General features: G+C 50.1%; 2 protein-coding genes and 1 long non-coding RNA gene across 3 annotated transcripts; all 3 read left to right on the forward strand.

Annotated features, from left to right (window-relative positions):
• The first annotated feature begins 9,070 nt into the window (after positions 1-9,070).
• Positions 9,071-9,761, forward strand: LOC115406131 (uncharacterized). Its single transcript, XR_003933493.1, has 3 exons — positions 9,071-9,206; positions 9,469-9,472; positions 9,687-9,761. It is a non-coding gene; the product is annotated as an uncharacterized LOC115406131 (long non-coding RNA).
• A 39,523-nt stretch (positions 9,762-49,284) lies between these two features.
• Positions 49,285-53,997, forward strand: dapk2a (death-associated protein kinase 2a). The gene is made up of 9 exons (XM_030109969.1): positions 49,285-49,297; positions 49,496-49,586; positions 51,151-51,372; positions 51,471-51,609; positions 52,129-52,258; positions 52,335-52,410; positions 52,515-52,667; positions 52,943-52,988; positions 53,099-53,997. Exons 2-9 carry the CDS (start codon positions 49,525-49,527, stop codon positions 53,747-53,749), a joined length of 1,479 nt encoding a protein of 492 aa, XP_029965829.1. The 5' UTR covers positions 49,285-49,297; positions 49,496-49,524; the 3' UTR covers positions 53,750-53,997.
• Positions 53,998-62,231: 8,234 nt separating this feature from the next.
• Positions 62,232-121,395, forward strand: herc1 (HECT and RLD domain containing E3 ubiquitin protein ligase family member 1). The gene is given in 77 exon segments (XM_030105508.1): positions 62,232-62,418; positions 69,192-70,161; positions 70,330-70,425; positions 70,515-70,709; positions 75,116-75,427; positions 75,561-75,657; positions 77,194-77,337; positions 77,406-77,678; positions 77,762-77,933; positions 78,116-78,250; positions 78,328-78,493; positions 78,580-78,705; positions 78,931-79,167; positions 80,179-80,331; positions 80,625-80,757; positions 80,826-81,233; positions 81,305-81,478; positions 81,573-81,687; positions 82,183-82,303; positions 85,510-85,687; positions 85,908-86,232; positions 86,822-86,942; positions 87,785-87,836; positions 87,915-88,186; positions 89,187-89,384; positions 90,774-90,894; positions 90,977-91,211; positions 91,317-91,483; positions 91,656-91,811; positions 91,900-92,006; positions 92,082-92,192; positions 92,523-92,693; positions 92,764-93,003; positions 94,668-94,751; positions 94,822-95,360; positions 95,701-96,202; positions 97,601-97,648; positions 97,650-97,884; positions 98,532-98,742; positions 98,828-98,994; positions 99,226-99,342; positions 99,533-99,761; positions 99,880-99,995; positions 100,068-100,288; positions 100,914-101,182; positions 101,258-101,310; positions 101,409-101,609; positions 101,694-101,868; positions 101,971-102,238; positions 103,637-103,850; positions 106,158-106,384; positions 106,473-106,737; positions 107,119-107,319; positions 107,402-107,532; positions 107,737-107,972; positions 108,053-108,173; positions 108,249-108,395; positions 108,614-108,715; positions 108,800-108,973; positions 109,559-109,858; positions 110,520-110,585; positions 110,685-110,810; positions 110,990-111,128; positions 111,251-111,432; positions 111,512-111,667; positions 112,450-112,572; positions 112,655-112,757; positions 112,843-113,012; positions 113,365-113,503; positions 113,590-113,759; positions 114,156-114,325; positions 116,323-116,488; positions 117,917-117,993; positions 118,170-118,422; positions 119,826-119,978; positions 120,064-120,369; positions 120,846-121,395. Coding segments are annotated over 76 exon segments (14,694 nt in total). The 5' UTR covers positions 62,232-62,418; positions 69,192-69,216; the 3' UTR covers positions 121,032-121,395.
• Positions 121,396-121,896: the final 501 nt, after the last annotated feature.

The following is a 121,896-nucleotide window of genomic DNA, read 5'->3' on the forward strand; positions in this document are numbered from 1 at the left end:
CAGAACTATTTGTTTCCTCTTGAAACGTTGTTGTGTAAACGGGACCAGAGAAACTAAATCTGGGATACGTCTGAAAACCATGAGGTGGTTCAGCTCTCAGGCAGGTTTTGGAGTCACAGCAGGTTCGTTTTGTGCTGGTTTGGGGTTTTTCTCAGGACTGGGATGGTATCGACGTGACGATCAGCTGTCTGTCTCTGCAAACTGGTAAATTCCCAAAAGAGATGAAAACGGCTGGAGTCATTCCACTGGACAGAACTGGAGACACCAGATCAATAAAACAGGCCCGTTTCTTTACTGCCACAGTTTTCCAGAACCACAGAAAAAGTTTTCACTGGATGAATCTACTGACAAACACAAGCTGCTGTGTGGAAGTCACCATGGATCCAGATCACAGAGATCCACATCACTGCAGGAACAGAGTCCATGGAGAGAACCAGCGGCTCCACACACACAAAGAACGAAGCAGTTCTAGAATTAGGGCGACCAGGTGTCCCGCTTTGTGCCAGGCAATCCCACATTTTAAATACTTAAATACTAATTGTATTTAGGGCAAGTAAGGACAATCTTCCAAAAAATATACAACTTTTATTTTCTAAAAGAGCAGAATTTACCAGAATTTACCACATACACATAATTTTAAAGTTAGATGAGCAAATAATCAACGGAAAAGACTTTGTCCTTCAGTTCAAGGGGTAAAATTGTGGAACAAACTGGGAAGACACCTCAAGGAATGTCCAAATATGAAATTATTTAAAAAGCAACTTAAAGAAATGACATTTGAAAAATACATTGAGGAGAATGATTTTTGTTTACAAATAAGGAAGTGTGTTATTAGCTGTACTTTGAATATAATTGTGTTATCTCTTTTTTTTTTTTTTTTTTTTTCTTTTTCCCTTGTCCTGTTCGGCAGCTGGGGCGTGCAATATTGTATGATTGTAGCCTTTTACTATCCGAACAGATTTTAATATTAGCAGCAGGACGAGACTGAGTCTCCTCCTGCTGCTGCCTTTATTTAAAGCTGGCATCCGGCATGGCTGCCGGACAGGACCGGGACGGAAATGCTCAGAGAGCAGGAACAGAAAGAGAGAAAGATAAAGAGAGGGAGAACGGAAGGGGGGGGGGGGGGGGGGGGGGGGGGGGGGGGGGGTGCACAACCTATGTACAAAGTCACAATACAAAACAGTGTTGTCGACGCACCACACGCAACCTAGAACAATCCCAAACCCCCAATCGAGACAACACCAAAACAGAGCCGACAACCAACACAATTGTGTTATAATGAAGGCTATGATATGTTTAGTTAAAGACTAAGTGAGGAGTGGTGGGAGATAATAAGTTTTACTTCATCCCACTCTCTTCCCAGCTAATATAAATGTGTTCTGTTGTTGTATTGTGTTGTATTGGATTGTAATGATTTTTTGTTTACTGCTGAGCACTGCAAATGAAATTCTGCTCGAAACAAATAAACAAATAAACAATACTTTTGTCACATGTCCCGCATATTGAAATAATGTCCCTGATTGACAGCGGCACTTGATTTTTTGAAACGCAGCCTCACTGAGGCTGTAATCTGGCGCTGATCAAACAGCTGTGTGTCTGTGGTCGGGAGACGGGGAGCCGTCCTCAGGGGGCGGGGCTAGCTCTGGGAGGATCTGTGCCCGCTGCCCGCCCCGCCACAAACAACAACAGCGTCGCTTCGGCTGCAGCAGCAGACATGGAGGAAACAGATAAAGACACGACTCGTAAAAAAGTAATAATAATAATAATAATAATAAATTTTATTTATAATGCACTTTACATTTCGATGAAATCTCAAAGTGCTACAGAAGTACAGAGTTAAAACAACAACAACAAGTAACAGAGTTTAAAATGCAATACAAGAAAAATCTAAATCTCAAAACAGTGTCAACAATATCAATGAAAGACTTCAATAGGCCTTTTTGAATAAGAAGGTCTTAAGGCCTTTTTTAAAGACCTCAACCCTTTGTGGAGCCCTCAGGGTCTCTGGGAGGGCATTCCAGAGCCGTGGGGCAACTGCCTGAAAGGCCCTGTCTCCCATGGTGGAGAGTTTCGTTCTTGGTTGGTGAAGGCAGTAGGTGGAGGAGGAGGAGCGCAGGCTTCGCGTGGTGGTGTGGATGGTGAGTAATTCGCTGAGGTAGGCAGGGGCATTTCCATGGATGCACTGGTGGGTGAGGAGACAGAGTTTATATTGTATTCTGTATTGTATGGGTAACCAGTGGAGTGATTTGAGGACGGGAGTGATGTGATCGTATTTGCGCCTCCTTGTCAGGATCCGGGCAGCACAGTTCTGAATGTACTGGAGTTTTTGGAGGCTTTTGCCCGGGATCCCGACGAGGAGGGCATTGCAGTAGTCCAACCTGGAGGAGACAAAGGCATGGACCAACCTCTCAGCATCCGGTTTGGAGAGGGAGGCACGGAGTTTGGAGATGTTTTTGAGATGGAAGAAAGAGACCTTGCAGAGGTGGCGGATGTGGGCGTCAAATGAGAGATGAGAGTCCAACCTAATTCCTAGGTTGGTAACAGAGGTCGACAGGGGAATGTTGTGATCCAAAATGGGGATGCTATTTAGGGAGAGAGACTGGGTCTGATGTGGAGTGCCTATGATAATGGCTTCAGTTTTATTGCTGTTGAATTGGAGAAAGTTGGTTGCCATCCATGCCTTAATCTCCTCCAGGCAGGCTTGAAATGTAGCTGGCAGAGCTGAAGGGAGTGTGGAGTCCATTTTCATATATAACTGTTTGTCATCAGCGTAGCAGTGAAAAGAAACCTTGTGTTTGTTAATTATCTGACCTAGGGGGAGCATGTAGATGGTGAACAGGGTTGGACCAAGGACAGACCCTTGTGGTACTCCACAGGTGACAGTGTGTGGTGATGATGTTGATTGTCCAAGGGCAACATACTCTGTTCTATCCATGAGATATGACTTGAACCAGCTTAGTGCTGTACCAGAGAGTCCGACCGTGGTCCGGAGCCGATGGAGCAGGATGGTGTGATCAACAGTGTCAAAAGCGGCCGACAAATCTAACAGAAGGAGGAGGGATGGTGAGCCACGGTCAGCAGTCACCAGTAAATCATTGATGACGCGGACCAGGGCCGTCTCTGTACTGTGAAATGGGCGGAATCCAGACTGAAATTTTTCATACAGATTATGAGAGTGAAGATGACTATGGAGTTGGGTATGAACAACTTTTTCCAGGACCTTCGATATAAACGGGAGGGTTGATACCGGTCTATAATGGACTAAAATGCTTGGGTCGAGAGTTGGCTTTTTTAAATGGGGGCGTATGACAGCAGTTTTGAGAGGTGGGGGGACATGACCGGATTGAAGTGACTGATTGATGATGGCAGTGATTAATGGACTGATGGCAGAGATGTTTGATTTGAGTAACTGTGTTGGGAGAGGATCCAGTGGGCATGTAGAGGTCCTCATGCTTTTCAGAACCCTCTCAACCTCCGACTTGGTGACATCTGAGAATAGACGGAGAGTGTTCCGTAGCTCAGGGAGAGAAGTGTCCAAGAGAGGTGTGGTTGAGGGCGAGAGGGCAGACCGAATTGAAGATACTTTGTTGATAAAGAAGTCCATAAATTTATTACACTTATCTGTGCTGGAGTCGGCATGCGAGTACGTGGGAGGTTTGAGTAACTTGTTTATTGCTGAGAAGAGCTGTTTAGAATTACCAGTGTTATGTGATATTTTATGAGAGAAATATTGGGACCTGATAGTAGTGAGTGCCTTTGAATATGATTTTTGATGGTCACGGTAGGCTTGCTTGTGAACAAGGAGGCCAGTGGAGACATACCGCCGCTCAAGAGCGCGACCAGCTCTCTTCATGCTCCGGAGCTCTGGTGTATACCAAGGAGCAGACCGAGAGAATGTTACAGTTCTTGTTTTGACTGGTGCGTGTGCTTCAAGAATATTGCTAAGGCTGGTGTTATAGTAGTCAACAGATCCATTTACTGATGTGAACTGTGTGACTTGTGAAATGTTGTCAATATCCTGATTAAAGAGGGCGGGGTCTATTTCTTTCAGGTTTCTAAATTGGATCTGACGTTTTGTTTTAATGTATGGGCCAGTTAACAGTAGTTTTAAGGATATGATTTTATGATCTGATACACCTAAGTCACGGACTTGTAAGTTTGTAATTGGGGCAGAGTCGGTTATGACTAAATCAAGAATGTGACCTTTGGTGTGTGTGGGTTCTGTAACATGTTGTGTGAGCTGTAGGTAGTCCAGGACCTCAAGAAATTCTGCAGCGGAGCGATTTGCAGGGGAGTCAACATGCAAATTAAAATCTCCCAGAATGATTGTTCTATCAGAGGTTATACAGAGTGATGTCAGCAAATCTTGCAATTCAGAAATAAATCCAGGGTGTGGTTTGGGGGGGCGATAAATGAGGAGGAATGTTGTGGATTCTTTTGGTGATAGATACTTGAACAGAATACCTTCAAATGTTGTCAACTCTGGCAGTGGGAGGGGGGTTATGTTTAAATTATTGTCGTAAATGACAGCCAGGCCACCACCACGGCCAGTGGTCCTTGCCTTCTCAAGGTAGGTGTATCCTGGTGGGCAGGCTTCATTCAAAGCAAGATATGATTGTGGTTTATGCCAAGTCTCTGTGAGGCACAATATTTGTGTGTGCTCATCAAGGATATGTTGAAATATGAAGCCGGATTTATTGGTTAAAGACTGGGAGTTAAAGAGTTCTATTTTTATGTCGGATATGGTCTTACATTTTGGAAGAGTACGAAGGAGGCGGAAATCCACTCCACGTTTTCCATGTTGCCGATGCTTATTGGTCCTTGTTGTGGTCGTGTTCTGATGACGACACTGCCAGTGACGCGGTGGACGTGCGCCGGGGAGATACCGGTGAGGTCGTGGTGGAGGCGGACTGGAGGGATATTCCCTGTTTTTGCGGAATCCGGACGAGTTGGAATGGCAGTGGGGTCGACGATGATGGAGCCTGCGTTCCCAGGCGCTGGTAGGAGCAGCCCAAGCAGGAGATGCAGGTGCGGGGCCGAGGAGACGCTGCAGCGGGGCTAGCGAGCGCAGTCTGTCCCAGGTAGATGCGCCACACCCAGGCTCCAATGGCTTCGTCCCGCGGATCGCCTCTCCTGTCCTGGACTTTGGCGTTACAGCTGGCAACGAGGCGCTCACCGGGAGGACAGAAGGATGCGGGTGAGTTGTTTGCCATGGTGCGTAGCTTGAACAAAGGGAGAATACCTGTAAGTTTTCAGCGGTGCTCCTGTTGTTAGCGGCGGTGTTTACATGATGGCTCTGGTTTGCTGGATAGTTGACCGGGCCGGGGCACTGGTGAATGTCCCCGGACAGCAGAAGGCAGATGGCTATGATGAATGCCAGGATTTGACGTTGCTTCAGTGTGGACTTGTAGCATGTTGACGAACGACTGAAGAGTTGAGGATGGATGAGAGCAGCCAGCACATATTTACCAAACCCAAAGTGCTTGTTCAGTTGGGTTTGGAGTGGCATTTTCCAGGATGGTGAATCCATGCCAAATGTGTAAAAGTCTGTAGGTGTTTGACCAGTGTCGGATACGGCAAAGTTACTTATAAGCAGAACGTGTATAAGGAGAGCTGCAACTACCCCTGCCGTACCTGGCGCCGCCATCTCGCGCAGCCACTACACTGAGAATAATGTGGCGTACTCCTTGTAGAAAAAAGATAATGCAGCTACAACAAACAGTGGGAAACCATCCAGTCCTCCAGGTCAGACCAGTGCAGGGCGACTGCACCAGAGGCTTCTGTGATGCTCTCAGAGCAATTTTTGCGTTTCACATGGAGGTGAATATGAAGTGAAACGACACTAACAGTCCCAGACTCACAAAAAAACGTGTGGCTCAAAAGAGCAGTTCCCATTCCATGAATACGTTCCTGCTGAAACCCAAACAAGTCGAACACAGATAAAGTCACAGCAGCTGAACTGACGAGCGTCTGACAGGATGTACAACACTCCCTTCATACAGGTCCGAAGATCGTGGCAGTGAGCCACAGTACATCTTATCTGAATATGAGCTTCAGCATTGTTCTATCAGAACAAAGACTTTAATAGTGTGGTGTTTACATTTGATATCTTTTTGTGCCTTCAGTACCACAGTGTGGCGCTGCACACTAAGTAACAGCTGAGTACATCATTTCAAATGCATTCTGTAGAGGTCTAATTAGTCTGCTGTTCTGAACTGCATGAGTGAGGTGAGCTCCTTGCAGCATTAGTTTTGTTCAGATTGTTGGATTTGATTTGTTGAGCCGATGGGTGAATGGAGCTTCTTCAGGAGCCTCCATCTTGTACTGGGGTCTATTTCACCAAGCAGGTTTTAAGAAAATTCTGTGTTGAATAACTCGGAAATGAGGGAAACTCTGAGATTTCAATTACACAAAGGGAGAGAACCAGAGACAGAGGAGTAACTCCAGTCTGTTCCACTAGAGGGAACTTAATCTGTCGCTCAGTTACCGCAGTAACACACTCCATGACTCTAACCTGGTCGGAAGCAGGTTTTTCTCAGTCAACCCTGAAGTTTCTCTCTGGCTCCGCCCCCTTTCAGCCACACGCTGCTGTTCCATTTCCTCATTCTTTCAGTCAGCTGGCGAGTTTTTGTGTAGCTGTCAAAATGTCATGTCCTTTTATCAGCGATCCTGCAGATGAAGGAGCAGCATTACTGCAGCGGGAACTGAATATTCGTCGGGAGATTATTTACAGACCGCGCATAGTTTTGGTGTTTCCAGACAGTTATCTTTATGAACGGTACCGCTTCACGTCTCAATCCGCTACATTCACAATCTTTTCCGTCCGTATTTTGCAACATAACCAAACGTAGTCGCGCACTCACATCCCAGCAGATATTGTGTGTTGCGCTGCGGTTCTTCGCAAAAGGGAGTTTTTTATATAACACTGGAGATGCAGCACTGAGGAGTTTAAATCACCACCATCATCAACACCACAGCAAATAAAAGACATTACACACATTTCATTTTGTCTTCTTTATTTCCTACTGAAAAAATAATAATAAAAATAAAGGATTTAGTTCATGTTCCAATAGTGAACATAATTCACTGTGACCATGAACCCACCTGCAACTTCTGCTCCAGTATCTCAATTTCCAATTTCGTCTTCTTCATCTGGAGGTCCACACTGTAAACCCTGATTGTTGATTCAACTCACAGAGATTGAGTTCATATGACTTAAATGCATTAAAACTATGACATTACTTATTATTTCTGATTCAGATGAACTTTTTTGTGTCCTTTCTGATTGTACTCATGTTTTTAAGTCAAATCAATAACAAATGTATTGTCTGTGCTCAAATTACTTAATATCATCAAGTTTTGCCTGTTGCTAACAGCAACACATTGGCACCACCCACAAAACCCGCCAGAAATCCAGTTTTTACCAGTTCTCAGAAGAGATGAGCTCGTTGTTAACAAGCTAGCGTGTTAGCTATGCCAGCTGTCCTAATTGCTCTGCTAAAGTGGAGTACCATCAAAACATTCATGAGATCGGCGGAGTAGATCCATGTGGATCATATAAACAGCGGCAGGAAGTGGATCAGATTGTAAGGACACATTGTTCGTTCGGCACGTGCACTATCTGGTATGCAGAAACAAGGAAGTGGAAATTAGGAAAGTGAAGACCCAAATAAGGAGAAGAAATGAACGGTGGTTGAGAAAAACATTTCAGTAAAAACCCTGAGAATAACACAAATCGTGCAGTGGCAAGTTGTTCAAACAGCTCCATGACAGGCTCACAGCTGACTACTTCCGTGACCGGCGCGCAGTGTGCTTCTGGGCCGCGCAGCTGCAGTACCGCGGGTGGAGAACCGGCTTCCCGCTCCACGCTGAGCGAACAGTCAGCACGCAGAGAGCCCGGCGGAGCGCTACAGCGGCTCGTTCACTGGACAAACAAGCCCGCAGCAGACCGCCCTCTCATCGGGCACCGTCTCACGGAGCTGCTCTGCCGGGTCCGGCTCCACGGAGGCCGGCCGGTGGAGCGCTCATGGAGATGATTGAATACTGTTTGAGCAGATAAAAACACTCTGCTAGGAGCCGAAGACTCCTGACTATAAAGCTAAAAATCAGAACCTTTTGCGTATGTCACAGATACTATATAATCTGCTTCACCTGGGGTCCTATGTGAGGACTGAGAGGAGCAGTGAATGAATTTAAAAGAAAAAAAAAAGTTTTATCATGTCATTTTAGAGCCTTCCTGGTAATGGGCCTGAAGATGTAATGTAAATTAGAAAAAGTAGACATTTTATATGCTTTCCATTCTCTTGATGTGTTTCAATATCTTCTTTACTGTGTTTCTCCCAAACAGCTGGAGCTGAGCTGAGGTGAAGGTGGCCTGCCATCACCCAGATGTGTCAGAGCTGGCTGGCTCTCTGTCCTGAACGCCAGGTAGGGCTGTGTGTTTGTCTCAATATGCTTCATGTTTTGGAGCCCCGCTGGTGACATTTGATTACAGAAAATGACAACTGTGATTTGTATTGTTGTTATTTCTATACAGACTGTTAATTATTGCTTAAACCAACAAATGTGGGCAAGTCACAATGAATTTTATCACTTGGCAATGAATTATGACAAAAACATGACATAAAGTGACATAACCTGCACAACTGTCTGAATAGAAGTGACTACATCTGGGGTGTACAAGCTCGGTCCTGAAGGGCCGACTTCCTGCACGTTTTAGCTTTCTCCCAGCTGGAGCACACCTGATTGCAATGAGGGACTCTTCACTGGGCTTTTCTACTAGTTTTGAGGACAACATCAACATGATGAGACAGAGGTGTGCTGCAGCAGGGAGAGAGCGAAGACATGCAGGAGGACAGAGATGGCCCTTAAGGACCAGAGGTGGACACCCCTGGACTACAATAATCACATTTTATTTTCATTTGGAATTCAATGTCACTAGAAGGGCTGCATATTCATCAAAACTGACTAAAAGAATAATATTTCAGTCTGGGTCGTTGCCTAAAAAGATCACATCATGTTGTCATTTTATTTGAACATGACCATGTTTGTTTTTACATGTTTCAGGTGTGTCTGGTGTTCTACAGGGTGGTTGGAAAGAGCCTGAGACAGGAGTTCCACAAGGTCCTTGATCATTGCAGTCCCAGGCTCATGGAAATCTTCAAGGCAAAGAGAGTCCTCACAGGGCAGGACCTGATGCCACAAAGGTCAGCTGATTTTCAATTGAATTTATTCGGGGTGAGGGTAATTGAGTCACATAAGTATCAGTATTTTTGTTTAGTGATTTTTAAATAGATTCCAAATTTTGTTGTTGTGGTAGTTGTTGTTCAAAAATCATTTTTTTCCACCCCAAAAACTTCAAATATTTGGTTCTAGTTCACTGTTTCAAATGTTTTCCCTTCACAATCAACGATATCAGATCCATTTGCATAAAAAAAAAAAGAAAAAAAAAAAGAAAAACTACGAGAGAAAGGTGAACAAGTTCAAAAAAATATACTGAAATGAAACAGCCAGCATCTCTTTTTCAATCCGAAGTGTGGACCCATTTTGGGTCCTGAGTGGTTTTCTGTGGCGGTCACTGGGCAGTGGGCGGACACTGGACCGGGCAGACGTGTGGCTGTGTGCCTGTAGAGACTGTAACTCCATATTGTCATGTTTACGTGATTGTGCCCTATTTCCTTTTTCAGGACATTGATGAAGAGGAAGATTTGTGCGGTGGGGATCCTCTGCCATGAACGGGAGAACATCACTCCACACTCACAGTCCCTTCACCACTACGCTTCCTCATGGGAATCATCGTGGAGGAAACATTGTGATGGACACCGACAGCCTGCCTCAGGCCAGGAGCACTGTCTTTGGACTTGCCTATGCACTCCATCTCAACTATGTAAAGTGCATGAAGAACACCTTTGACTTTGTTCAACAGGTACTTCTGTAAGAACGATCTGAAAACTAAACTCCAGACACTCAAGAATCAGCCTGCAATGTAAGATGCGGAATCTCCTCCTGTCCTTGGAGGGGTTTTTTTTTGTTTGTTTACTATCAGTCCATGGTTTCTGAAAAAAAAAAGTTTGGTGAGTTTTGGTAAAAACTTATGTTCAATAAAAACATTTGGCTCACTGTAATGTTGCAGTTGTCTGTATACATGGCTTCATTTATTGAAAGCAAATTTTAGTTTCAGGAACAATAAAGGTTATGTTTGGTCAGTAAGAATATATAATTTGGTTGAACTACTAGTGAAGTAATGGTTACTTAACAAGCTGAGTTAAATACATGGGTAGACAATGATTGTTTAAACTAAGTTAGCTTAAGTTACTGTAACTTACTTATTAGTACATTCAACTTGAATTTTCTGTTCCATTCTGTTAGAAGATGAAGTACATTGAACACAGTTCTCTTCACTTGTTCAACCAAAGCTCCATTACTTAACTTTTTTAAGGCAACGAGTTACCTTTGGTTTTTTAAGTTGAGTCAACTATTCGGGTTTAGAGTGCAGATCCTGCTGTTCTTTAAGGGATTTCTCTATCTTGTTAAGTAAGTGGATTTTGTAAATGTCTTTGACTGGTAACTGGGAATACATAGAGGACATTAAATTATCCAGCTGCACATGAACTGAATGAAATGAGCCTCTGGTGTTTACTGAACATCATCTCACAGTGTTGATCTGTGATGTGGAAGTTGAGGGACCATCCTGCTGCTGACCAGCCATGATCTGTTAAAAAGGATGACAATGTTGAATATTTCAGTGTCGGCTAAATGTCCAGCTCTATGTTCCACAGGAGTATTCAGAGTTTTAATGGGAAGAGAACAATCAGTAACGTACCTCCATATAACTCTCTGGATCCTCTGTGAAGGCAGCAGGCACGATTTCATCCTCCTCATCCTGGATAAATAACATCTTTCAGTATATCTGCGTATATTTTTCCAAACTAATATTTGGCAAAAATATTCTGAGTATTTCCTGCTGACAGTTTCAGGTTGGTTGTAGCATGAAGGGGCTCCAGCAGGCAGAGAGAACCTTCACAATCTGGGCCAAAAGAAGAAAAGGACATGAAAGACAAAATAAATATTTGTATCAATAACATTTTTAAAATATTATACTCAAATAATAGATAATATTAGATTAAATAGGATTAATTATTTAACATAACATGATATAGATGTGTGACATAAAACAGCTGCACAGTCCATCAGCCACTTAGTATTTATGCTACTTTACAATGTTAAACCTGCTTAAAATGATGAACCTCGGTGAGATGATGTCGAGGTCTTTTGAACAATGTTTTTATATTTCATCTTTAGCTGCTGCCATGTGGCTTCTTCCCTGCGGGATTACAACTAAATGAAATACCTAAATTGGTGACCATTCAAACAGTTTCCCTGTAATAATATTTAATATTTATTAATATTCTGATATAAAGGACTACATTTAAACTTACGCATTGACACGGGCAGCAACTTTCTGCCATGGCATCTCCCTCTCTTTCGCTGCTGCAGCGGTGTTGCATTTTTTTCAAAAACTGTGTTCCAGCTTCCATATGTCGCTCTCCGCTTCTCTGTTGCCATGGTGACTCGTCGAATCGGTGCTCCATTAATGCTGGATTTTTATAGTTGTCGTGACGTGCTAAACTCCAGGTGAAACGACTTGAAGTTGAGTAATCCAACTCAAATCAGCTGTTGTGTAACCGAAAACCCAGCGTTTTCCCTTCAGAGGAGATCCACACAGAGTTCAGGATTTCACTCAGAGTTTTTTCAACCTGCTTGGTGAAATAGACCCCTGAAATATGTGGTTCATTATTGTTCAGAACAAACACTTTATTGTTGTGGTGTTTGGAGTTGAGCAAAGGTTTTGGTGTGATCTTGCATGAACCTAACACACACATTCATACACTCCCTTTCGTCAAACTGGCAGGTTGACTTCTGAATGAACCTGCCCCCTATCCCAGATGACCCCCCCCACCCCCCCCCACCCCACCCTCCGACCCCCACATGTGCACGCACACACGCACACACACACACACGCACCCCGAGCGATTTTGTCACGCAAATGAATTCACACACCAGCGATAAAACTCTTGCATCTAGCGCGACTCAGTGTCATTTGCCAAGTGAATGCAGTCACGTTAAATGCATCTGGTGAAACATATCATTCCTCACTGTGCTGTGGAAGCCACGTCCCCCAGGGTTACCAGATCAGACTCACTGTTTCCAGCCCCAACCTGACGTAAAACCCGCCCAACTCAATAAAAACCAGCCCAAATCTCAAAGGCTGTTGAAACTCATGTTAAAACCATAACATTTCTATTTCCATAATAAAGAACACATCATGAGCACATAGCTCCAGAGAATAAAGAAAGACAACAGGCAGTAAAACGGGCTCCCAAAAAACACAGATTGTCACCATAGATTCTCTTGTCAGTCACTGGGTCATTGCAACTGCAAAAAACATTTTCCAATACTAACATGAAACAGGAGCAACCAAACACCTAAATCCAGCTTAGCGCTGTTAAGTTATTGATTAGTAACTATGCAGGCTGCCTGGCAATAACTTTTCTCTCTTGTTGACCCACACGCGCTCCCACACGCACACACACACACACACACACACAGTCTTGTATTTCTATCCTTGTGGGGACCGTCCATTGACTCCCATTCATGTCTAGCCCCTAACCCTGACCCTTACCCTAACCCTAACCCACACCACAACACAGCCTAACCCTAAAGAAATGTTTTTGCACTTTTACTTTTTTCAGTAACAACAACATGGTCAAGAAAACACTGTTTCTCCTACTTAGGACCGGAAAAAGGTCCCCACAAGGCACGTCGTTCCACGTTTTGCTATCCTTGTGGGGACATTTGGCCCCGACAAGGATAGAAATACAAGAACACACACACACACACACACACACACACACACACACACACACACACACACACACACACACACACACTCTGTTTATGACTGTTCACATGAGAGGGTTGCAACTCCACCCTCCCCCCATAGATCAGGGCTGCGGCCCTTCAGGACCAAGGAAGGCTCACCTCTGCCCTAGATCAACAGTCATGCAGACGGCTAGTTAGAACCTCAGACGCAGAACCTCGGGGAGGGGCACAAACCGTGATCTGGTCACTAATACTCGCCATTCAGACAAATACCAAGAAAAATCTCCTGCAGCAGATGCGTAGACAACTGTCTGGCTTGATTTGTTATGGCTGGATCAGTCGTGTGAACTAGGGCTGAACGATATATCGTTATCATATCGATATCGCGATCTGAACATTCAGGACATTAGTTTCTCAAAATCAACGATATCTAGATTTCCCCTCTTGCCCTGCATGTAAGCTTGCCCATGCACAGGTAAGGCCAGCCAACCACAAACCTCGTTTACTGGTTGACAGCTGATGGCAGAGGGCGGCTGCAGAATCTGCACAAACCAGTTTGGTGGTCGTGGCAGTGAGTTCTCATAAATATAACTGCATTTTTTTGCATCCTTTTGTATTATGATGTTTTTATTTTTCTGAAAAATGCTTAACTTTCACCGAATCCATTGTAATGTATCGTATCGATGTCGAGATATCTGGCATGGATATCGAGATATAAAATTTTGCCCATATCGTTCAGCCCTAGTGTGAACTTGGGCGACTGTTCTCACAGTTTGGTTTGCTATAGGAACGGCCATGACCATAACCTGCAGCAGATTCACAAACAACTGAAAACATTTCTATCAGCACAGTTTGTTATGGATAGGTAGCGCTCACGACCTTAAGGTCAAACCGTTCTTTAATGAAATTCGCGTATTTGATCCGATTGCTTGGCCACCTGGCACAGCAGAACCTCGGGGGTTATGAGACCTGATCAGAAGTAAAAAAAAAAAACAGTTATAGACTTAGAATCCCTTTTATTGGCATTTCACAAAAACACAGCGGTACGCAGGGAATGAAATTTCGAGGCATTTGGCTTCCAGAATTGTAACAACACAACACAGTGATATTGTCAATAAATAAGTGCATAAACATATGAAATGCTTTTAGCATCAGAATAAAACAGTTAAAACAATCTGAAGATGGGGCTATGCACGAAATATCAATTAACACGGTCAGTACAAAGGAAGTTACACATCTAACATATTTACATAGAATAAAATATATTACCCCACGAGAAAATAGAAAAATCAGTCATGAGACAAAATCAAGAGTGGATTATTGTGAATATTCTAAGCATCCATTTCTGCATTGTGTCTGAGCCCTAGACACACCCACGCACGCGCGCACACACGCACACACACACACACACACACACACACACACACACTTCACTCACATTTATGTAAAACGGGAGAGGACCCTAATCAGGGTCCTCGTGACTGTTACCCGTCAACAGCAGTCATAAAAGATGCATTAATCACAGAGATTATAGCCATGCTGGGTATCAAATTAAACCTAAGAAGCCAGGCTACAAGTCAGCACAAACCATTTGAAAATGTACAAAACACATCTAAACTTATAGCTAAATGAAATATAACATGCGAAACGTAGATACATTCCACAACTGCAACGTTTGTACAACATTTCTGTCTCCACAGCAGAAACGCCGCTTTCAATCTGGACATAGTATATGTCCAACGAAACCCCAGACTCTGCCGATTCCAACCATGTACAGCACGACCCTCTAAACCGAAGCATTCGGGAGATAACAGCGTTTCCACAGCCATAACAAAAACCGCTCAGCCAGAAACCAGTTATAAAAAATGATATTACCTTCGTGGTTTCTCCTTAGAAATCATTTTTACCTGTACGTCCACAGAGTTTTTCAAAAACATGTCTTCCGTGGTAACAAAATGACGTGGTCTTGATACTGATAGACTATTTGAGGAGCCACACAAAGCCTTGACGATCTTCCAATGACGAAGCCCATCTGTTGTGACGGCTCGTGTTTGGCTGGTTCTGATTGGCCATAGGTGATGTCAGTCATTTTCACGTGGGCACGACTGCATTCTATTGGTTTCAAGCTATCCAGGGGTGGGTCATTTGTCGAGCTCGGCCAACCCGTCTTTGAGATACAGGCATGCGCCCTGAGACTCGGGCAGGATCCGTGTATCTGACCGGAGCGCATGACGCACGGGGAGCGCACCACTAGGGGGCGCAGTCAGTGGAGAATAACATATAAAACGATTTTTTTTTGTTTAAAAACTTGTAAATAGTCAAAAATTATAAATAGTTTGATGGTTTGAATTGACTAGTTTTTGTTATTTATATGTTTGTATTGGATTGGCTTGGTTTTTGGGTTTTATTTTTATAGTTATACTGGTTTTTTCACTTGTTTTCATGTGTGCTTTATATATTTCTATTGGTTTGACTTGTTTTTGGTTATTTATATTTTTATATTTAGTATAAATAAATGTGTTGAAAATTTAGTGGCTTAGTGTGTTTTTTGTTTGAAATTAAGATCGGGGTTTCTGTGTGTGTGTGTGTGTCTGTGTGTGTGTTTGTGTGTAGCTGAATTTTCAAAAATATGCCAAAAATGGTTGGATCCAACTCTACTCATCACCATTAGTGATCTAGAAATGGAATATTATGTATTGCACATGAGAAAATGTAGATGCCACAGATGGTGCCAAACTGTGCCGAACTGTGCCGAATTGGCACCTTGGCATCCTCGCCTGAACTTTTTTGGGAAAACCCTCTGTAATTCTGTACTGCTTCACTTTAGCAGAGCAGGTCTTTGCAGAAACAATGTCAACATGTTGGACTTTGGTTTGAAAGAGAATTACAGCTTATTCATCATCATTTCAGAGAGTTGCTCATGCTGACAGTGGGTTTTTTTTTGGGCAAGGCTTGAAATTTTACTGTACCATCTTTATTTGCTCTTATCCAGCAACACATATACTGATTTTTACACTTCTCCATAAAGCTCACAAGTGTTATCTTTATACTGACACCAAACTTTTTCAAATAAACCTTGTGGCTGCAGAGATATACTCATTTTAACTGGAATATGTAATTTCGAGGAAAATGCCTCAGTGTGGAGAGGGTTTTAATTAAGGGTGTCTGTGATAAATTGACTGACGAGGAAACCTGATGCCAGAGAGACTAAACCAATCTAAAGAGTGTCCTCCCAGAAAGGTTTTTCCCGCCAGTACCGGCTGAAAACACAATATAAAAAACCAGCGTTTCAGAGGTCTGAGACACAATTTGGCCAGAACCTCCCCGCTGCCTCTCAAGACACCGCAAGACCAGCTGATTGATCAAGATGCCAAAGGGTAATTTTTTTTAGAGGCCGACCGATTCATCGGTTTGGCCGATCAATCGGCCCGATTGGACGTTTTACAAACTATCGGAATTAACGGCAAATGGCTCCGATAGTGGCCGATGGCTTTTTTTTTTTTTTTTTTCGGCAGCGCGAACTGCTCCTTCCCTCGCCTGCTGCTCTCTGTCTCTCTGATCACTGAGGGGGGGGGGGGGGGGGGGGGGGGGAGACGGAGCCAGCAGCACAGCGGTAGCAGAGAGGTGGAGACGACGATTAGCATCACTGTAAGTGTATTAAAACCTTCACAAGTTGAAAGTCAACATCTTAACCTCCTTTGTGGAGGAAATAAGTTCCACCTGGTCAACAAGCATAAACGTGCATCATATGTTAGCATAAACAGCGACGTTTCCACCGCCAAGTTCTACACAACCACACATGCTTGTAAGCTAACAGCTAACAGCTCGTTGAAAACACGCTAAAAAGCCGTCTCTGTGAAGTCAGTTCATCTTAGTTTGCCATGAATCTTAAAATTTGGCAATTTTAGCCGCTGTTTGAGACAATCCAGCCATCCCCGCAGATGTTATGGAGGTTATAGTGACTTTGCCATTGGAAACTTTACTGTTCCTGCAGTGGGTTAGACAGGCTATATTTGGAAATGAATTCCGAATTTATTCTTTCAAAAAAGATAGCCCAGTTAAAAAAAACAAACCATTCTTTAGTAGTGATAAAGAACACAACTGTTTAGAGCATATAAGATATAAGTTAAGGATAAAGGTTATAGCTTATGGGAGGATGAGAAAATCACAGTTCAAATCCCTTCACTCTAGATGCCGTGTTTAACTAGTGTTATTTTCTTTTTTATGGCATACAGTATCATCATTCACAAAATGTGAAGTCACTTAACCCCCCCCCCCCATATTAAAGTGTAACAAAATTATCCATGTCAATTTTAATAGATACTGAATACACATAAGTTCCAATTAAATATATTGATTTTTATGTTTTCTTTGCAATTTTATACATTTGGATAATGTTCAGTAGTGCTAATAAAGTCAGAGAGTGTTAATTTCCAACAGTGTTGAATTTTTTCGGGGGGGGGGCTTTCGGCTTTTTCCTGCTCCAAACTATCGTTATTATATCGGCCTTTAAAAATCCACTATCGGTCGACCTCTAATTTTTTTTGCAACTTTGATATCGCACTATTATTTGAAAACTGACTGTAAAATTGATACCTGTATTTTGTGACAGAATTTACTCAACTTTGATATGTTAACATTTTGCCAAACTAAAAAAGAAGCATTATTGTACAATTTATATTTTGTGTTTTGGAACAGAATTGAAGGTGTTTGATGAAATTCAGGAAACTCCCAGAAATCATCCTGAAATAATTGAGGGTAAGTCAAATTCTCTCTCTCTCTCTCTCTCTCTGCAGCTACACACACACACACACACACACACACACACACACACACACACACACACACACACACACACTAATTAGTTTTAAAGGTTTTTATTTTATTTCCCCTTTTAGTTTCTGATGAAGATGATTTTGATGGACTACATTTTTCACAAGTGGATCTAGGTAAGCGATAATGTTTAATAACAACACCGAGACTTTTTTCAAGGCTATAAAACAAAAAAAAACTGATTAATATGAGCTTTTTTTCCTTCTTTTTGAAAACATATAGTTACCCTTGATGAGCTGGAGCGAAACCTCCCCGACTCCCTAAACAGTTGGCAGTTATCCCCTGTCACCTCCGTCAGTTCGGAAGAAGAGGAGGGTGAGCAGAGCGAACCCGAGGAGCCCGCTGCAGCAGAAGTGAAAGACGAACCGGAGGCCCGTCCGACATCCGCCGATCCAACCCCGGGTACCTCCGCATGACAGGCCGGTGCGGCGAGAGCTGCTGCGGGCGGAGTGACAAGCGACCGGAGCGGATCGTGTTCCGAATGATCTGATCCAGCCTTACGTGAGAGGTAACTTCATCTTGACAGAACGCATTCAAAATGAGAGGTCACAGCTGTTTCAGGGAGTGTGCCTGCTAGCGCTGTGATGTTCAATGAACGAGCCGTTCGTTTGAACGACTCTTTTAAGTGAACGACGAGAGCCGGTTCACAGCTGTCTGAGAGCCGTTCCTTTTGGCAAATTGTCCATGCGTCCTTCACGTGTCTCCTGATTGTCTCCGAGTCCAGCTGTCTCCGCTGCCTTCATGTGAACGATCGAGTTTCAGTTTTCCGCCGCTCGCTCCAGTCACCTGAACGCAGCAGCTAATTAGCGGAGGAGGAGTGTGTAGAACCCGGAGAGGACCGGTGTTTTGGAAGAACTGGTTTCCTTATTAATTGGCGACTGGGGTTCTTTCATGTCCCTTGTTGCTGATAGATGCTAAAAACCAGACAAAAAGCCGTATTGGATCTTCAGTGAGTCTGATTTCAACATCTGCGGCTACTAGCAGCAGCAGCAGCAGGAAGTGCTACAGGAAGTCAGTCACCAGGTAACAAGGAAACCAGTTAAATTGTAACACCGTATTTATCGCTTTATCAGAGGTTTTACCAATGGAAAACACACACACACACACACACAAATGCTCAGTTCAAGGACACGTAGCAGCATTTTGAAGGTCTTTTCTGGGGACAACGTGCAAGGTAAGCCAAAATGTAATGTGGATCAGAAAAAAAAAATAAATCTCTTAAATCTGTGTCAGTAAACAAATTAAATCACCAGATAACAACTCATAACTGACAGTAACCACATAGAGGTTGCTCATTCACTAGAAACAGATTCTTGCATCAACGCGCTCAGAAGGTTCGTGGCTCGGCGAGGCCAAGTTTCTGTTATGAGATCGGATAATGGAACAAACCTAGTAGGTGCTCAAAAGGAAATGCGTGAAGCAATCAAAGATTGGAATAAGTCAAAAATAGCTGAATCACTTTTGCAAAAAGGTGTTACATGGATATTCAATCCACCAGCTGGATCTCATTTCGGTGGGATATGGGAAAGACAGATACGTTCTGTGAGGAAAATCCTAAACCAGTTATTGAGACAACAAACTCTTACTGATGAATGTCTTCACACTTTGTTTTGTGAAGTGGAGTTTATTATAAATGATAGACCCATTACGAGAGTGTCTAATGATCCAAACGATTTAGAAACATTAACCCCAAATCATTTGCTTCTCATGGAAAGACACCCTGCATTTCCACCCGGCTTGTTTCAGAAAGAGGATTTGTATTCAAGGAGACGGTGGCGTAAAGTTCAATATTTGTCAAATATGTTTTGGAAACGTTGGACTAAAGAATAACTTCCACTTTTACAAGAAAGACAGAAATGGTTCAATGCAAAAAGAAACCTGAAACCTGGTGACGTTGTTCTTATTGTAGATAACACTGCACCAAGAGGGTCATGGTTAATGGGAAAAGTTGAAAAGATTCAAAGGGTCATGTAAGAAGGGTTCTGGTTAAAACCAAAAGCAATGTTTTGGAAAGACCAGTCGACAAGTTGTGTGTTTTGCTTGAAATGGACTGATTTGTTATGTTACTGAAATAAGAATGTGATCTTTGTTTATGTTTACAAGAGGGTGTGATTTAAGTTACAGATGTAAATGTCGCTTTGAGTTTTGATAATTGTTATGCCCAGCTTTAACAATTAGGGGCCGGAATGTAAGCGCCATTTCTTATGTGTAAGTTTAAGAAGATTTAAGTTCATGCATTGTGTATTTTAAGTTAAACAAGGGAGTTTCATATGTTAAAAGGTTTACACATTGGGCAGTTAAGTTTGTTTGACCATGCAGTGTGTGTGTGTGCTGCTAGAGGGCGCACCTTTCGGGCGAACCCACAAGGAGGAAGCTATTTAGTTCAGCTGTTTGAAATGAGTAAATAAAATGATGGCGGACGGAGCGCACGGTTCTTTTACCGTGCTGCGACGGAGACGTTGTCACACGCGTGAAAAGGCTCTTTGTCCGTTATTGTCAACAAGGGGTTAAAACAAAACGATCAAAGAAACCACCGATTCAAAAGATTAACCTCTACATTGTTCTTTTTTTCAATATTCCATCTATTTAGTGTTTGTGAATGACCCACCATGGGGAGTGGCACAGCAGAGCACCAGAGAGCAGCATCTTGTTGGTGATTTGGTTTAACTTTAAAAGGATCACAAAGTTGGAAAAAAAAACTTCAGCAGCGTGGAAACATTTTGATCAAGTCAATGATCCAAAAAAAGGTGGAATGCAAGTTGTGTCAGCAGCTCCTTTCACATCACTCCACAACAACTAACATGACTTTCCACTCCTGTCGTGTCCGGAGTTTCCGTTCGTTTCCAACGTATGAATCATTTTTCAACAGAGCTTCAATGTGTCAGTCTGGTTCATACTACAATATAATATCAGCATAAAGCAATATAAACATGTATTCATGAGCTCCGCCTTCGTCTCATAGACCCCCATGTTATCCGAAAAAGCGCTGGTCAGCTTCAGCCAATAGATTTTGAGCTTCCGCCTTGTCCTGCTGTCAATCAAGGTGTGGAGCAGCCAGAGAGCACGGCCGCTCGCCCAGCAGAGGAGAGTTAGTATCAGCAGCCGCCGCGCTCACCTCGATATATCTACTGTCTGCTGAACATCCACCGTAAACAGCTCAACATGGAGGATGCTGCAGGACTGGAGGCTCTCATTTTCACCCGCAGTGTTGCCAGATCCTCATGGTAGTTTCCCGCCCAAGCACAGCTGAAAACCCGCCCATTTTTATAAAAACCAGCCCAATTCGGCCAAACCCATGAGATAGCGCCAAAACATTAATACACACACAACAGAAAACACTTCCTAAGCATACAAACCTTCATATAGTGACCATAACGAGGATAAACAACTGTATAAGACAACGCAAGTAACACCTCTCTGTTGCCACAATACAAAAACAATGCATTTCAAAACCAGCTCCTGCTCTCTCTCATGTGCACAACACGACTGCTCACATTCACGCATGCATGCGCACACACGCGCACACACGTACATCCTAATTAAATTATCTTACCTTCATGAAGAATCAAGCTCCATTTCTTCTTTTTTATTACTTTGAACGTTGAACTCGCCAATTAACAGGGAAACCAGTTCTTCCAAAACACGGGCTCCGCTCCAGGTTCTGGACTCTTCTCCTCCACCAGTTAGCTGCTGCGTTCAGGTGACTAGAGCGAGCGGCGGAAAACTGAAACTCGCTCGTTCACATGAAGGCAGCAGTGACAGCTGGACTCAGGAGGGACTCAGGAGACACGTGAAGGAAGCGTGGACTATTTGCAGAAAGGAACGGCTCTCAGACAGCTGTGAACCGGCTCTCGTCGTTCACTTGAACGTCACAGCACTAGTAACTGTCTGTGGAGGATGACAATGGTTGCTGCAGACTGCTGGTTTTTCGTATCTGCCGCCTTGCAGTCGTCTCAGCTCGGCAGGTACGCAGTGGAGGGGGGCGTGTCGCGTTTCTGCACCGGCCGCGGAAGAGCGGACAGACGTGATTTCCGTGAAAAATTCCGCTATCGCGGAACTTGGGCTCCCGCCCAAGTCTGATTTTTCCAGCCCAAGGAGTTAAAACCTGCCCAATTTTTACATGCCCGCCCAAGGCTCTTTTTCCCAGCCCAATGACTTTGAAAGTAGCCCAATTGGGCGGGAACCCGCCCAATCTGGCAACACTGTTCACCCGACAATTAAAGGGGCGTGGCTTGGTCGCTCATGAAAGCAGAGGGAGGGCGGAAAAAACCTCTCTCTTTCAAAACTCCGGAAACGAGCTTTCAACGGGTAAGTTTACTTCTAATTTTTAACGTAACGTTAGTTCGCCAGGTATCATATCATGCTATGTGGGCTTATAGGATATGTAATGATTTTTTCTAGATTCTAGATACCAGCAATATCAGAGTGGCGGCAGCTCGTCAAGCTCATTTGTTTGATGTTACGTTACTGACTCTTTGTTCAGTCTGTGTTTCAGTTGTGAGTAGTTTTTTTGTTTTTTTTTACTGCAACATCCTGCTGTGGCCTATATTCAAATGATTAAAAAACAAAAAAAAGGAAAAAAAATATGATACATTTGACCATCAGTCGACTATTGGCAGGATCGGACGAATCAGATTGGACTATGTAAATTCTTAGTCAGGGACACCTCTACTGAACACAGTGAAGAAGAGCTTTGATTCAAACAAACTCTCAGTAAATTGTGTCTGGAAGTCATGAGGGGAATATAGAGACTCTAAAGTTCTGACAGAAGCTGTAGAAGCAGACAGAGTTCCAGAAATCAAGTTTCTGAGGGTGAAAATCAACAAGGTCTGCTGGAAACCTCACACCAAACATGCTGAATCCTAAACATCCACAAGTCTTCAGTCCTCAGCAGAGCAGAATCCTTCCTGAACAGCAAAGCTCTCCAGATGAGATCTGGTTCCCTGATACTGTCGTACTGGAACCACTGCCTGGAGGTCTGGAGCAGCAGCTCCACATCCTCACTGCAGAACAGAGCCGTCAGGAGGATCCACGAAGCAGCTTTCAGGACCACTAATGTCCTCCTTCTAGCTGGTGGAGCAGTGAAACTCCCCGATGGAGGAGAATTCCCAGCAGAGAGAGAAGCAGCAGTGAGCAGCAGAGTCCTACCTGAGCTCCACAGCAGCAGCAGCAGCAGCTTCAGCTCCATGTCCAGCTGGACCACGTCTCTGAGTCTCATCAGCTCTGTCTCTGGAGATGTCTCCAGGTTGCGAAACTTTTGTCAGCATGTTGAGCAAGAAGTGATTTCCTGAGAAACGGACTTGTATAATCAGATCTGACAGGAGACTGCTGTCACGTCAGGAGGTGGTCGTGTTTCCATGACAGAATCAGAGATCTCCTCTCAGATTAAAGCAGTCTGATTTATCTCTGTGTGTCTTCTGCAGGCTGAAAACTGACGTTCAAACACCCGCACATGTTTGTTTTTCCATTCATCCTGTTTTCAAACAGGATTTCATTCAGTAAATTCCAGTCAGGCTGGATCAATCAGTAAAACCTTTCTACAGCTGGAAGATCCAGAAGCTCCCAGCTTCATGCAGAAACACTGCAGGATGGATTTAGTCCTGATCTCTGATGATCAGCGTCAGCAAAGGCCGACTGATGGATGTGAGAGAACCACATGGTGTCTGATGGTCCTGTGTTCCAAAAATACATTCAGTATACATGACAGTAAAGTATATTCACTATATATGACAGTAAATACAGGACTGTCTCAGAAAATTAGAATATTGTGATAAAGTTCTTTATTTTCTGAAATGCAATTAAAAAAACAAATGTCCTACATTCTGGATTCATTACAAATCAACTGAAGTATTTCAAGCCTTTTATTATTTTAATTTTGCGGTTTTTGGCTTACAGCTTAAGAAAACTCAAAAATCCTATCTCAAAATATTAGAATATCATGAAAAAGTATACTAGTAGGCTATTTAACTAATCACTTGAATCGTCTAAATAACTCGAAACACCTGCAAGTGTTTCCTGAGCCTTGAAAAACACTCAGCTTGGTTCAGTAAACTAAATCACAAGTATGGGGAAGACTGCTGATCTGACTGCTGTCCAGAGGACCATCACTGACACCCTCCATCAGGAGGGTAAGACACAAAAAGACATTTCTCAAAGAGCAGGCTGTTCACAGAGTGCAGCTTCAAAGCACATTCACAAAAAGTCTGTTGGAAGGAGAAATGTGGCAGGAAACGCTGCACAGCCAAGAGAGATGACCGCAGGCTGAACAGCACTGTGAAGAAGAGCCGCTTCCAGAATTTGGGGGAGCTTCAGAGACAGTGGACTGAAGCTGGAGTCCAGGTATCAGAAGCCACTGTTCACAGACGTGTCCGGGAAATGGGCTACAACAGCCGTGTTCCCATGGTCAAGCCACTTATGAACTCAAGACAACGGAAAAAGCGTCTGACCTGGGCTGTGGAAAAGAAGCACTGGACAGCTGAAGAGTGGTCCAAAGTCCTCTTTTCAGATGAAAGCAAGTTTTGTATTTCATTTGGAAGTCAAGGCGCCAGAGTCTGGAGAAAGGCTGGAGAGGAGCAAAATCCAAGCTGCTTGAAATCCAGTGTGAAGTTCCCACAGTCAGCGATGGTTTGGAGCCATGTCAGCTGCTGGTGTTGGTCCACTGTGTCTCATCAAGTCCAGAGTAAATGCAGCTGTGTACCAAGAGATTTTAGAGCACGACATGCTTCCTTCTGCTGAAAAGCTCTATGGAGATGATGATTTCATTTTCCAGCATGATCTGGCACCTGCCCACAGTGCCAGAACCAGCAGTAACTGGTGTACTGACCATGGCATTACTGTCCTGCATTGGCCTGCCAAGTCCCCTGACCTGAACCCCGTTGAGAATTTGTGATGTATTGTCAAGAAGAAGCTGAAAGACACCAGACCCAACAATGCAAATGAGCTAAAGGCCGCTATTGAAGCATCCTGGGCATCCATAACACCTCAGCAATGCCACAGGCTGATTGCCTCCATGCCACGCCGCATTGATGCAGTAATTCGTGCAAAAGGATTCCCAACCAAGTACTGAGTGCATTAATGGACATTTTCAAATGTTTGATTTTGTTTTGCTGTTATAATTTTGTTTTTTTACTTGGTCTGAGGAAATATTCTAATATTTTGAGATAGAATTTTTGAGTTTTCTTAAGCTGTAAGCCATAATCAGCAATATTAAAATAATAAAAGGCTTGAAATATCTCAGTTGATTTGTAATGAATCCAGAATGTATGACATTTTAGTTTTTTTAATTGCATTTCAGAAAATAAAGAACTTTATCACAATATTCAAATTTTCTGAGACAGTCCTGTATATTCAGTGTTTTAAGTGGCTCAAAAAAGGTGCTGGGACTCTGTTTTGCATCAGTCAATCGTGAAAAAAAATCCATTACGAAGTGCACACATGGCTCATCCTGAAACAAACTTGCTCCTTGATTCAATGACCGATCGTTCAAATCACTGCTACAAGCATTTGTTGAACTTTACCAAACAGGTCAAGGAGCAGGAAGAGCGATTGAAGGATTAAAATTGAGCTGACCAGATCCTGACTCCTCAGATGAGACCAAGACCTTTTGTGTGGGACGATGTGGGACACCAACGCATTCTTGATGTATTGAGTCCAAAATAACATTAAAAAAAAAACCCCGTCCATGCTGCCCCTCATCTTATAGCATTCCAGAGCTTTGCTGTGAAGGGGAGTGCTGCCAGTGGCAGCTGCTGGTGAATTTATTTGGTGAGTCACCTCATCGTTCTTCAGTTTGTCAATCCTGTGAGTGTTAACTTAAATACAGTTCGTTCATTCCCCACATAGTGATGGAGAATCTAACAGGAGCCTCAAGCTGCAGCCATCAAACCGCTGGTTGGTTTAATTTTATGTCCTTCATTTATATTAATCAGCGATTAGTGGAATCACTACTAAAAACTGCCACACACTGTTTGGCAGATTATTTATAGAAAATGAAGCAAATACATTGTTGGTTTATTATGTAGAGTTTTTTCCTGTTTCCTGGTGCTGGGGGAGGAGGCCCCCTTTGCCCCCGGCCACCTCTCTTCTACAGCCACCACTGCATGCTGCACAGTGTGCTGAACGCTGGTTCTTTCAGCTGCTGTTCCCTCTGGGTTTGAATCTTCTTTGGCTTCTAGCAGGAACATGTCCAGAGAACGGGAAGCCTCCTTCTGAGAAGCACGGTTCTTTTGAGTCTCACATTCTGTGTGTGAAATGGAAAAATGACTTCGGCAAACTTCACTGAAACTGCCAGGCTGACCTTCCACTGAGTCCATCCAGAGAGAGAGAGAGAGTTCCAGGCTCTGCTGTAGCAGCATTTCCTTCTGTTCCCTCCAGTTCTCTCTGCTCTGCATTAGTTTGCTGCTGGTTCTCCTCTGAGGTTCCGTCCGTCCCGTGTCCCGGTTGATGGACGAGACCACAGTGTGGCCCGAACCGCCGCCTGATCCCAGGACTCTGTATTATCAGATTATAAAACATGCATCTGACGCTTTGTGAGCCTCGGTCATAATGCGGGACATTATCTGGACTGGAGAGACGTGTGAAAAGAAATGGAAAAGGAGACTGTCCCGCACAAAGCCCAGCATCTGGTCACCCTGCTGAAACACTCTGCTGAGCGTACCGGGACGTTCCTGGAGCCTGGAGAAGTGCCAGAACGCTCAGTTCATGTTTTCAGAAGCCTCAGAACGCCGTGCCGGCCCACTTAAACCACTGAACATAATCTCTATATATGTCAGTGAAATGTATTGACTATAAGTCAGAGAGGTGTTGGGGTCGGGGTCTGAATGGAGGAAACGGGTCCAGCAGTGATACAGTGACCTTCAGCTCCCACGTCTCCCTGTTTCCCCGTCTCCAGCACACCGACCTCTGAGGAGGAGTTTAACAGCAGCTCCAGCAACGCCTGGTGAGTCGGAGCCGTCAGCCAATCAGGGAGAGAATACCAGGCTGCTGATGAGGGAGGGGACAGGCTGGCTCCTCCAGAGCTCCACACACTGCAGGAGGTCTGGAAACAACGACTGAACTGTTCACTGTGGAGTATCTCTCCTTCTGAGAGCTACTGAGAGCATCCATCCATCCATCTTTCTTTACAGAGCACTTTTCATGTTCAGAAAAACCAACGAAAAGTGCTAAACAGTAAAATCAGTTATTAAAACAAAACCGCACCTTGAGTCTCTCTCTCACACACTCACTCACACACACAAACACTCCCAGTTTGTTTCATACAAAGGGAGCCAGTCAAAGAGAGGGGGACACGTCAAAGGTCAGGACTGCTGGGGTCCTGACACCCGACCCCTAATCCCGCCAGACCAAGATAACCCCCACACCAAGGTGTGGAGCCCCCAAGGCCCACTGGGACCAGAGGACCCGAGCACAGTAACCCCACAGAGGACCAGATCCTACTCCCAGAGTGAAGGACCCCCCTCAGGAAACTCTGGAGTTAAAGCAGAACTATGCAAGATTTGCTTCAGCACTCCCCCTACTGGTCTCCTGTGAAAGCTCACTGTCGTAAATGTCCTCTGCGTCACCGCCCCCCCGCTCGTGCATGCAGAGAGCGTCCCGCTCCCGTTTCATTTTTTCCGCTCGTTAGACAAAGTTTTTTTCTGTCTTTTTGGTTCTGCCATCCGTGAGCACCTCAGGGTGGCGTTGCTAACGCTAGCGAGGGTTTCATGTTTGTTTTGCGCGCTTTTGTTAAATCTTCTGCAGCGACGGTTCCTCGCGCTGCCCGAGAACTTCCTCTGGTTGCTCCCTCTGTCGTAGACATGCCTGCCTCGCACAATCAAACTTACTGGAAAACAAACACACTCGGAGATATGCTGCTTTCGCTCAGTGCAGCGAACTTACTGGCGCTCACGTCTACGAGAGGAGGTGCCACTCCTCTTTATTTTTCAGTTACCAAACGGAAATTAGAACCAATCATCACACCATGCAAAGATGGTCTATTGCAACACAATGACGGATATCGCACTCCAACAGCTTTTATACTTGTAATCCCGTATGAGTGCCGTAAAGCAGGTTTGTTCTCTCAGATGTAGTCGGGTCGCTCCTCTGAAATTGCAAGCGCTGTTTTCAGGACCCAGACCCGGGGGGGAGTGGAGGGACAGGCGAATCACCGTGACAAGTCTTTGTTTACCCCCACAGGGATTCTGAAACACATTTATTGAGGTAAAAAAGTTGCAAAGTTCTGCTTTAAACAACTAAAAACTTAAAAGAGTGTGACACAAAGTTGATGTAAAATAAGTGAGACAAGATTAAATAGTAAAAGTATGAAATAAAATAGATTAAAATTACATAAATAATGATGACAATAAGAGGAATGGAAAAGGTCAGCTAAATGCCTGATTAAAAAGGTGTGTGTTCAACCTCCGTTTCAAAATATCAATAGTCTCTCTGATCACACCTCACTCCACAGGATCAATCACTGTGATCACTCCTCGCTCCACAGGACCGTCAGGCACCATGTCTTTTTCACACATCCATCAATCAGACCTTTGCTGATGTTGACCATCAGAGATCAGGACTAAATCCATCCTGTAGTGTAAGGATAGACCGATACCGATTTTTTTTCCCATCACACTTCGCCGATGGCCGATTATGGGCCAATTTTCTTGAGCCGATATTTGGGGCCAATGCTGCTTTTGTTCCCTCAAGTTACATAAAAAATGACACAATAATAACAAATATTACAGGTCTCAAGTAGCCTGGGAATTCCCATCCTGCCTGCGCCCTCATTTCATTTCGATTTGCAGGGCAGTCTGGCGACCAAGAAGAGAATTTATCCCTAACTCCGGGACCCAATCACAGGACGGGGAGGGACAGTTAGACGATGACGCAAACTAAGTGACTGCCTACCGAGTGTGGAGCCGCAGCGCTGGCAGCATCCGTGTGACGGTCCCGGCTCCGGGTCGACTATCAGGTCCATCATCGTTAACCTCTCTGATATGTTCGGCGTTGTTTTGGTCACAAACATATCTGTGGAGTGTGCATAAACGCGGGGTCCACTTTCCCTCATGTTTACTTTACACAAATGGCAATAATCGTCCGGCGCCATTGCGAAAGAAGTAAACACAGCAGTGCTGCTTCTTCTTCCTGGTTTTGTATGGAGGTAAATTTGTGTCTTTATTTTTCAATCAAAAAAAAAGTTGCTCCAATCGCAAAACATGTTTTCAATCAGAAAAAACTTCACTTCAATAAAAAAAAAAAAAAAAACGTTTTCAATCAAAGAAAAAACGTGTTCAAACCTCAAAAAAATATTTGATACCCCAAAAAACTGCATATAAACACGTTTTTTCTTTGATTGATTTTTTTTTTTTGGTTGAAAATACATTTTTTGATTGAAGTCCTATTTTTGGATTTGAGCCATATTATGGGTAGGACATTTGTTTTTTTATTATTCAATCAAAGATGTAACTTCAATAAAAAAAAAAAATGTTTTCAAACAAAGCAAAAAAAAAAAAAAAGGAGCGTCTCGACTTTGTTTTGACATTCAAACACCTTTTTTTCCGATTGAAGTGAAAAAAGTTTTCAAGCTTCTTTTTTGAAACTTCTTTTTTGAAGCCTCTTTTTTGAAGCATGTTTTTTGATTGAATCATTTTGACACAAACGTCCCGCAGTGGGCGGAGCTTCTCCATTGGTCGGGCATGTTTGAGTGACAGGTGTCCACACCAATGAGAATCTCTCCAGAAGAGGCTAGAAGCTGGAAGCTAGCTGCTGGTGTGTGCGGGGAAGTCAGGTTCTATTTCCGAGTCTACTGGAGCTCCGATGCCGCATTGCTGCCCCCGACTTCGGCGATGGATCCACAAACTACTTGGCTTACGGTGTCAGCGCCTGCCCGTGTGAGCAGTTCCGAAATTATAAATCTCTGGAAGCTCACGGACATTTCAGGAATGTCTGGGTGCCGGATCTGTCGTGTTCTGCTCCATGTGAGCTGCTGGTCTGCAGCGTGCACCGGTGTCCGGGACTGTGGATCTGCAGTCATTGTTCCTCTAATGTTGTTTTACTGATGTCGGACACATTTACCACACATTATGTGACACTGACGTGCTTCATTGATGTTAGCTGCCATGCAGATCGTTCTTACTGTTGTTTTTTAATATATCACTGTGTTGCTGCTGCTGCTGCTGAGTGTGTGAAATACAACAAATTCCAGAAAAAAAGAAAATGTCTCACTTGTCATTTCACTTTTTCCCATACTGACCATTTCTCTTCACTAAATTATCAAGAAGTAATTACTAATGAGGAGCACAGTTCATTAGCAGAACCAACAGTAGTTACTTATGTGCTAACAAAAAGCAGTAACTCAAAAAGACTCCAAAAGTGTCAGTGACAAACTTTATTATTGTATGTCAGAAACAAAAACATGCTCTTCCACAAATATTGAGAAAAAAAAACTTCAGGGCTTTTACTGGTCTGACTACATACAGATATATTCCATCAGGTCTTTGCTCACTGTCCAGGTCACTACACTGCTGATGGGCGGTGGTTTGTCAGGGCACAGCACACATTTACAATCTCATCCAGCAGTGTGACTTCTTCTCCTTCACATGGAAGAATCATGTGTCTGGGTTTGGTCCCTGACAAGATTCTATATTCCTGACAGGTATTTCCAGTGACCCTTTCAACATGAATCCTCAAGTGTGCCATTTTCCTGGTTTCCTCCACATCTCTGGCTGCTGACTGACAGCAGCCTTTAATGCTGGGAGTTTGACCTCCGCACACATCACAACAACAACAACTCACAGAGGTCACAGTCAGTCTGAGTGGCATCCTGACTGGTGTTGTGTGTGTGTCATTTTCTGTGACCAGCTGACTGATGTCTTCCTCAGCATCAGGTGTCAGTCCTCACTCTGGTGATTGTGTCCAGGCTCCGCCGTCCCCTCCTCGGTCTGCAGCTCTCCAGTCTCTGCATCCCGGTGGACTCCCGTCTCTGGTGCTTGCTGTGACACTTTCCGTAGCTGCTCCCACCTACGTCGCCTTGCAGAGCGCCTCATTGGTCAGAGGGACCGATGTGTGTCCAGACGTAGGGAAGGTGTCCAGTCTGGATCAGTCTCCATCATTTCAGAGGCTGGTTGACCTGCAGACACACGTTAGGTTTAATTGAGAAACCTAGTAAACACTGGATTCTTGCATGACATTGCACATAGTTACAAGGACTGTAAATACAGACAGGTGCAGATGGATTTGTTGTTGTGCTGATTGTTTGTCCGGCTGTAACATCATCTGACGTATTTTGCTGCTGCTGCTGAAGCTGTTGACTGTGTTCTCCTGTAGGATGTGTTGTAAATTTAGTTTGATCAGTTATAGCAAACAAATCAATAACTGTATGTTTGTTTTCAAAAGGAGATCAGATCTGATGTGTTGATGTGTGTTGCGGCGTACCAGGGAGTGTGTGTTTATCTGTCTGTGAGGACAGAACTGACAAGACGTGTCCTCTCTTGGACAGCAGGTCTGACTGGATCTTTAAGGTCACTCCCTCCGTAACGTTTAAATTTAAGATGAAAAAATAAAATAAACAGATTTAGCATGAAGTGATGATCCCATCTCTACTGCCCTCCTCCTCTGACTGGAGTTTATAAGTGAAGTTGGCTCGCAGCTGCTGAGGCTCCCTGGCAGCTGCAAACTAGCTTCACCGCTAACGTGACTTCATTCACAAAGAAACCGCATTTTCAGCAGCATCGCTTAAAAACTAATAAACTCACTTACTTGCCTTTATGAAAATGGCGAGAGCAAACAAGCATGTTGTCAGATATGGAGTCGAAAGTGATGCTCTTCTTTTATGTCGCTGCTGCGACCCGCCATCCGACGCCTCTTCCTCAGTCTGCTCTCCGTAACTTCTTTTCCACTTGGGAAACTGGAAAAAACGTAGATTGTCGTCTGTCCTGCTCCCATTCCATCGACGTGACCGATGGTGGTCGCCTTTCACGCTACAGGATCTTCTCGTTTTGAAGAAATAATGCCGCACTCAGAAAGCGTGAATCGGAAAGTAGCTCGCAAGCGAGACCTGAACAATCCCACAATGCAACAGCGTGACGACAGCTGCAAATAGAAACCGACTTCCCCGCACACACAAGCAGCTAGCTTCCAGCTTCTAGCTTCTTCTGGAGAGATTCGTCATTGGTGTGGACACCTGTCACTCACACATGCCCGACCAATGGAGAAGCTCCGCCCACTGCGAGACGTTTGTGTCAAAATGATTCAATCAAAAAACAGGCTTCAAAAAAGGGACTTCAAAAAACAGGCTTCAAAAAAGAGGCTTCAAAAAAGAGGCTTCAAAAAAGAAGTTTCAAAAAAGAAGCTTCAAAACTTTTTTCACTTCAATCGGAAAAAAGGTGTTTGAATGTCAAAACAAAGTCGAAACACTCCGAACATTTTTTATTTGCTTTGATTGAAAACATTTTTTTTTAATTGAAGTTACATCTTTGATTGAATAATAAAGAAACAAATGTCCTACCTATAATATGGCTCAAATCCAAAAATAGGACTTCAATCAAAAAATGTATTTTCAACCAAAAAAAAAAAATCAGTCAAAGAAAAAACGTGTTTATATGTGTTTATATACACATTTTTTCTTTGATTGAAAACGTTTTTTTTTTTTTTTATTGAAGTGAAGTTTTTTTCTGATTGAAAACATGTTTTGCGATTGGAGCAACTTTTTTTTTGATTGAAAAATAAAGACACAAATTTACCTCCATAGTTTTGCTGTCGCTCTGCAGCAAAACCAGGCGGCTAGAAATGACACGATTAAAATCTGTTAACATTAATCTGCTAACATTAAAATCTGTTCAGACAGTAAAAGGCTCCAATCATACAATACTGCACGCCCCAACTGCCGAACAGGACAAGGGAAAAAAAAAAAAAAAATAGAACTGACACAATTGGCTCTGGGTTCCAGCAGCCCCAGACTGACAGACATGCGCAGCGCCCAATCAACAGCTGCGGAACATTTTAAACTGCTCCTCCCCTACAAGAAAATGAACAAGTGGTTCCCAGCCTGAATCTCACTTGTGATTCAAGCGGCGTTCACCAGCCTAGGTCTCAAGCTTAAAATAGGAAATATTTATTGAACAGTAAAAATATACAACAGCTTTGTTGAACTTTACTCAACATACTTTAAAATGAACAAAAAGTGTCTGGTGCTTTTACCACTGCATGTGCGCTTCAGGGACTTCCAACAACACAGAGCTGCCCGTGGATGCCTGTCTGTAAATCTGTTAAGTCTGTAAATCATGCCAGGGAAAAACAAATCTGCAAATCCATGCGCGTATCGGCCCATACCGATACACGTAAAAAAAAAAAAAGAAACTCAAATATCGACCGGCTGATGTATCAGTCTATCAGTGTTTCTGCATGAAGCTGGGAGCTTCTGGATCTTCCAGCTGTAGAAAGGTTCTACTGATTGATCCAGCCTGATTGGAATTTACTGATTGAAATCCTGTTTGAGAACATAAAGCATGAAGACACAAACATGTTCAAGTGTTTGAACGTCAGTTTTCAGCCTGCAGAAGATACACAGAGATAAATCAGACTGCTTTAATCTGAGAGGAGATCTCTAATTCTGTCATGGAAACACAACCACCTCCTGACATGTGACAGCAGCCTCCTATCAGATCTGATTATACAAGTCCCTTTCTCTGGAAATCACTTCTTGCTCAACATGGTGACAAAAGTTTCGCAACCTGGACAAACATCCAGGGTTAACGCTCCATATAAAAGTCCAACAAACATAAAACTCGAACAAACTGATGCAAATGACAACAAATACGTCCTATTTAAGGAGGAAGGTACGTGGAGGACGACCCAACATGTCAGTCACTGCCAGAGTTGTGTTAAAGTTTTTTTTTTCTGTCCATCAGGAGAAACAATGATCCAAAATCTCCAAAAACAAAAGCAGGAGTCCAGCATGGACTCAGGATCCAGATCCAGAAACCAGAAGCTGCTTCAGCAGAGGGCAGGGAAACAGGAAAGAAGATGTTCCAAAGCGCCTGGCAGGAGCTCAGCATGCAGCTCTCTCTGCTGACGGACTGAACGGGACCAGCATCGGCTCAGAGCAAGAAGACAAGATGATCCCACAACCTGAAGACAGACAGAAGCCCTGATGAGCCCAGACCACCAGCTGACCCCCATGACCAATGAGACACAGGTGGAGCACATCAGGGTGGAGAACAGCGATCAGACATGAGGAGGGGAAGCAGCAGAGCTGGAATGAGAGACGACGGGCCTGTTTCCACCTCCCTACTCTACTCTACTCTACATCTGTGGATTTACCATGTTAAAATTGATCGGCCAATAGGCGAGGAGCTGACCCCAAGACACACCTTCAAACCCCGCTCCCTCAATTACATATTGACGCATAAATAAATAAATGTGTAGGAAAAAAAAATAGAGCAAGAAAATCCAAGATTGGAAAAAAAATGAAGATATAAATGTGACAGTGAATAAAAAAGTGTCAATAAATAAATAAAATCTCAGATGAAAATAAAATTTAGCATTTGGACAATTTGGATAAAAGAAAATGTGAAAGTAAAACAATACATAAATAAACACAGGCATCAAAATTAATTAGGAAAGAAATTTTAAAAAATTACCAAATGTGGTCTGAAGTGAAAATTAGTAGTTACTAAATGTAACTCCAGTTCTATGAGTGAGTGCGTGCCCACCTACGGGCTTCGCTATTGGTACTCTCCTCTGGCGACAGCCAATCACTGAGACATTTTTGAAACAGACGTGCCAATCCTCCATGCTCGCTGGCACAGTGAGGGTATATCGCCGAGGGTATATCTCCAGCGTCTGCACAACACATCTTCCTTCTTCTGAAACAGCCATAGAAAAGGAAGCAGACAGCTGGGCCTGCAGGTAGGTGGGCGTGCACTCACTCATAGAACTGGAGTTACCTTTAGTAACTACTAATTCTATGTGAGTGCTCAGCCCACCTACGGGCTTCGCTATTGGTACACACCAAGGCGGAGGCCGTAGGGAGGAATGTACTCCCAGCTGGCGTGCTGACAGGATTGGTGTGGAAAAAAGAAGCAGGCAGGCTGTACGTCCAGAACAGCCCCACCAAAGCCTCCAAACACAGCGGCAGACAGCCTCACATCGAGGCACCGCCGGCAACGTGCACAAGCATCGTAACAGCGACACACACACACGCCGGCCGAGACAGAGTCACAACGGCAGGCGGGGAAAACCCTGGTCTGTGACCCACACGGGAAGCAGAAGCCGGGCCGGACGAGAGCAACACGGTCAAGCGACAGAACTCCTGTTCCCGCTGAGCACCCACATGGCCACAGAGTCTGTGCACATATCCATCAGATATGAACGCACAAAGGTGGACGCAGAAGCCCAGGAAGCAGCCTGGCGGAGGTCACCCACCGTGACCCCTCTGCACAGGGCCGCAGAGGCCGCCATGCTCCGAGTGGAATGAGCGTGAATCACCGCCGGCGGCGGGAGATTCTGTGCCTCGAAGGCAGCTGCAAAGACGCCCCCAACCCAGTGGGCGAGACGCTGGGAGGTCAGCGGGGCTCCATACCCCCTGGTCCCAAACAGCACAAACAGCTGGTCTGTAGTGCGAAACCCAGCTGTGTGCTCAACATAGCAATGCAGAGCCCTGACCGGGCACAGCGACGGCTCTGATCTCCCCACCGAAATCACCATATTTCACCAACTGCAACACAGACGCCAAGCTCCTGCCACACGCCTGGCGGTCAAACACTCCCCTCTTCGGAACACCAGAGATGAGCCTTGGGCAGGTTAGGCAGATAGATAGGAGTGTAATTCATGCATTGGCTTTTATTAATGAACAGACCGAAGCGTGTTCATTATCGCGTGACTGTATCTTTCTTTCTTTACCTCTCTTCTCCTCCTCATGTGTGCACCCGCGCACACGACCGCGAGCACGAGCTTCCCTCCTCACCTCCAACTTGCAAAACATTTGTTTATGCGTGTGAGGAGGTAAGCTCATCTCTGCCTCTCCTCTGGTACTAACCCGAGCTTCGGAGATTCGAACCGGCACGCGTGGAGCTCGCCCGCTCAATTCTCCCCCCTCCCTCTCTCTCCTCCCCTCCGTCTCCATCGCGCGTGATCTCGTCTCACACTCCGCGCAGCAGATCCGTAGACCGCCCACAAAGGGGAAGGTCCGGAGAATCCCCCCCCTTTCTCTCTCTCTCTCATCTGCTCAGGCGTGGATCGCGGGGTCCACAGATGCGGCTACCTCGTCCTCTCTCTCTCTCTCTCTCTGTACCGCGCATGCGGACACCCACGTGCCGACTCGTCAGCGAACTGGACTCTCACGAACACCCGAGTGTGACCAGAGTCACGCCTACTTCGTGAGTGACTCAGGATCGACTCCTCCTGTCGCTTCGGGTGGCCGCTCTGCCACACACACACACACACACACACACACACACACACACACACACACGCTCACACCCACACTCACACACCCCTCCTCTTCCTCCAGGAAGAGGGACCACACAGCCGACCCAATCGGGCCACGCTCCGAACGGGTTTACGCCCCTTCCTGTGCGTCTCCAGACACTCTCACACACACACACACAGCTTGCAAGTTGAATATGTTCTGTTTTGTTGATCATGTGTTGATTAGTAATAGACATTGTTACTAAATGCTCATTAACTGAACTGAACGATTCATTCTTGTGTGTTTTGTGACAAATGTCCTGGTTGTAACAGCCTGTGCTCAATCTCACACCTTTTCTGATAATTTAACGGTTGTTTATCCAAAGATTAACCACCAGCTTAAATTATCTTTCCATCTTTGAGACTGAAAATTGGTAATGAATGTTCCTCTGACGAGGTGGTGCCCTGGAATTATTAGTTGAATAACCCACAGGTTTATTTAATGCATAATTCACAACTTCCCTCTGCTCATTTTCTGTAATTTACCCATTTCCAGTAATTAGTCATTTGTGGCATTATTGATTAATTAATAACACCTTGTTAATCAATAATTTGATGGATAAATCACTCTGTGGTCTACTCCATTCCCAAATAGCTGATTATTTAACATTATCAACGAATAAATAACAGTTTATTCTGATTAATAAAAATTGACGTTGGGTTAAATTACTTGGTGCTTCACTTTAAACAGTTTATTACGCCGTAATTGATTGTTATTGGTGAGCCACTGTTAATGACCTGCAATTATTAATTGGTAAATCAAGATTTACCCAAATGAGTAAGTAACTAAATTACTGAAAGTAATCCATTACTTCCAGTAATCAATAGTTTAGTAATTTATTCCCAATTACCAATCGTAAACCCCAACACTGCACTTGTATGACATTGCGCCAATAAAGACACATCCATGAATAAACTAATAGCAGTTACAGATGCTTCGAAGATGACTGCAAATGGCATGTCGAAACATTGATAGAGAAGTTATTGATCTGATATAAGCAGGAAGGTTGTTCCAGTCTTGAGGAGCTTTCACACTGAAGGCAGATCTTCCGTAAACAGTGTTGGTTCTAGGAACTGTAAAATAAACCTGATCCTTGTGTCGGAGACTATAACCGAAGCCAGTCCGCAGGCACAGCACCGACAGGAGTGTCCTCCCGGTCCGGACGGAGCTTGTTCGTAGGCCCTCGTGATAGTGGAGTCAGCAACTGAAACTGGAGAAGACTCCCCCTCGAAGGGGGGGACAGCAGGGGAAAAGCAATGAACGGACTAAAGGGAAGAACATTCAGACATTAGAGGACAGGACTCAGTGCACCGTACTTCCCACAGCATTCTAGCTCCTAGGGCAGCTTTTAATCATGATGGTTTAGAGTCCCTAGCTGACCTGATCATAGGCTGCATCGAAGAGAAACGTCTTGAGCCTCACCTTAAATGTGGAGACTGTGTCTGCCTCTTTGACACCACTTGGAAGCTGGTTCCATAAAAACGGTGCCTGATAGCTAAAGGCTCTTCCACCTAGTGTCCATTTAGAGACTCTAGGAGTCACCAGTAACCCTGCATTTTGAGAGCGGAGTGCTCTGATTGGTTGATAAGGCGTTAAAGCATCTTGGAGATAGGTCGGAGCCATCCCATTTAGGATTTTGTAAGTGAGGAGAAGGATTTTAAATCTAACTCTAAACTCGACAGGAAGCCAGTGAAGAGATTTTAGAACGGGAGTAATGTGTTCACGTCTTCTAGTTCCAGTTAATAATCTGGCGGCCGCATTTTGAACCAACTGAAAGTTTTTTAATGCAGTTTTTGAGCAGGCTGCAAGAAGGGAGTTGCAGTAGTCCAGTCTCGTAGAAACAAATGCATGGATGAGTTTTTCTGCATCGCTTCTAGGTAGAATGTTTCTTATTTTAGCTATGTTGCACAAGTGGAAATATGCTGTTTTACAAGCCAGGTTGATGTGTGCTTTAAAGGAGATATCCTGATCAAATAAGACCCCGAGGTTCCTCACAGTAGAGGAGGAGGATACACTGACGTTATCTAAGGTGATAATCTGTTTGGATAGACACTCTCTCAGTTTATGGGGGCCTAGTATAATGACCTCTGTTTTGCCAGGATTCAGACGGAGATAGTTCGTAGTCATCCAGGATTTAATTTCTCTGATACAGTCACTGAGTCTGTCTATTTGATTAGTTTGATCAGGTTTCATAGATAAATACAGTTGTGTGTCATCTGCATAACAATGAAAATTCATATTGTGACTTGTAATTATGTTCCCTAAAGGAAGTAAATACAACAGAAATAAAACTGGCCCGAGCACGGACCCTTGAGGAACCCCATAACTGACCTGGGAGCACGGTGAGGACTGTTGGTTAACGTGAACAAATTGGTACCTATTAGATAAATAGGATTTGAACCAGCAGAGGGCTTTTCCTCTGATGCCGACCTCACATTCTAACCTCTGCAGGAGAATATTGTGGTCGATTGTATCAAAAGCTGCACTGAGGTCTAGGAGAACCAGGACTGAGACCAGACCTGCGTCAGCCGCCAACAGCAAGTCATTAGTGACTTTAACTAACGCAGTCTCAGTGCTGTGATCAGCTCTATATCCTGACTGACATTTCTCAAATAAACTATTGTCCTGTAGGTGGCGGCAAAGCTGTTTAACCACAACTTTTTCCAGGACTTTTGAAATAAAAGGCAGATTTGATATCGGTCTGTAGTTAGCTAGAATATCAGGATCAAGATTAGGTTTTTTCAGCAGTGGTTTGATTACTGCTAATTTAAATGACTGTGGCACATAGCCATTTTCTAGAGACGTATTTATTATAGTTATGATCGTATTTAAGATAACTGGAGGAATATCTTTGAAAAGCTTAGTTGGAATTGGATCTAGGAGACAGGTCGAGGTTTTAGAAGACATTACAATCGAAGTAATCTCAGCCCCATCTACTGGTGAGAAACTATCTAGTATTTCAGGTATTTCAGGTGGAGGCAGTGGCTGGATTCCCTGAGCTTGATCTGAGGAAAGCGCTTCACTGATTTTACCTCTGATGGTTATGATTTTATCATTAAAGAATTTAAGAAAGTCATGGCAGTTTAAAGATTCTGGGATTACTGGTTCCACTACAGTATGACTGTTTGTCAGTCTGGCTACAGTGTTGAACAGAAACCGAGGGTTATTTTTGTTTATTTCTATTAAACAAGAGTAATATAATGTCTTGGCTTTAAAAAGAGTTTGTTTATAGCTTAGCAAGCTACATTTCCAAGCCTTCAGAGATTGTTCTGATTTAGATTTACGCCACAGTCTTTCTAATTGCCGAGTTTTTTGTTTGAGAACACGGGTTTCAGAATTAAACCATGGAGCAACGCGCCTGGGTCGATTGGTTTTCAGCTGCAACGGGGCCACTACGTCAAGGGCAGATTTTAGTGAGTGCATAGCACTGTCAACAAACTGATCACTATTATCACCACTGGTCAATAAGCTCATTTCTCTGAGTTCACTAGATAATGCAGCAAATGCAGGCTGGGTCAATTCTTTGTACCGAGCCACAGATTTTTCAGATAATGTCCGTATCAGCTGAATTTTATCTTTTTGAGCAGAGTAGTCTTCAATCAAAACCTGAAAAGTAATTAAAAAATGGTCTGAGAGTATGGGGTTCTGAGGGAGAACATTTAGGTCCCTGACCTCTATCCCATATGTTAAGACCAGATCCAGGGTGTGCTTGTGACTATGAGTGGATTCATCAACATTTTGAGGTGAAACAGATACTATCTAATACTGCAATAAACGCATTACTCAAACTGTCACCAGAATCATCCACATGGATGTTAAAGTCACCTATTATAAGGATCTTGTTATGAGTCAATCCTATATTGCTTAAAAACTCTGAGAACTCAGTTAAAAAGTCAGAGTAAGGACCAGGAGGTCGATACACAATAATTAATAGCACAGCTTTTTGATTCTTCCAATTTGGACAAGTAAGCGTTAGTATTAAGCTTTCAAAAGAGTTGAATTTAACATTAGTTTTGGGTTTAAGAAGAAGACTGGAGTGGGAAATCACTGCCACACCTCCACCTCCAGCTGTTGATCTAGCTGTTTGGAAGTTAACATAGGTTGGAGGGGTACATTCACTGAGCCTCACATAGTCATCTTGCTGGAGCCAAGTTTCTGTTAGAGCAAGGAGATCAATGTTATTGTCACCGATAAGGTCATTAACTAACAGAGATTTAGTGGAGATTGCTCTAATGTTTAGTAGACCACATTTTATGTATATCCTACTGGAAGAGTTATTCTGTCTCGTACAGGTGTTCAGCTTTTTACCCATTGACTTTTTTTTAATGCTTTGAGCACTTTGGACAGACTCAGTCTCTGTTAGCCTAGGTAAACCTCCATGCTGGACTTGTAAAAATCTTTACCTTGTCAGCTGTTTGACTCAGAGGCTGTTCAGTGGACACACACTTTACACTGGCTTTATTATGAGGATGGCATTAAAATACTACAGGACACACACACACACACACACACACACACACACACACACACACACACACACACACACACACACACACACACAGACAAACAGATACACTCACTGAGCGAGAGAGAGAGAGAGAGAGAGAGTTTTTTTCCTGAATGAAAGTCTGTTGTGTTGAATTTTAATATAAAGTATTAATTTAGAAGGAACACATTTTCACACATCAGCTAGAAATGATCAGTTTAAGATCAGTTTAAGAAATGATCAGGTAAGTTTAAGTTTTTTCGTGAAAATAGGATGAAGCGGGAAGACGGAAAAAAAATACGCAAAGTGGGGAAAAAAAGGCGGGCCTGCGGGCTTATTCTGACTTATTCAAACACCTCCACACTTTAAACACATTGATTCTTTAAAAACAGCCTCCTTTCTCTGAATCCTCCTCACAATATCAGGGTTAACACAAACGTTTAGTGGAAGTATATAAATTAAGGTTTAAATGTAAAGCCGGCCCGTTAACGGACTGAATCCACCACTGAGTTAACGACACATTTATTACCCGTTAACGGAGCTACAGCCGAATATCCACAGAAACAGAGCAGATTTAGACTGCAGCCTGTAATTTAAAATGATCCAGAACTTTATCAAGTCTTCAATATGAACACTACAACTCACAAAGCAGACGAGAAAACCAACCAGCTTCAACCCAACTTCATAAAGCCCATATTTAACCAATTTAATCAGATAAAAATATACATGAGTGTAAAACGTGTCTTCCATCATGCAGCGGCTCATTAAATAGATTCATCAAGAACAAACAGCACTGAGACACCGAGCGCCGTCTTTCTGAAACATGCTCACAAAACGCAAATGGCGATTAAAACCCACAGAAACCAGCTGAAACCAGAGAAACACAGGATGCAGAGCTGAGAAGTTCCTGATCAAACCTCATCTATGCTAGAATAGAGACATTTGAAATGCTGACGGGTCGGTCATGCTCAGCAGGAGTTGTGCTTTCATTGGAGCAGTAAGAGAAGCTGTTGGATCCTTCATTGGCTTTAACGCCACACAGCTTCCTCTGCATCTGACCCGTCTGTTTGGTTCAGAGTGCCGAGCTCTGCCTCTCCTTTCTGACCTCTGGAGACAGTTGTTGTTCCAGGAACTCTCCACCACGTCATGTGCTCTGCTCCACCTTGTGGCCACATCAGCTTGTGATTTTTCAGGCCGAGACTCTTCTGTTTGACTGTCAGACAGTGGTTTTATGTAGTACTGCGACGGAAGTATGTGGATATTTTCCGGACTCTGCCCAGAAGCCTGGAGAGTGTGGCCTCTTTAAAGCCCGCTGAGAGGCCAGATTCAGACTGTGGGCACAACATTTGAGATGAGCGAACTTCCCAACTTAGCCTCGTTGTCTGTCGCCAGGACTACAGTTCCTTCTCAAAAAATCAGCATATTGTGACAAAGTGCATTATTTTCTGTAATGTACTGATAAACATTAGACTTTCATAGATGTTAGATTCGTTTCACACAACTGAAGTAGTTGAAGCCTTTTATTGTTTTAACATTGATGATTTTGGGCAAAAAGTAAAGAAAAACCAACAATCCCTATCTCAAAAAATTAGCATATTCCATCCGACCAATAAAAAGAAAATTGTTCTTAATACAAAAAGTCAACCTTCAAATAATTAAGTTCACTTATGCACTCAATATTTGGTCGGGAATCCTCGCCGCTTGTCGCCCGAAGCCCGCCGCTTCACCGCTCCACGCTTGTCGCACGAGTTGAAATAATTGAACTTGTCAAGCGAAGTGGCGCCAGGACAGCCTATCAGCGTGGAGGTTTTCACGGACGTGCTGACGTCGGGCAGCAGGGCTCCAACCGCGCAGAACAGTTGGCGAGCGGCTTGGGAGAGCGGCGTGCATGATCTCATTTGTCCAGCGCTTCTGGTGGAAACACAGCGTCAGCCTGAAGTAGCACTGGAACCGGCCGTCGCCCAGGCGCCGCTCCTGGTAGTGCTGTGACGTTCAGTGAACGACGAGAGCCGGTTCACAGCTGTCTGAGAGCCGTTCCTTTGTGCAAATTGTCCACGCTTCCTTCACGTGTCTCCTGAGTGTCTCCTGAGTGTCTCCGAGTCCAGCTGTCACCACTGCCTTCACGTAAACGACCGAGTTTCAGTTTTCCACAGCAGCTCCAGTCACCTGAACGCAGCAGCTAGCTGGCGGAGGAGGAGTGTCCAGAACCCGGAGAGGACCGGTGTTTCGGAATCACTGGTTTCCCTATTAACTGGCGACTGGGGTTCTTTCACGTCCCTTGTTCCTGATAGATGTTAACAACCAAACAAAAAGCCGTTCAGACCTTTAATGAGTCTGATTTCTACCTCTGCTGCCAGCAGCAGCAGCAGCAGGAAGCGCTAAAGGAAGTCAGTCACCAATTTTTTGTAAAGAATATTTTTCTTCTTACAAGCATTTTGTAGTCGTCTGGTCATCCAAGAACATTTCGTTTTAGGGGCGACAGTAGCTCAGTTGGTAGAGCAGGTCGTCTCATAACTGGAAGGTTGGCAGTTCGATCCCCGCTCCCGCAGGCGAAAACTGTCGTCGTGTCCTTGGGCAAGACACTTCACCCTCCTTGCCTAAGTATGAAAGTTGTGGGAGTGAATGGTTGGTGGTGGGAGGGGCCGATGGCGTCAGTCTGCCCCAGGGCAGCTGTGGCTACAGCAGCTTACCTCCACCCAGTGTGGAGAGAATGAAGAATGCAATGTGAAGCGTCTTTGAGTGTCCAGAAAAGCGCTGTATAAAACCACTGCCTTATTATTCTTGGCACTATATTGTTTTATAGGACAGTGCACATTGTATAATGCTATATACATTTTCAAAAAGTTATCATGAGCTTTATCTACATTCCGTTCACAGCTCCACTCCTCAGCACTTAGGTCTTGATTGGAAGCCTTGATGGACTCTCAGTCAATAAGTACCCTCTTGTGTAATGTTTTCCCTGAATGACCAGTACTTATATCTTGACTTCCATACATCAAAAAGACAGGTAAGTGATCAGTTATGTTGCAAATCATTAGACCACTACACATTTCATCCCTAATGTTATTCGTAGATATATTGTCTATTAACGTGGCACTGTGTCCTGTGATTCCACTCGGTCTTGTTATAGTCCGATAAAGGTTCATACTGATCATTCTTAACAAAATCACCTGTGACCGTGTGCTTATTGGGGTTCAGTCCCACTGAGCAAAAAGACGTTGAATCAACGTCTTTTTAAGGTCATTGTTGGACGTCCCAGGGAGGTACCCACAAGGTGCAGAATGTAACGCCAGATGACGTCTTTTTTTTAACGTAATTTCGACGTCGGGTATCGACGTCATCAGGACCTTCAGACAAGGGCCAAAAAAAAGAGGGGAAAATATAATTTTAATTGACCAAAATCTAATCACCAGGTTTCACGCTTATTCATTCAGCTATTTCAGCGTTTCATTACAGACGTGTGACACACGAGATTCGAACTCACGACTTAGCAATCCTCAGCCTGACCTGTTGAGCTGTTAGTTTATTGAGCATTTCATCAGTAAACGGGAAGGTGATCACTATTTTACGGAAAACTACTCCTGAAATACAGTGCAATACACACGAAACAAAGTGGTGGTATTAAAAATGTTTGTTTTGTGTTTCTGCAAAGTTCACAATTTGATGAAAATACGAACTAAATTTAACCGTTTGGGCGGCTCTTTTATTAGACATAATTCTGTCTTTATGGGACAATGAAAACAAACAGACTCAAAGAAAAAGAAATACAAGGCGGGGTTAGCATTCACATAAACACTTTTCCAATGGTAAATTTATCAACGTTGTCTGGATGTTGAAATAACGTTGTTTTTCAACTGACATATTTCAGGAAAAATTCTATAAGTCATGATTTTAAAAATACTGATGATTATTTACATCTAAAGAATGTTGATATTTCAATGTTGAATCCACAGTGAGTTTACGACACAACTTCAACCATTTACTATCAAACTTGTTTTGAGTCCAATGTTATTTTCCTATTACTTCATTTGAATCAATCACCAGCAGATGCTAACTCGAAATGCATAAAGATGGCACCAACCTCCTGACAAGCCAAGGTACAGCAAAATTCACAGGTACAGAAAACTAGGATCACAATCCAATTCTTTTTAAACAGATTTTATTGCAAAAACTTCACAGTACTCAAAATACCAGACCAGTGACGAATCTGCAGCTAACTCTTCCTCCATCCACTGTCCCAGCATGCTATGGTGCCGATCGCCCTCAAAAGGGACTGTGACCGGCCGGTCCAAGGCGCAGACCTGCCAACCTTGGCAAAATTTTTGGAGTACCACTTGCCGGGACAGTTGTCGACCGGGGGGGGGGGGGGGGGGGGGGGGGGGGGGGCACTGTCAGTTTTAAATTTTAAGTTTTCATGTGGTTCTTTAATTTGTTTAATGACAAATATTTAACAGATGTTTTTCTGATACACATTACATTGCGGCTAACCTTGCAGTCGTCCCCAGAAAAGAGCTTCAAAATGCTGCTACGTGTCCTTTAACTGAGCATTTTATGCTGTGTGTGTGCGCATGCGTGCGTGTGTTCTATTACTAAAACCTTTATAAAGCCGTCAATACGGTGTTTCAAATGAACTGGTTTCCTTGTTACCTGGTGACTGACTTCCTTAAGCACTTCCTGCTGCTGCTGCTAGTAGCAGCAGATGTTGAAATCAGACTCATAAAAGGTCGGACACGGCTTTTTGTCTGGTTTTTAACAGCTATCAGCAACAAGGGACGTGAAAGAAACCCAGTCGCCAGTTAACGGGGAATCAGTTCTTCCAAAACACCGGCTCCGCTCCGGTTTCGCGACACTCCTCCTCCGCTAGTTAGCTGCTGCATTCAGGTGACTGGAGCAAGCGGCAGAAAACTGAAACTCCGTCATTCACATGAAGGCAGCGGAGACAGCTGGACTCAGGAGACACTCAGGAGACACGTGAAGGAAGCGTGGACAGTTTGCACAAAGGAACGACTCTCAGACAGCTGAGAACCGGCTCTCGTCGTTCACTTGAAAGAGCCGTTCAAACGAACGACTCGTTCATTGAACGTCGCAGCACTACAGGCTAGCACATGTGTTTCCTCCCTGTTCCAGAGCTGCGGCGCACCAGCCTAATTTACCGGTATTTTTTTCAACGTGACAAATACAATGTGTGCCGTGACTGTGTGACAACACACCGAAATGCGTGACACTTCAGAGCCCTGCTGCTGCATCGTGTTGTCAGACATGAGAACGTCCACGGTCCGCATTTATAACAGCGCTCACAGACGTCTGCAGCTTTTTGCGTAGTTTAATGAGGCAGAGCGTACCAGTGTATTTTAATGTCAAATTGCGTACCTGCTACGCAAAATGCGTACAGGTTGGCAGGTCTGAAGGCGGCTCCAGACTACCGTCGGTCCACAGAACAGGAATCAGGGTTCCCCGACCACCGCTGGACCAGCGATTAAGGGAAAAACACTAAATTAGCCCGACAGCGGCGTCTCCAGCTCCGTGGCTTTCGCAGTAAAGCTACGCATCTGACACACCTCCACTTCCGGGTTCACTCAGTCAAGCTAATATACATTATGGCAGCCAATAAGTGAACACAGACACAGAACTTCCTGTCTGTCGCCCTTCAAAATAAAACAAAAATAAAATACATCAAAACCCGTTTCATACATAATACGTCATCTCATCTCTTTCAGATGGTAAACACTTTTAATCAAAAGTTTCCCCAACTTTCGAATGTTCAACCGCATGTAGACGTCGATATTGGGTCCTAATTTGGACGTCCAGATCTTCAACGTCATCTAGACGTCGAAATTGGGTAATAATAAGACGTCCAAATACCTCACCTATTTTGGACGTCCAAAATAGGTCTATAATTGGTCTTGGACGGACGGACGCAGTATGGACATGATCTGGACGTCCATACGACGTCCAATGTTTAAGGGGGTAGATCGCAAGTCACTAAGTTTAGGCAGTACTACGCCCTCTCTGAAGAAAAGCGGTACTGAATGAGAGTTGTGCACGCTCTTGGAGGTGTGCACGTGCAGGGGGAGAGGGGAACGGGGAACACGGAGGAGAGCAAGGGAGAGGTACAGGTGGTAGAGGCAGGGGAGGGAGGGGCGGCGGCAGAGGGGGCGGTCGAGGCACGCCGCGGCCCGCCTCGCGGGTTGCCCTCGTCCCCGGCGGGGGTCGGTCGCCTCCTCCCCGGGGGTCGCGGGGGTTCCTCCGCGGGGCGGTGTCCGCCGCGGAAGGCGGGCCGGTTTCGGAGGGGGTCGGGTCGGCGGTCGGCGGCGGCGAAGCGGCGAACACACATTTATCAGACAGGACAGCGTGCACGCGCAGCTCAGAGGGATTCGTACCCGAATCACTCTGCTGTGCCTTCAGGGCTCTGCACAGGGAACTAGGAGCGACTGCCATCTTGCAGAAACAGCTCTTGCTGCCCATCAGGAAAAGGTGAAAACGTTTGTGGATGTGAATAATTGATAATTTAATATTTAAAACTGCGCTGTGCTGCTTTAAAGTCTCCACAGACAAACAATGTTTTGCTGCTCACTTCTGCAAATAATTTTTCGACACAATTATTAAACTCTTCAACTTTGGCACCTGGAGTCCTATAAATACAACTTACAATTATATTTTTTCTTTCTTATTGTATATTTCAATAGACACACGTTCAAGAACATCATTCACAGTTAATGTCATCTCATCAATAACTGAAAATTGAAGGCTCTTGTGAACATATACCGCTGCTCCTCCCCCTGCTTTATTTCTTCTATTTGCACAAGTGAGCTCATATCCTTCCGTAACAAAATGCCTTTTTCCTCACTGAACCAGGTTTCTGTCATGGCAACAATACCGAATGGGTCATTAAACTGTCGCAGATATTCATGAGTGTCTGAGAAATTTTTGTACATGCTCCTGCAATTAAAGTGGATTATGGACAGCTTTGTATTTTCATTTTTCCAGGATTGTGAAAATTCCTCTATTGTACAGTATTTGCTATTTATGTCAGGAGCTGAATAATACATTTGATCAGGGTCTAACATTTTCCAGTTCCCGTGCACCCTGCTCAGTAGAGGGAAATAATTCTAGCTAATGTCCCTGATTACCATCACCTTGGCTTCCTCCGGAGATCCATTGGGCATAACAAAAACTTAGTCCAAAAAGGTTCATTGGTCTTTCCAATTTATAGTCCAAAAACAAAGGTTCTTTTCCAAAGACCAGGGAGGTATTTTTTGTTATTTACCTGATGGTTTCGGCAGCTGTCAGCTGTCTTCTTCAGAGAGAAGAAGAAGACAGCGGACAGCTGCCGAAACCGTCAGGTAAATAACAAAAAATACCTCCCTGGTCTTTGGAAAAGAACCTTTGTTTTTGGACTATAACAAAAACTTCACAGTTACTGACCCACGTACTTCATATTTTCTTGAGTCTCCTCAGCTGCCTGGCTTTCTTGGCGATTTCAGCATTTCTTCTGGTCAGGTGGTCATTCAAGTAGACATCAGTACCTTTCCGCTTACTCCCCTGTTTCTTCAAAGCAATTTTCTTCTTTCTGTTGCTGAATTGCAAAATCACAGCTGGTTTGATCTCGTTTCCTCTTGTTGGCAAAGGATGACAGGCCTCCAAGCCGTCCGCTTCGAGGAAAATGCCATTTGCCCTGAGAAAGGACGTCGTCTGTCGCTCAGCGTCTCCTCCTCGCTCGGCACACCCCCGTTGTTTTCAGCGGCAACTGCGTTAGCATAAGACTGTGGTCAGATCCTGATCCCCGTGACGACAACATCATTAATCCTTGAATATTGTTCTAAATCATCAACTCTTCTCTCGAGGCCAGCGATCTTTTTGTCTTTCTCTTTGTTTTCCTTACGTAACCGCCGGACTTCCTCAACCAGGTCCAGTATTTTCTTCTGATGCTGCCGAATCAAAGCGACATCTTCAGTCAGTGCATCGACAGACGACCTTAACTCCTCAGCCTCCTCGACACCAATGTTTTTTCTTGGCTGAGGCATTGCAGCGCCGTTTCTAACCCAAACGAGTTGCAGCAGAGATCCGACGGGTAGCCTACCTTGCTGAGCTACTGTGATCCCTGTGCTGGCTCGCTAACTGATGTACAGTTTCATTACGTAACCTCAGAGGTTTTAGGTAAGAATAATAACAAAACAATGGGCAGGGAGATCAGAAAATGTAATTAAATCAGGCTTTCCAAGCAGCCACGTCAAATTACTATCGGGAGAGAAATGACCTTTAAGCACAGACACAACGCCACACGGTCGAACAACAACACGCGCTGCTTCGTTCAGTCAGTGAAACGTGAGCCAAACACCCAAACATTGCCAAGCTGATTTTTAAAGAAAAACATTTAAAGTAACCAAAAACATCTGGCTTGGTTTAGTTGCTGTTGGTTTGGTTTCTGATGCAGGGGGAGGGCGCCACTGGGGGGGCTGCAGCGCGGGGGGGGGGGGGGGGGGGGGGGGGGTATTAGGGCGGCTGCGGGGGGCGGTGGGCGGTGCTGTGGGGGCTGCAGGGGGGCGTGGTCCTTGGTCGGGATAGGGGGTCTGCAGAGGGAGGGCGGTACTGGGGGGGGGGCATTAGGGGGGCTTCAGGCTGCAGCAGCAACATGGAGCGCTTCTGACGCGGTAAGACTCTTTGTACCAGATCTTCAGTGACAGGAAACTGTTGAACTTAATGGAAAGAACAGACTCAGTGTGTGTGTGTTAATACAAAATTTATGAGTTTCACTACAGACACACACACACACACACACACACACACACACACACACACACCTGACATTCATTCAGCTGTATTTCCCGTCTTGTGGTGTGTGGCTGCAGCGTTCTGAAGGTTCCTGACGTTCCGCAGGATGGATTTCTTCAAGCAGCAGAACGTGGAGGAGTTCTACGAGATCGGCGAGGAGCTGGGGAGGTGAGCTCAGGTTCTCCGGGTTGCACACCACGTTCCGCACAGTTTCAGTTAAAACGCTCCGACAACAGAACCCAGAGTGGAACTTCAGGAAAATGGGAGGAAGCAGAAGTTTTCAAAAGCTCTGCTCCTGCAGTACGTTTCTGTGGTTCCATTACAAACAGTCAGAGGAACAGAATGAGAACCATCCGTGGTTCTCCCGTTTCCATGGAAACGGAACGGAACCTGACGTTTGTCATCAGAACTGATCGGTCCCACAGCAGGGTTCTAATAGGGCAGAATGCTGAGAGCAGCCTGTCGGTTCCGTGAGGAACGTTCTGCTGCTGTCAGACAGGAACAGCTGTGGTTCTAAGTTTAGCAGCTGCTGTCGGTGGAGCGAGTGTCGAGTTACAGCCGGAAGACACAGAACTGTTCTAGTTCATCCCTGCTGACTGAGGCGGAGCTTAAAGCACCAGAATGTTCCCATCACCGTGTGCAGGTCAAAGATGTTGAACAACAACGTCACTCGTGACCCTCGGGTGACCCCGGAACCGCTGTAAGTTCTGGAGTCCAAACCCAGGTTCTGGTCCTATTTTCTTGCGTTCAGTTTGAGCCTTGAGGACACGGGACTAGTGTACCTGCGCTATGAGTGTACCTGTACAACAAGTGTACTTGTACTACAAGCGTACCTGCACTAGAGGCCTACCTGCACTGCAAGCGTAGTCCACTGTCGCTGTTGCTGGATTGGAGTTCTTTACCGTCGTTTGATTGCCACCGTCCCTGGAGCGGGGGAAGCTGCCGCGACGGAGCCGCAGTTTTCCACCGAGCGCCGCTTCCGCTGCTAACTTGAGCTGCTAGATCTGCACCTGTCGTGCAGGCGGCGTACGCCCCGCCCCCTTCAGTCGGCTTCCACACTACCACCTCCTGCCCTGGGTGGCACCGCTGCCAGAGCAGGAGATGGTCGGCATCAACGGCATCGAGTTTTCGTGCCCCCACCCCCTTACTGCCTCGGCGCACCCTCTGGTGCCCCTAGGGGCCGGAGGGCCAGGGATTGATATCCGGGGGCCGGCCGTTGGTTCTTTTTCCCATCAGCAGTTCAGCCACTGGGCAGCGACCATCATCAGAGACCCGGCAAAGGCACCGGCGTTGGACCAGGAACTGTCCCCCCTCCTGGACAAGGGGCAATCTGGGGCGCCGTCTACCAGGCTGCTGTATGGCTACAGCTGGAAGTTCTTTACACAGTAGTGCAAGGGCCGCTGTGAGGACCCGGTACTCTCTGGTGTCAGGACCTCTGGTGTCAGGACCCCTGCTGGTCAGGACCTCTGGTGTCAGGACCCCTGCTGGTCAGGACCTCTGGTGTCAGGACCCCTGGTGTCAGGACCCCTGCTGGTCAGGACCTCTGGTGTCAGGACCTCTAGAGGTCAGGACCTCTGGTGTCAGGACCTCTAGAGGTCAGGACCTCTGGTGTCAGGACCTCTGGTGTCAGGACCCCTGGTGTCAGGACCTCTGGTGTCAGGACCTCTGGTGTCAGGACCCCTGGTGTCAGGACCTCCAGACCTCAGGACCTCTGTGTTCCTCTGTGTTCCAGCGGCCAGTTTGCCATCGTGAAGCGGTGCCGGGAGAGGACCACGGGCCGGGACTTCGCCGCCAAGTTCATCAAGAAGCGTCAGAGCACGGCGAGCTGGCGCGGCGTGCGGCGCGAGGAGATCCAGCGCGAGGTGGCGGTCCTGAGGCAGACCCGGCACCAGAACATCGTCACGCTGCACGACGTGTTCGAGAACCGCACCGACGTGGTCCTCATCCTGGAGCTGTGAGTCCAGGGAGACCCCAGGACCGGGACCGGGACCAGGACCTGGACCCAACGCCTGCCTGTGTGTGTGTGTGTGTGTGTGTGTGTGTGCGCGCCAGGGTCTCTGGGGGGGAGCTGTTCGACTTCCTGGCCCAGAAGGAGTCTCTGAGTGAGGAGGAGGCCACGCAGTTCATCAGGCAGATCCTGGAGGGAGTCCAGTACCTGCACACACACAACATCGCACACTTCGACCTGAAGGTCGGTCCAGACACGAACACACACACACACACACACACACACACACACACACACACACACACGCACATACAAATACACACACACATAGAAACACGCACACACACATACACACACGCACACATGCACACACACATACATACACACACATGCGCACACGCACATACACACATGCACGCACACACACGCACACACGCACATGCACGCACACACAAAAACATGCACATACAAATACACACACACTCACACACACACGCACATACACATGCACACAGACATACATACACACGCATGTGCACACGCACGTACACACATACGAACACACACGAAGAAGAGAAATGATTCATAGAAACCCATTCAGACCTCTTAGTTTCAGATCTACTACCTTCAGTCAGTTCATATTCGTGTGTGTGTGTGTGTGTGTGTGTGTGTGTGTGTGTGTGTGTGTGTGTGTGTGTGTGTGTGTGTGTGTGTGTGTGTGTGTGTGTGTGTGTGTGTGTGTGTGTGTGTGTGACTCCACAGCCTGAGAACATCATGCTGTTGGATAAGAACGTTCCGCTGCCCAGAATCAAACTCATTGACTTCGGTCTGGCTCACAAGATGGAAGCTGGAGTCGAGTTCAAAAACATATTCGGGACTCCGGAGTTCGTGGGTGAGTCCTGACTGTTGTTGTTGTTGTTGTTGTTGTTGTTGTTGTTGTTGAACTGAACCACATGACCTCCTCTCAGCTCCAGAGATCGTGAACTACGAGCCGCTCGGTCTGGAGGCCGACATGTGGAGCATCGGGGTCATCACCTACATCCTGTAAGACCTGGACCCACTGGGTCCTCCTGGTCCTGCTGGTCCAGCGTCTCCTCTGTGTCCTGCAGGTCCAGCATCTCCTCTGTCTTCTCGTCTGTCTCCTGCAGACTGAGCGGCGCCTCGCCCTTCCTGGGAGAGAGCAAACAGGACACGTTGGGAAACATCTCGGCCGTGAACTACGAGTTTGACGAGGAGTTCTTCTGCCACACCAGCGACCAGGCCAAGGACTTCATCAGCCAGCTGCTGCAGAAGGACAGGAGGTGGGACGGACACCAGGAAGACACTGAGAGGAAGATACTGAGAGAAAGAGCCCGATAGGACCATCAGAGACCCTGGAGAGAGCCAGGCTTTAGCAGGGTGATGGTGGAGATGACGATGAGGAGGATGATGAAGATGATGATGATGATAATGATGGTGACGATGATGATGATGATGGTAGTGGTGATGATGATGATGATGAAGCTGATGATGTAGTGGTGATGATGAAGATGATGATGGTGGTGGTAATGATGAAGAGTCCTGTTGTGTCCCACAGGAAGAGGCTGACCATCCAGGCTGCTCTGAATCACCCGTGGATCAAGGTAAGCGTCTCAGTCTCTGGTGTTCATGGAGTTTCCATTAGCTTTGACAGGTGGACCTGTGGACATGAGTCCGTCCTCTGCGTCTTCTCTAACTTCCTGTCTCTCCTCAGTCCAACGAGCACAGGGACGAGAATAAGACACCGGAGCGGAAGAAGCGGGAGCGCCGGCAGCTGAAGACCAAGCGGCTGCGGGAGTACACCCTCAAGTCCCACTCCAGCATGCCGCCCAACAACACCTACGCCAACTTCGAGCGCTTTGCCCGGGTGGTGGAGGACATTGGCCGGATGGAGGACGCCTTCACTGGCCTGGCGGTGGCGCGCAGCACCCTGCGGGGGGACGTGGATGCCCTGGCGTCTGTCTGTGACGAGAAGGAGGCGTGGTACAGGCGGGAGGGTGAGGGCGCACGCCACGACCTGTCCCAGATCCGCTACGAGTTCCGAAAGGCGGAGGCGCTGAGGCGCCACCTGCAGGACGACGTGCGCGCCTTCGGCCGGAGCCTGGCTGCCGCTGGTGAGCGCTACCGGGAGCGGCAGGGCCGCTACGACGCCCTGAGGGCGGAGCTCAGCAGCGAGCTGCACTGGGTGCAGGAGGTGGTGGGCGGAGGAGGAGGAGGAGGAGGAAGTTCCCCCGACGGCGGCTTCTCCACCGTCTTCAACAACGAGGTGAATGAGGCCCTGAAGGAGCTGCTGAGCCGGTCCTGTGGAGGAGAGCTGCTGTCCGGGATCGACCTGGACCTCAGCGAGTCTGGCCAGCAGAGGTGAAGGATGCAGCAGGTGCCCCGGGGTCACGGGGTCACCGCTGCTGGCGCCCTAGGGCCACTAGGGTCATAGCTGGTAGCCTGGCACGCCAGACTGTCTCCATGCTCAGGGATTCACGGGGAAACAGTCTGGGACCACGCCGTTTGAATCTGACTTCTGCCCGGCAAACTTCTGCCGGGCCAATCACAGCCCACGAGAGGCGGGAGTTAGCAGAGGTGTCAAGAAATTACTTTCCCATGCCATGTTTTCGTTGTGCCCAGTCAGTTAACAAAGGGCTCGGCTGATTTGAATCACCTGCAACAAACAGTTCTGGGCCCAGGTGATCACAATCAGCCCAGCTCTTCGAGAACTGACTGGGTACATGGAAAACATGGCATGGGAAAGTACTTTCTTGACACCTCTGGGAGTTAGCAATGCGTCATATTATACCCCCACCCCAAAGCAATCATGGTGGCGGTCGCAACACAGCGAGGTTTCTCCACGGCTCTGTCTGAAGTTTTGAATGAACTGGATTTGGCGCTGAAACCACAGTGAGAATCTGCTCTGAAGGCTTTTCTTTCTAACCCCCAAATTCCACTGGACACCAAAGCGCCGCGCCGCGTCCCAGAAGCCCCGGTGTTACGACGGATCACCTGAACGCTGGCGCGCAACGGTGCTGCTGATTCGCTATTTTCTGCACCGCCGCTTCCAAACGGCGCGGTGCTGCAATGTGCTCCCGGTGTGGGTTGAATTCAGGAACAAGACGCCGGCGTGGTGCATCCGGTGGAATTTGGGGGTAAAACGGACGTAAAACTAGATGCCATGATCCTGTATTTAGGATGACAAAATAATGACAGTGGAGTGCTGCGTATGTCATTGTGGTTGCATCACGGCCTTGTTTCTTGGATTGGTTCTCTCCGCTCAATAGTCCCGCCTCTTGTTGCCAGTTTGAAACGGTGCCCCGATGGCGTCATGCCAGACGGTTTTTATATGTGTGGAACACATAAAGAAAGTCAGTCTGGCACGCCAGGCTACATAGCTGGACCCCTGGAGCTACTAGGGTCATAGCTGGACCCCTGGGGCCACTAGGATCATAGCTGGACCCCTGGAGCCATGGGGCCCCATCTGGACCCCTGGGGTCACCGGGAGTCAGACAGGTTCAAACCATAGACTGTATATCGAAGTGGACGGGACATGTGGCTGAAAACATGAAGTCTACCCTGAAGTGTCAAAAACTTGGTTCACACCTACATTCATGGGGTCACCGTGAGATGACACCTGTTCATGTGATGTCACATCTTGATACACCTGGGCTATGGAGTCACAGTGGGGTCACATCACGGGGTCACACCTGGGCTCTTGGGGTCACAGTGGGGTCACACGGGGTCACAGTCGCACAACTGTTCTTTATGTTCTGACTGTTCTCCTGCACAGTGGTGGAATCCTCTGAGTCTCAGCTGGAGTTTCAGATCTTTGAGTGGTTTCTGTGAATAAAAACAATTGGATTGAGGAGTCAGACTGTGGTGCTGAACGGTTTCTTTACACACTGGCTTCATTTGTGTTTTTTTTTTCTATCCTTTTGAAAACAATGGTATTAAAAGCGTCTCTGGAGCGGTGCCGCCTCTGTCCTCCGTGGTGGACTGGGTTATAACCACTCTCCAGGTTCTGATGTTTAGCTCTGGCGCCCCCCGGCTGCTGGGTCCGGCAGCACAGGGCTCGTCAGCTGGCAGTCTGTCTTACCGGACAAACACTGGACCAGAAACTAACTACAGCAAAACAACTCCCTGACTGATGTCATGGAATTCAGAATTCTTTGTTGTTGTTTGTTGTTTAATCTCAGTGTGATGTTTGGATGTTGTTGTTTATTCACGGTGTGATGTTTGTTATTGTTTCGTCATGGTGTGATGTTTGGTTGTTCATTCATTCACTCATTCAATCTTTATTAAGGACACAGGTGCGTACACTTGATCCATAGATAAATTAAAAAGAGTATATAAAATACTTTAGACAATTCCAATGCTGTCTAAAGTATATAAAAAGAAAAACAGCTATTTACACATATGTCACACCAGTTACATAAAGACAAGAGCGCCAATGTTTCCACAGTTTTGATGTGAATCTCACAAAACTGTACTCAGGTCAGACTGTATGATGGCATTTTCAGAGTTGTCAAGTCGGCATATGAATTTATAAAAACAATGACGAAAGCGCCTTTCTGGACACTCAAGGACGCTTCACATTGCATTATTCATTCTCTCCATACTGGGTGGTGGTAAGCTACTGCTGTAGCCACAGCTGCCCTGGGGGGGGGGGGGGCAGACTGACGGAAGCGAGGCTGCTGATCTGTGTCATCGACCCCTCCCACCACCAACCATTCACTCTCACTAGGGATGAGCGAGTACACCACTATCTGTATCTGTGTCTGTATCTGTTTACCCATCAAAATGATCTGTATCCGTATCTGTACTCGTAGGGGGCGTGGCCTAAACCGGAAGTGGGCGTGGATTAGCCGGAAATTGGTGGGGCAGAAATTGGCACACTATTTTAAGTCTGAAATTGATATGGATTGCTCAGAAGTTGCATATTTGTTCTTTATTTGAAAACTATTTACAGAACCGTTTCAGTGATACAATGTACAAGTTTTTTTTATTTTAGTCAGAACATGAACATTTTAAAGTTATATAAATGATTATTCATTGACACAACAGCCTCAGAATTAAGATTTGAATATTTTTTTTGTCACAATAGTAAAAGAACTATTTCCAGAACAAGTATTTTCATTGAGGCAGAACATGAATAATTTTAAATGTATGAATGAATTTACAGAACAGCTTCTCTATAATTGTTGTCTGGAGTCCAAGGAAAGGAACAGGCCTTCCTGGGTTGGGACTGCCTCCCCCCACGGTCCCCACCAGAATCTCCCCAGTGTCCCGGAAAACCTCTGATCCCCCCAGCTGAGCTTCCTGGTCCTTTCTGCGGCTGCAGCGCCGATGATAGTGGACCTCAGACCAGTTATCATCTCTCTCCCACAGATCACAGCCTCCCGGTGGAGCACAAGCCCAAATTATTATGAAAAAATAAGAGAAAAAAGGAAAAGTAAAACTGCGAGGGAAATTTAACCCCCCTCCGAAAAAAAACCCCCCAAGCGTGCACAGTCACGTGACATTTCGACTTTAAAAGGTTTTCCTCAGGCACAATGTACGCTACAACGAAATATAAAACCTAGTTTTTAATTTACCAGCACTGATTGGTTCTCTGACAAGGATCCTGTCTCAGTCCAGCACGGAGCAGAATGAAGGACCAACGAGGATCTCCCATCAGCACGAGGACGAATAATGACGGACAATGCTCGGGTCATACTCGGATTCGAAAAAAATGCATTATCTGTAACGAGCACTCGTTTAAAACGAGTATGAGGCTCACCCCTAATTCTCACACTACTTTCATACATATACTAGGGGGGTGAAGTGTCTTGCCCAAGGACACAACAACAGTTTTACGCCTGCAGAAGCGGGGATCGAACCACCAACCTTCCAGTTACAGGACGACCTGCTCTACCATCTGAGATACTGTCGCCCCATACTGCAGCTCATTAGTGACATTTAGAACATTGACACACAGTGTGAACTTTGGGAATATTTTTCATCTATCATTCTCACAATCATCATTGAGTTTTTTCCGGCATTATATTTGATGTAATTTCCGATTCCATATTGAGAACAAATATTCAGTAGCTCCGGAAGTCCCGCACTGTCTGGACAAAACACCACCAGGTCATCTGCATACATAAGGTGATCCACCACAGAGCCTCCAACAGCACAGCCAGTATTACAGTTGTTTAGCTGTATAGACAAATCATTCAGGTACATATTGAACAGCAGAGGGGATAAAATCCCGCCTTGTCGGACCCCATTGCTGACCCTGAATGTGTTGGACATGGACTCCCCCCATTTCACCTGCATGGTCTGCTTGGAGTACCAGAATGTGAGGATTCTAATGAGGTAGCCTGGAACACCTCTATTAGACAACTTTCTAAATAGTTTCTGATGATTAATTCGATCAAATGCTTTAGAAGCATCAAGGAAACATAAAAACATAGTAGACCCCTGTAAATGATATTTATCCAGCATTTCCTTCAGGGCAAAAATACAGGTGTCAGTACCTCGCTCAATCTTGAAACCAAACTGTTTGGCTGCATTGTACAGAAAGGGTGCAAGTCTATTCAAGATGACTCTTTCAAGCTCTTTTGAAATGGTGCTGGCCAAGGCTATGGGCCGATAGCTTTCCATGCAGCTGAGTTTTCCATGCAGCTAAGTTTCTTTGCTTTGTCTTTTATCACTGGGACAAGTAAAACAGAGAGCAGTGACTCAGGCAAAGTACCATGTATCATGAACCCAGTGAAACAAATGGCCAAAAGAGGACACCGTTTTCAGCTGGCAAAGCTGAGATGTTCTGATGTGACTTTATCAAGACCACATGACTTATTTTGCTTGTCTGAAGACAGCCTCAACCAACATCCGACTCTAAGGCCTCAACAGCAACGAAGCTACTCTGTATACAATTAAACAGTTTAAAATAATAGTTCTTCCAAAGAAGACAAATATCATCAGAGTCAAATGTACCATCAATGTTAGTTGGAAGTGAGGCTCTGCAGTTGTTAAGCTTTCTTATCTCTTTCCAGAAATCACAATAATTATTGTTTTGCAGTTTGCGCGCCAAGGATTCAGATCTTACACGATTTTCATTTCTTGTGATATATCTCAGAGCATATTTAAATTTGGCATTAGCTTGTTTTTTTACTGTCAAACAAAGGGTCATTTCTTAGTTTATCACCCTCAACCCACGCCTTAAACGCACTCCGGGCTTCTGCATGAACTTGATCTACATATACATTCCACCCAGATTTACTGTAGTGAGTGCTTTTACTGCGATGACACAGGGGCCTGCTAGACGTAATAAGGGCATTTACAACTTCACTGTACAACAAATTGAGCTTAAGACAATGTTCTTGATTTGTGCTGTTGATGTCACGGCACAGAATTGCATCTTTAGGCAGCATAACTTTATCTAGGTGCAAATGTGTCGTCTGGCAATAGGCATGCATATCCTCACTTGTTAGATTAGACCAGTTTACTTTTTCAGCATTATCAAATACATTGGCAGGACTTAATTTTGGAATGTTGTCCAGGTTACACTTGAGTGTCAAAGGCATATGGTCAGATGTGGCCAAATCATACATAATCTGCATTTCAGCAATCAAGGAGTGGGCGTCAGCAGTGCATATACAGCGGTCAAGCCAAGATGTAGAATGCCAAGCATCACTTACATAAGTGCAGCTTTCTTTAGGCAATAGGACTTGACGAGACAATATGAGACTATTTTCATCACAAAATTTTTTCAGATGCAGACCAAACAATGATTTATCATCAGCAATGTCAGCATTCATATCCCCAACAGTACAGATACATGTGCAGTTACTATCCTGGATAAAAGCCATAAGAATTGCAAGTCTGTTTATATATTCATCCTCATTTTGAGTACACTTATACAGAGTATAAACGTTTAGTATCAAAAACTTGCCACCACTGAAGAGGATTTCCAGGCCAATAGCACAATCAATCCCCGGTCTCACCACTTTCACCATATTGTCATATTTCTTATGCCACAAGACAGCAACTCCACCAGGTATTCTGCCGTTGACGTGCTTGGCGTTCAAATCAGTTGTTGTTTATTCACGGTGTGATGTTTGGTTGTTGTTGTTTATTCACGGTGTGATGTTTGGTTGTTATTTAGTCACAGTGTGATGTTTGGTTGTTGTTGTTGTTTGTTTATGGTGTGACGTTTGGTGATTGTGTAGTCACAGTGTAATGTTTGGTTGTTGTTGTTGATTCACGGTGTGATGTTTGGTTGTCTTTGTTTAGTCACAGTGTGTTCTTTGGTTGTTGTTGTTTATTCAATTCAATTCAATTCAGCAATTCAATTCATCACGGTGTGATGTTTGGGTGTTGTTGTTTAGTCACGGTGTGATGTTTGGGTGTTGATGTTTAGTCACGGTGTGATGTTTGGGTGTTGATGTTTAGTCACGGTGTGATGTTTGGGTGTTGATGTTTAGTCACGGTGTGATGTTTGGGTGTTGTTGTTTAGTCACGGTGTGATGTTTGGGTGTTGTTGTTTAGTCACGGTGTGATGTTTGGGTGTTGTTTAGTCACGGTGTGATGTTTGGATGTTGTTTGGTCACAGTGTGATGTTTGGGTGTTGTTGTTTAGTCACAGTGTGATGTTTGGTTGTTGTTTAGTCGCAGTGTGATGTTTGGGTGTTGTTTAGTCACGGTGTGATGTTTGGGTGTTGTTTAGTCGCAGTGTGATGTTTGGGTGTTGTTGTTTAGTCACGGTGTGATGTTTATTTAGTTGTTGTTTGGTTATGGTGTGGTGTTTGGTTGTTGTTGTTGTTTGGATGTTTATTACCTCCGCCAAGGAGGTTATGTAATCACGTCGGTTTGTTGGTCTGTTAGCAACATTACAGAAAAAGTTATTTACGGATTACAATGAAACTTTGTGGAAAGGCGGGTCTTGGGCTCACTTAGAATCCATTACATTTTGGTGATGATCCGGATCACTGTTTGGATCCAGGAATTTTTTTAGAGGATTCTTTATCATTGAGAGGTAGGCCAGTCTTTCACATAGTTGGGCATAACTCAACAATAAATGACAAGGGGGCTTAGAGAACATTACAGTGTCTTCAGTGACTCTAAGAGATATCAGCTGCTGATCCAGATCAGGAAGTGTTCCGGATACCAGGATCCAGAACAGACAAAACAGGAGGATTTCGGAGTGTCAGTCACTGTGAGGAAACACACTGAAATATGAACAATCAGCAAACAGCTTTCTCCCAGACGTTGTTTGTGTTGGGGAGAAATAAAATGTTTTTTATTATATATGGTGTTCTTATTGTTGCTGGTGACTGATTGGAGCTGTGGCGGAGGTCTGCGCTCTCTGAGCGACACTTTCTAGTTTAGTGGTTGTTGTCGCTGGGTTGGGTGTTTTGCTGTTGTTGTTTTGTTGAGGTGTTTTATTTTTGTTGTTGTTGTTTGGTCATGGTGTGACGTCTGTTCCTGCTTTATTGGGGTGTTTTGTTGTTGTTGTGTTGTTGTTATTGTTGTTTTATTGGGGTGTTTTGTGTTGTTGTTTTGTTATTGTTGTTGTTATTGTTGTTGTTTTGTTGGGGTGTCTTGTTTCGGTGAATACCGCTGCAGATCAAGTGTTCCTCACAGATAAAGCGAGGCTCAGCTCCTGAGAGTCTGCTGGGAGGAGATAAAAGCCCCTGAACACACCACGGGCCCTTGAGCAAGGCATCATGATGAAGACATGGAAACCTGAATGTTCAAACACACACAGAGAAAGAGACAGGCGTCAAATTACATGAACGGGTCAGGAGGATCAGTTGTGTAAAATGAACACAATGATCACAAAAATCTGTTTCGTTTGATCGATTTAACAAGAACAAGAACACAAACAAACAAACAAACAAGCAAACAAACAAACAAACAATCCATTGATACTCTCCTTCCCTTCTTTCACAAATAAACAAATAAATGATGTTCAGAACAGCAGATGAATAAACAGCTCAGACGTGAGAAAGTGAAAGTTCAGAAATGACTCAGCACAAGACTAAACTTTACACACACACACACACACACACACACACACACACACACGCAAGCACACACACGCAAGCACACACAGTGGTTTCTGACTGTAATCTTTTTGCTGTCATAGTGAAACCCTGAACAGCTGATAATCCTCAATCTACACCCTGCCAGACTGTAAACACACAACTACACAACAACATGCTATATATATATATATATATATATATATATATATATATATATATATATATATATATATATATATGATTATAGTATATTATATAATTAGTAGTATATGTAAAAGTGCTCAAAAACAGGAAAAATTTGAAACATTTAGAAATTTAAATTTAAAAATAATTAAATAATTTAAGAATAAAATAAATAAATTAAAAAAAATTAATAAAATAAATGGGGAAAATGTCTGGAAAGTACACAGAAATACAGAGAATTTAATAAAAAAAAACAAAATAAAAACAAAAAATAAATAAATGAAGAAAATAAATAAATAAATAAAAGGCAGAAATGGATAGAGCGTAGTTGTAAAATACAAACATGCTAAAAAAAACTAAGGAAAAATCTTAAAATTCAAAATTAAGATAATAAAAATAAAAATAGAAAATAAATTAAATTAAAAAATGTGGAACATGTGTGGAAAGTACACGAAACGACAGAAAAACAGAGAATGAAATTCAAGAAGAAAAAAAAACAACAATAATAAAAAAAAAAAGAAAAAGAAAAGACAGAACGTTTTAAAATATCCGACCGGCGGAGCGACCGGCGGGGGGCGGGCGGCTCCCAGCAGCGTCACGGCCGGGGCTGGGGCTGAGAGGGGCTGGACCTCCGCACAGCGCCGCCGCTCCGCGGATAGAGAATCGCAGCAGAGGAAGCTCCAGGAGAGGCGGGCGGAGGATGGAAACCCATGCCCGCCGCTGCCCCCTTTTTCACGGTCAACTTTATCCGAGCGCGACAGCGGCAGAGATGCGGCCGGCGCGTGGAGCGCTGTGAGCGGCGACACGAAGAGGAGGAGGCGGCCTTTCTTCTACTGGTGAGCGGTCCTCCAGCTAGCCGCGGAGCTAACCTGCCCCGGCGCTGCCCCACAGCCCGTACCCCCCTCCTCCCCTCCCCCGGGGCCGGCCCGCCCCTGTGCGGGCTTCATGCGGACAGGTGTGCCCCACAGGCCGCCGACCTGCCCCCGGGCTCCGGGTCAGACCCCCGGCCGGAGCTGTCACGGCTCCGCTCTGCCCCGGCTAGCCGCCGGCTAACGCTAGCCGCTCCGGAGCCGCCTTTCCCCCGCTCGTTTCGTTTCAAAACAAACTGCCCTCATACGCCCGGTAACGGTCACCGGAGCCCGGCGGCTCCCTGACGTCCACCGGGCGGCTGTCAGGTCCGCGTGCCGGGTCGGAGCTGCCGTCCTCCGGCGGGCAGGCCAGCAGAGCTCCGCGGCTCCAGAGGCGCTGTGTCACGGCTCAGTGGAAGCCGGAGGCTCGGCTAGCGGCGGAGCTAACTCCGGGCACAGCTGCCACCCTCGGGCACGCGCCGGGCAGGCGAGCGGAGCCCTGCCGCTCCAGAGGCGCCGCGTGCCGGCGCAAGAGCAGCCGGCTGTCCGCTAGCATGGAGCTAACGGCCGGGAGACGGCGGCCAGATTAACCGCTGCTACCTGCAGCTAATCCCGGAGACAGAAACCACAGAAACCCGTGGTTAAACACATCATTTCACGGTGGTTTTACATTTTATTTCATTACATTATTACTTTTTCTTTTTTTCACCATATTTATCAGTTTAGTGCAATATTTCATTACACTACATTAAATGTTATACCAAACATTTTTTAAAAAAGCAATCAGTGCATTTATGTGATTTAAGGATATTAAACATGACAGTTACTTGACTTAAAGATAAAATAAAAATAAAATATTAAAACAGCAATGGAATGTCCACTGTTAAAGTAACTGATTTAAAATATAATTAAAAGCTTAAAAACTATTAAAATAACAGCTTTTTAATCCTGTCATGATCATATTCTGCTGAATATAATAAAAAAATGGAGGGTAAAGTGAAATATTTCAAATATTCTGCATGAATGAAGCACTGATGCTGGAGCCAGAACCAGAGTCTGATCCGATTCTCCAGCGGCAGAACCAACAGAACCGGGCGACGGTTCCGTAACGCCACGTTCCGCCTCGAGAGCCGTTCTCCAAACGTTTCCGCTCCTCATGGCGCCGCCGCGTTTAGAGTGACGGAACCTGAAGACCGAGAAAAACCAGACTGCAGTGGATCAGAGTATAGAGGTTTATAGTGAAGTGCTAACGCCCTGACATGCTAACAGCCTGACATGCTAACACTCTGACATGCTAACGCTCTGACATGCTAACGCCCTGACATGCTAACGCCCTGTCATGCTAACGCCCTGACATGCTAACGCTCTGACATGCTAACACCCTGTCATGCTAACGCCCTGACATGCTAACGCCCTGACATGCTAACACCCTATCGTGCAAACACCCTGTCGTGCTAACGCCCTGCCATGCTAACACACTAATACGCTAACGCCCTGCCATGCTAGCACCCAGCCATGCCAATGCCCTGACATGCTAACGCCGTGACATGTCGACACCCTGGCCACGCTAACGCCCTGCCACTCTAACATCTTGCCATGCTATTGCCCTGGACATGCTAACACCCTGATATGTTAACGCCCTGCACATGCTAACGTCCTTACATGTTGAGACCCTGCCGTGTTGATGCTAACACTCTGCCGTGTTGATGCTAACACTCTGCCGTGTTGATGCTAACACCTGTAAAGCGGCTAGCGTTAGCGCCTTGCTGCAGGTCTCAGTAAACCTGCTGCTCCGCTCCTCCTCCTCGCTCCGTCGCCGCCGTGGAACGGGGACGGGAGTGTTCCAGGTGAAGCTGCGGTGGTCCTCATGGCGGTGGCGGCAGTGGGCGGAGCCTGCCCTGCGGCGACGGCGTTCTCCACCTGATACTCTGATTACACAGCGAAAAATAAACTCCGAAACGCAAGTAGGAACATGAAGACCCGGACTCCACTCTGACCCACTTTACCCGTGTGTGTGTGTGTGTGTGTGTGTGTGTGTGTGTGTGTGTGTGTGTGTGATAGCTTGTGATAGCTTGTTCCACCTGCTGCCTCTGGGCTGTTCTGAACAGCTATATCAAACCGGTTCTCCGCTCCAGCCCGTGGATCCCAGGCCTGTCCTCTGGTTCTGCTGATCCTCCAGAGATCAGCTGTTTACTCAGTGTGTGTGTGTGTGTGTGTGTGTGTGTGTGTGAGAGAGAGACTCTTACACACAAAGTGTCGCCCAAATATGAGATACCAACACTCAGTTAAAGCTGGTGTCCGGAGTTTCCGTTCGTTTCCAACGTATGAATCGTTTTTCAACAGAGCTTAAATGTGTAATGGTGCGTTCGCACCGGACGCCAGCAGCGCGGCGAGATTCGCGCCACTCGCCCCTGGTTGGCAGCGTTTGCATTTTGTGACCCAACAGCGGCTGCCGCTGAATTCGCGTCTCTGCTGCCGGCGGTCTGCTTAATTTCTCGATAAAGCCCGACGTCGTCGTGGCGAGTCCAGGCGACGTGTCTGGATTCATAATATTTTGCAGAGGCGTTCAGAGTACGGTGAGTTTCACCGTTTACTCCAGGAGCTGCGCCGGGATGAAGGACGCTTTCAGCGGGACTTCCATCTCTCCCGGGTCAGTTAGACGAGCTGCTGTCCCGCATCGGCGCTCTGTTTCACCGGGGACCCGACCTCTCAGTAAACTCACGGTTTAACTAACAGTAAACACTGTTTCACCACAATCTCTTTGCTCGGTTTACCGGGACCCGGCCTCCTCACTGATCTTCCTCCAAGCTCCTTTTATTCCTGTCCCTATAAAAATACAACGAAGGGAGCTCAGGGCGAGCGCCGACCGCTGTAATAAGTTTCTCATCCATTTCTGGTGTTTGCCGGGGACTCCGGTACTTCATAAATAACGTCATATAGAGCGGCTCTGTGATTGGTTCGCCGCTCGCGAATTCGCTCAAAATTTCAACTTTCAGCGGCGCGAGTAGAGCGGTTCGGGCGAGTAGGGCGGCAGAGTGGCTGCCGCTCAATACGCGCCGCGTGACCGCTCGCTGCATCCTGGCCGCGCGAAAACCATATATTTTCTATGTAAATCGGCCGCTCTCGCCGCGCTATTCGCGTCCGGTGCGAATGCACCATTAGTCTGGTTCCATACTACAATATAATATTAGCGTAAAGCAATATAAAAATTTATTCATGAGCTCCGCCTTCGTCTCATAGACCCCCATGTTATCCGAAAAAGTGCCGGTCAGCTTCAGCCAATAGATTTCCAGCTTCTGCTTTGTCCTGCTGTCAATCAACGTGTGGAGCAGCCAGAGAGCACGGCCGCTCGCCCAGCAGAGGAGAGTTAGTATCAGCAGCCGCCGCTCACCTCGGATATATCCACTGTCTGCTGAACATCCACCGTAAGGAGCTGAACATGGAGGATGCTGTAGGACTCAGAGGCTCTCATTTTCACCCCATGTCTAATGCACATGCACAAGTAAAGGGGCGTGGCTTGGTCGCTTATGAAAGCAGAGGGAGGGGCAAAACTTGGATTAAAAAAATTCTCATTCTTCCAAAACTCTGGACACAAGCTTTAAAGGTAATGACTCTTAAAGGATTACTCTGAAGATTTTGGACCCACGCCCTTTTACTATCATTGATGAAGTGAGACAAGCGCAGAAATACCTTTTTTGTGTCTGTGCGTCCAGTGGCTGGCTCCCAGCTGTTAGCATCGTAGTTAGCTTAGCTCAGCTGCTGGAGGTGAAGAGGAGACGGAGCCGGACTGATGAAAGTGGACAGAATCCTCCTTCCAGTCGTCCAGGGGATGGCGTGTTGGCACGTGAAGTAAATCCCAATGGTTAGAAAACATTTTAAAAAACGTGTTTTCTTTTCAATCCATTAAAATAACGTTTTGATCCACACAGACCTGCACATGGCAGCGCTCCATGGAAGGATATACTGGAGCACAGCAGTAGAAGCCATAGACTCAGCCGCTGTGCGCCGGTCCAAAACGTTATTTATTTTAACGGATTGAAAAGAAGTAACGTCTTTTAAAATGTTTTCTAACCATTGGGATTTACTTCACGTGCCAACACGCCGTCCCCTGGACCACTGGAAGGAGGATTCTGTCCACTTTCGTCAGTCCGGCTCTGTTTCCTCTTCACCTCCAGCAGCTGAACTAAGCTAACTACAATGCTAACAGCTGGGAGCCAGCCACTGGACGCACAGACACAGAAAAGGTATTTATGAGCTTGTCTCATTTTGTCAGTGATAGGTAAAGGGCGTGGGGCCAAAATCTTCGTAGTATTCCTTAAAAACCAGTGACATTAGAGATTAGGTTTAGGGTTTAGGGATTTGGGGTTCAGGATTCAGGATTTGTAATTCCAGGTTCAGGGTACGGGGTTCAGGGTTTAGGATTCAGGATTTAGGGTGTGGGATTGAGGGTTTCACAATCCGGTATTTAGGGTTCTGTGTTCGCGGTTCAAGGTAAGGGGTTCAGGATTCGGGATTTAGGGTTCAGGGTTAAGGGTTCAGGGTTCAGGATTCGGGATTGAGGGTTCGAGATTCAGGGATCGGGGTTAAGGGTTTCGGGGTTTAGGGTTTCGCAGTTCGGGATTTAGGGTTCAGAGTTTGGGATTTAGGGTTCGGGTTTTAGGGTTTTGCAGTCCGGTATTTAGGGTTCGGGGTTTGGGATTTAGGGTTTGGGGTTATGGGTTCAGTGTTTAATGTTCGGGAGTTGTGGTCCAGGATTTAGAGTTTGGGGTTCGGGATTCGGGGTTCAGGGTCTCGTGGTGATGTTGTTGTATCGTCAGGATTTTTCCTGACTGGCCGTTCGGTGGACCTTCCTTTTGAGTTTGTGTCTTCTTGACTCGTCCTCCGGTTGGACTCCTGTCCAGGGTCTTCCCGTCTCTTTGATCGTTTCAAGTCGTCATTGTGTGTTTTTTGCTGCTTGTTTTCATTTCCTAGCCGTAGAACTCTGGACTCTCCCACTTTCTGTTCAGTCCTGACGGCGGCGCCATCCCGCTGTCCCGTCTTTAAGAACTGTCCGTTGGTTCTGACTAGTGAGTTTTTGTGGCTGGCGGGGAATCCTGCCGAGTGACGGCGGCGGCGTTTTCAGAACGTCAGACTGGAAAGGCGTCTGGTTCTCCTGCTGGTTCTCCTGAACAGCTGTTCACCGATTTCCAAAAGTTGTGTTTACTCCCCTTTCACCCCCCCTAAAAGTTGCGTTGTCCCCCGCAGGACCAGCAAGTCCTCCAAAGGAAGCTGATAAATTTTTTTTAAAAGTTCCACCTTGGGAGTAGGGTCGGATGATGTTGACTAAAAAACTGTTTCCCGATCATTTCTGGCATTTATCCTGATAACGATAAATGTTTGCAATAAAAAATGACTAATTAAACTCCATCTTCTGGACTGTCAAGCTGCGTTCACTCTGCCAAATGATTTCCGCGTTTTAAATGATTTTGCGTCCAAATATAATTGAAAAACAACAGGGAACACGTGTTCTACCGGCGACGAGACGCGTGATTTTGCGGTGTGTCGCGATTTTGCGTCCGACGCTGAAGTTGGGAAATCTGAACTTTTGACGCGTCGCGTTTTTGCAGCAGACTAATCAGAGACCGTCTCCATGGTGATGTGGGTCAGGGGGCGGGACCGGGAAAAGCGACACTGGCGCAGCTCCTGGAGTGAACGGTGAAACTCGCCAAACTCCGACTGTCTCTGGATCACATGGTGCACCGGGCACGGCGCCGCTGTCTGGCTTCATTAAGCACCAACAGGGTTAGCCATGATTTTTGAAAATAATGTATTTTACTTGGGATACATTGGATATTTCGGAGCAATAGACATAAGTATGAAATGTTTTCTAGCGGCTGGCTCGGAGCTGCTGCTAGCTCTGAACTGCTAGCTTCAGCCTTTTAGCGCATTTCATTACCTTTTAATGACTCACTGATACCAACTGGCCTTTTAACTTTCTTTAATCGTATGTTAGCTCTGACGGTTACAGCAGTGCTGGAGTTATCTTAACGGGCCCTGCATCTTTAGCAGCTAAGCTAACGTTAGGCCAGCTTCTCCGTCTGAACACTCCTGACATTTAGACCCTCGAAATACTCTTTAACGGTGCAGATACACGACCAATCCGTGCGGGATACACACTGAGGCGGGGCTTCAGTTAGCGGATAACACTTGCTAGCGTAGCGGCAGTCTCATATAGCGTAGCGGCATTTGTCTACATTTTTTAAGCGTAGCGGTTACCGCTACGCTTTAATGCTTCGGAGAAACCGTGAAAATAAATCGTTTTATGTATTCTATTACACATTTCCTGTGCTTATGCAATTTTTCAGTATTCCTGAGGCGTATGCAGGGGTCCTGATGTTTACGTTTTTGTGTTCAGGCATTTGCAGGGCAGCTAAGGAGCCTCATAGGAAGTGGGGGAGCTAGCAAAGCTCAGCTAATGTTGATGTTACCATATTCATGTTGTCACCTGATGGTCAGACGACGGCAAAGCCCTTAGCTATTACCGCGGCAACCGTTCTGACGAGAAGCCTCGTCGTCCTGCAGTGGACCCGTGTAGGCCTAAATCTACATCACAACGGGAGTATATCGTATTTATTTCAAAACTTCAAATCCTTACCGGGGGAACATAAACTGGTAACGATGAAATTATCGCCCAACCCTTCTTGAGAGCTGTTCCGAAAAAGCTGCATGTTGAACTGTTTCCACGGAGACTGAGGTGGAGCATTTTGTTTGTGCGCCCGCAGGTCGGATGGCCCCGCAGTGACGGCCATGGCGCTGACGACCCCCCCGGTGAAGCTGAAGTGGCTGGAGCACCTGAACAGCTCCTGGATCTCGGAGGACAGCGAGTCGGTCGCCACACGCGATGGCGTGTCTGCGCTGTACGCCAAGCTGCTGGCCAACAAGGAGGCGGTGCCGCTGCCGCAGCAGGCGCTGTGCCTGAAGGGCCCCCAGCTGCCCGACTTCGAGCGTGAGTCGCCGTCCAGCGATGAGCAGGAGCACTACCTGGACGCCCTGCTGGGCAGCCAGCTGGCGCTCGCAAAGACGGTGTGCTCCGACTCGCCGTTTGCCGCCGCGCTGCGCCGCCGCGTGCTGGTGCTGCAGCGCGTCTTCTACGCGCTCTCCAACAAGTACCACGATAAGGGCCGCGCCAAGCCGCAGCCGCACTCGCCCGAGAGCTGTCCGGGCGCCGCCGACCCGCACGCCGTCAGCGAGCGGCCGCGCTCCAGTACCGACGCGCTCATCGAGATGGGCGTGCGCACAGGCCTCAGCTTGCTGTTCGCCCTGCTGCGCCAGGGCTGGATGAGGCCCCCCCCCGGCGACGGCGGCGCAGGCGGCGACGTCAACCTGTGCAACGACGTCATCCACACCGCCATCGACGTGGTGGGCTCGCTGCCGCCGCTGTCGCTGGCCAACGAGAGCAAGATCCCCGCCATGGGGCTGGACTGCCTGGCGCAGGTCACCGCCTTCCTGAAGGGCGTCACCATGCCCAGCTCGGGCGCCGACGTGCTGGGCCGCCGCCTGGCGTCCGAGCTGCTGCTGGGCCTGGCGTCGCAGCGGGGCTCGCTGCGCTACCTGCTGGAGTGGGTGGAGATGGCGCTGGCGGCCTCGGCGGCGGTGAGCGCCATGGAGCGGCGCAAAGCCGCGCAGAACCAGGAGGGGATGATCGGCTACGACTGCTTCATGAACATCCTCATGCAGATGAGACGCTCTCTGGTAAGGACACTCCGCCTCCGGGGATTGTGGGACTTGCACCGCCGTCGCGTTGAGCATCTTTCCTGAACAAAAGTGTTTTCGTCTAGTCAGCGGTTCTCTGTATTAGATCCTTTGTTTTCAGAGTTCTGAAGAGACTGGATGACGGGTTTGTGTGTTCTGTGGTGTCAGGGTTCCTCGGCGGATCGCAGTCAGTGGCGGGAACCGACCCGGACCCCCGACGGACTCTGCTCCCTGTACGAGGCGGCGCTCTGCCTCTTCGAAGAGGTAAGACTCTCTAAGAACAATTCTGGAGCTAGGAGACTTCCTGCAGAACCTCGACGTTCTGCGAGGGTAACGCGCCGTTCCCATTGCAGGTGTGCCGCATGGCGTCCGACTACTCGCGCACCTGCGTCAGCCCGGACAGCATTCAGACCGGCGAGGCGCCGGTGGTGTCGGAGACCTGCGAGGTCTACGTCTGGGGCAGCAACAGCAGCCACCAGCTGGTGGAGGGAACGCAGGAGAAGATCCTGCAGCCCAAGCTGGCGGCCAGCTTCGCCGACGCCCAGACGGTAAGAGGAGCCGCGCCTCTCCTTGCTGCGTCGCGCCCGCCGCGGAGACGCCGAGTCAGCGTTACGGGAATACGCTAGTACCCCTTCCCACTGGAGCTAGCAATCAGAAGTGCCTCCTTCCCCACCGCCTGCAGGCCCGGGTCCAGTCCTATGCGTGGCTGCGTTTTCTCGCGCTGATGATGTCCCACGTTGATGACATCATCAGTGCGACGGCACACAGCGAGATAAACAAAGGAGACGGGTAGGGCTGGACAAAATTTCGATAGCAATATATACCGCAGTATATTTTTATTCAATAACGGTGATATGAATTTTAAACAAATTTTCGATACAGTGCATTACAGTGTGCGTTTCATGATCACTAAATGCTGTTGACGGCGCCGCCGATTCAAGCCAAGCAGAAAGCGCCACGAGAGAGTGATCACTACCCGGCAGCACACCACAGCTGGCCGTCCTCAGCTCAGGCTACAAGCTAAGCTCCACCGCGGGAAGTTTGAGCTCCAAAATGAGAACTGGTGATGTAAACGCGACTGAATGAGCTTCCTCAAGCTAATTTGTGGCCAAGAAATAACAAATCGTAGCCACGAATTAGGTCATTCACTGAACAGTCCAGTAAAGTTGGCAGCATGTTGACAGATACGGACTTTTGGTCTCAATAACTCTTTAACTAAACGTCAGTAACATACCAAGGGCGCCTCCATCCCGTCGCTGTGAGGTGGACGATATGCTACAATAGGGTTGGGCGGTATCCAAATTTTGATACTGTCATACCGTCTCCACATTTTACCCCGGTATACAGTATTACCGTGACTAATTAAAGAAAATATAACTCAAGGCTCAGACAGCATCACCAAACTGTTGGCTTGTCCCTACACCGTTCAGAAACTGAAAACCAAACACTAATAATGAAACAATGACAACATAATGTGCAAAATATTAACAACTTTTATTAGCAACAGCTTAAAAAGTGCAAATACAACAAACAATTAAAGGACCTGTATCATGCTTTTTTAGCTACTCCAAACCCTATTATTGGCATTAACATGGTAATAGTTTATTTTTGGCGCTAAGAAAAAGTCATTTTGTGTTAAATAAAGGATTTTCGGAGGTTAATTCTGAAACCCGGAAGAGAAAACGCTCGTTTCACTCAAAATCCCGCCTCTCCCCCTGTGGACTTTGACTGACAGCGTACTTCAACCAATCGGAGCTGCGTTAGCGTCTCTAAGGGTTAGCTTTAGCTCTTTAGCTTTACCCCTCATGCACACTGGATGCGGTCCGGCTCCGGCCCGGTACACCGCAGCACTGTAATTCACACCACCTGCGGTGTCTCCGCAGTCAAGCTGGAGGAGGTTATCCCCCGTAGACAATTTGAAACCCGTTTTACTCAATAGAAAGCAGCCCAAACCGCTGTCTCGGATGAAAATGCACGTTAAAACCGTATTTGTATGATGATAAACACGTCATAAACACATAATCATTTCATCAACCCGTCCAACGTGTTCAAAGAAGACGCTTGATTTGGCAGAAACCCGCCCAATCTGGCAACACGGAGCTGCTCCGGTGTCACAGAGCTGTTTTGAGTTCAACTTTTGTGACGTACTTAGGTTTGAAGAGTTTCAAACGAGCTGTTTTCTACCCGAAGGGAGGGGCTGCTGTAGAGAGCAGCAGACTGGAAGAGATTACTCAGACATGCGTGGATGAAAGGAAATAACATTTTGGAGGTGGTTTTAAAGGGAATTCAACTTTGGGGCATGCTGAAAACCCTAAAAAAGTGGATTTTGCATGATATAGGTCCTTTAACATAACTGCCCAGAATAGTTTTTTGCGCAGAATTCACTGCGAACACATCAGTTTAATTAAAATCACAACCTGAACAACTTTTAATAATAAAAAAGAGCAGCTTCTAAAAAGCTTTAAATACAACAGTCAAACAATTAAACTAACCTGACCATCCAGAACATTTTTGCGCAGAATGCACCGGCTCACATCAATTAAATTCAATCACCTTCGTATTGCTCAATTTACAAACTGCCTCGTCAGGACACCGCTCTCCCTTCCCGTTAGCTCGGAACCGAAATACTGCCAGTGGCTGCAGTCCTGGTCTGCTTTGGGACCAGGACACTCGGTGTGTGACTCGCCATCTTTCTCCTGCTGTCTCTCTCTCTCTCTCTCTCTCTCTCTCTCTCTCTCTCTCTCTCTCTCTCTCTGTCTCTCGCTCTGTCCCTCTCTCGCGCTCTCGCTCCCGTACTGTCACGTGATGACGTCATGTCCATAAACTTCATCAAAAGTCTCCAAAATTAAACTACTGTGGAAGTAAAACTGAAAATTCAACCACATACAAGTGCTGCTGGACACAGAATCATGTTTAGGCATTGAATAAATTATATTTTATATTTAATCCTTATCTTCTATATAAGTGCATTGCATTTTGTTTCAATGACGGTATTGAAACTGATGCCGTTGCTTTTGAAAGACACCGCCGGTATACCTTATTACCTTACTACCGCCCAACCCTATGCTACAAGCTCATTTTCATTAAAAGTATCTGTCCATGAAGCATCAGAAATAATATTGTTTTCTACGAGCAGCCGTAGTGCTGCGGGGTTAAGGGACCGGCTACAGTTTACAAGACGCTGCAACAGTGAAGACAAACACCACACACACACACAAAAAAAAAACAGTACAGGGATTCGCTGCAGTGTCACCATAATCACTACAACCTTAAGTAATTCTGTACTTAACCTTAGTAATTCTGAGCACTTTTATTTTTCTTCCTGGTTGAAGCACCTTCCTTTAAGTCTATAATAAAAACTGTGTTGTAGTTTAAAAGTTAAAGCTGTTAATATTGAAAAGGTGAGTGTATGGCAGTTATTTCAACTCCCTGTCCCAGTAATATTTATGTTTCTTGTTGCTCACTCTTTTTCTGTTTATTGCAGTAATTCTTAGCACTTTTATTTTTCTTCCTGGTTGAAGCACCTTTGTTTGAATCTATAACAATAACTTAACTGTGTTTAACTGTAAAGTTAAAGCTATTTATATTGAAAAAGGTGAAACTTACGTTTATTTGACAGTGATTTCATGTTTCTTAAATAAAAGGTGAACATTTAATTTATTGTAGTTTTATTTCTAAAATGTTTTACTGGAGGAGCTTCCTGGATAAATAATTTCTAGTTTTACAGGAAGTACATCATGTACATGATTCTTAACAGTTTTTGTGAGGCTTTTGCATTATTTATATTGATATCGGAATTATATCGTATCGACCGAAATGATGAACTATATCGTGATAAAATTTTTGGCCATATCGTCCAGCCCTAGAGACGGGTTGAGGAATCTCTTCTTTCACACGGATCAAGAGAAGCTCTCTGATCTCACCATCGTCTTGATGCAAGATATCTCACGCTGTGTCCAGAAACAGCTAGTGTGCTAACGTAGCCACGCTACGGCGACGTCATCTCGGGTCTGGCTTTCCCACCGAAGCCGTTCGGAGGCGAGCCGATTAACACCTGGGTCGATCAATCCTGCAAACGTCGAAATGACGTTCAAACCCTTTCCCACTGCCACGAGGAGCTGGGTATTAGCGGGTTTAAACCAGTTTTTTTTGCCAGTGGGAAAGGGGTATACGTTAGCGTTCTGCACGTATGCTGAGTCATTAATGAGAATCTCAACCCATGGCTTGAGTCAGCGTCGCTTGAGAACCCTGAGTCGTCGTCAGTGAATAATGCTGAGTCAGCGTTTTGTGACGATACCTGATCAGTCTGGTTTGGTGCAAATATGCTGAGTCATTATTAGTGGATAATTCTGAGTCAGCACTTTGTGCAAAAAATGCTGAGACAGTATTCTGTGCGAAGGATGCCGAGTCAGCACTTTGTGTGAAAAATGCTGAGTCAGCACTTTATGCGACAGGTACTGAGTCAACGTTTTGTGCGAAACATCCTGAGTTGTCATTAGTGGATAATGCTGAGTCAGCATTGTGTGACGATACTGAATTAGTCGGGTTTGATGCAAAGATGCTGAGTCATTATTCGTGGATAATGCTGAGTCAGCGTTTTGTGAAAGATGCTGAGTCATTATTCGTGGATAATGCTGAGTCAGCGTTTTGTGAAAGATGCTGAGTCATTATTCGTGGATAATGCTGAGTCAGCGTTTTGTGAAAGATGCTGAGTCATTATTCGTGGATAATGCTGAGTCAGCGTTTTGTGAAAGATGCTGAGTCATTATTCGTGGATAATGCTGAGTCAGCGTTTTGTGAAAGATGCTGAGTCAGCGTGTCAGTCAGCCACTAACACCAGGATGCTGACTCGTCGTTTCCATCTGTTGAGTCATGCTTTTGGGAAAAAGTTGCGTGACCAATGTGGAAATTTGCTGAGTCGTGCTTTCTGGTGATCCCTGACCCCCGACCCCAGATCGAGGCCGGCCAGTACTGCACCTTCGTCATTTCGTCGGACGGCTCGGTGCGGGCGTGCGGGAAGGGCAGCTACGGCCGGCTGGGCCTCGGCGACTCCAACAACCAGTCCACGCTGAAGAAGCTGACCTTTGAACCCCACCGCGCCATCAAGAAGGTGTCGTCGTCCAAGGGGTCAGACGGCCACACGCTGGCCTTCACCACCGAGGGCGAGGTGTTCAGCTGGGGCGACGGCGACTACGGCAAGCTGGGCCACGGCAACAGCTCCACCCAGAAGTACCCCAAACTGATCCAGGGCCCGCTGCAGGGCAAGGTGGGCCGCCATGCGAGACCGGGTCCAACCGGGCCGTCCGGACAGGAACTGACCGGTTCTGTGTGTGTGTGTGTGTGTGTGTGTGTGTGTGTGTGTGTGTGTGTGTGTGTGTGTGTGTGTGTGTGTGTGTCAGGTGGTGGTGTGTGTGTCTGCTGGATACAGACACAGCGCCGCCGTCAGTGAGGACGGCGAGCTCTACACCTGGGGAGAGGGAGACTTCGGACGATTAGGTGAGTTAGAAACACCCAGAAAGACCATGTGGCGAAGATTTCCTCCTCTTCCTCATGTGTCGATCTTCAAAAGCAACTTTTTGAAAACTGTTTTACTCCATCATGGTAGAAATGCTTGAAAACACAACTTTTTCAAAAAACACCTGGAGTCCATCTCTACAGAAACATTTTAAATTCAACTTTTTGAAAACGTCTCATTTCCATTTCTGCAGAAACTCTGGAAAACACAACTGATGGGTCTAGCTTCGGGTTCTGGACGGGTTTAGCCTCTGAGTCTGGATGGGTTTAGCTTCGGGTTCTGGACGGGTTTAGCCTCTGGGTCTGGATGGCTTTAGCCTCCGGGTCTGGATGGGTTTAGCCTCTGGGTCTGGATGGGTTTAGCCTGCTGGTCTGGATGGGTTTAGCCTCTGGGTCTGGATGGCTTTAGCCTCCGGGTCTGGATGGCTTTAGCCTCTGGGTCTGGATGGCTTTAGCCTCCGGGTCTGGATGGGTTTAGCCTCTGGGTCTGGATGGCTTTAGCCTCCGGGTCTGGATGGGCTTAGCCTCTGGGTCTGGATGGGTTTAGCCTGCTGGTCTGGATGGGTTTAGCCTCCGGGTCTGGATGGGTTTAGCTTCGGGTCTGGATGGGTCTAGCTCTTGGTTCCCGACGGGTTTAGCCTCCGGATCTGGACGGGTCTAGCTTCAGGTTCTGGATGGGTTTAGCTTGAGGATCTGGACGATTTTAGCCTGCTGTCCTGAACCTTGGGCACTACACCAATGGAGGATAGGGGGTTGTGGAGACGTGGTGTGGACGTTGTGGGGACGTGGTGGGGACATTGTGGAGACGTGGTGGGGACGCGGTGGGGACATTGTGGAGACGTGGTGGGTATGTGGCGGGGACGTGGCGGGGACGTGGTGGGGACGTGGTGGGGACGCGGTGTGGACGCGGTGTGGACGCGGTGTGGACGCGGTGTGGACGTTGTGGGGACGCGGTGGGAACATTGTGGGGACGCGGTGGGGACGTGGTGTGGACGTTGTGGGGACGCGGTGTGGACGTTGTGGGGACGTGGTGTGGAAGTGGTGGGGCCGTGGTGTGGACGTGGTGGGAACATTGTGGGGACGCGGTGGGGACGTGGTGTGGACGTTGTGGGGATGCGGTGGGGACGTTGTGGGGACGCGGTGGGGACGTGGTGTGGACGTTGTGGGGACGCGGTGGGGACATTGTGGGGACGTGGTGTGGGTGTGGTGTGGACGTTGTGGGGACGCGGTGGGAACATTGTGGGGACGTGGTGTGGACGTGGTGGGGGCGTGGTGTGGACGTTGTGGGGACGTGGTGGGGACGTGGTGGGGACGTGGTGTGGACGTGGTGTGGACATTGTGGGGACGTGGTGTGGGTGGTGTGTCGTTTTCGGGACGTGGCGTGGTGGGTGTGGGGATGCTGTGGGGACATGGCGCCGGTGTTTTGGGGGCGTTGTGAGGACGTGGCGCGGGTGATGTGGTGCAAGTGTTGTTTCCTGTTTCCTGTTTCCGCTCTCTGACTCTTCTGATTGGCCGCAGGTCACGGAGACAGCAACAGCCGGAACATCCCCACCCTGGTGAAAGACGTCAGCAACGTGGGCGAGGTGTCCTGCGGCAGCTCGCACACCATCGCATTGTCCAAGGACGGACGCACCGTGTGGTCGTTCGGCGGCGGAGACAACGGTGGGTCAGCCGGCTGGAACCGGGCCGCCGGTCCGCCGCCGCCCGTCTGACCCGGACTGTCTCCGCAGGGAAGCTGGGCCACGGCGACACCAACCGCGTCTACAAGCCCAAGGTGGTGGAGGCGCTGCAGGGCATGTTCATCCGGAAGGTGTGCGCCGGCAGCCAGTCGTCGCTGGCGCTCACCTCCACCGGCCAGGTGTTCGCCTGGGGCTGCGGTGCCTGCCTGGGCTGCGGCTCCTCCGAGGCCACGGCGCTGCGGCCCAAGCTGCTGGAGGAGCTGGCCACCACCCGCGTGGTGGACGTGTCCATCGGGGACAGCCACTGCCTGGCCCTGTCCCACGGTACGGCCCCGCCCGCCGCTCCGGCGCCGAGCCGCTCCGGGTAGGATTCATGCAGGTCTGTGTTTACCCCCCCCCCCCTCCAGATAACGAGGTGTACGCCTGGGGCAATAACTCCATGGGGCAGTGCGGTCAGGGCAACTCCACCGGCCCCATCACCAAGCCCAAGAAGGTGGTGGGTCTGGACGGCGTGGCCATCCAGCAGATCTCCGCCGGCACGTCGCACAGCCTGGCCTGGACGGCGCTGCCCAGAGACAGGTGAGGGGGGGGCACGTTGTGCAACGGGGTCAAAGGTCAGCCGCTGACACGGCCTGACAAACACTGGGAGCTTTTTTTAGCCTGTTTGATTCGGATCTGAGAGGACGACGCCCCGCGGGTCAAAGTTCAGCCATGAACACGCCGAAACACACGTGTCCTCTGGCTCTCTGGCGCCCCCGCAGGCAGGTGGTGGCGTGGCACCGGCCCTACTGCGTGGACCTGGAGGAGAGCACCTTCTCCCACCTGCGCTCCTTCCTGGAGCGCTACTGCGACGGCATCAACAGCGACGTCCCGCCGCTGCCGTTCCCTTCGTCCAGGTGAGCCCATCCCCCCATCCCCCCCCCCCCCAAATCCATCCAGGTCCATCAATCCTGAATGACCCCCCCGTGTGCAGGGAGCACCATAACTTCCTGAAGCTGTGCCTGCGGCTGCTGTCCAATCACCTGGCCCTGGCGCTGGCGGGGGGCGTGGCCACCAGCATCCTGGGCCGCCAGGCCCGCCCCCTGAGGAACCTGCTGTTCAGGCTGATGGACGCCTCGGTGCCCGACGAGATCCAGGAGGTAGGAGGGGCTCTGGGAGGCGGGGGGGGGACGAGGAGCCCGGAGCGGCGTCACTGAGTGTGTGTCTGCGCCCCCCACCCCCCCAGGCTGTGATCGAGACCCTGTCGGTGGGGGCCACCATGCTGCTGCCCCCACTGAGGGAGAGGATGGAGCTGCTGCACTCACTGCTGCCTCAAGGCCCCGACCGCTGGGAGAGCCTCTCCAAAGGACAGGTAACCCCCCACCTGACCCCCCTCCCCACCTCAACCCCCCCACCTCAACCCCCTAACTGAAACCCCACCTGAACCCCCAAATCCCACCTGAACCCCCTCCTGACATGCGTGTCTGTGTGTGTTTTTGTGCGTCTGCGTGGTGCATGCGTGCGCTTGTGTGTGTGTGTGGGCGTGCGTGCGTGCATGTGTTTCTTTGTGTGTGCGCGTGTGTGTGTGTGTTTTCAGAGGATGCAGCTGGACATCATCCTCACCAGTCTCCAGGACCACACCCACGTGGCGTCTCTGCTGGGCTACAGCTCCCCGGCCGACGGCCCCGAGGCGCCGTCCTCCGGCCCCGCCTTCTCCGCCGCCCTGGACCCCGCCTACGGCGCCGAGGCGGCAGCGGCGGCGGCGGCCCACCCCGACACACACCTGGCTGAGATCCTGATGAAGACGCTGCTCCGGAACCTGGGCTTCTACACGGTGAGAACCGGGAACCGAGACCCGGTGGGGTGTGAGAACCGGAGTGAGGAACGTGACGGGGGTGTGTGTCTGTGATTTTGTGTATGTATCTGTCCGTGTGTGTGTGTGTGTGTGTGTGTGTGTGTGTGCGCGTGCATGCGTTTTTGTGTATTTGTGTGTGTTTTTTTATGTGTATCTATGTCTGTTTGTGTGTGTGCATGTATGTCTGTGTGTGTGTGTGTGTGTGTGTACGTGTATGCATGTGTATGTTTTTGTGTTTGGGTGCATTTGTGTTTTTGTGTGTGTGTGTCTGTGTTTTTGTGTGTGTATGTGCATGGGTGCGTGTGTGTGTGTCTGTGTGTGGTTGTGCATGTGTGCGTGTGTGTGCGCCTTTGTGTGTCTGCATCTGTGTGTGCCTATGTTTGTGTTTGCATGTGCGTGTGTGGTTTTGTGTGTGTGGTTGCATGTATGTGTTTTTGTGTTGTGTGTGCTTGTGTGCGTGCATGTATGTATGTATATGTGTTTGCGTCTTTGTGTGTGCATGTACGTGTGTTTTCGTGTGTCTGTGTGTGCTTGTGCATGTGCATCTGTTTTTGTGTTTGTGCGTGTGCATGTGTGTCATTGTGTGTGTGTGTGTGTGTGTGTGTGTGTGTGTGTGTGTGGTTGTGCGTGTGTGTGCGCCTTTGTGTGTCTGCATCTGTGTGTACCTATGTTTGTGTGTGCATGTGCGTGTGTGTGGTTTTGTGTGTGTGTGGTTGCATGTATGTGTTTTTGTGTTGTGTGTTTATGTCTGTGTTTTTGTGTGTGTGCTTGTGTGCGTGCATGTATGTATGTATATGTGTTTGCGTCTTTGTGTGTGCATGTACGTGTGTTTTCCTGTGTGTCTGTGTGTGCTTGTGCATGTGCATCTGTTTTTGTGTTTGTGCGTGTGCATGTGTGTCATTGTTTGTGTGTGTGTGTGTGTGTGTGTGTGTGTGTGTGTGTGTAACCGTGTGTAACTGTGTGTGTGTGTGTGTGTGTGTGTGTGTGTAGGACCAGGCCTTTGGGGAGCTGGAGAAGAACAGTGATAAGCTGCAGCAGAGCTCGTCTCCTTCAGACAGCAGCCAGCCGGCTCACCTGCACCAGCTGCTGTGTTCCCTGCAGAAGCAGCTGCTGGCCTACTGCCACACCAACGCCGTGACCGAGGTGCGCACACACACACACACACACACACACACACACACACACACACACACACACACACACACACACACACACACACACCAATGCTCAGAAAACACAGTTATACACTGACACACACACAATACACATACACACAAACACACATATACCAATACACACATACACACACACACACACGCACGCACGCACACACATGTGCACAAACCCATACACACAAACATACAAATATACATACACAAACGTAGACACTCGCTTCTGCCGCCGTGCCCTCTGACCCCGTGGCTCCGCCCCCTCAGGACTCCAGCAGCGTCTCGCTGCTGCACAAACACCTGCAGCTGCTGCTGCCGCACGCCGCCGACATCTTCTCGCGCTCGGCGGCGCTGCTGAGGGAGAGCTCCGGGAACGGCGGCATCCGGGAGAAGCTGCAAGGTGAGAACCAACGCCAGAACCCGCCGCCGCTCTGACCATGCCCCTGACTCCGCCCCCTCCGCCCCCAGACGTGGTGTACGTGTCGGCGGCCGGCAGCATGCTGTGCCAGATCGTCACGGCGCTGCTGCTGCTGCCGGTCTGGGTGGCGCGGCCGCTGCTGCGCCCCCTGCTGGACCTGCTGCCGCCGCTGGACCGGCTGAACCGGCTGCTGCCGGCCGCCGCGCCGCTGGAGGACCAGGAGCTGCAGTGGCCGCTGCACGGCGCCCCCGACCCGGCCGAGCCGGCGCCGCCGCCGCCGCCGGCGCTGGCCTGGGTGTGGCTGGTGGACCTGGAGCGGACGGCCGCCCTGCTGGTGGGCCGCTGCCTGGGGGGCATGCTGCAGGGCGCCCCCGCCTCCCTGGAGGAGCAGTGCACCGCCTACTGGCTGAAGACGCCGCTGTTCAGCAACGGCCTGGAGATGGACGTCCCTCAGCTGGGTACGTCTCCGCCCGTAACACCAGGGGGGAATCCCCGCCTCCTCACTGCAGCTGACCCCTGACCCCTGCAGACGCCTGCATCAGCTCGCTGCTGGAGGCGGCGCTGTCTGGGGACGAGGAGCAGAGGCCGCTGGACGTCCCGCTGCGGGCCGACCTGAGCGTCCTGGTGGACCTGTCCCTGGGCTCGTCCAAAGAGCCGGCCAACAGCCTGTGGATCAACATGCAGGACTACGCCCTGAGTAAAGGTGAGGAGCCGGACCAGGTTGGACTAGACCGGACCGGACCGGACCGGGCTGGACCGGGCTGGACCGCCTGACCCCTGAATCGTTCCTCCGGCAGACTGGGACAACGCGGCGCTCAGCAACGAGTCCCTGCTGGACACCGTGTCCAGGTTCGTGCTGGCGGCTCTGCTGAAGCACACGGGGCTGCTGGGACAGGCCTGCGGAGAGGGCAGGTAACTGCAACACCCGGACAGTACGCCTGTAGGCAACACCCGGACAGTCCACCTGTAGACAACACCCGGACAGTCCACCTGTAGACAACACCCGGACAGTCCACCTGTAGACAACACCCGGACAGTCCACCTGTAGACAGCACCCGGACAGTCCACCTGTAGACAACACCCGGACAGTCCACCTGTAGACAACACCCGGACAGTCCACCTGTAGACAACACCCGGACAGTCCACCTGTAGACAGCACCCGGACAGTCCACCTGTAGGCAACACCCGGACAGTCCACCTGTAGGCAACATTCGGACAATCCACCTGTAGGCAACATTCGGACAATCCACCTGTAGGCAACACCTGAACAGAACACCTGTAAGCAACGTCTGGTCACTACACCTGGACAGTACACCCGTAGGCAACACCTGTAGAGTCCACCTGTACAGGAACACCTGTGAGAGACCTGTCTCCTGTCTCCTGTCCCTCGTCCCGTCTGTCCACCAGGTACCAGCCGTCCAAGACTCTGTCTGAAGTTTACCGCAGTGTTTACAAAGTGCGGAACCGGCTGATGGCCTGCAAGAACCTGGACTTCATCCAGACCCGGTCCTCGTCCCGGGAGAGGAGGGTGAGTCCGCCGCCGCTCCAGGGCGGGGCTTCACAGATGTTCTCCAGCTGTGAGGAGGAGAACAGAGGACTGTGGTTCCTGGTAGCTCAGTGCAGAATACAGCGTGCGTCAGGAGCCTGAACTTGGTTGCTCGGAGTTTTACTTCCTTAGCGTTAGCATCAGCTAGCTAGCTTCTGCTGTGATCTTCGTCTCTTGAACGAAGTGAGAAAAGTCAAAGTATTTAAAAATGGGTTTGAATGAAACCTCCTGAGTGTTGAAATGACCGTCTTGATTCCTGTGACCTCTTCACAGGAGGCTGAAGCTAATGCTAACTGCTAACTGTTTCAATCCACCTCAAGTGGCTGAAGAGCAGCATTTTGAACAGAATGTTCTGTTAGCTTAATGCTAACTGCTAACTGACTGATTCCATCTCAAGCGGATGAAGAACAGAACATCCTCTTAGCTTGATGCTAACCGCTAACTGTGTGATTCCGGCAGCGGTCTGAACTGAACGTTGTTAGCTTGATGCTAACTGCTAACCGTCGGATTGCAGCAGCAGTCTGAACAGAACGTTTTGTTAGCTTGATGCTAACCTCTGTGTGATTCCAGCAAGTCTGAACAGAACGTTGTTAGCTTGATGCTAACCGCTAATTGCCTGGTTCCACCTGCAGTCAGAACAGAACGTTCTCTGCTCTCGTCTCTCGCTGCGGCAGCCTGACAGGTTTTCTTCAGACACCAATTATCTTGTTCTTCTGACGTTTCCCCCGAAGCAGAACGGCTGAGAGAACCGTGAGGTGAAGTGAGGAGAACTCGGCTGACTCAGCATGTTAGTTTCATCATCCTGAAGGAGTTTGAAACGCCGTGAACCCTGAACGGTCCTGGACGGACCGAGCTTTAAAGTCCGAGTTAAGCAGAAATAAATTTGTGTTATGAGTTTGTCACACTGCATAAACATGTTTCATTAACCACTGAGCCAAATTTGAATGATTAAAAAAATTGCCAAGTATATAAAATAAGGTCTCAAAATCATGTAAAAACCAGCTCTTCTCTCTGCTGTGAAACGCTGGGGGCGTGTCAGCCAGAAGCGCTGGAGCCACGCCCACAGCGGGAGGCGGAGCCGCCTCCAGCTGGGTCTGAGACGGACCCAGCTCTACCAATTTGAGCCATCAGAGCCAAAACTGAATCTGAGTCAGATGCTGAGAGTGCTCAGCCTCGTTCCTCACAGTCTCCATCAGAATGGTCATTTATTTGTTTTAATTAAACAGTGGGATTCCCCCGGTCCGCACCGGTTCTCAGCCAGCTGCTAGGCGCCAGCTGAGTCGACCCGCGACTCCGGGCGGGGGAGCCGTGGGTCCGCGGCGGGGGAGATCCGCGGGAAGGGCCCGGCGCGCGTCCAGAGTCGCCGCCGCCGACCGCCGACCCGACCCCCTCTGAAACCGACCCGCCTTCCGCGGCGGCGTCGGACATCGCGCCGCGGAGGAACCCCCGCGACCCCCGGGGAGAAGGTCTCCCTGACCCGGCCGCGCCTCGCGGCGCGGTGGCGGGCCTGGGGTGAGCCGACGCCCCCCGGGGACGAGGCGCGGCTGTATTTAGCTCACAGCATCGTTCCCCTGCACACTGTGGCACGCAGGGAAGATGCAGGAGCGACGTGGAGGTGACCTGCCTGGTTAGCTGGCTGGCTGACTGGTTAGCAAGCTGCAAACTGTCGTACGAGATGCTGTCCGAGACTCGAAAGCTAGCGGGAAAACCACCGATGCTAATGCGCCAGATGTTTTTATATCGCTCAGCATCCGGGGGGCGGGGTTATGCCAATGAGGGCCGCGTTACGTAACGCAGCCCTGATTTCTGACCCGCCCATTAAATCCTGAACACAGAAGCGCTGCAAAAAGTCTGTGAAGTCTACCTCCAAAATGAAATCATAAATGGAGGAATGGCTTTTATATGTTGTAAAGAAACACATTTATGACTTATTTAAGGTGTTTAGAAGAAAATGGCTGATTTTGGGTTAACTCGGACTTTAAGGTCTTCAAAAGACTCTGGAACCTTTTCCAGAACCCTGAACTCTAAAAAGACCCCACATGGTCTGACGACTCTCAGGAAGTCTGAATGAGACTGAAGCAGGTTCTAAACAGGAAGTGGCGATTTTAATCAGGAAGTGCAAGTTTTAATCAGGAAGTGCAGGTTTTAATCAGGAAGTGCAGGTTTTAATCAGGAAGTGGAGGTTCTAAACAGGAAGTGGAGGTTTTAATCAGGAAGTGCAGGTTTTGAACAGGAAGTGGAGGTGCTAGTGGATGCTCTCATCTCTCTCCATGAAAACATGAAGCTGCAGCCCAAGAATGAGGGGGGAGACGACCCAGAGCAGGATTACTACACTGAGTGTGATCTAAGAATATTACAGCAATAAGGATTCTTTTTTTACCCTTTAGTTTTAGAGGCTGTCTCTCTCTCTCTCTCTCTCTCTCTCTCTCTCTCTCTCTCTCTCTCTCTCTCTCTCTCTCTCTCTCTCTCTCTGTCTCTCTCTGTCTCTCTGTCTCTCTCTCTCTCTCTCTCTCTCTCTCTCTCTCTCTCTTTTTTTTTGCGAGTTGAAGTTGGTTTCACAGTGGTGCCTATTTGTGGTCTGGTTTTTAATTTCCATTTATTTCACGTTGAGAACTGTGGTCTCAGTAATGTTCTGTGAACCATTCCAGCAAGACCAGTACTGAATTACGGTTGGGAAAAAAGAGTGCGTCGTTTTAATGAAATAAATAAAATCATCAAAACCCAGTGCTGTCCAGACCGTGATGCGGACAGCACGGTGGCGTCTCGCTGCCGCTGCCTGAAGCTTCGTCACGTTCGTTTACATTCTGTGTTATTTTATGTGTCAACTTGACCAAGACCATGTAAAAGTAGCAAGAATTTGTTTTGACCTACATTTTAGCTGTTTTCTGTGTTTGAAAGTATAAAATGTGAAAATTGCAAATCGAATCGCAATCGCATTATTGGTCAGAAAAATCGCAACTCAGAAAAACTCGCATTGTCAAAATCTTGCAGCCCTACTAGACAGGAAGTGGAGGTTTTAGACAGGAAGTGGAGGTTCTAAACAGGAAGTAAGTGGAGGTTCTAAAAAGGAATTGGAGGTTCTAAACAGGAAGTGGTGGTTTTAGACAGGAAGTGGTGGTTTTAGACAGGACGTGGAGGTTCCAAACAGGAAGTGCAGCTATCAGGAACTCTCCACTTGTCATCCTCAGATCTCAGACAACCAGGACTCGCTGGACATGGACCCCCAGGAGCACTCCTTCACCCGCACCATCGACGAGGAGGCGGAGCTTGAGGAGCGAGCCGACCGCGAGCGGGAGGAGGGCCGCCAGGAGCAGGAGGACGAGGAGGAGGAGGAGAACCGGGAGCACCAAGTCATAACGGCAGGAAGTGAGTCTGAGGAGCGTCCCGGACTTGAACCGCTGCTCCTGTCCGCTCCTGGTTCTGTCTAAAGTGTGTGTGTGTGTGTGTGTGTGTGTGTGTGTGTGTGTGTGTGTGTGTGTGTGTGTGTGTGTGTGTGTGTGTGTGTGTGTGTGTGTGTGTGTGTGTGTGTGTGTGTGTGTGTGTGTGTGTGTGTGTGTGTGTGTGTGTGTGTGTGTGTGTGTGTCAGAGATCTTCCAGTGCTTCCTGTCGGCGAGGGAAGTGGCCCGCAGTCGGGAACGGGACCGAGCCAGCAGCAGCACCGCGCTGGGCTCCGGGTCCGGGTCCAGGGGTGGGGGAGGGGGAGGCAGCGAGGACGACCCCGCCCTGTCCCAGGAGGGCCGGCGGGGCAGCGGGGGCCTCCCGGAGGGCCAGGACCTGTACACGGCGGCCTGCAACTCTGTGATCCACCGCTGCGCCCTGCTGCTGCTGGGAGTCAGCCCCGTGCTGGGGGAGCCGGGGGGGCCGGCCCAGCCCGCCGCCGGGACCGGGGACGGCCTGGGCTTCATGACCAGGTGGGCGGCCACACACACACCCACACCCACACACACACACACACACACACACACACACACACACACACACACACACGGAATCAGACATGCGGAGGGAGCCGTCTGAGGACAGCTTGGTCTGATTCCAGAACTTTACGCTCTGACAGTCCAACACCCCCCTGGCCCCGCCCCCTGCCATGGCCCCGCCCCCTGCCATGGCCCCGCCCTCGTCAGATCCTCTTCAGACACACCCTGAACAGTGTCCTCAGGTCACTGCCCGGCTGCGTCTCCACCCCGTCCTCAAAAAACTCTACAGGCCGGGTGTGGGCGTGGCTTCAACGCTCACAGCTGGTTTGAGGGGCGTGGTCATTACCTGAACACTGCAGAGCCTCACCTTGTTTTTTTATGTTCTGGATCAGTGGTTCTTAAGTGGCGGTTCTCGTCCCTCTCGGGGTCCTTGAGGGTATTTTAAGGGGACTTCAGATTTTTAAAATAACGACTGAAAAATCCTTTATGAAGTTTTTATTTGATAACAGTGAACACTCATTACTTCTGTGTGTGTGTGTGTGTGTGTGTGTGTGTGTGTGTGTGTGTGTGTGTGTGTGTGTAGGAGTGAGAGTCTGAGCGCAGAGAGCCGCTCGGTTCAGAACAGTCCGAGTTACAGACTGATGAAGTCGAGGAGCGAATCCGACCTGAGCCAGCCGGAGTCTGACGAGGAGGGAGGCAGTCTGGTACACACACACACACTGAGACACACACACACAAACACACTGAGACACACACACACTGAGACACACACACACAAACACACTGAGACACACACACACACAGACACACAAACTGAGACACACACACACACACACAAACTGGCACACACAGACACGCACACACACACACAGACTGAGACACACACACACAAACTGAGACATACACACACAGACACATACACAAACTGACACAGACACACACGCACACACACACACACACACACACACACAAACTGACACACACAGACACACACACAAACTGACACACACAGACACGCACACACACACACACACACATACACACAAACTGACACACACGCACACACACACACACACACAGACTGAGACACACACACACACAGACACATACACACAAACTGACGCACACACACAGACACACACGCACACACACAGACTGAGACACACAGACACGCACGCGCACACACACACACACACACACACACACACACAGACTGAGACACACACACACACACACACACACACACACACACACACATTGAGCCACATACACACACACACACACACCGAGACACATACACAGACACACACACACTGAGACACACGCACACACACACGCACACGCACACAGACTGAGACACATACACAGACAAACACACACATTGAGACACATACACAGACACACACACACACACTGAGACACACGCACACACACACTGAGACATACACATACACAGACACACACAGACACACACACACACACACACACACACACACACAGACACACACACACACACACACACAGACTGACTGTGTTTCTCCTGCAGAGCGGACGCAGGAACGTGGATCTGGATTTGGCCTTTTCACAAAAGAAGCGAGGTAACTGGGTGCCGTTCGGTGCGGTGCAGTGGAGCAGTGGAGTGGCCGGGCAGCGTCTCACCCCCCCCTCCCCCCCAGGACTCCTCCACAGCTCCCCGGACTCGGTGGCCGAGTCTTGGCTGCGGGCCAAGCTGAGCCGGCAGCGCAGCGCTGGCTCCGCCCCCTCGTTCGAGGACTGGGCGGTGGAGCGGGGCGGCTCGCCCGGCGCGCTCGCCCTCGTCGACAACGCCGCCAGCTTCGTCAGCGGAGACGTGGGGCTGGCGCCCGGCTTCCGGGAGCCAGAGGACGGCATGTCCACCAGTCCGCAGGCCGTGGTGCTGGCCATGGAGCGGCAGCAGAGCCGCGCCGAGGTGAGTCCAAACCCCAGTCCCGACCCCGGTCCTAACCCCGGTCCAAACCCCAGTCCCGACCCCGGTCCTAACCCCGGTCCAAACCCCAGTCCCGACCCCGGTCCCAACCCCTGGTCCCAACCCCAGTCCCGACCCTGGTCCCAACCCCGGTCCAAACCCCAGTCCCGGTCCCGACCCCGGTCCCAACCCCGGTCCAAATCCCAGTCCCAACCCCGGTCCAAACCCCAGTCCCAACCCCGGTCCCAACCCTGGTCCAAATCCCAGTCCCGACCCCGGTCCCAACCCCGGTCCCGACCCCAGTCCCAACCCTGGTCCAAATCCCAGTCCCAACCCCGGTCCAAACCCCAGTCCCAACCCCAGTCCCAACCCCCGGGCCGGACCAGGTGGATCCTTGCCTGCTGCAAGGATTCACCTGGTAACCTAGCTTAACAGAGTGGTAACTAGGTTAGCTTAGCTGTAACTAGTTTAGCATAGCGGTAACTAGCTTAGCATAACAATAAATAGCTTAGCATAGCAGTAACTACTTTAGCAGAGCAGCAACTAGTTTATCACATCAGCAACTAGCTTAGCAGAGCAACTAGTTGAGCAGAGCGGCAGCTAGTTTAGCTAAGCAGCAACTACTTTAGCAATAGAGCTGCAACTAGTTTAGTAGACCGGCAACTAGTTTAGCAGAGCTAGTTTAGCAGAGCAGCAACTAGTTTAGCAATAGAGCAGCAGCTACTTTAGCATAGCGGTAACTAGCTTAGCGTAACAGCAACTAGTTTAGGAGTAACTAGCTTAGCATAGCGGTAGCTAGTTTAGCAGACTGGCAACTGCCTTAGCTTAGCAGTAGCTTTCTTAGCTTAGGATTAACTCGCTTAGCATAGCAGTAGCTAGTTTAGCATAGCAGTAACGAGCTTAACAGAGCAGCAGCGAGCTCAGTGGTTCCGTTTGTGCTGTTGAGGCGCTCCGGAGGGTGCGTTTGATTTCTCCATGCCTCGTCCTGCTTCCTGCCGTGCAGCTGCGGCTGGAGGCGCTCCACCAGGTGGTGGCGCTGATCTCGGGGATGGAGGAGAAGGGCGGCCAGCCGGGCGGAGCCTTCCAGTCCTCCTCGCTGCTCACCTCCGTCCGGCTGCAGTTCCTCGCCGGCTGCTTCGGACTCGGAACCGTCGGAACCGGAGGCCTGAAGAGGGAGAGCGTGCAGCTGCACCACTACCAGGTACCGACGTCGCAATGCATGATGGGAGAGCCTCCTACATATCCTTTATGTACTGACTTTTGTAGCGTCTTTGATTTAGTGTTAATTTTTTGAACCAGTATGTTGAGTTCTGTGAGTTCCGATGTTATTCAAGTTACCTGAATGCACCGCGGTGCTGTGATTGGTGAGAAGGAGCAGGGGGTGGGGCCAGAAAGTGAGTTTGTGTCAGCTAAGTGGCGAGAGAGAGAGAGAGAGAGAGAGAGAGAGAGAGAGAGAGAGAGAGAGAGAGAAGCCTGTCAGCTGTTTGTTCTTCAGTTCAGACTGTTGTTTTGCTGTGGTGTTGCCGTGGTTACGGCCAGTGTTCGTCTGACAGCCTGAAAAATGTGGTTTCTGGTGAACGAGGAGAAAATCATCACCTGAGAACAGAGGAGAAACAGCCACACTGCCCCCGTGTGGCGGCCGAAGTGCAGGACGTGGAGAATTTGAACAAAAAAAGCGCATATTTAGTTTTTTTTCAAACGGTGTGGTATCGGAACGTTATTGGTGTAGTATCAGTACGGTATTGATATCGTAATGGTATTAGTACCGGTACACTATTAGTACAGTATCGGTATAGTATTGGTATAGTATTGGCATGGTATCAGAATAGTATTGGTTTGATATCGGTATCTGTATCGGTACAGTATTGGTATAGTATCAGTATAGTATTGGTACGCATCAGTATAGTATTGGTATCGGCACATTATTGATATAGTATTGGTACGGTATTGGAACTGTATCGGTATAAAATTGGTATAGTGTCGGTATGGTATCGGTATAGTATCGGATCGATATCGGTATTGGAATAGTATTGGTACGGTATTGGTATTGTAACAGTACAGTATCAGTATGGTATTGGTGTAGAATTGGTATAGTATCGGTTCAATATTGGTACAGTATCAGTATTGGTATGGTATTGGTACGTATCGATTTTGGTGTAGAATTGGCAGGGTAGGGTTATCGGTGTAGTATAGGTACGGTTACGGTATGGTATCAATATAGTCTTGGTATGGTATTGGTATAGTATCGGTTCAATATTGGTATCGGTACAGTATTGGTATGGTATTGGCATAGTATCAGTTTGGTATCGTATTGACCAATACTTCACAGGTGGGTATCGGCATCGGTATTGGTAACGGGGACAGGCAAATGTTTCCGGTACGTTATTCTCAGGGTCTCATGGTCCAGTGTCGAGGTTCTCGGGTTCTCTGGGATCTCAGGGTCTCTTGTGGTCCAGTGTGGGGATTCTCTGGGTTCTCTGGGTTCTCCGGGTTCTCCGGGTGTCTTGTGGTCCAGTTAGGGGGTTTATGGGTCTGATGTGGTCCAGTGTGGAGGTTCTCGGGTTCTCAGGTTCTCTTGTGGTCCTGGCAGGACGGGGTCCGGGCGGCCCGGCGGAGCCTGCAGATGGAGATCCAGACGGCGGTCCATCAGATCTACCAGCAGCTGTCCGTCACGCTGGAGCGAGCGCTGCAGGCCAACAAGCACCACATCGGTAACCCCGCCCCTCTGTAACCCCGCCCCCGCCGGCCGGGCTCCGCCCACGTCTCACCCCGCTCTCCCCCCTCCCCCCGCAGAGGCCCAGCAGCGCCTCCTGCTGGTCACCGTCTTCGCGCTGAGCGTGCGCTACCAGCCGGTGGACGTGTCCCTGGCCGTGTCCAGCGGCCTGCTGTCCGTCCTGTCGCAGCTGTGCGGCTCGGAGGCGGCGCTGGGCCGGCCGCTGCAGCTGCTGCGCTCCGGCGCCGCGCCGCTCAGCGCCGCCCTCAAGGTGGCGTCCACGCGCCTGCTGCAGATCCTGGCCATCAGCACCGGGTGAGGCGCCGCCGCCACCGCCGCAGGCCACGCCCACAGCTGACACCGTGTGTGTGTGTGTGTGTGTGTGTGTGTGTGTGTGTGTGTGTGTGTGTGTGTGTGTAGGACCTATGCTGACAGGCTGAGTCCCAAGGTGGTCCAGTCCCTTCTGGACCTCCTCTGCAGTCAGTTGAAGAACCTGCTGTCCCAGGCCGGGGCCGCCCCGCTGCATGCTGGGAAGGAAGAGGACAACAAGGAGGACGGGGAAGAGTCCGAGAGGAAGGACTTCAGAGGTGGGGGGGGGTGGCGGCCTTCAGGGGGACAGAACAGCTGTGTTGTCCTGTAGAGGTTCTTGCAGCAGCTGCTGGGCTGCAGAGCTGCTGTCTCGCTGTCTGTTAGCGTTAGCGTTAGCATGTGTGTACCTGTGGAGACCGTCCTAACGGTCCGTCCCGCTCCGTCCCCCAGCGCTGGTGCGGAAGCAGCACACGGCGGAGCGGCACCTGGGAGACTTCCTGGTCTTCCTGAGGCGGGTGGTGTCCTCCAGGTCCATCCAGGCCCGCATGGCGTCCCCCAAGTGGACCGAGGTCCTGCTCAACATCGCGGCTCAGAAGTGCTGCTCAGGTAACCGGACCGGATCTGAACCCGGAGCGGACCGGACCCGGGTCAGGACTCCGTTGGCCCGGGTCCACCCTGTCCTCTGTCTCTGCAGGCGTCCCTCTGGTGGGGAACCTGAGGACGCGTCTCCTGGCGCTCCACGTCCTGGAGGCCGTGCTGCCGGCCGGCGAGGCCAACATGGAGGACGAGCAGATGACGCAGGTTCGATTCCCTCCGGTCCTGCTGGGGTCCGGGACGGGTTGTTAGGGGGTTCAAACCGTGGCTCCGTGTCCTCAGGTTGTGGAGCGTCTCTTCTCGCTGCTGTCCGACTGCATGTGGGAGACGCCGCTCGCTCAGGACAGACACTCTGTCCACGTCCAGGACCGGGGCCAGGAGCTGCAGCTGCAGGTCCGTCCCCCGTCCCCTCCGTCACTGTCTCCATCGTCCCCTCCGTCACTGTCTCCATCGTCCCCTCCGTCACTGTCTCCATCGTCCCCTCTGTCTCCTCCGCCATCTTGTCCATCATGTCCTCCCTTGCATCCTCCGTTGTCTCCTCCTCCGTCCCCTCCACCCCGTCTCACTCTGTCGTCCGCCTGTTCCCCCGTCCCTACATCTCATTCTGCCTCCCCCCGTCCCGCTCTGCCGTCCCCCTCTGCCGTCCCCCTCTGCCGTCCCCCTCTGCCGTCCCCCTCTGCCGTCCCCCTCTGTCGTCCCCCTCTGTCGTCCCCCCGTCCTCAGGGCGAGGCGGAGGAGGAGGACGAGAACCTGCCCGTCCAGGAGGTGTCCTTCGACCCGGAGAAGTCCCAGTGCTGCGTGGTGGACGGCGTCCAGGTCCTGACGCACGGCAGCGGGGGGAAGGGCTACGGCCTGGCGTCCGCCGGCGTGTCGTCGGGCTGCTACCAGTGGAAGGTTCGATTCCCGTCGGCCGGTCCCGGGACGGACGGACCCCCGCTCACCGTCGGTCTCCGTCCCCCCACAGTTCTACATGGTGAAGGAGAACCGGGGGAACGAGGGGACGTGCGTGGGCGTGTCCCGCTGGCCCGTCCACGACTTCAACCACCGCACCACGGCCGACATGTGGCTGTACCGCGCCTACAGCGGGAACCTCTACCACAACGGCGAGCAGCCGCTGGCGCTCAGCAGCTTCACCCAGGGCGACGCCGTCACCTGCGTGCTGGACATGGAGGCCAGGACCGTGTCCTTTGGCAAGAACGGAGAGGTGGGGACACGGGGGACACGGGGAGACCCAGGAGGGAACCAGGGGGACACGGGGGACACAGACAACAGAGAAATTAAAGCATTAGAATTAATGTTAGCTTTAGCTTTCCTCATAGCATTAGCATTTTTACCTTTTACTTAAAGGTGCTGTAGGCAGGATTTTGCTAGTCAAAGCTAATTTTTCTGTGTTTTCTTTGGATTAAATGTTAGAGTATCCATTGATAATCCTTTAGGAGTGTAGCATAACTGCACTACCGTGAGGGCGCAGCGTTTCCATCTGTCTCTGTTCTGAGCTGAAAAGGAATCTCGACAGCTCCCGGTATCTTTGGCCAATCAGAAGAGCCCATGAGGCTCTAACCGTGATTGGTCGAGGGGCGTTCGTCGCATGTTCTTGTGGGAGGGGCTTAACTTGCGTAAGGGTGTGATGTCAAAGAAAACAGGACAGGATTGGCTGTGCTGGGTTTCAAATCGCCATCTTAGATGGGTCAAATCGCCATCTTGCTTAGGTAACCCTAAGCAAGATGGCGGAGATGCCGAATCATGCCTACAGTACCTTTAACTTTAGCTTTTCTTGTAGCATTAGCTTTAGCTTTAGCTTTCCTGGTAGCATTAGCATTAATGTTAACTTTGACTTTAGCTGTAGCTTTCCCTGTTAGCTTTAGCTTTCCTTATAGCATTAGCATTGTTACCTTCAGTGTTAGCTTTCCTCGTAGCATTAGCATTGTAAGCTTCAGCTTTGGCTTTCCTTGTAGCGTTAGCATTAATATTATAGCTTCAGTTTTAGCTGTTTTGTAGCATTAGCATTAATGCTAACTTCGACTTTAGCTATCGATTTCCCCATAGCATTAGCATTACTTAGCTTCAGCTTTAGCTTTAGTTTGCCTCCTAGCATTAGCATTAATGTTAGCTTCAGTTTTAGCTTTTCTCATAGCATTAGCGCTACTGTTAGCTTCAGCTTTGGCTTTCCTTGTGGCGTTAGCATTAATATTGGCTGAAGTTTTAGCTTTCGTCATAGCATTAGCATTAATTTTAGCTTCAGCTTTAACTTTAGCTTTCCTTGTAGCATTGGCATTGTTGACTTCAGCTTTAGCTTTGGCTTTCTTTGTAGCATTAGCATTAATATTAATTTCAGCTTTAGCTTTAGCCTTCCTCGTAACATCAATGTTAGCTTCAGCTTTAGCTCCCTCATAGCATCAGCATTGTTAGCTTCAGCTTTCCTCACAGTTTTAGCAGTAATGTTAGCTTCAACTTTAGGTTACCTCGTCGCAATAGCATTGTTAGCTTTACTTTTAGGTTTCTTTCTAGCATTACCATTGTTAGCTTCAGCTTTAGCTTTCCTTGCAGCATGAGCAATAATATTAGCTTTAGCTTCCTTCGTAGCATTAGCATTCCTTCCTGGTTTCTTGTGATGTTCTCTGTGCTTCTGAATGTTTTGGGACTCGGTTCTGTTGTCCACGGCGACCTGCTGATTGTCTTGTTTCCACGGCTACCTGCTGATTGTCTCGTTTCCACGGCGACCTGCTGATTGTCTTGTTTCCACGGCTACCTGCTGATTGTCTCGTTTCCACGGCTACCTGCTGATTGTCTCGTTTCCACGGCTACCTGCTGATTGTCTTGTTTCCACGGCGACCTGACCGTCCCACTGCCTCACTTCCTGTTTCCCAGGAGCCCAAGCTGGCGTTCGAGGACGTGGACGCCACGGAGCTGTTCCCCTGCGTCATGTTCTACAGCAGCAACCCCGGGGAGAAGGTGAGGTGACCAAAACGAGCGCTAGCATGTTAGCACGTTAGCATCACGGTTCGATTCCCGCCCTCCGCAGGTGAAGATCTGCGACATGCAGATGCGCGGCACGCCGCGGGACCTGCTGCCCGGCGACCCGGTGTGCAGCCCCACGGCCACGGTGCTGGCCGAGTCGGCCACCCAGCTGATCCGCATCCTGCACCGCGCCGAGCGCTGGACGCCGCGCGTCAACCGTGCCATGATCCAGCGGCTGCACGCCATCAAGGCCTGCTTCTCCGCCTGCCCCGGCGGCGGCGGGCAGCGGCTGAAGAAGAGCCGCTCGGTGCAGAGCCGCGAGGAGCACGACGCCCAGCGGGGGGGGGAGGAGCCGGAGGAGCGCGGCCGCGGCGGCCCCGGCCGGGCGCCCGGATTGGCCGAGCTGCCCGAGCCGCTGCTGCGCTCGCTGTGCGCTGACGTCTGGCCCGTGCTGGCCGTGGTGGGCGGGGCCGACGCCGGCCTGCGCGTCGGCGGCCGCTGCGTCCACAAGCAGACCGGCCGCAGCGCCACGCTGCTGGGCGTGGCCAAGGAGGGCAGCACCTCCGCCAAGGTGCAGTGGGACGAGGCGGAGATCACCATCAGGTGAGGCTCGGTTCGATTCCCGGGCAGGAAGATCTCCTGGTCTGATGGGGAATCCACCAACCTGCTGCTCGTCCTCCTCCTCTTCCTCTTCGTCCTCCTTCCTCTTCCTCTTTTTCTTCCTCTTCTTCCTCCTTCCTCTTCCTCTTTTTCTTCCTCTTCTTCCTTTCTCTTCCTCTTCCTCCTCGTCTTCTTTTTTGTCTTCCTCCTCCTCTTCCTCCCCTCCTCGTCCTCCTCTTTCTTTTCTTCCTCTTAATCATCATATTATTCTTCATCCTCCTTTTCCTCTTGATCCTCTGCCTCCTCCCTGTACTGACCCCTCCCCCTCTCTCTGGTTGCCTAGCGACACCCCCCTCTATAACCTGGAGCCGTGCGAGCCGCTGCCGTTCGACGTGTCTCGTTTCCGCGGCCTGACGGCGGCGCTGCTGCTGGACCTGACCTGCCTGACCAGCCTCCACGAGGAGGCGGCGGCCAAGCTGAGCGGGCGGCGCCACGACCGGCGGCACCGAGCCGCCGCCACCGCCACCGAGCAGCCCGACGACGCCGCCGCCGCCTCCGACCTGCGGGTGTCCCACAGCCTGGATGAGGTCAAGGCGCACGCCGCGCCCAGCTCCCGGTCCGAGAGCGAGATCTGCTCCGTGGCGGGCGGCGAGGGGCTCCCCCCGGAGGCCGGCAGGAAGAAGGGCCACGACCACGGCGCCCGCGGACACGAGGCCCCGCCCACCGCCGCCACGCAGTCGGAGATCCACGCCGTCCAGCTGTCCTACCTCTACCTGGGAGCCATGAAGACGCTGAGCGTCCTGCTGAGCTGCAGCAAGTACGCCGAGCTGCTGCTCATCCCCAAGGTAGGAGGAAGAGGCTCTGAAGCTGATGTCAGAGGAAGATGCTCTATGATCAGGGGAGCACATAAGCGGTGCGCATGCGCTACCAAATTAAAAAATGTGTACCTGATGAAACATTGTAACGAGCCGCTCGTTTGAACGGATCTTTTAAGTGAACGGCGAGCGCCGGTTCACAGCTGTCTGAGAGCCGTTCCTCTGTGCAAACTGTCCACGTGTCCTTCACGTGTCTCCTGAGTGTCTCCAAGTCCAGCTGTCTCCGCTGCCTTCATGTGAGCCACCGAGTTTCAGTTTTCCGCTGCTCGCTCCAGTCACCTGAACGCAGCAGCTAATTAGCGGAGAAGTGTGTAGAACCCGGAGCGGAGCCGGTGTTTTGGAAGAACTGGTTTCCCTGTTAACTGGCGACTGGGTTTGTTTCTCGTCCCTTGTTGTTGATAGATGTTAAAAACCAGACAAAAAGCCGTTCAGACCTTTTACTAGTCTGATTTCAACATCTGCTGCTACGAGCAGCAGCAGCAGGAAGTCCTACAGGAAGTCAGTCACCAGGTAACAAGGAAACCAGTTCATTTGAAACACCGTCTGGACCGCTTTATCACAGGTTTTAGCAATGGAACACACACACACACACACACACACACACACACACACACACACACACACACACACACCATAAAATGCTCGGTGAAAGGACATGTAGCAGCATTTGAAGCTCTTTTCGGGGGGGGGGGGGGGGGGGGGGGGGGGGGGGGGTGGGGGGGGCAGTGCTCACGCAGAGCTTTTCAGGTGTAATGTTCTGCTGTTGTGAGTAAAATGATGAGCATAATACTTCAGGCTGTCCTGTTCAGTCCTGTGCATGGAGTACGGCAGCCGCACAGGGACAAAAAGCTCGCTGCGCCTCCCCTGAAGCCCTCTGGCGCCCCCCAGGGGAGGTGCGCCTCACACTTTGAAAACCGCTGGTTTAAGTGAAGAAGCAGATACTGTAGGAGCACTTTTATGTCTCAGAACTTTAAACACCATTATATTTTGTGAAAGTGAAAAGGTTTCAGACGTTCTGCTGCACAGCTTCTCTTCATTTTCAGTTGAAATTGAAGCAGCTTTGTAACATTGTCCACGCATCCCTCTCTTTTGTTCTTCCTGTTGGTAGGCCTGGGGAAAAAAATGTTTTTAAAAATGTGAGGACCAAGCAACAACCCAAGGGTCTCACCTGAGAACCAGACAAAAATATTATGTGCACCCCTGAATATAATCTGATGTTGGAGGAAGATGCTCTATAATCTGACGTGATTATTTGAGTGGCTTCATGCTAATGCTAATGCTAACGCTAACACGGCTCGCAGTCAGCCATGCTTCAGTTCTCTCTGGTTGACTGAGGCTCCGCCCCCCCGTCCCTCCTCTGTCCTGCAGGTCTTACCGGAAGCGGCGGCCAGCGGCCACAACGCCGACCTGAACGCGGGGCTGGGGGCGGGGCCGGGGGGGGGCGGCCTCCTCGCCGCCGGCGTGCCAGGAGGAGGTGGAGATGCGGGCGGCGCTGCAGTTCCTGATGCGCCACATGGTGAAGCGCGCCGTCATGCGCTCGCCCATCAAGAGGGCGCTGGGCCTGCCGGACCTGGAGCGCGCCCAGGCCATGATCTACAAGCTGGTGGTGGACGGCCTGCTGGAGCAGCCCGGCGGGGGCGGGGCCAGAGCCGGTGAGGGGGCCGGCGGGGGCGGGGCCGGGGAGGGGCCGGGTGGGGGCGGGGCCAGGGGCGGTGAGCCCGTCTCCATGGCAGCGGCGCTCAGTGACACGAAAGGCACCACTTCCTGGAAACGCTCCGTCTCTGTAAACAGGACAGCAGTTCTGCACATGCTCAGTAGAGACCGTCACTGCGGACTCATGGTCCTGGTCCACATTCTCCTGGTCCTCATTCTCCTGGTCCTGGTCCAGATTCTCCTGGTCTTGATCCTGGTCCTGGTCCACATTCTCTCATTGTCATTCGAAAAAATAAGCATTAAAAAAGTTTCCACAGTGACAAAGTGTTTTCAGGAAGTTGTCCCCGTTTCCATAGAGACAATGCCTGAGCGGTTTTCAAAAGTTGCGTTTCCATGGAGACCGAGCGTTTTCAGAAAGTTGTTTTCCTCCGTTTCCCCCCCGTTTCCATGGAAACGAAGCATTTTCAAATATGTTGTTTTCCTCTGTTTCCATGGAAACGAAGCGTTCTCAAGAAGGTTTTTTCCCCCATTTCCATGGAAACAGAGCATTTTGTCCCCCATTTCCATGGAAACAGAGCATTTTGTCCCCCAGTCTCCTCTGCAGGACCGCTGAGCCGTTTGTTTTGTCCCCCCTGTCGCCCCCCAGGCGGGCGGAGCGAGCCGGAGGGGGAGGGGGAGGGGCCGGAGGGCGAGCCCCTGGCGCAGACCCCGGTCACCACCAGCCCGTCGGCGTCCAGCACCACGTCCTTCATGAGCTCGTCCCTGGAGGACACCACCACGGCCACCACGCCCGTCACCGACACCGAGACGGCGCCGCCGTCCGAGTCCCCGGGCGTCATGCCGCTGAGCCTGCTGAGGTGACACACGCGCGCTCTGCCCCGTCGCCGCGGTAACCGTTGCCGCGATAACCGTTGCCGCGATAACCGTCTCCGCCTCCCGCAGACAAATGTTCTCCAGCTACCCGACCACGGCGCTGGCGCCGAGCCGCCGGGCCCAGACCCCGCCCGTCTCCTCGCTGCCCACCTCCCCGTCCGACGAGGTGGGACGGAGACAGAGCCTCACGTCCCCCGAGTCCCAGCCCAGCAGGACGCAGAACCGCACCGGGACCTGTGAGGACACACACACACAAACACACACAAACACACACACACACACAGATATACATAACTTTAGTTTTACAGATTTAAGTGTCAGAATATAAACTGACTGTCCCCCTGCTGTCCCCCCATTGTCTCCCTGATCTTTCCTTGTTGTCCCTCTGATGTCCCCCTTGTCTTTCCTTGATGTCCCCCCTGTTGTCCCCCCTGTTTCCCCCGCTGTCCCCACGATGTCCCCCCCAGCCCTGTCCGACCCCAGCAGCAGGCTGTCCACGTCCCCCCCTCCGCCCGCCATCGCCGTGCCGCTGCTGGAGATGGGCTTCTCTCTGCGCCAGATCACCAAGGCTCTGGAGGCCACCGGTGAGGACGCCGCCGTCCCCGCTGTCCTCACCTGGGTCTCAGTGGTCCCGCTCTCACTGGAGGACACAGACAGCAACTCACTGCTCCACCTGGTGGCGGGAAGAGGAACTACAGCCTGGGACTGAGATTCTGCCCTCCTGTCCTGTCCTCCTGTCCCCCTGTCCCCCTGTCCTCTGTCCTCCTGTCCCAGGCGCTCGCGGGGAAGCCGACGCCCAGAACATCACTGTCCTCGCCATGTGGATGATCGAACACCCGGGGACGGAAGAGGACCAGGAGGACGCGCTCCGGGGGGGCCGCGACTCGTCCCCGTCCTGCCCGGGAGCCGCAGCGTCCTCTGGGGGGAAGTCCTCCTTCCTGTCGTCCCCCGGGGACGTGGCCGGCGCCGACGCCGCGGAGCTGGAGGAGGGCTTCAGCGAGAGGTGAGACCGGCGGACAGGAGGACGGACGGTGGACGGGATGTGTTTGTCCTGACCGTTCTGTGTGTGTGTGTGTGTGTGTGTGTGTGTGTGTGTGTGCCCCCCCCCCCCCCCCCCGCAGTCCCGAGGGTCTAGACCAGGACGCCTCGTCCTCCGGCGCTCCGCTCAGAGCTCGAGCCGCCGCTGGACGGAAACACCGCTTCGACCTGGCGGCCCGAACGCTGCTGGCCCGCGCCGGTGAGTAAAGCCAGCGCACCCCACTGGGGACGGTGGGACGGACGGCTGACGGTTGTGTCCGTCCCCCCCCAGCCGGCCTGTACCGCTCCGTCCAGGCGCACCACAGCCAGGCGCGGCGTGAGGCGGCGGCGCAGCAGCAGGACCCGGCGGCGCTGTACGACTTCCAGCTGGACGAGGAGCTGGAGATGGACCTGGACGAGGACGCCATGGACGCCATGTTCGGACAGGACCTGGCCGCCGACGCTGACATTCTGGGAATGTGGATCCCGGAGGTACTGGACTGGCCAACATGGGTGTGTGTGCCTTTCAGCTACTGGCAGAGCGCCAACCTCACCCCCCTCCCCCATTACCACCTCCTCCCCCCACCACACCCCGCACCACTTGTTGCCCCTCCCCCGAATCATTGCCCCTCCCCCTTAACTCATTGCTCCTCCCCCTTTCACTCCTTCCCCCTCCCTCTCTCAATGCCCCTTCCCCCCACTTACCCCTCCCTCTCTCAATGCCCCTTCCCCCCACTTACCCCTCCCTCTCTCAATGCCCCTTCCCCCCACTTGCCCCTCCCCTTCGACTCATTGCCCCTCCCTCTGAGTTTGCCCCCCCACCACACTTGATTCCTTGCCCCTGCCCCCTGGCTCATTGCCCCCCCCCCCCGACTCCTTGCCCCTCCCCCAACTTTCTGTCCCTCCCCCTGACTCATTGCCCCTCCCTCTGACTCACTGCCCCCCAACTTCCTGCCCCCCCTGCCTCATTAGCCCCTTCCCATCTTTTTGCCCCCCCCGGCTCCTTGTTTCCCCCCTAGCTGATCTCCCCTGCATGTCAGGAATCCATCACTTCTTCCTCTTTCCTGAGACACTCCAGCCCGACCCCCCCCCCCCCTCCGTCCAGCCGTCTGACGCTGTCTGTCCCCCCCCCCCGCAGCACGTGTGCGAGCCGGAGGACCGGGACGAGGTGGTGGTGTGCGAGCTGTGCGAGGCCAACGTGTCCAACTTCAACCAGCACATGAAGAAGAGCCACCCGGGCTGCGGCCGCAGCGCCAACCGGCAGGGTTACCGTAGCAACGGCTCCTACGTGGACGGCTGGTTCGGCGGCGAGTGCGGCAGCGGCAACCCCTACTACCTGCTGTGCGGCGGCTGCCGGGAGAAGTACCTGGCCGTCAAGAGCAAGGCCAAGGTCCCCGTGGTGGAGAGGTACGGCGTCCCCCGTCGTCCCCCGGCGCCGTTGTGGGCGGAGTCTAACGGTGGCTCCGCCTTGTTGCTCCGCAGGTATAAAGGCCAGGCTCCGGACCTCCTGGGGAAGCAGGACAGCGTCTACGAAGGTCTGGGTCCCGGTTCAGGAAGTCCCCCGTTCCTGTCAGTGGGTTTTAAACCGTCCACCTGTCCCTGCCCCCCCTCCCTCTCCCTCCCCCCCAAACAGAGGACTGGGACATGCTGGACGTGGACGAGGACGAGAAGCTGACGGGCGAGGAGGAGTTCGAGCTGCTGTCCGGCCCGCTGGGCCTGAGCGAGCGCCGCCTCGTCCCTGAGCCCGTCCAGTTCCCGGACAGCGACCCGCTGGGAGCCTCCGTCGCCATGGTGACGGCCGCCAACAGCATGGAGGAGACGCTGCTGCAGATCGGTAGGGACGGGGACGGGGAGGGTTTGTGATGAGTGTGAAGTCCCGACCCCTGACCCCCTGACCCCTGACCTCGGACCCCCCCAGGCTGCCAGACCTCGGTGGACAAGTCGTCCTCGGGCCGCGTCACCCTGGGCGAACAGGCGGCGGCGCTGCAGAGCCCGCATGACCGGGTGATGGCTCTGAGGAGGGTGACAGCCGCCGCCCAGGTCCTGCTGGCCCGGACCATGGTGATGAGGGCCCTGTCCCTGCTGTCCGTCAGGTAACCATGGCAACCACACCAAGAAACACCCCCGCATCTTCCTCTGACATCAGATTATAGAGCATCTTCCTCCTCTAACTCCAGGTTCTTCTTCTTCTTCAGTGGTTCTAGCTGCAGTCTCGCCGCCGGCCTCGAGTCTCTCGGCCTCACCGACATCCGGACCCTGGTGCGCCTCATGTGCCTGGCGGCGGCGGGTCGGGCCGGGCTGTCTACCGGCCCCCCTGGGGCCACGGGCCACGGCGAGCGGTCCCGGGGTTCCGCCAAGGCCAGCAAGCCCATCTCCTGCCTGGCCTACCTCAGCACGGCGGTGGGCTGCCTGGCCTCCAACAGCCCCAACGCCGCCAAGCTGCTGGTGCAGCTCTGCACGCAGGTATCGAACCGGCAACCCCGCGGGCGGTCCATACCGGGTCCTTCGTTACATCAACTTGCCGGAAACTGCTACCTGATGTTTTCACGTGAAACTACGACTCTGTTGGAGCGTCTCGGTTTTCTGTTCCCACGACGACGGAACGCCGTCTGTTTCCCTTCAGAACCTCTGAGTCTGAAGCGTCTCGGTGGAACGTCTCAGAACTCTTTAAATCCTGCTAACCGCTGGTCGGTGCGCGGCGTTCCTTGGCTTTCCTGCAGCGTTCCTCGGTGTTCCGTGGTGTTCTGCTGTGTTCTATAGTGTTCTGCGTCGTTCCTCAGCATTCCTTGTTGATTCATGGCATTCCGTGGTGTTCCTTGGCGTTTCTTGGCATTCCGTGGTGTTCCTCTGTGTTCCTAGGCGTTCTGTTCCTCGCCGTACCTTTGTGTTCCTTGGTGTTCCGTTGTGTTCCACGGCCTTCCGCAGCTTTTCTTCGTGTTCCTTGGCGTTCGTAGGCATTCCTCTGCGTTTCTCAGATTTCTGTGTCATTCCGAAACATTACATTGCATTCCTCGGCGTTCCGTTGCGTTCCCCGGCATTCCGTGGTGATTTTTGGTGTTCCTTTGCCTTGCATGGCATTTCTTGGTGTTGGCGCGGCATTCTGCAGCGTTCCTTGGTTTTCCATGGCGTTCCCAATGGGTTCCTCAGCGTTCCCCAGCGTTCTTCAGCGTTCCCCAGTGTTCCTTAGTGTTCTTTGGTGTTTCTCGGCATTCCTCAGCGTTTTGTGGCATCCCTCGGCGTTCCTTGGTATTCCTTGGTGTTACTTGGCATTCCTTGGCGTTCCTCGGTGTTCCTTGGTGTTGCTGCTGTGTTCCTCGGCGTCCCTTTGTGTTCCTTGGCATTCTGTTCCTCAGCATACCTTTATGTTCCTTGGTGTTCTGTTGCGTTCCCCGGCCTTCCGCAGCTTTCCTTGGTGTTCTTTGGCATTTTTTGGCATTCTGTTGTGTTCTGCTGCGTTCCTCGGCATTCCATGGCGTTCCTCGGCATTCCTCTGTGTTTCTCGGATTTCTGTGGCATTCCGCAACATTCCTCAGCGTTCCGTTGCGTTCTCCGGCATTCCACGGCATTCCTTGGCATTCCTTAGCATTCCATGCCATTCCTTGGATTTCCGTGGGGTTACGTGCCATTCCTTGGTGTTCCATGGCATTCTCACGGGTTCCTCGGTGTTACTTGATGTTCTGCGACGTTCCTGCTGTGTTCCTCAGCATTCAGTAGCATTCATGCTGTGTTCCTCGGCGTTCTGTAGCATTCCTCAGTATTCCTCAGTGTTTCTCGGGGTTCCTCAGCATTCCGCGGTGTTCCCTTGTGCCCCTCGGCGTTCTGCAGCCTCCTTGACCTCCTGACTCTCCCCGTTCCCCCCAGAACCTGATCTCGGCCGCCACCGGCATGAACCTGACCACTGTGGATGACCCGGTCCAGAGGCGCTTCCTGCCCAGCTTCCTGCGTGGCGTCGCTGAGGAGAACAAGCTCGTCACGTCGCCCAACTTCGTGGTGACGCAGGCGCTGGTGGCGCTGCTGGCCGACAAGGGCGCCCGGCTGCGGCCGCCGCACGACAAGGCCGAGCTGGAGAGGAGAGGTCGGTACCGGGTGTTCCGGGGTGTTCCAGCAAGGGTTACAGGGGTTCCCGGGGTACCGGGGGTTACAGGGGGTTCTGGGATGGGTTCTGGTTGTTCTGGGGGGTGTTACGGCGAGGTTTCCAGGGGTTTCAAGGGGTTCCAGAGAGTTCCAACAAGGGTTCCGGGGGGTTCAGGCAGTTCTTTTCTTGTTTTGACTCACAGAACCATCAAGGCCTTGGTCTCGCCCAGAACCCAGAAAACCGGCCCTCAGTCCTCAGATAAAGTTTTGGGTTCCTATTCCGTGTTCCACCAGAGCCGCTGAGCTCTCTAGAACCACCAGGTTCCATCTGGAACCGGTCTTGCCCTTGGTCCAGCATGTCTTACTCTTTTCTCAGGAATCAGAAATTCTGAATTGAGAACCTTGCTGCGTCACAGAACCTCTGCTGGGGTTCTTGGTTCCTGTGGTATTTTATTATGGTAAATGGACTTGCATAGCGCTTTTTACCCTGCAATGACAGATCCCAAAGCGCTTCACACTGCATGATCACATTCACCCATTCACACCATACTGGGTGGTGGTAAACTGCTATTGTAGCCACAGCTGCCCTGGGGCAGACTGACGGAAGCGAGGCTGCCAATTTGTGCCATCGGCCCGTCCGACCACCACCAACCACTCACTCTCACACTGCTTTCACACTTAGGCAAGGTGGGTGAAGTGTCTTGCCCAAGGACACAACGACAGCTTTACGCCTGCGGGAGCGGTGATCGAACCGCCAACCTTCCGGTTATAAGACGACCCGCTCTACCATCTGAGCTACTGTCGCCCCAGTATTACATCAGAGCGATGGGTCTGGACTGGTTCGAGCCGTCGATGGTAGGGTTTTTGGGGACAGGGATGATGGTGGGCGCTTTCAGACACGTGGGGACGGTGGTATGTACGGGGAGGGGTTGGACAGTTTGGTGAGGCCATCATTAACTGAATCTGGCCCAGTGCCGGGCTAACGTTAGCATCGGGGGTTATGAAGACCTCTCCAAGACTGCTCTGTTGGAGCAGTCTTGGAGAGGAGGATGGGGGCTCTAATACAGAGTATCTTGAGGAACTCCAAACATCCACTGCACGACACAGTTGCAGCTCAAAAAAGTGAGCGGAGTAACAGGCTCCTGTCATTGCACTGCAGAACTGAGCACTTCAAGAGGTCGTTCATCCCCTCAGCAATCAGGCTGTATAACAGATGTGCCTGAGCCAAACTAAGTACAATCCGAGCACTTGTATTTATTGTACTGTTGTTATTTATTATTTGCATGTGAACGATCTGTGTGCTGCTGGACACCGGAATTTCTCCCTTGGGAGATTAATAAAGTTTTTATCTATCTATCTATCTGATGATGACGGTAGCTCCCGTGGCAAACGGAAGGGTCGGCACTGGACGGACATGTTGGTTGTCCATCACTCTGCTGTCTGAGCACCAGTCCTCGAGGCCCCCTGCCATACTCACACTGGGGACTCTGGTTTGGTCATGGCGGTGGATGCCAGCTGGACTTCAGCCGGGATTTCCTGATGATCAGAAGATGGTACTCAAGGATGTAGCAGTTGTGGCCGATCTGCGATTGCAGGTCGTCCATTGTATTTTAGAGGGATCTGGCGTTTGTTCGGAAGCGGTGGTCTGTGCGGTCGTCTCCTAAGCTAGGCTAGCACACCTGCCCGGCATCCGCAGTTCTGCTTCCTGTCCTTGCGCCTACATTTGGATTTTGGACCTAGGGGTGGTTTGGGGGAGCAGGGGGTGTCGGTTACTCCTCTGACTGACAGCACTCTACAACAAAATGCGTTAGCTTCCCTAAGGGTTAGCTTAAGCTCTTCAGCTTTAGCTTCTCTACATGCTAAGAATCGCGAAAACGTCTTTTCCTGTTAGAAACTCCCCAACCGCAGACTCTTGCTCTTGCTTGATTGTTGTAATACTTGGTATTCTGGCGACAACTTTACTTATCGCAGCTTTTGTGCGATGGTTAAAGTTTATCTCCATTTTGGAGGAAGCTACGCGCAGTGAAGGCATCACTTCCGGTTTAGCCACCGGAATTCGCCCCAAAATTTTGGAAACAAAAAGCAGCAACGCTAATTGGCTCATCCATCGCACTGCTCCGTTGCATTCTCTTAGACCCTCCCTCGCTCCGTAATCCAGATGTGGAATGGACGGGGCTGGCTTACCCTGCTAGCGTTTTGGACGCTGTGGTCCTCAGTGGACTGTTGTCGGTTCTCGCTGGTGGATCCTGTGCTGACGTTGTGTGTTCCGTGTGGATCCGGTCTAACTCCCCCTCCCCTGCCCCCCCAGGCCCCTTGGACCTGGCCAACGCCCTAGCCGCCTGCTGCCTGTCATCCCGCCTGTCCTCGCAGCACCGCCAGTGGGCAGCGCAGCAGCTGGTTCGCACGCTGGCCGCCCACGACCGCGACAGCGGCCACGACCGGGACGGTGGCCTCGGCCGCCCGCAGACCTTCGCCGACGCGGCGGGCGACCTGAGGAAGTGCTCCTCCGTCCGGCTGGAGGCGCACCAGAGCAGGGTGGGTGGTCGCTCCGTCCGTCCCGCTGGTTCCCCTGGTCCTCCGACTCTGAGTCTAACCAGACCCCGCCCATCCCCCGCCCCTCCAGGTCATCACCTGCGCCTGGTGCAGTAAGAAGGGTCTGCTGGCCACCAGCGGCACCGACGGCACGGTCCGGGTGTGGAGTGTCGCCAAGAACCAGTACAGCCTGCAGCAGACCTGCATCTTCAACCGGGACGGCGGGTCGCCGGAGGAGGCGGCGCCCGGCCTGGGCTCGCCCGGAGACCCCGGTCTGTCCCCGCTGGCCTGGAGCGTGACGGGCCGGTTCCTGGCCTGCGCCATGGAGAAGACGGTCAACGTCTGGCAAGTCAACGGTAATCCGCCGCCGTCCCGAATCCGTCCAGACGTTCCGTTCAGACTCATCCCTCCTGCACCTCTGACCCCGACCACCAGGGGGCCTCAGTCACACAGCCTGCTTTTATTCCTACACAAACTTGCTAGACCAGCGCTCAAACCGTGGTCCCCAGATTAGAACCAATGCTGTTCCGCTCTTTGTGTTGTTTGTGTTTGTGTTGTGTTGTTTTCCTCATTGTGAAAAGTTCTCTAGAAATTAAGTTTGAAAACTCTACGATCACCCAGAGCTCTAGAACCACCAGAACTCTAGATAGAACCACCAGTGTTCTAGAACTGCATCGAACCACCAGGCCTGCAGTCTCACTGGGTCCCCCCCCGTCACCCTCTTGTCCCCCCTGCAGGTGGCCGCGGCCTGGTGGACCTGCAGCCCCACTGGGTGTCCTGTCTGTCCTGGCCGGAGGACGAGGCTGAGTCCCTGTGGTGCGGGGAACCCCGAGACGTGCTGCTGGTGGGACGGATGGACGGGTCGCTGGGCCTCTTGGAGGTTCTGGACTCGTCCGTCCTCCACCGCACAGAGCTGGAGCACTGCTACCGGAAAGACGGTACGGCCCGAAACCGGGTCCTGACCCCCCTCGGTACCGGAACCACCTTCATCAGAGTAATGACAGAACCGTTCCGTCTCAGTGGCAGTGACCCAGGTGTCCTGGTTCAGCGAGGACCGGCCCTTCGCCGTGGGCTACGAGGACGGCAAGCTGCTGATCGGGTCCAAGGAGCCTCTGGAGAAGGGGGCCATCGTGGTCATCGACGCCCACAAGGTGAAGAACTGAACCCTGCTAGGGTCTAGAACCTGTTCAGGTCTAGAACATGTTGAGGTCTGGATCCTGCTGGAACTGTCAACGTTTACAATGTTCTGTACTCGTGTAATTGCCCCCACCCCCCCACCCCCCCCCCCCCCCCCCCACCCCACATCCCCCTTCCCCCCCGTCCCCCTCCTGGCCCCCCCGGCCCCCCGTCCTCAGGAGTCCATCAGCAGCATGTGCTGGAACCCCAGCGGTCAGATCCTGCTGACGTGTGCCAAAGAGGAGACGGTGAAGCTGTGGTCCGGTCCGGACCCAGACTGGCACTCGGGGTCCGGGTCCGGGTCTGGGTCGGGCTGGCGCTGCCTGCAGACCCTGAGGCACCCGTCCCCGGTGAACGGTGCGGCGTGGTGCGGCCTGCCGGGCCGAGGACCCCGACCCCTCGGCATGCTGGCCATGTAAGACCCCCCTGATCCTCCCCTGGTTTTCCGGTCTGGCCGAGTCCCCGGTGGTCCACCACTCCTCCATCTGCTTGCAGATGCTGCCAGAACGGCCTGGTGTCCGTCTGGACCGTCCCCCAGGATGCCTCCGGGTTCCCCCAGTCCGGCTCCTCGCACCCGGACGGCTGGTGGGACAGCGAGGCCAGGCCCCGGCCCACGGTAACCCCCCCGGCGACGGGCGCCCTCCGGGCCCCGCCGGCCCCCCAGGTCTCAACCTTTGTCTCGGTGTTGCAGTCGTCCCGGTGGACGGAAGAGGGCGCCGTGTGCGTCTTCCAGCTGAAGGGACACGTCACCCCGGTGAGGACGCTGGCCTTCAGCCCCGACGGTCTGGCCCTGGCCTCTGGAGGGGTGGGGGGACTCCTGAACATCTGGTCCCTAAGGGTGAGTGTGTGTGTGTGTGTGTGTGTGTGTGTTTGTGTGTGTTTGTGTGTGTGTGTGTGTGTGTGTGTGTGTGTGTGTGTGTGTGTGTGTGTGTGTGTGTGTGTGTCTGTGTGTGTGTGTCTGTGTGGTTTTGTGTGTGTGTGTGAGTGTGGTTTTGTGTGTGTGTGTGTGTGTGTGTGTGTGTGTCCCTCAGCTCAGTCTGGTTCTGGTTTCCTCAGGACGGCTCGGTTCTGCAGACCGTGGTGGCCGGTTCCGGAGCGATCCAGAACATGGCGTGGATCCCGGATGTGGGCGTGGCCGTCTGTTCCAACCGGTCCAAGGTGAGGACGTGACTCCGAGTCCCTCCCTCCTCGGAGACGCTGGGTTCTGTTCCCGGTTCTGATCCGTCTCTCCTGGGCCTGAAGGACGTGCTGGTGGTGAACTGCTCCAAGGAGTTCCTGTCGTCCAATCACGTGCTGGCGACGTGCCGCACGGCGCTGAAGAAGCAGGGCGTGGTGGGACTCAACATGGCGCCCTGCATGAGGGCCTTCCTGGAGAGGCTGCCGGTCATGCTGCAGGAGCAGTACGCCTACGAGAAGGTGGGACCGGAGGGACGGGGGTCGAACCCTAAGCCGAAGCCAAACCCAAATCCTGGACTGACTCAGCTTCTTACACTGTACCACAGAGGAGCCACTTCCTCATGGTCATGACTTCCTGTATGTTAATGACTTCCTGTATGGTGACAGACTTCCTGTATAGTGATTGACTTCTTGTATGGTAACAACTTCCTGTATGGTGACTGACTTCCTGTCTGGTTACCGACTTCCTGTATGGTGGCTGACTTCCTGTGTAGCATAGAACTTCCTGTATAATGACTGACTACCTGTGAAGCAGATAAGTTCCTGTATAGTAACTGACTTCCTGTATAGTGGAGAACTTCTTGTATGGTGACGACTTTGTGTATGGTAACGACTTCCTGTATAGAGACTGACTTACTGTATGGTGACGACTTCCTGTCTGGTTACTGACTTCCTGTTAAGCAGAGAACTTCCTGTGTTGTGACTGACTTCCTGTATGGTGACTGATTTCCTGTCATGTGGCTGACTGTATTTTCATTTCCTGTGTTTTGCCTTGCTGGGGTCTCTGACGGGGTTCTTCTGGTCTGGCCCGGCCCGGTCCTGCAGCCCCATGTGGTCTGCGGGGATCAGCTGGTCCACAGCCCCTACATGCAGTGCCTGGCCTCGCTGGCCGTGGGCCTCAACCTGGACCAGCTCCTGTGCCGGCCCCCCGTGCCCCCCCACCTCCGGCACCTCCCGCTGGAGTCCGGCACCGCCGTGTGGAGCGCCAGCGAGTGGGCGTGGCTAGACTGCTTCTCCACCACGGTGAAGGCGGCCGAGGCGCTGGCCCGCGGAGCCCCCTTCCCCGAGTCCTTCTGCGTCCCGGACCTGGAGCCGGTTCCCAAAGAGGAGATGGCCCTGCTGATGGTGAGACCCCCCAAAGACCTACATAGAACCCCATAGACCCCCTAGACCCACAGAGACCCCCACAGACACACGCAGAGATACAGACGTAGATCCAGGGGGAAAGACAGATCTGTGTGAGACAGAGGCAGGAATGAGGAAGTAAACATTAGATCTATATATCAGATGGATGGGGGGATCCAAGCGCAGGTACTAGAGAGGGGCTGTGTGTCCAGTCGTCACGTCAGTGACAGCGACTGATGGGTGAAGGTCATGTGATGAAGTTCATGTGGTGAAGGTTACAGGGTGAAGGTCAGGTCAGAGGGTGAAGGTCATGTGTTTAAGGTCACAAGGTAAAGGTCATGTGGTGAGGGTGACGTGATGAAGGTCATGTGGTGAAGGTCACAGGTCAGGGGTGAAGGTCATGTGTTGTGTTTAAGGTCACAAGATAAAGGTCATGTGGTGAGGGTAATGTGATGGTTAAAGGGTAAAGGTTATGTGGTGAAGGTCACAGGGTGAATGTCATGTGGTGAAGGTCATTTTGAGGTCACAGGGTGAAGGTTATGTGATGAGGGTCAAAGGGTGAAGGTCATTTGAAGGTCATAGGGTAAAGGTCATGAGGTGAGAGTCAAAGGGTAAGGGTCATTTGAAGGTTGTGTGGTGAAGTCTCTGCTCTGGTCAACAGGACAACAGTAAGTGGACGTCTGGATTGGACGAGCAGATCATGTCCTGGGCCACCTCCAGACCAGAGGTACACACTGTGTGTGTGTGTGTGTGTGGTGTGTGTGGTGTGTGTGTGGTGTGTGTGGTGTGTGTGTGTGTAACCCCTCCTCCTCTCGCCTCCCTCCAGGACTGGCACCTGGGGGGTAAATGCGACGTCTTCCTCTGGGGGGCAGGAAGACACGGCCAGCTGGCCGAGGCGGGAAGAAACATCCTGCTGCCGACCACAGCGCCATCTTTCTCCCAGGCTCAGCAGGTACGCACGCACACACACGCACGCACACACACACACACACACATGCACACACTCTTGAAACTGAAAATCAGTGAAAATCTGTGTGTGTGTGTGTGTGTGTGTGTGTGTGTGTGTGTGTGTGTGTGTGTGTGTGTGTGTGTGTGTGTGTGTGTGTGTGTGTGTGTGTGTGTGTGTTCCAGGTGGTGTGCGGTCAGAACTGCACCTTCGTCATCCAGCCTAACGGGACGGTGCTGGCCTGCGGGGAGGGAAGCTACGGCCGGCTGGGACAGGGCAACTCCGACGACCTGCACGTGCTGACGGTCATCTCCGCTCTGCAAGGTGACCTCTGACCCTGACCTCTGACCCCGGGCCTGGAGACCCTGACCTCTGACCCGGGCCTGGAGACCCTGACCTCTGACCCGGGCCGAGCCGACCTGACCTTGCCGCCGCTCCCCCGCCAGGCTTCGTGGTGACCCAGCTGGTGACGTCGTGCGGCAGCGACGGCCACTCCATGGCGCTGACGGAGAGCGGCGAGGTCTTCAGCTGGGGCGACGGCGACTACGGCAAGCTGGGCCACGGCAACAGCGACCGGCAGCGGCGGCCGCGGCAGATCGAGGCGCTGCAGGGCGAGGAGGTGGTGCAGGTCGGTCCGCCGCCCGCCGGTCCCGCCGTGGTCTCGGCGGCTCGGCGGCTCAGTGGTTTCCCGCTCTCTGCCCCTGCAGATGTCCTGCGGGTTCAAACACTCGGCCGTGGTGACGGCCGACGGGAAGCTCTTCACCTTCGGGAACGGCGACTACGGCCGGCTGGGCCTGGGCAACACCTCCAACAAGAAGCTCCCGGAGAAGGTCACGGCCCTGGAGGGCTACCAAGTGGGCCAGGTCAGGACCGGGACCCCGGGTTCAGGACCCGCTCCAGGCTGACAGTCTGTAACGCTGTAGGAAAACCTGTTTCTGAACCGGTCTGTCCTGCACCTGCTTCTGGTCTCCAGGGTCCACGGTTCGAATCCGTCTGACTGAACATGGATCCTGGACTGAGTTCAGACCGAGTCCAGACTCCAGTCTTTTATAGCTTCCCGGGTGTTTGTTTACGAGACGACATTGCTTGGAGAACTTTATGGGAACACACCAAGTCTGTCTCCATGGAAACAGGAGAAAGTGAAACTTCAGAGCACTCCGTCTCCGTAGAAACGGGAGAAATTCAAATTGTTCAGAGTGCCCCGTTTCCATGGAAACAGCAGAAATTGAGACCGTTCAAAGTGCCCCATCTCCATGGAAACGGGAGAAAACAAACCGTTCAGAGCACTCCGTCTCCATGGAAACGGGACAAATGAACCGTTGAAAGCCTCTGTCTCCATGGACACGGGAGAAAATGAAACTGTTCATGGCACTCCGTCTCCGTGGAAACAGGAGAAAATGAAACTGTTCAAAGCAGTCCGTATCCGTGAAATGGGAGAAAATAAAATTTCAAAGCACTCCGTCTCCATGGCAACTGGAGAAATTGAAACTGTTCAGAGCACTCCATCTCCATGGAAACAGGAATGTTTTCCTCTGACCCCCCGGTCCAGATTGTCTGGGTTCCCGGCTCTATGACCATGTTGGAGCGGTTGTCGTGTTGAGGGGTTCTAACCCGGGGTCCTCTCCATGTGCCCCGCCCCCCCCAGGTGGCCTGCGGTCTGAACCACACCCTGGTGGTCTCCGCTGACGGGACGATGGTCTGGGCCTTCGGGGACGGGGACTACGGCAAGCTGGGCCTGGGGAACTCCACCGCCAAGTCGTCCCCTCAGGTGAGGCGGCGAGCCGGTGGGACGCCGTGGGTGCCGTGCGCCAGTGTTTAAACCCCCCCCCCCGCTGTCTCCGGTCCCTCAGAAGGTGGACGTCCTCTGCGGGGTGGGGGTCCAGAAGGTGGCCTGCGGGACCCAGTTCTCCGTGGCCCTGACCAAAGACGGGAAGGTCTTCACCTTCGGACAAGGTGAGGCTCTGTCCCGGACGGCGTGCCGGACGTCCCCGCGCCGCGGCTCACGGTTTGATCCCCCCCCCCTCCCCCCGACACGTAGACCGTCTGATCGGACTCCCGGAGGGACGGGCCCGGAACCACAACCGGCCCCAGCAGGTCCCGGCGCTGGCCGGGGTCCACATCCAGGACGTGGCCGTCGGCGCCGAGCACACCCTGGTCCTGTCCTCCACCGGGGACGTCTACACCTGGGGGAGCAACTCGGAGGGACAGGTGGGCTACACACCCACAGAGAGAGAGAGAGAGAGAGAGAGACACACACACACACACACACACACACACACACACACACACACACACACACACACACACACACACACACACACACACACACACACACCGTTTGAGAAAGAGAGAGACACACACAGTGAGAGAGACAGTCACACCAATAGAGAGACACTCACAGACACAGAGAGAGAGAGAGAGAGAGAGAGAGACTTCATATTTACATTCTGAGCAGTGACTCTGGGCTATTGTGACCTGTGTGTGTGTGTGTGTGTGTGTGTGTCTGTGTGTCTGTGTGTCTGTGTGTGTGTGTGTGTGTGTGTGTGTGTGTGTGTGTCAGCTGGGTCTGGGACACACTAACCACGTCCGGGAGCCCACCCTGGTGTCGGTGCTTCAGGGTAAAAACATCCACCAGATCTCGGCCGGCCGCTGCCACAGCGCCGCCTGGACGGCGCCCTGCGTGCCGCCGCGGGCGCCAGGTGAGAACCACACACACACACACACACACACACACACACACACACACATGCCCCGGTGGCCCCGCCTGACCCCCCCTCCTCCCCAGGCTCCTCGGTGCCCCTGCAGCTGGGCCTGCCCCCCGCCGTGCCCCCCCAGTACGGCGGCCTGAAGGAGCTGAGCCTGGAGGCGGTCCGGGCCAGGCTCCGCCTCCTCTACCACTTCTCTGACCTCATGTACTCCTCCTGGAGGCTGCTCAACCTCAGCCCCAGCAACCAGGTACACACACTCACACACACACTGCTGACAGAGACATACACACACACTGACAGACACACACTGCTGACAGAGACATACACACACACTGACATACACTCACACACACACTGAAATACACACACCTGCACACAGACACACACCTACACACACTGACATACACACGCTCGTACAGACACAGACACCAAACAAACACACACACACTCATATTAACACACGCACTCATACAGACACACACAGTCAGACACAGACACACTGATAGACACACACTCACATGCACTCAAACACCCACACACACTCACACCAACACACACACACAGACAGAAACACACACACGGACACACACACACCCACACACACGGTGTGTGTATCAGCGTTGTCTCCTCCGTCTCCCTGCAGAGCAGCACGTCCCGCTACAGCGCCGGGACCTGGGGCCTGGTCCAGGGCCAGCTGCGCCCCCTGCTGGCCCCCCGGGTCTACACCCTGCCCATGGTGCGCTCCATCGGCAAGACCATGGTGCAGGGCAAGAACTACGGCCCCCAGATCACCGTCAAGAGGATCTCCACCCGGTCCGTCTGTGTGTGTGTGTCTGTCTGTGTTTGTGTGTCTGTGTCTGTGTCTCTCTCACTCTGTGTGTGTGTCTGTATGTGTCTGTCTGTCTGTGTGTGTTTCTGTGTGTATGTATGTGTCTGTGTCCGTGTGTGTGTGTCTGTTTGCCTGTGTGTTTCTGTTTGTGTGTCTGTCTCTGTGTTTGTGTGTCACCAGTGAAACATGAGGAGAAATGTGGCTGTGGTGAGGGGGCGTGGCCTCTGATAAGGGGTGTGGCCTCACATAAGGGGGCGTGGCCTGTGACCTCAGTGTGAACTGTCTTTAAGATATTAAAGCTCGTGTCCGGAGTTCTGACAGAGAGAGGTTTTTTTTTTTTTAATCCAGCGTCTGGAGGCTCCGCCCTCCCTCTGCTTCCATGAGCGACCAAGCCACGCCCCTTTGATTGTGCACGCTATTATCCGTCAGGTGAAAATGAGAGCCTCCAGTCCCGCAGCAGCCTCCATGTTGAGCTGTTTCCTGGATGTTCAGCAGACAGTGGATATATCTGCTGCAGAGCTAACTCTCCTCTGCTGGGCGAGCGACGTGCTCTCTGGCTGCTCCACACTTTGATTGACAACACGAGAATGCGGAAGCTCGAAATCTATTGGCTGAAGCTGACCGGCGCTTTTTCAGATAACATGGGGGTCTATGAGACGACGGCGGAGCTCATAAATAAATTTTTATATTGCTTTATGCTAATATTATATTGTAGTATCAAACCAGACTGACACACTTTTCAACGATTCATACGTTGGAAACGAACAGAAACTCCGGACTCCAGCTTTAACAGGACATTTTTTTCATGAAACAGAAAAAGATTAAGTTTTCCAGGAAGACCACATTTTTGTCTTTGTGCCCGCTGCCGCTGGCTCATTCTTCTTCTTCTTCTTCTTCTTCCCTCGTTTTCTCAGCTCATCCAAATGTGTGGAAAATTCCGGAGCCGTGTTCTCTGATGCGTTCTAGCAAAAGAATTAAAAAAAAAAATTTAAAGAAAATTTTTAAAAAAAAACAAGGTGTTTCTCTCGTCCCCTCGGCCACATTTCCAGCTCTATCTTAACACATTACACATCAAACCGTCAGTATTTTCCTTGTGATTCTCACAGTGTCTTCAGTTCCTCTCTATCTCAAATGCTTCTCTCTCCAGATGCGTTTGTTTGAGGAGAGTGTAGAAAGTTCTCCCATCCACTCCAATGCATCAAGAGAGATTTTCCAAAAGTTGACACGTTTTTACAAACTCGCTGCGGCTGAATGGATGATCCCACAGACGTGAAACTCTCAGGATAAATCCATGAAAGGCTTCTGACGCCCACAGTAAAAAAAAAATAATAATAATGATAATTTCACTTCTTGGTTTTTGAGAAATGACATTTCTTCAACCAAACTAAATGAAAAAGTGCTGATTCACTGTCATGGCTGCTGAGAGCAGCTGGTCTCCATGGCAACAGACACACCTGCTGAGAGCAGCTGGTCTCCATGGCAACAGACACACCTGCTGAGAGCAGCTGGTCCCCATGGCAACAGACACACCTGCTGAGAGCAGCTGGTCTCCATGGCAACAGACACACCTGCTGAGAGCAGCTGGTCTCCATGGCAACAGACACACCTGCTGAGAGCAGCTGGTCTCCATGGCAACAGACACACCTGCTGGGTGCAGCTGGTCTCCATGGCAACAGACACACCTGCTGGGTGCAGCTGGTCTCCATGGCAACAGACACACCTGCTGGGTGCAGCCGTCTCCTTTTCATCTTTTTTCAACTTCTTCACGTCTTGCTAACACACACTCCAGCTGGCAGGCACAAAGTAACTTTTCCTCTGGAATTTTCTAGTTTCAAATCTGCAATCTGCTTCTCAGAGTGACGCCGTTTATTCAACACCGACCTCCAGTGTTTTCTTGTACCGTGGAGGGTGTGGTGTTTTCCAGCTCTACGCTGTGTGTGTCTGGAGTTGTCGGTCTGAAACCCGCCGTGTGTCTCTGCAGCGGCAGGAAGTGCAAACCCATCTTCGTGCAGATCGCCCGGCAGGTGGTGAAGCTGAACGCCTCCGACCTGCGGCTGCCCTCCCGGGCCTGGAAGGTCAAGCTGGTGGGGGAGGGGGCCGACGACGCCGGCGGCGTCTTCGACGACACCATCACCGAGATGTGTCAGGTGGGCGGGGCTTTTCAACGTTTCCAGACCAGGGGGGCTCAACCTCCGGCTCTTGGGCCGCATGTGGCCCTTAAGTCCAGCTCCAGGGAGCTTTTACAGTAGAAACGTGAACAAATATTAAACTTGCTTTTAATCGTAGTTCCACCACAGTGATTCGTCAGTCTCAGATTCAAATAAAGGTTCAAGTGAAATTAAGAAAAATAGATAAAAGCACAAGAAACGTAGAATAAAGTGAAAGAACGGCTTAAAAACACGAGAATTTCTAAAAGAAGAACATAAATACGGTTGGAAGAAAGCCTGAAAAAACTGATTAAAAGGAGGTAAAATGGTTTAAACTGCTTAAATTTCAAAATGTTCAACAAAAAATACTTGAAAATAGGAGCAAAACTGTTAGAATTAAGTCCAAAAATAAGTTACATTTAATAAAATGTTCACTATATTGAGCCCTAACTTCATAAATGCATCATCTGATATATTTTTAGAAAACTTTATGAAGCTTCTTGAGCTCCAGGAAGCTTCACCACATCATCAATAAACATTTAGCTTATTTTTAGATTATTCTATGATTCGTCTCTCTCGGTTCAAAACGGATCAAAAAAGGTTCCAGTAAAATTGGGAAAAATAGAAAACAGTCGGGCCCGAGCCCCCATGTCCGATTTATCATCCGATTAACTTAAATAACAATAATAATAATAATTTAAATAAACATAACTTGTTTTGGTCCCTTAACTCTTGAAACAAGAAGGATATGAACTACAGGCAGAATGTTTTACTGTCTTACAATACTTGGTCCTTTAGTGTTTGTTTAACGTCATGATGTCTTGACATGATGACATGATGTCATGATGTGATGACGTCATGACGGTTGCTGAACACAGTAGTGATGGTCATTATTAGACGTTATTCCGCTGGAGTCCGTCACGTCACACCGATATGAGAAATGAAGAATAAATTGGCGTTGAGTCGGCAGAAACCCGGCCGATGTGGATTATTTTGAAAAGGGCTGATATCGACCGGCTGATGAATCGGTCGGGCCCGAGAAAAAAAACACAAGAAATGGAGAGAAAAAAAAATGACAGAACAGCTTAAAAACCCTGAAATGTCTCCAATTTCTGACATAGGAAAATGAAATATGGCAGAAAAAGGATGGAAAACTGTTTAAAAAAAAAAAACGAAAATGGGTGTAATTTAAAAACTGTCTAAACAAAGCTTGAAAAGAGCAAAACAGTTAAAATCAGGAACAAGAAGCAGTTCAGTGTAATGAAATGTTGTCTGTTCTGAACCGGAGTCGAACTTCTTCAATATATTCCAAGATCTACTTTCTGTTTGTGAAGCTTCCTGAGCTGCTGGGGTTATTTCCAGGCCTGGCCAGCGGGGGGCGCCATGTGACGTCACTCGCTCATAGTGTGTGTGTGTGTGTGTGTGTAGGAGCTGGAGTCCGGGGTGGTGGACCTCCTGATCCCGTCCCCGAACGCCAGCGCCGAGGTGGGCTACAACCGAGACAGGTGAGAGCCTCCTCAGAGCCCCGCCTCCCCCCCAGCTGTGAGACTGTTACACCCCCCCCCCCCCCGACTCTCACCGCCCCCACCTCCTCCACCCCCGCTCCCGCCCCCGTGACTTTCTCCCCCCTCCCCCGCCATGACACTCTACCCCCCCCCCCCCCCCCCCCCCCCCCCCCCAGGTTCCTGCTGAACCCGTCGGCCTGCCTGGACGAGCACCTGCTGCAGTTCCGCTTCCTGGGCATCCTGATGGGCGTGGCCGTGCGCACCAAGAAGCCGCTGGACCTGCACCTGGCGCCGCTGGTCTGGAAGCTGCTGTGCTGCGTGCCGCTGCAGCCCGACGACCTGGAGGAGGTGGACCTGCTCTACGTGCAGACGCTGCGCAGCATTCTTCACATTGAAGACAGCGGCATCACCGAGGACACCTTCCACGAGGTGGGGGGGCGGGGCCGGGGGAGGGGGCGGGGCTGAGCGCTCCAGCTCCTCTTTACACTGTTCAGTTCAGCTTTATTTATACAGACGATTACAACACGGTCATTTGTAGACAAGAGAGAGAGAGGGAGAGAGACACAGAGACATAGAGAGAGAGGGACATAGACATTAAGAGACAGAGAGAGAGAGAGGGACATAGAGCGAGAGAAAGAGAGACAGAGAGAGAGACATAGAGAGGGAGATAGAGGGTGAGAGATAGACAGAAATAGAGAAAAACAAATAGAGAGAGAGACATAGACTTAGAGAGACTGAAATAGATCGAGACAGAGAGAGAGACATAGACACAGAGAGACAGACGGAGAGACATGCAGGGGGGCGAGCAACAGGGAGAGAGGAAGAGGTATATAGAGCGAGAGAGAGGGAGAGGGGCATAGAGAGAGAAACAGACAGAGAGAGAGAGAGAAATAGAGACAGACAGACACAAAGAGAGAGACTGACATTGAGACTGGCACAGAGAGAGAGAGAGACACAGACAGACTACAGGAGAGAGAGTTCATAGACTAGATGAGGGACGGTGGTTAATTAGTGAAACGTGGAGAAAGAACGGAGAAGTGAAGCTGAACCCGGAGTCTGTTCCACATGGACGGTGTTTCAGATGAACTGGTTCCCCTGTTAACTGGTGACTGATTCCTTTAAATGCATGCTGGGAAAAGTAAATGTTAAGGTAAGACTCTCCAAAAGACTCGACGATTAAAAACTCACTCCAGCTGAACATAAGATCGGTCGGGCTTTCAACATCTGTCGGTCACCAGTTACCAAGGGAACCAGTCAATCTGAAACACCGGGTGGGCCGTTAGCTTAGCCACCAGCTTCGCCACCAGCACCAGTGAGCCACTAGCTCAGCCACCAGCATCAGCCAGCTGTTAGCTTAGCTACCAGCGCCAGCAAGGAGTTAGCTTAGCCACCGGCATCAGCGAGCCGTTAGCTTAGCTACCGGCGTTGGCGAGCAGTTAGCTTAGCCACCAGAGTCAGCGAGCCGTTAGCTTAGCCACCGGCACCAGTGAGCCACTAGCTTAGTCACCATCATCAGCTGGTCATTAGCTCAGCCGGCTGTTAGCTTAACCACCAGCGCCAGCAAGGAGTTAGCTTAATCACCGGCATCAACTAGCCGTTAGCTTAGCCATCGGCGTTGGCGAGCCGTTAGCTTAGCCACCAGCGTCAGAGCCGTTAGCTAACAGAGGGTTGGGTTTTACTGTCGATGAGCTGCTAGCTTAGCTATTAGCTTAGTGAAAGGTCTCTGGGCGTGGCCTGTTAGTGGGCGTGGTCTGTGGAGCTGGCCCCTCCCTCCTGGGGCGGGGCCACGTGTTTGGCCTCCCCGGCTCACCGCCGCTCCGCTTCTCCTCCAGATGATTCCTCTGGACTCGTTTGTCGGTCAGAGCGCCGACGGGAAGATGGTTCCCATCATCCCCGGCGGCGGCAGCATCCCGCTCACCTTCTCCAACAGGAAGGAGTACGTGGAGCGAGCCATCGAGTACCGGCTGCACGAGATCGACCGGCAGGTGGGCGCGCACACACACACACACGCACGCAGACACACATGTAGAACCAGGCGTGACTCCGCCCCCTCCCTGGCCCCTCCCCCAGGTGGCGGCGGTGCGCGAGGGCATGTCGTGGATCGTGCCGGTGCCGCTGCTGTCGCTGCTGACGGCGCGGCAGCTGGAGCAGATGGTGTGCGGCATGCCGGAGATCTCGGTGGACGTGCTGAAGAAGGTGGTGCGCTACCGCGAGGTGGACGAGCAGCACGCGCTGGTGCAGTGGTTCTGGCAGACGCTGGCCGACTTCTCCAACGACGAGCGCGTCCTCTTCATGCGCTTCGTGTCGGGGCGCTCGCGGCTGCCCGCCAACACGGCCGACATCTCCCAGCGCTTCCAGATCATGAAGGTGGACCGGGTGAGTCCGGGCCGGGTCCGGAACCGGGGAACGCCGTTAGAACCTGCTGCAGTGAGAGAGGAACCCGGACCGTACCGGGCCGGCGGGTCTGGAAGGTTAATGAGCAGGACAGCAGCTTAACCAGCAACTTAACCAGAAGCTTTACCAGCAACTTGACCAGAAGCTTAACTAACAACTTAATTAGCAGCTTAACCAGCAACTTAACAAGTAGCTTAATTTGCAGCTTTACGATACACTTAACCAGCAACATAATCAGCAACTTAACTAGCAGCTTATCCAGAAACTTAACCAGCAGCTTATCCAGCAAGTAAATCAGACCCTTAACCAGCAGGTTAACCCGTCACTTCTTTATTGACGCCGTCAGTCTTTCCTTTTAGAACCTAAAGAACAAATAAAGTTTGACTTTAAGCAGAAGAAAGAAAATGCAGCAGTGATGGTTCTGCAGTCTGACAGTGTCCTCTGCCCCCCCCCCCCAGCCCTACGACAGCCTGCCCACCTCCCAGACCTGCTTCTTCCAGCTGCGCCTGCCGCCGTACTCCAGCCAGGCCGTCATGGCCGAGCGGCTGCGCTACGCCATCAACAACTGCCGCTCCATCGACATGGACAACTACATGCTGTCCCGCAACGTGGACAACGCCGAGGGCTCCGACACGGACTACTGACGCGCACGCACACACACGCACACACACAGAGCCACCTCGGCCTCTTTTAAGTCCGTTTTAAGGCGGACGGCACAAACAGCTTTTTGGTTTCTGCTGGTTTTTATTCCCACATTTAGTGTTTTTTCTTCTTTTAGCGCCGCCTGCGGGCGCGTGCATGAGGTGTTTGAGGACCGGACCGGACCGGGCCGGGCCGGGGTCCCCGCCGCGGGACGCGCCAAACGCCCTGGACATTGTGTAAAATGCTTCATCAGCGCCACGTTTTGCAGAATTCTCATATTTATTGTTTTCATCGCCGGTGCCGAGTTTCCCAGAGCAACAGAGGAGAAAAAGAAAATGACAAAAAAACAATAAATGCTGAATAAATCAGGCGGGTCTGTCTTCACTGGGACTGGGGGGGGGGGCATTCAGGGACGGGAGCGAGTGTAGGACATCTTGCAGTGAGGCATTCAGGGACGGGAGCGAGTGTAGGACATCCTGCGTTCAGGGATGGAGCGAGTGTGGGACATCCTGCAGCGAGGCGTTCAGGGACGGGAGCGAGTGTGGGAAATCCTGCAGCGAGGCGTTCAGGGACGAAGCGAGTGTGGGACATCCAGCAGCGAGGCGTTCAGGGACGGGAGCGAGTGTGGGACGTCTTGCAGCGAGGCGTTCAGGGACGGGAGCGAGTGTAGGACATCCTGCAGCGAGGCGTTCAGGGACGGGAGCGAGTGTAGGACATCCTGCAGCGAGGCGTTCAGGGACGGGAGCGAGTGTAGGACATCTTGCAGTGAGGTGTTCAGGGATGGGAGCGAGTGTAGGACATCCTGCAGCGAGGTGTTCAGGGACGGGAGTGAGTGTAGGACATCCTGCAGCGAGGCGTTCAGGGACG

This window comes from Salarias fasciatus, chromosome 1, assembly GCF_902148845.1.
Source record: "Salarias fasciatus chromosome 1, fSalaFa1.1, whole genome shotgun sequence".
Lineage (NCBI taxonomy): Eukaryota > Metazoa > Chordata > Actinopteri > Blenniiformes > Blenniidae > Salarias > Salarias fasciatus.

Excerpts from the sequence above, each read along its gene's own strand:
- dapk2a (XM_030109969.1), top strand. The coding sequence starts at position 49,525 with ATGGATTTCTTCAAGCAGCAGAACGTGGAGGAGTTCTACGAGATCGGC. Across the intron at positions 51,610-52,128 it reads TCGCACACTTCGACCTGAAG|CCTGAGAACATCATGCTGTT; the intron begins GTCGGTCCAGAC and ends GTGACTCCACAG. Across the intron at positions 52,259-52,334 it reads CGGGACTCCGGAGTTCGTGG|CTCCAGAGATCGTGAACTAC; the intron begins GTGAGTCCTGAC and ends ACCTCCTCTCAG.